The sequence below is a fragment of the Bombina bombina genome, unplaced genomic scaffold, assembly GCF_027579735.1.
Source record: "Bombina bombina isolate aBomBom1 unplaced genomic scaffold, aBomBom1.pri scaffold_811, whole genome shotgun sequence".
Classification (NCBI taxonomy): domain Eukaryota; kingdom Metazoa; phylum Chordata; class Amphibia; order Anura; family Bombinatoridae; genus Bombina; species Bombina bombina.
In genome coordinates this window covers 22,952-167,130 of record NW_026511875.1, presented here as the reverse complement: position 1 = coordinate 167,130, position 144,179 = coordinate 22,952, and the positions used below count along the sequence as shown (strand labels likewise).

At 40.1% G+C, this 144,179-nt stretch overlaps 1 protein-coding gene across 1 annotated transcript; it reads right to left on the bottom strand.

Moving 5' to 3' along the window:
* Positions 1 to 45,179: 45,179 nt before the first annotated feature.
* LOC128643993 (monoacylglycerol lipase abhd6-B) lies at positions 45,180 to 124,782 on the bottom strand. The gene is made up of 7 exons (XM_053696760.1): positions 124,759 to 124,782; positions 123,743 to 123,856; positions 118,316 to 118,448; positions 103,736 to 103,893; positions 53,492 to 53,546; positions 51,652 to 51,752; positions 45,180 to 47,372 (listed from the first exon to the last, which is right to left on the bottom strand). Exons 1-7 carry the CDS (start codon positions 124,780 to 124,782, stop codon positions 47,196 to 47,198), a joined length of 762 nt encoding a protein of 253 aa, XP_053552735.1. The 3' UTR covers positions 45,180 to 47,195.
* Positions 124,783 to 144,179: the final 19,397 nt, after the last annotated feature.

Genomic DNA, 144,179 nt, shown 5'->3' with positions numbered 1-144,179 from the left:
AAGGAGGTTATCAACTTTTTGACAACTGTATAATGTGTTTCAGGTTAGAGTGTATGATAGAGCATGTGTGAGGGTTGTGTGGAACAGATAGACTGAGCAACAAGTCTTTTAAAATCTTTACTGAATGATAAGCAAAAGAACAGTTCAAATTGAAGATCACAGAAACAGCATATTTGAACATAGGACTAATGCAGAACCCTAAAGTCCAATACAAAGTTCAGAATTGCTTGTCATTTTTTGCATAATTTACAATTAACTCTGTTTCTATGAATGCTTAGAAAAAGAAACTAAATCTTGTAACAAATTTTGATTTGGAGAGACAGAATATTGTAAGGGGACATAATACTTTGCACACAAGTTGGCATTGCTTGATTGACTTGACATTTTCCTACATCAGTAGATGTCAACATTAGTGATGTTGTGAACCTAAAAACAGCCATAGACTTCAATAGGCAGGCAAATTTTAAAACCCACAGGGACTCTTTCTGGCCACAATAGTGATGGAAAAGTTGTTTCAAGGGGACTAACACCTGGACTGTGGCATGCCGGAGGGGGATCCATGGCAAAACCATGGAAAATTACATAGTTGATGCAGAGTCTGGTTTTAATCATAAAGGGCATAAATCACCTAACATTCCTAAATTGTTTGGAATAACGTGCTTTAAAACATCAGGTATGATGTTGTATCGATCAGGTAGTGTAAGGGTTACGCCCGCTTCACAGTGCGCAGTGTAGGTGATATACCTGCCCTGACCATGCTTTGCAGACCAGGTATCAGTGGTCAGATGGACCCTTGCCCCAACACTGTGTGCCAGACATGCCATTATAGCAGACTTATATGGCTTTGGCGTTGCTTTTTGGTAATTAGAAGGCTGCTAAATGCCACTGCGCACCACACGTGTTTTATGCCCAGCAGTGAAGGGGTTAATTAGGGAGCATGTAGGCAGCTTGTAGAGTTAATTTTAGCTTAAGTGTAGTGTAGTAGACAACCCAAAGTATTGATCTAGGCCCATTTTGGTATATTTCATGCCACCATTTCACCGCCAAATGCGATCAAATAAAAATTTTTTTTCACTTTTTCACAAACTTTAGGTTTCTCACAGAAATTATTTACAAACAACTTATGCAATTATGGCATAAATGGTTGTAAATGCTTCTCTGGGATCCCCTTTGTTCAGAAATAGCAGTCTTATATGGCTTTGGCGTTGCTTTCTGGTAGAAGGCCGCTAAATGCTGCTGCGCATCACACGTGTATTATGGCTAGCAGTGAAGGGGTTAATTAGGTAGTTTGTAGGGAGCTTGCAGGGTTAATTTTAGCTTTAGTGTAGAGATCAGCCTCCCACCTGACACATCAGACCCCCTGATCCCTCCCAAACAGCTCCCTTCCCTCCCCCACCCCACAATTGTCCCCGCCATCTTAAGTACTGGCAGAAAGTCTGCCAGTACTAAAATAAAAGGTTTTTACATGTTTTAATTTTTTATAGCATATTTACATATGCTGTGGTGTAGCATCCCCCCTTAGCCCCCAACCTCCCTGATCCCCCCAAACCAGTTCTCTAACCCTCCCCATCTGCCTTATTGGCGGCCATCTGGGGTACTGGCAGCTGTCTGCTATTATTTCACAGTCAAAAAAGTGTTGTTTTTTTTAAATGTACACTACTGTTACACCAGATATGAGTGGTGGCACTGGGCAAGTGGGCACAGTATACGCTGTAAACCTGACACACACGCTGGCAGGCAGGCAACTGCAATTAGATTACACAGAAAAAAAAAAGCGAGACTGATGTTCTAGCCCTAAAAAGGGCTTTTTGGGGTGCTGTCCTTACAGCAGAGATCAGATGAGTCCTTCAGGACTGTAGTGGACACTGAATACACTAGCCTAGCTATCGATTTCCTTATTAAATCAGCAGCAGCTACACTGTCTCACTAAGAATGCAGCTTCCAAATGAATCTAAAATGGATTGCTGGTCCAGGAGGTGGGAGGGTCTGGGAGGGAGGGTCTGCTGCTGATTGGCTGTAATGTATCTTCTGACTGTGAGGTACAGGGTCAAAGTTTACTCAATGATGATGAATAGGGGGTGGAGTCGAACATCGCATATGGTCGCCCACCGCGGCGAACGCGAACATGCTATGTTCGCCGGGAACTATTCGCCGGCGAACTATTCGCGACATCACTAGTCAACATATCTTAGATACTGAATTGTGTGCGAGATTGCCTTGTCTAACTTACTTTAGACTGGCCATCTCAAGAGGGGGATTTTATCAGAACAATTGTTGGGAAAAATCCTTTTTGTCATTTGCATATATAATCACATGCATGAATATTATATTTGAAAGCATATAATTACAGGTTATATAGGTGCATTCTGGTGGTAGAGAAATAAATTTGAGTGTCAACACCAAAAACTGGTACTGTAATCCAAAGGAACGTATAAATCTCTCTAAGGAAGACTTATAAAAGAACAATGTTTAAAAACTGAGCCTACAAAGAGGGAAAGAAGTGTGCAAGATGCACCATCGAAGGAGAAACCGGATTGATTAGATAGGTCAGATACAGCAAATGAAAGGGCTATATCTAGGGTACCAAAACAGCAAAGGAGTTTATGAGGCAGAGCAGTTTTTAGAGGTGGAACAGGGCAGTGGCACCACAGGTACTTGTGGCATGTCTGTCACCTAGTGAGGTGCAGATTTGAAGGCTGCTGATGTTTATATTGCATTTAGCCAGTCTATTTGAGTGAGGTCCTTGCCTGTGAGTTATGCAGGTGGTGTTTTACTAATTTTATTTTGAAAAAGCTGATTTTCTCTTAACACCCCTGAGGCAGAATAATGTCAAACAGACTGGTACTTCTTAGACTGGTACATGAGCCTGGGTGCATTTAATGTGTATTACATGGGACAAGAGAACTTAATCTGCTCTCTATGTCCAGCTGTGGCAGTGAGAGATGGGTGGCCTAGGTTTAAGACTTACTGTAAAAGGATCAGATTTCTGCATGTAAATTATATAAAAGGGTTAAAATATCACTACCTTTGCTAAATAGATTGGCCCCCATTTATCAAGCTTTACAGGGAGTGCAGAATTATTAGGCAAGTTCTCAATGAACAACCATGTTCTCAATGAACCCAAAAAACTCATTAATATCAAAGCTGAATAGTTTTGGAAGTAGTTTTTAGTTTGTTTTTAGTTATAGCTATTTTAGGGGGATATCTGTGTGTGCAGGTGACTATTACTGTGCATAATTATTAGGCAACTTAACAAAAAACAAATATATACCCATTTCAATTATTTATTTTTACCAGTGAAACCAATATAACATCTTAACATTCCTAAATATACATTTCTGACATTCAAAAACAAAACAAAAACAAATCAGTGGCCAATATAGCCACCTTTCTTTGCAAGGACACTCAAAAGCCTGCCATCCATGGATTCTGTCAGTGTTTTGATCTGTTCACCATCAACATTGCGTGCAGCAGCAACCACAGCCTCCCAGACACTGTTCAGAGAGGTGTACTGTTTTCCCTCCTTGTAAATCTCACATTTGATGATGGACCACAGGTTCTCAATGGGGTTCAGATCAGGTGAACAAGGAGGCCATGTCATTAGATTTTCTTCTTTTATACCCTTTCTTGCCAGCCACGCTGTGGAGTACTTGGACGTGTGTGATGGAGCATTGTCCTGCATGAAAATCATGTTTTTCTTGAAGGATGCAGACTTCTTCCTGTACTACTGCTTGAAGAAGGTGTCTTCCAGAAACTGGCAGTAGGACTGGGAGTTGAGCTTGACTCCATCCTCAACCCGAAAAGGCCCCACAAGCTCATCTTTGATGATACCAGCCCAAACCAGTACTCCACCTCCACCTTGCTGGCGTCTGAGTCGGACTGGAGCTCTCTGCCCTTTACCAATCCAGCCACGGGCCCATCCATCTGGCCCATCAAGACTCACTCTCATTTCATCGGTCCATAAAACCTTAGAAAAATCAGTCTTGAGATATTTCTTGGCCCAGTCTTGACGTTTCAGCTTGTGTGTCTTGTTCAGTGGTGGTCGTCTTTCAGCCTTTCTTACCTTGGCCATGTCTCTGAGTATTGCACACCTTGTGCTTTTGGGCACTCCAGTGATGTTGCAGCTCTGAAATATGGCCAAACTGGTGGCAAGTGGCATCTTGGCAGCTGCACGCTTGACTTTTCTCAGTTCATGGGCAGTTATTTTTGCGCCTTTGTTTTTCCCCACGCTTCTTGCGACCCTGTTAACTATTTTGAATGAAACGCTTGATTGTTCGATGATCACGCTTCAGAAGCTTTGCAATTTTAAGAGTGCTGCATCCCTCTGCAAGATATCTCACTATTTTTTACTTTTCTGAGCCTGTCAAGTCCTTCTTTTGACCCATTTTGCCAAAGGAAAGGAAGTTGCCTAATAATTATGCACACCTGATATAGGGTGTTGATGTCATTAGACCACACCCCTTCTCATTACAGAGATGCACATCACCTAATATGCTTAATTGTTAGTAGGCTTTCGAGCCTATACAGCTTGGAGTAAGACAACATGCATAAAGAGGATGATGTGGTCAAAATACTCATTTGCCTAATAATTCTGCACTCCCTGTATATGCAGCTCCGGGGGCCCATCGCTGCAGCCGAAAGTTATGAAGCAGCAGTCATCAGACCGCAGTTTCCTAAGCAGTATGCCAGCTTTTATCTGGCGGATTAAATAACCCTGGGTACCTTCAGCCCGGGGTGGTTGACAACCCCCTACTTGCGCCCTATTGGGCTAGCCCGAGCAGGGAGCAGCATTTTTAAATATGGGCAGTGTATTCCTGCAATACACTGCCCGCATTTTGCGATTCGGGGGAAGACAGGTTAGCGTGATCGAATACTGTCCGTCCAGCAGTTGATAAATGTCGGTCATTGTATGAAAAGGTCAGTCACTGCTCTGTAAAACAAAAAAAAAACTGCACTGCTCTCTATAAAATTAATGGAAATGGCCAATTGCTGCTCTCAAGATATTTCTCCAACATTGGTGTGTCCGGTCCACGGCGTCATCCATAACTTGTGGGAATATTCTCTTCCCCAACAGGAAATGGCAAAGAGCACAGCAAAAGCTGTCCATATAGTCCCTCCTAGGCTCCGCCCACCCCAGTCATTCTCTTTGCCGCTGAACAAGCAGCATCTCCACGGAGATGGTGAAGAGTATGTGGTGTTTAGTTGTAGTTTTTTATTCTACTATCAAGAGTTTGTTATTTTAAAATAGTGCTGGTATGTACTATTTACTCTGAAACAGAAAAAGATGAAGAGTTCTGTTTGTGAGAGGAATATGATTTTAGCAGCAGTAACTAAAATTGTTTGCTGTTTCCACATAGGACTGTTGAGATGAGATAACTTCAGTTGGGGGAAACAGTTGGCAGACTTTTCTGCTTAAGGTATGACTAGCCATATTTCTAACAAGACTGAGTAATGCTGGAAGGCTGTCATTTTCCCCATCATGGGGACCGGTAAGCCATTTTCTTAGTCTCAAACAGAATAAAGGGCTTAATATGGGCTATAAAACTGGTAGACACTTTTATGGGCTAGATCGATTGCTTTATTTGGGCATTTTATACAGCTTGAAGTTGAAATTCACACTTTATAACTTTGGGGAACGTTTTTTTTACGTCAGGCACTGGTTAGACACCTTCCCAGTCAGGAAGGGCCTTCTATGTAGTAGGCAGAGCCTCATTTTTGCGCCATTACTGCGCAGTTACTTTTGAGAGCAGGACATGCAGCTGTATGTGTGTGGGTCTGGAAGTGGTTGAAAAGATTCCTAGAAGGCTTCATTTGGTATCGTATACCCCCCTGGGTTTGGTAAAGTCGCAGGAAAGGCTGTAGCTGGGACTGTAGAGGGGTTAAAACTGTAAACGTTTTTTTAAGGGTTAAAGGTCTGAAATTTGGGGTGCAATGCTTTGAATGCTTTAAGACACTGTGGTGAAAATTTGGTTAAAATTGAACAATTCCTTCATAGTTTTTCACATATTCAGTAAAAAAGTGTGCCCTGTTTAAAATTTAAAGAGACAGTAACGGTTTTGTTTTAAAACGGTTTTTGTATTTTATTGACAAGTTTAAGCCTGTTTAACATGTCTGTGCCTTCAGATAAACTATGTTCTGTATGTATGGAAGCCAATGTGTCTCCCCCTTCAAAATTGTGTGATAATTGTGCCATAGCATCCAAACAAAGTAAGAACAGTACTGCCACAGATAGTAAAGTTGCCCAAGATGATTCATCAGATGAAGGGAGTAGACATAGTTCTACATCATCTCCTTCTGTGTCTATACCAGTTATGCCCGCGCAGGCGACCCCTAGTACTTCTAGCGCGCCAATGCTTGTTACTATGCAACAATTGACGGCAGTAATGGATAACTCCATGGCAAATATTTTATCCAAAATGCCTGCATTTCAGAGAAAGCGCGATTGCTCTGTTTTAAACACTGTAGAGCAGGAGGGCGCTGATGATAATTGCTCTGCCATACCCTCACACCAATCTGAAGTGGCCATGAGGGAGGTTTTGTCAGATGGGGAAATTTCTGATTCAGGTAGAATTTCTCAACAGGCAGAACCTGATGTTGTGACATTTAAATTTAAATTAGAGCATCTCCGCGCACTGCTTAAGGAGGTGCTATCTACTCTGGATGATTGTGTCAACCTGGTCATTCCAGAAAAATTGTGCAAGATGGACAAGTTCCTAGAGGTTCCGGTGCACCCCGACGCTTTTCCTATACCCAAGCGGGTGGCGGACATAGTGAATAAGGAGTGGGAGAAGCCCGGCATACCTTTTGTCCCCCCTCCTATATTTAAGAAATTATTTCCTATGGTCGACCCCAGAAAGGACTTATGGCAGACAGTCCCTAAGGTCGAGGGGACAGTTTCTACACTAGCTAAGCGCACTACTATTCCTATCGAGGATAATTGTGCTTTCAAAGATCCTATGGATAAAAAATTGGAGGGTTTGCTTAAAAAGATTTTTGTACAGCAAGGTTACCTCCTGCAACCTATTTCGTGCATTATTCCTGTCACTACAGCAGCGTGGTTCTGGTTCGAGGAACTAGAAAAGTCGCTCAGTAGAGAGACTCCGTATGAGGAGGTTATGGACAGAATTCACGCACTTAAGTTAGCTAATTCCTTTATTTTAGATGCCGCTTTGCAGTTAGCTAGATTAGCGGCGAAAAATTCAGGGTTTGCAATTGTGGCGCGCAGAGCGCTCTGGCTAAAGTCTTGGTCAGCGGATGTATCTTCCAAGACAAAGTTGCTTAATATCCCTTTCAAGGGTAAAACCCTTTTTGGGCCAGAATTGAAAGAGATTATCTCAGACATCACTGGGGGTAAGGGCCACGCCCTCCCACAAGATAGGCCTTTCAAGGCCAAGAATAAGTCTAATTTTCGTTCCTTTCGCAATTTCAGGAACGGACCGGCCTCCAACTCTGCAGCCTCTAGACAAGAGGGTAATGCTTCGCAAACCAAACCAGCTTGGAAACCGATGCAAGGCTGGAACAAGGGTAAGCAGGCCAAGAAGCCTGCTGCTGCTACCAAAACAGCATGAAGGAGTAGCCCCCGATCCGGGACCGGATCTTGTAGGGGGCAGACTCTCTCTCTTCGCTCAGGCTTGGGCAAGAGATGTTCAGGATCCCTGGGCACTAGAAATAGTTTCTCAGGGTTATCTTCTGGAATTCAAGGAACTACCCCCAAGGGGAAGGTTCCACATGTCTCACTTATCTTCAAACCAAATAAAGAGACAGGCATTCTTACATTGTGTAGAAGACCTGTTAAAAATGGGAGTGATACACCCAGTTCCAACTGTGGAATGGGGTTTTACTCAAATCTGTTTGTAGTTCCCAAAAAAGAGGGAACTTTCAGACCAATTCTGGATTTAAAGATTCTAAATAAATTTCTCAGAGTGCCATCGTTCAAAATGGAAACTATTCAAACGATTTTACCTTCAATCCAGGAGGGTCAATTTATGACTACCGTGGATCTAAAGGATGCGTATCTACATATTCCTATCCACAAAGATCATCATCAGTTCCTAAGGTTCGCCTTTCTGGACAAACATTACCAGTTTGTGGCTCTCCCATTCGGGCTAGCCACTGCTCCAAGGATTTTCACAAAGGTACTCGGGTCCCTTCTAGCGGTTCTAAGACCAAGGGGCATTGCAGTGGCACCTTACTTGGACGACATTCTGATACAAGCGTCGTCTCTTTCAAAGGCAAAGGCTCACACAGACATCGTTCTGGCCTTTCTCAGATCTCACGGGTGGAAGGTGAACATAGAAAAGAGTTCTCTGTCTCCGTCGACAAGAGTTCCTTTCTTGGGGACAATAATAGATTCTTTAGAAATGAAGATTTTCCTGACAGATGTCAGAAAGTCAAAACTTCTAAACGCTTGTCAAGTTCTTCACACTGTTCCACAACCTTCCATAGCTCAGTGCATGGAAGTAGTAGGGTTGATGGTTGCAGCAATGGACATAGTTCCTTTTGCTCGAATTCATCTAAGACCATTACAACTGTGCATGCTGAAACAGTGGAATGGGGACTATACAGACTTGTCTCCAGTGATTCAAGTAGATCAGGAGACCAGAGACTCACTCAGTTGGTGGCTAACCCAGGATCACCTGTCCCAGGGAATGAGCTTTCGCAGACCAGAGTGGGTCATCGTCACGACCGACGCCAGTCTAGTGGGCTGGGGCGCGGTCTGGGACTCCCTGAAAGCTCAGGGTCTATGGTCTCGGGAAAAGTCTCTTCTCCCGATAAACATTCTGGAACTGAGAGCGATATTCAATACTCTCAGGGCTTGGCCTCAACTAGCAAAGGCCAGATTCATAAGATTCCAATCAGACAACATGATGACTGTTGCTTACATCAACCATCAGGGGGGAACAAGGAGTTCCCTGGCGATGAAAGAAGTGACCAAAATCATAAAATGGGCGGAGGATCACTCCTGCCACCTATCTGCGATCCACATCCCAGGAGTGGAAAACTGGGAGGCGGATTATCTGAGTCGTCAGACATTCCATCCGGGGGAGTGGGAACTCCACCCAGAGATATTTGCCCAGTTGACTCAATTATGGGGCATTCCAGATATGGATCTGATGGCGTCTCGTCAGAACTTCAAGGTTCCTTGCTACGGGTCCAGATCCAGGGATCCCAAGTCGACTCTAGTGGATGCATTAGTAGCGCCTTGGGCCTTCAACCTAGCTTATGTGTTTCCACCGTTTCCTCTCATTCCCAGGCTGGTAGCCAGGATCAAACAGGAGAGGGTCTCAGTGATCTTGATAGCTCCTGCGTGGCCACGCAGGACTTGGTATGCAGACCTGGTGAATATGTCATCGGCTCCACCATGGAAGCTACCTTTGAGACAGGATCTTCTAGTACAGGGTCCATTCGAACATCCAAATCTAGTTTCCCTCCAGCTGACGGCTTGGAAATTGAACGCTTGATTTTATCTAAGCGTGGGTTTTCGGATTCTGTGATAGATACTCTGGTACAAGCCAGAAAACCTGTAACTAGAAAAATTTACCATAAAATATGGAAAAGATATATCTGTTGGTGTGAATCCAAGGGATTCTCATGGAGTAAGATCAAAGTTCCTAGGATCCTTTCTTTTCTTCAAGAAGGTTTGGATAGGGGATTATCAGCGAGTTCTCTAAAGGGAAAGATTTCTGCTTTATCTGTCTTGTTACACAAACGACTGGCAGCTGTGCCAGATGTTCAAGCTTTTGTTCAGGCTTTGGTCAGGATCAAGCCTGTTTACAGACCTTTGACTCCTCCCTGGAGTCTGAATTTAGTTCTTTCAGTTCTTCAAGGGGTTCCGTTTGAACCTCTACATTCCATAGATATCAAGATGTTATCTTGGAAAGTTCTGTTTTTGGTTGCTATTTCTCCTGCTAGAAGAGTTTCTGAGTTATCTGCTCTGCAGTGTAATCCGCCCTATCTGGTGTTCCATTCAGATAAGGTTGTTTTGCGTACTAAACCTGGTTTCCTTCCAAAGGTTGTTTCCAACAAGAATATTAACCAGGAAATAGTTGTGCCTTCTTTGTGTCCGAATCCAGTTTCAAAGAAGGAACGTTTGTTACACAATTTAGATGTAGTTCGTGCTTTAAAGTTCTATTTAGAAGCAACAAAGGATTTCAGACAAACGTCTTCTCTGTTTGTCGTTTATTCTGGCAAGAGGAGAGGTCAAAAAGCTACTGCTACCTCTCTTTCCTTTTGGCTGAAAAGCATCATCCGATTGGCTTATGAGACTGCCGGACGGCAGCCTCCCGAACGCATCACAGCTCACTCTACTAGGGCTGTGGCTTCCACATGGGCCTTCAAGAACGAGGCTTCTGTTGATCAGATATGTAAGGCAGCGACTTGGTCTTCCCTGCACACTTTTGCCAAATTCTACAAATTTGATACTTTTGCTTCTTCGGAGGCTATTTTTGGGAGAAAGGTTTTGCAAGCCGTGGTGCCTTCCGTTTAGGTAACCTGATTGGCTCCCTCCCTTCATCCGTGTCCTAAAGCTTTGGTATTGGTTCCCACAAGTTATGGATGACGCCGTGGACTGGACACACCAATGTTGGAGAAAACAGAATTTATGCTTACCTGATAAATTACTTTCTCCAACGGTGTGTCCGGTCCACGGCCCACCCTGTTTTTTTAATCAGGTTTGATGAATTTCTTTCTTTAACTACAGTCACCACGGCACCCTATGGTTTCTCCTGTTTTTCTCCTGTCCGTCGGTCGAATGACTGGGGTGGGCGGAGCCTAGGAGGGACTATATGGACAGCTTTTGCTGTGCTCTTTGCCATTTCCTGTTGGGGAAGAGAATATTCCCACAAGTTATGGATGACGCCGTGGACCGGACACACCGTTGGAGAAAGTAATTTATCAGGTAAGCATAAATTCTGTTTTTTTTAAGATAGGGAGCAATTACTATGCTGCAAATATGTAAAACTTATCTAAAATTAAATTGTCTGTGCTGTGCTAAATCATTATTAAATCGTGTACATTTAAACTATTTAAACCTTTCCTTCCTAAATAATGTAAATGTGAACTTTTGAAGCTTTTACCACATTTAGAGCAACAGTTTTAACCACATGAATCAACTACCTTTATTTTGTTGCATCGATACATTCACTTCTTGTTTGCGGGTTTTTTGTTAAAGGGGCATTCCTTTATATTTTAAGGACAAATACAAAGAAAATGAAAACATTTGTTTGCTTTTAAATTATTCCGAAAATGAATGTAGGTCTATTCACAACTTCCTCTGTGTGTAATTATAGGCTATATCATTTTTCTCTGTATGTGGACCTATGTGTGTTTACAGACACTACTCCTTAGCGCACTGTCTGGGGAATAACTACTGGATGAAACAGGAAGTGAAAAATCTAGTTGGCGTCATCACATTTTTTTGGGGGGTTCCAGACCCTATTATCTAGCAACAAACCTGTCTTTAAAAATATTTTAGCTTCTAAAAATTAGGTGGATTTTTTTCTAATTCTAATTTCATTTTTGCTGTGACTATTAGAAAAAACACATTTTTTATTCAGTGCATCTACAGATTTCTTTCTTTATTAAAATTAATGTTTATTCATGCATAGTATGGGGTTGCGACCCAGTAATTGGTCCCGACCGTGGTTTTATCTGATGTATACCCCCTTTACAGAAGGTAGTATCAGTGGCTTAGATGTTAAAAGGGTAAAAAAAGAACAGTTGAGATAGAAGGGAAGGGATCTGAGATGCAAAATCAGATAAATTGGTTAAAGGGACATGAAACATTTTTTTTCATTATTCAGGTAGAGAATACAGTTTTAAACAGCATTCCAATTTACTTATATTATCTAATTTGCTTCATTCTTTAGATATCCTTTGTTGAAGAAATAGCAATGCACATGAAGAGCCAATCACATGAGGCATCTATGTGCAGCCACCAGTCAGCAGCTACTGAGCCTATTTAGATATGCTTTTCAACAAAGAATATCAAAAGAATAAAGCAACGTAGATAATATAAGTAATTTGGAAAGTTGTTTAAAATTGCATGCCCTTTATAAACCATGAAAGAAAAAATTAAGGTTTCCTGTCCCTTTAATGTAGGCTGTTTTATTGAGTCAATTTATATAGTATATATTATAGTTTGGCACTACATGCCAGTAATTCCAATCCATGGTTTTAAGATCCCCGTGAGTGCCAGTGCTCTAATGTAAGGGTGTCACATAGAATTAGGGCCAACTAGTTTAAAAATATCCAAGATTTTTCATGGTGTTTTTATTGGATAAATTATCTTCATTTTTTCTTTTTTTTCTTTGCTTGTTCGTTTTTAATAACTTTTCGGCTAATTTACGAGTTTTGCACTATACCGGGTGCATAAATAACGCAATAAAATGATCGGTATCGCACTCTCCATAGCGCTGCCATTACAAATTACTGAAAAACCTCCTTGTGCTGTGCGTTATGGCAGCGTTAAGCTCCATACCGCACAAAAGCCAAGGGCTGACTTTACGTGCTAGTGCACGCTTTCCCCCATAGACATCAATGGGGAGAGTGTGTTAGAAAAAAACTAACACCTGTGATCGCGGAATGACAAATCGCCGTAACGCAACCCTATCGATGTCTACGGGGAAAAGAAAGTTATGTTTAAACTAACACCCTAACATAAACCCCTAGTCTAAATATCCCTAATCCACTGCTCCCCGACATCGCAACACTAAATAAATTTATTAACCCCTAATCCGCCGTTACCCGACATCGCTGATGCTATATAAAGTTATTAACCCCTAATCCGCTGCTCGCCGACACTAAATAAACCTATTAACCCCTAAACCGCCTCCCCCCCACATCGTAACTGATAAATAAACCTATTAACCTCTAATCCTTCTCCCACCCACATCGCTACTACTATAATAAACCTATTAACCCCTAAACCGCCGGCCCCCCACATTGCAACTAATAAACGAAACTTATTAACCCCTAAACCACCAAACCCCCATATCGTAACTAATAAACTAAACCTATTAACATCTAAACCGCCGGCCCCCACATCGCAAAACACTAAATTAAACTATTAACCCCTGAACCTTACACCCCCTAACTTTAAATTAAAAGTTACAATATAACAATCTTAAAATAAATAAAAACTTAGCTGTGAAATAAAAAAACAAACTGAGAAGATTAAACTATAAAATAACCTAACTTAACTATTCTAATAAAATAAAAAAAAACTACCAATTAAAAATCCTAAATTACATGATTAAAAAAACCTAACACTACGAAAAAAAAAACAAAACTAAAATTACAAATTTAAATAAACCTAATAGTACGAAAAAAATATAAAAATCTAACATTACATAAAATAATAATTAACAAAATTATCAAAAATAGAAACAATTACACCTAATCCAATAGCCCCATAAAAATAAAAACACCCCCTAACGTAACAATAAGAAGTCCGCCCTGGTGTTTTTATTTGGGGGGGCTTTTTTTTCTTCATAGGGCTATTAGATTAGGTGGAATTTTTTTTATTTTTGATCATTTCGTTTTTTATTTTTATAATCTTAGAGTTTTTTTTATTTTTTTCATACTATTAGGTTTGTTTAAATTTGTAATTTAGGTTTTTTATTTTTTCGTAGTGTTAGTTTTTTTTAATCATGTCATTTAGGATTTTTAATTGGTAGTTTTTTATTTTATTAGAATAGTTATGTTAGGTTAATTTATAGTTTAATCTTAGTTTTTTTTTATTTCACAGGTAAGTTTTTATTTATTTTAAGATTGTTATATTGTAACTTTTAATTTAAAGTTAGGGGGTGTTAGGTTTAGGGGTTAATAGTTTAATTTAGTGTTTTGCGATGAGGGGGCTGGCAGTTTAGGGGTTAATAGGTTTAGTTTATTAGTTGCGACGTGGGGGTTGGTGGTTTAGGTGTTAATAGGTTTATTTTAGTGTCGGGGATGTGGGTGCGCGGCAGATTAGGGGTTAATAGGTTTAATATAGTATTTGAGGAGATGTGGGAGGGTGGTGGTTTAGGGGTTAATAGGTAGGTTATGGGTGTTAGTGTACATTTTAGTTATGAGTTTTGTGAAACATTTTCGTTTTTCCATAATCCATAACTGGTCTCAGATTGCGGAATGGCTCGTGTCGGTATAGGCTGTAACGCTAGCATTTTAGCCAGACCGCACAACCTGTAATACGGCGCTATGGAAAATCCCGCAAAAAAAACGTCATTTTTTGGTGTGGAAAGGAGGGTTGCATTAAGGCTAAAATGCTTGCGTTACAGCCTATACAGCCGCAACTCATAATCAGCTAGATTACGAGTTTTGCTTTATGAGTAACGCTGCTATTACAAGTCTTGTCAGAATAGCTGTACCGCACACCTTTTTGGCCGTCACCCAAGTAAATACCGCACTTTTAAAAAAGTCCTTTTTCAATGGGACTTCCATAGCGCTGCTATTACGAGTTTTGCGGCGAGGCCAAAAAGTGAGCGGTACAGCCTAAAATGACAAGATCCATACTGCCATCTAAAGTCAGTAGTTATGAGTTTCAATAACTAAACTGTCCCAAAGTACACTAACACCCATAAACTGCCTATTAACCCCTAAACCGAGGCCCTCCCGCATCGCAAACACTAAAATAAAATTATTAACCCCTAATCTGCCGCTCCGGACATCGCCGCCACTATTAAAATGTATTAACCCCTATTCCGCTGCTCCCCGACATAGGCACTATAAGAAACCTATTAACCCCTAAACCGCCTCCTTCCCGCATCGCAAACACTATTTAAATATTATTAACCCCTAATCTGCCGTGCGCCCACACCGCCGCTATAATAAACCTATTAACCACTAAACCGCAAGCCCACCACAATGAAATATACTAAATTAAACTATTAACCCCTAAACCTCTGGCCTCCCACATCACTACATAAATATATTAACCCCTTAACCTAACCATAAGCATAACCCTAACGTAACCCTAACACCCCCTAACTTAAATATAATTAAAATAAATCTAAATAAAACTTACAATTATTACCTAAATAATTCCTATTTAAAACTAAATACAAACTTACCTGTAAAAAAAAAAAAACCTAAGCTAGCTGCAATATAACTAATAGTTACATTGTAGCTATCTTAGGTTTTATTTTTATTTCACAGCTAAGTTTGTATTTATTTTAACTAGGTAGACTAGTTAGTAAATAGTTATTAACTATTAAATAACTACCTAATTAAAATAAATACAAAGTTACCTGTAAAATAAAACCTAACCTGCCTTACACTAAAACCTAACATTACAATAAAATAAAATAAATTATTAAAATACTATTATCTAAATTACAGAAAAAAATAAACACTAAATTACCCAAAATAAAAAACAAAATTATCAAAAATAAAAACAAATTACTCCTAATCTAATAGCCCTATCAAAATAAAAAAGCCCCCCCCCCAAAAAAAAACCCCCCCAAAACCCTAGCCTACACTAAACTGCCAAGGGCCTTTTGCGGGGCATTACCCCAAAGAAATCAGCGCTTTTACCTGTAAAAAAAATTACACAATATATTAGGGGTTAATAAGTGTATTTAGGTGGTGGCGATGTTAGGGGCAGCAGATTAGGGGTTAATAACTGTATGTAGGTGGCGGCGATATCGGGAGCGGCAGATTAGGGGTTAATAGTTTAGTTTAGGTGGCAGTGATGTTAAAGGCGGCAGATTAGGGGTTAATAACATTATATAGGTTGAGGCGACGTCGGGGATTGGCAGATTAGGGGTGTTTAGATGTGGTTTTTATGTTAGGGTGTTAGGTTTAAACATAACTTTTTCTTTCCCCATAGACATCAATGGGGCTGCGTTACGGAGCTTTTGTTTCCGCGATTGCAGGTGTTAGGCTTTTTTATGGCTGGCTCTCCCCATTGATGTCTATAGGGAAATCGTGCACGAGCACGTCAAAGCAGCGCTTGTATTTGGGTGAGGTATGGAGCTCAACACCACCATATCGCCCGCGCAAGCCTGCTTTTTCAAAACTCGCAATCTAGATGAAAATGCTTTACTGGCCATTCCACGCGCAGTGGCCAATTTTTCAGCGGTATAGCCGTACCACACCGTAACGCAAAACTCGTAATTTAGCCGTTTGTTTTTTTTTGTCTAGCAACAACCATTTTGTAATAGTCTGTATAATACTTCTTAGGTGACTGTATTTACATTTTATATAATTAGATTAAAATAGTCCTTGGGGTGTTATGGGAATACAACATAAATTAAAGGGACATTAAACACTAAATAAATGCTAGATAGAGTGATGCATTCAAAGAAGAGATTAGTCTTAGAATAACATGTAGATGTATTTTTGAAAGTTTCATTAGCTGTTTAATTAGTGACAAAATAAGTGTAAAGTTTTAGGGGCCTATTTATCATGATGTGAGCAGACATGATCCGATATTGCAGATCATGTCCGCTGCACATCGATAAATGCCGACAGCATACGCTCTCTGCATTTATTATTGCACCAGCAGTTCTTGTGAACTGCTGGTGCAATACCGCCTCCTGCAGATTCGCTAGCAGGGGGTTTCAATCAACCCAATTGTATTGGATCGGGTTGATTTCCGGCGATGTCTGTCCGCCGCCTCAGAGCAGGCGGACAGGTTATGGAGCAGCGGTCTTTAGACCGCTGCTTCATAACTTGCGTTTCTGGCGAGCCTGAAGGCTCGCCAGAAACACGGGGCATCAAGCTCCATACGGAGCTTGATAAATAGGCCCCTTAGTGTCTATAAAACAATGGGAGCTGCCATGTTGTAACTTAGGTTACCTTCTCAGCTGTGGCCAATTAGAGACAGTTATAAATAGGTCACTAGAGTGTGCAGCCAATGGCTGTGTGGAATATAACAGGGTTCTGCACTTCCATTTCTAGCAGGAACTGAAAAGCTCACCATTTTAGAATGGAATTACAGGAAAATAAATAATGAAAGTGTTTTGTAGGCTATATATATATATATATATATATATATATATATATATATATATATATATATATATATATATATATATATTTATATACACACACACACATACATACACAGGGCATATGAATAGACCAAATGCGACCTAAATTCCTTGCAGCAAGTAAAATTTTGAACTTACCAGCCCGGACCGGTGACCTGACATTTTCATAATTGGGACATCAGTAGCAGTAAAAAGCAATTAAACTTCCCTTCACAAACGCACACAGGGAAAGGAGGGAAGAAAGGGGAGGTTCTGTCTAAAGCATACAATCGACCTCTCCCTTTCAGCATGGCTCTCAATCTTCTTCTTGTCAGCTGCTACTTTCCGACCTTAAGGTTGTCTGCGCGGGAAGGCAAACATCATGCTTCTATGCTAGAGCCGTGAGTGTGTGTGAATTTAGTATGAGTTAAATAGCACATCGTTCTGATGCAGTAAGTCGCTGTGAGGTCTAAGGGCTTTCAGGAGGAGGTGTGTGTGGGACTTGAAGCAGTACTGTAAACTTGTTCACTTTGTGCACATTATTTATGATGATCATCTTCTAACATAGGCAACTGCTGGGCACAGTGAGTGATCTTACAAAAACATAAATTATGCTTACCTGATAATTTTCTTTTATTCAGATGGAAAGAGTCCAGAGCTGCATTCATTACTTTTGGGAAATTAGAACCTGTCCACCAGGAGGAGGCTAAGACACCCCAGCCAAAGGCTTAAATACTCCTCCCACTCCCCTCATCCCCCAGTCATTCTGCCGAGGAACAAGGAACAGTAGAAGAAATATCAGGGTGAAAAGGTGCCAGAAGAACAAAATCACAGCCGCCCCCCATAAAAGCACGGGCGGGGAGCTGTGAAAAGGAAATTATCAGGTAAGCATAATTTATGTTTTTCTTCATAAATGGAAAGAGTCCACAACAGCATTCATTACTTTTGGGAAAACAATACCCAAGCTATAGAGGACACTGAATGCCAAAACGGGAGGGTACAAAAAGGCGGCCCATTCTCAGGGCAGCAAGCCTGAAACCCCAATCCCAGTAAAAATCCTGCTTCGTCTGAAGCCAGAAAATATTTGAAAGGAAAACACAGCCCCAAGGACACTGACCCACAGATAGTCCATAAGCCATACTAGAGTCCACAAAACGGACGCAGCTGAGCCAACATTCCTCCAGAAGATACCATCGCTCAAGGGACCACACACCCCTCCATAGAAAAAGAGGCAACTAAGACTCCCAAAAGGGAGGAGACATTGAGGATCAACATGGATTCCTGGAAGACCCTAAACAGGGCGCAATTAATCCAAAGAAAGTGAAAAAAAAAAAAAAAGCAAAACACGCTCACAGGGGCCCCAAGGGTACCCTAAACAACGGAAGGCAACGCCCAGACCCCAACATCACTGAACCACAAGTTTGAAACCGGGAACAAAACAGAGAAACAAACCTCTCTGAAATTATTATTGCAATCGCCCCGAACAAACAACTGAAACTGTAGTCCCAAGTCGCCAAAACTCAGAATATCTAAATATTCTCACCAATACGTGCGTTATCCCCAGAAAAGCAACCTCTGAGCACCAAACGCAGCAGTCATGCCAAGATGACTGAAAAAAGGAGCACTTGTAAACAAGAAAAAGCAGCCGAGAATAGAGTAATATCCACCAAGTAGTGGGCACACTCGGGTTATCCCAAGCCGCAAGGCCAACACACATAGCCAAGCAACAAGGAGTCCAGAACCTCAAAAATAGGCTCACCAGATCTCCACAAACCGAGGAGACCCAACTCATCTCAGATCCTAGTCCACACCAGACCAGCCCAAACCACAGGTCTAAGACCTCGGAATCCTTCCAAAAGCACATACAAACCGATACTACCAAGGAAGATCCCGATAAAGATAGGTAGAAAAAGACAGAAGTCTTATGAAAATAGCCCGACACCCTATGGCAGACTCCACATAGCACCTACAAAGGGCACTCCAAAGGAAAACCATAAAGAAAGCAGGACTATGTGTTCCAACATGGAACTGCAAAAGCACAGACAGAACAGAACAATCCCAGAAAGTGAAACACTCTCTTAACAGGACAAACCACCTGTTCCACCCACCTGCACACAGCATAGGGCAAACATCTTTCAGAGAGAGAAAACCTCAACTCTAAAAAAGGCAAAACAACCCACCTCAAGGGAAGGGCACCGACAAAGGACAGCACACACGCTCACAAGGCCAAAGTCGTAAGTAGAGCCCCTGATGAACATGAAAAAGGAACTCCCCAAATGGAAGCATATACCATCAAGAACAAGCAGGCTGTAAGGAGCCTAAGTACACAGAACTCCTAGCCCAGCTGCTACTAGGGCAACTAGCAAGACCATAAGAAATAATCCACGTTCCCTGGGGAATAAAAGCTTCCAGACCAGACATAGAAATATAAAAATGTTCTAAAAGGAAAAGCCCCAGAATTGTTTAGACAAACAATATACACCGTCTGAAGGAAAAAAACAGACTACACCAGGAAGAAGAATAACCTGGAGACCATGTCAAAGACTCACACAAAAAATCCCAACCCAAGGGGAAGATAACACCCCGTACAGAAGTCCAACTCCAAGGAGCAATAGGGCACGCCAGACCTGAAAAGATTCTAAGCCAACAGGAGCACAATACCCACACTTCCATAACTGAGGAAAAACATCGGGGACAAAGTCACCCGAATAGCGAGTCAATAAGGCTAGGCCTCATAATCTCCTCAGAGTATAAACCCAGAGGACAACATCCAGGGAAGAAACTGCATAGCGTCCCAACCCCGTAAACAACCCTTAGACATAGCTAAGGAGAAAAAATACCAAGACCAGACTACCATCTCCAAGGCCGATGAGGACTAAACCAGTCCCCCATGCCCCACTGGTCTTTTCAGAATGCTTAGTTGAACTTGTAAAAACAAGATAAGAAACAAACAATAATGCAAGAGCTCAGCGCCAAAACTGGACCAGCCAGCCAGACAGGCGCCACGTGACCGAAATTAGGCCTCAAGCCATAAGGAGCTCAACCCCAGCCCATACTTGCAAGGCTGAATTAGTCACCCCCAGGGAGGGAGAATAAACAACAAACAGAGGACTAAACGCATCCCCAGAACAACTTCCGTAGAAGTAACCAGTGCGATCCCAAAATTGCGAGTATCGATCCTAGAAGGAAAATTCCCAAAGGAATATAAAACAAACCATGAGCTTGTTAAATCAAATAAAAATCATCCTAACAGGATTAAAAAGAAAAGGCAACCCATAGGTTAACGCCCATGAAAAACAGGCACACCCGCAGGACCAGCCCAGCGGAACCCTGCCCGTCCAAGCTCAATATAGGAAAGGATACTCAAATCAGACTATTAAGAAGATTACTTCATCGTCTTATAATTCATTCTGAGAGCTATTCAGAAAAGAAGACCCAGAACACCTATATCCATTAAGGATGGGATCCTCCAACAACACCAGAATGTGCCGTAGCAGAACACGAAGGCGATCCAGTCTGTTCCGAAAAGCACAGCATACCTCCACTGGAGCCTCAGGACCAGCCACTCCCCCGGATAACTGAACGGGCCACCCCATGCCTAGGGAACCGGGTTGACGGAACACAAACATAATCTGGAAGCTGCAGATGTGCCAACGCCATAAGAATTTGAATATGGAAACATGCCACAACCTTGGGAGGGAACAAACCACCCTCCAGGGAAGGATAAGCATAATCTGGGTCACCTGCATGTGTAGCAACAGTGGTAGGGAACTCGCCACTCGAGGGACAGAACCCCCAGAGGCGGATGGCTGTTAAGATATGTTAAGTTGTTTTAGAGAACACTACTACTACAGCTTACTGCTTATGCAGGACCACTCAGTCTCACACCTTACCTCGGATTCCCACAGATTGAACTTAAGGGAACCCTGATATGCTCATTGATCTGAGGGTCACTACAGCAGGGTAGCTGAGTGAAAACTGAACCTTCACGCAACAGTAACAGCACAGTATAGACATAAGTTTAGGAGCTTACGCCTTGCTTTCTCTTCAGGTCTCAAGGGTCCCCTAATAACTGCAACATCCATGGGTTCTTCTATGGGTCTAGTGATTACTGTGGTAGGAGTTGAGTGATAATAACTGGGGGTTCTTCTGCTGGTATTCTCCAAATAAGATCTTTCTGACTTCCTTTCCCTAAGTCGACAATCGATGCCAATAGAGAGAGTCATCAAGGCATCCAAGTCCTCTGGAATCACACCCCGTGCCAACTCATCCTTAACTGCATCATTGAGCCCCAGACGGAACTGATTGCGTAGAGCAGGAATATTCCAAAGGGTGTCAGGAGCCCATCTTTTGAATTCAGTAATGTAATCTTCTACCATTCTTTTGCCCTGCCTTAAAGATCTAATGGCAGTTTCAGCAGTATTTTTTCTATTGTGATCTTCATATAAGAGAGACATAGCAGAAAAAAAATCTTCTAGGGAATTTAGGATAGGATCATCTTTTTCATAAAAAGCATTGGCCCAAGACCTGGCCTCACCTCTGAGGAATGAAATTACAGTTAGAACTCTAATCCTGTCAGTTGGGTATGACTTAGGTTTCAAAGTAAAAAGCAGAGTGCAGGAATTCCTGAAATCCCTAAACATAGATCTGTCCCCAGAGAACTTTTCAGGTGGACTAACAATGGGTTCTGGGGTTGACTGAACGTTAGGAGTTTTGTTAGCAAGGTGATCATTAATAAAAAAAATTATATTCTGATTCTCTAATTGAATATCCCTTAAGCCTTGAATCATGTGATCCATACTCTGAGCTAAAGAACCAACTCTCCTGGACAGTTCACTTACATCCATGATTTTTAGCTGTTAGTAGTATTCCTTTTTTATGGCTTGGTAATATGTTAAGATATGTTAAGTTGTTTTAGAGAACACTACTACTACAGCTTACTGCTTATGCAGGACCACTCAGTCTCACACCTTACCTCGGATTCCCACAGATTGAACTTAAGGGAACCCTGATATGCTCATTGATCTGAGGGTCACTACAGCAGGGTAGCTGAGTGAAAACGGAACCTTCACGCAACAGTAACTGCTAGCAGCAGAAAAGAGAGTAAATTTTAAAGGGATGTAACTTCAACAGTAGTGAAAGAGTTAATCACTGCAGGTGCCTTGATTCACACACACAAGCAGTGTAAAATAGTTTAAGCAGCAGGCTTTAGCAAACACGCCAAAATTCACACAGTACTTTGTTATCTAAATAAATCAAACTGTGGGCATTATGTAAACCATACTTTGATAATGAATATTGGTTATTTCCAAACTTGTTCAATCAGAGTATAAGATGCTGTGTTTATCTCATGAAACAGGTAAAGTTGAGGTTAATGCAAACAGTTCTTTTCAAGCAGAATGGAGGTCAATTGTTATAAGGATTAATGTATGCTTAGGCAGTCCGTTAATGAGAGATGGTAGCAATGTGAATCTTTGTCACAGTTATTTGTATGCAAGTTGGTAATTAGAAGTAATAGTTTAGTGCATATTTGATATCTGAAGCGAATATGAATCTCCAGCAACAGAGAGTTACACAGTTAATATAGCAAGCATAAGTGTAATGAAGTTGCAGCGATACACACAGTTCATACAATGCAATATATACAGACCAGTATTACAGGAGATGGCAATTGAGCAGAGTAATACTGTTACCAGACAGCAACAAGTCCCAGCGGTATCACAGTGAGCTTGACAGAGAACCGCGGCGGGAGAATGTCGGGCGTGACGTCACACGCTGCAGGGAGTAACTTCAATACAGGAGAGAGACTGAGGAATCTCTGACTGAATAAACGATGAAAATCTTCAGGCACAAAAGAGCATCTGCAGGTTGATTCAAGTAGGCAGAAACTCAGGGTGAGTTTAGAGAGCAATAAGTTGAAATACAAAGTTGTATAAACGGCTAGGTCTCTTCAGAAGCAGCTTGTCACTGAGCAACAAATTACCAAGCAATGAGTTCTGTTGGGAGGAGCCTTAAATAGGGCTAGTGAGTTCAGTTTCTTAAAGGTACAGCATGAAAAGAGATAAATCCGTGACAGGACACCCCCCCAAGGAGCCGCTCCGCGGATCAAGGACCAGGACGATCAGGATTTCTACGATGAAACAAGGAGACAAGACGTGGTGCAGAGACATTAGTGGAAGGTTCCCAAGAGTCCTCCTCTGGACCAAACCCTTTCCAACTGACAAGATATTGAAGTTGATTATGATGGTAACGAGAGTCTAGGATGGACTCAATCTCATACTCCATGCCATCAATAACTGAAGGATCCACCGTGTCAGTCTGAGTCGTGTCTCTGATTGTATTGTACGGTTTCAAAAGAGAAACGTGGAATGTGGGATGTGGGATGTATCTTTAGAGAATCTGGAAGCTTAAGTGTTACAGCATTAACATTGATGACCTTTTGTATTGGATAAGGCCCTAAATATAGAGAAGCGAGTTTTTTAGATGGAACTTGTAAGCGTAGATGTTTAGTGCTTAACCAGACTTTGTCGCCAATCTTGTAATCTGGGGGCTTGGATCTACGTAGATCATAATGGTGTTTCTGAACAGCCTGAGCTTCTAGTAAAACTTGTTTCAATGTTGTGAAATTGGTGGTAATGGTGTTAACAAGATCATTAACTATAGGCATGTCGGAATTGTTGATCCGATTTGGGTAATATGAGGGATGAAATCCGTAGTTGATGTAAAATGGTGTCATTTTAGTTGATGAATTTACGGCATTATTATGGGCAAATTCGGCAGTAGCAAGTAGGGAATGCCAGTTATCTTGTTGTTGAGTGCAATAGCAACGAAGGTACTGCTCTAATGTTTGATTTGTCCTTTCTGTTTGACCATTTGTTTGTGGATGATAAGCGGTACTCAAACGTTTGGTAATGTTGAGAGAGGAGCACAGATGATTCCAAAACCTTGAAGTGAATTGCGTACCTCTATCTGTGGTAATTGTCTCAGGTAGACCATGTAATTTCACAATGTGATTCAGAAAAAGTGAAGCAGTTTCTGAAGATGTAGGCAATCCTCTATGTGGTAGGAAGTGTGCCATTTTAGAAAATAAGTCGACTACTACTAATATGGTGTTATAATTAGCTGATGAAGGTAGATCAACGATGAAATCCATGGCAATCGCTGCCCAAGGTCTGTCTGGTACTGGTAAAGAGAGAAGGTAACCATAGGGACTCTTATGGTGATGTTTCTTAGTTGTACATACCATACAGGATTCAATGTACTGTTTAATAGTATCATGCATCTTAGGCCACCAGTAATTCCTTTTAATCAAATGAGCAGTTCTATGAACTCCAGGATGACCAGCCAACAAGGAGTCGTGGGCAGAGGCAAGTACCTCATTCCTGAGAGAAGGAGGTATATATAACAGAGTGCCATGGTAGTATAAGTTGTCCGAATGTTTTAGTACATCCAAATGATCCAAAGATGAATCATCCTTTAAATGTTCTCGTAAAATTGTTTTAAAATCAGTTGTTAAACAAATAATTCTATCCGAAGGTATGATAGATGAAGGAGAAACCACATCAGTAGGACGAGGGTCTTTTCTAGAAAGAGCATCGGCTTTCATATTTTTGGATCCTGGTCTATAAGTTATAACGTAATCAAAACGAGAAAAGAACAAACTCCATCGAACCTGGCGAGCAGTAAGGGTCTTGTTTGATTTTAAATATTCTAAATTACGGTGATCAGTATAGATGGTGATTGGATATGTTGCACCCTCTAGGAGGTGTCGCCAAAACTCCAAAGCTGATTTGATTGCAAGAAGTTCCTTATCACTAATTCCATAATTAATCTCTGCTGAACTCATAGTTCTAACATAATAGGAGACAGGATGCAAAGGTTCTTTTTCAGAACGTCTTTGGGATAAAACGGCCCCCACAGCAAACTCAGAAGCATCAACTTCCAGCGTGAATTGACATGTGGGATCTGGAAATTGTAAAATAGGGGCTGAGACAAATTTAGTTTTTAGAATATTAAAGGAATGATCAGCATCTTGATTCCAAACAAATTTGACTTGCTTACGTGTTAGCGTAGTGAGAGGTCTGACAATAAGAGAGAAATCTTTAATGAACTTTCTATAAAAGTTCGCAAAGCCAAGGAATCTTTGAACATCTTTTTTGTTACGTGGAATAGGCCAGTTAGTAATAGCTTCCACTTTGCTTGACTCCATTGAAATTCCAGCTGGTGAGATGCAGTAACCAAGGAATGATATGGTGTTTGTATTAAAAATACACTTTTCAAGCTTTGCATAGAGATGGTGTGCCCTTAAACGTGTTAATACTTGTTTGACATGTACAATGTGAGCCTGTAGAGAATTTGAATAAACCAAGATGTCATCCAAGTATACAACAATACAGACATCTAAAAAATCATGAAAGACATCATTTATAAAACATTGAAATGTCGCAGGGGCATTGCATAACCCGAAGGGCATTACAGTGTATTCATACAAACCGTATCTAGTACGGAATGCAGTTAACCATTCATCCCCTGCCCTCATCCTGATCAAATTGTAAGCACCTCTGAGGTCAAGTTTAGTAAAAACTGTGGCACCTTGTAAACGTTCAATAAGTTCAGGTATGAGGAGCAGGGGGTATCTGTTCTTTTTTGTGCATTTGTTCAACTGCCTATAATCGATGATAGGCCTAAGACTGCCATCCTTGTTTTTTACAAAGAACATTGCTGCTGCTGCAGAGGAGGTGGAAGGTCTAATAAAGCCTTTTTTCAAGTTATCATCTAAATATTCTTTTAAATGATTTAACTCTGGCTGTGACAACGGATATATATGACCATATGGTATGGAGCTTCCAGGTATAAGATCAATAGGACAGTCATAGTCTCTGTGTGGAGGTAAGGACTCAGCCTCTTTTTTATCAAAAACATCAGCAAATTCACTATAGCATTCTGGTAACTTATGTTCAGTGATTTGACAAAGTGTGTGTACCCCAAAACAGGATTGTTTACAGTGATTTGAATCAAAAACTACTGATGCTGTAGACCACGATATAGTGGGATTATGCTTTATTAACCAATTCAATCCAAGGATTAGTGGATAAATAGAAGATGGAAGAACATCAAAGGAAATAAGCTCTGTGTGTCCTGAAGGGGTAACCACTTTGAGTGGGATAGTGTGGTGAGTTATGGGACCAGAGCTAAAGAATGAACCGTCAACCAGACGAATAGCTAGTGCAACATTCTTTTTTATTAGTGGTATGTGATTATTAACAACAAAAGTGTTATCAGCAAAATTCCCAGAAGCCCCAGAGTCAATTATGGCCTGAACGTTTATCTTCTGATGGGACCACTGTAAGGAGACATAGATAGATGAGATTTTATGCTGTCAACCAGATTAACTGTATGGTCATTGGATGAAGTCTTACCCTTCTTTTGTCGAATCAGAGAGGGACAGTCCCTAACTGCATGGTTCTTTTCAGCACAGTATAGACATAAGTTTAGGAGCTTACGCCTTGCTTTCTCTTCAGGTCTCAAGGGTCCCCTAATAACTGCAACATCCATGGGTTCTTCTATGGGTCTAGTGATTACTGTGGTAGGAGTTGAGTGATAATAACTGGGGGTTCTTCTGCTGGTATTCTCCAAATAAGATCTTTCTGACTTCCTTTCCCTAAGTCGACAATCGATGCCAATAGAGAGAGTCATCAAGGCATCCAAGTCCTCTGGAATCACACCCCGTGCCAACTCATCCTTAACTGCATCATTGAGCCCCAGACGGAACTGATTGCGTAGAGCAGGAATATTCCAAAGGGTGTCAGGAGCCCATCTTTTGAATTCAGTAATGTAATCTTCTACCATTCTTTTGCCCTGCCTTAAAGATCTAATGGCAGTTTCAGCAGTATTTTTTCTATTGTGATCTTCATATAAGAGAGACATAGCAGAAAAAAAATCTTCTAGGGAATTTAGGATAGGATCATCTTTTTCATAAAAAGCATTGGCCCAAGACCTGGCCTCACCTCTGAGGAATGAAATTACAGTTAGAACTCTAATCCTGTCAGTTGGGTATGACTTAGGTTTCAAAGTAAAAAGCAGAGTGCAGGAATTCCTGAAATCCCTAAACATAGATCTGTCCCCAGAGAACTTTTCAGGTGGACTAACAATGGGTTCTGGGGTTGACTGAACGTTAGGAGTTTTGTTAGCAAGGTGATCATTAATAAAAAAAATTATATTCTGATTCTCTAATTGAATATCCCTTAAGCCTTGAATCATGTGATCCATACTCTGAGCTAAAGAACCAACTCTCCTGGACAGTTCACTTACATCCATGATTTTTAGCTGTTAGTAGTATTCCTTTTTTATGGCTTGGTAATATGTTAAGATATGTTAAGTTGTTTTAGAGAACACTACTACTACAGCTTACTGCTTATGCAGGACCACTCAGTCTCACACCTTACCTCGGATTCCCACAGATTGAACTTAAGGGAACCCTGATATGCTCATTGATCTGAGGGTCACTACAGCAGGGTAGCTGAGTGAAAACGGAACCTTCACGCAACAGTAACTGCTAGCAGCAGAAAAGAGAGTAAATTTTAAAGGGATGTAACTTCAACAGTAGTGAAAGAGTTAATCACTGCAGGTGCCTTGATTCACACACACAAGCAGTGTAAAATAGTTTAAGCAGCAGGCTTTAGCAAACACACCAAAATTCACACAGTACTTTGTTATCTAAATAAATCAAACTGTGGGCATTATGTAAACCATACTTTGATAATGAATATTGGTTATTTCCAAACTTGTTCAATCAGAGTATAAGATGCTGTGTTTATCTCATGAAACAGGTAAAGTTGAGGTTAATGCAAACAGTTCTTTTCAAGCAGAATGGAGGTCAATTGTTATAAGGATTAATGTATGCTTAGGCAGTCCGTTAATGAGAGATGGTAGCAATATGAATCTTTGTCACAGTTATTTGTATGCAAGTTGGTAATTAGAAGTAATAGTTTAGTGCATATTTGATATCTGAAGCGAATATGAATCTCCAGCAACAGAGAGTTACACAGTTAATATAGCAAGCATAAGTGTAATGAAGTTGCAGCGATACACACAGTTCATACAATGCAATATATACAGACCAGTATTACAGGAGATGGCAATTGAGCAGAGTAATACTGTTACCAGACAGCAACAAGTCCCAGCGGTATCACAGTGAGCTTGACAGAGAACCGCGGCGGGAGAATGTCGGGCGTGACGTCACACGCTGCAGGGAGTAACTTCAATACAGGAGAGAGACTGAGGAATCTCTGACTGAATAAACGATGAAAATCTTCAGGCACAAAAGAGCATCTGCAGGTTGATTCAAGTAGGCAGAAACTCAGGGTGAGTTTAGAGAGCAATAAGTTGAAATACAAAGTTGTATAAACGGCTAGGTCTCTTCAGAAGCAGCTTGTCACTGAGCAACAAATTACCAAGCAATGAGTTCTGTTGGAAGGAGCCTTAAATAGGGCTAGTGAGTTCAGTTTCTTAAAGGTACAGCATGAAAAGAGATAAATCCGTGACAATGGCTCAGCGACCCCTTGATTCCCGGTCCCGAGGAATTGGGCCCACTAGAACAGCCTTCGGAACATAACTGACTGTCAATGTCAAGCATCATTTGGGCCGGTTCGTATTCGTCACAAGCAGTACAATCTGAATTAGAGATCACTTGAATCTCAACATCATAGTCCTCCATAACAGACACCAGCGAGACAGAATCTTTCCGTCGCCACACGGTCAGGAATGCCCGGTCACAAGGTAGGCCGTACCGTCCAAAAAAAGCATGCCCGACCGTAAGGCCTACCTTGTGACCGGGCGTGGTCATGTTTTTGCCTCTCCAGTTCTGCATTCCTGACCGTGTGGCGACGGAAAGATTCTGGCTCGCTGGTGTCTGGTGCTAGGAGATGATGAGTGACACAGCCATTGGGGGTGTAAGGTATCGTTTAGATTTAATTGTCTACTTAGTCCAAAAGTTTTTGTATTCATTCCAGTTATGGAGGACTATGATGTTGAGATTCAAGTGGTCTCTAATTCAGATTCTACTGCCGCAACCTTAGGGGGGAACAAACTTGGCTCGTGGCCGTTATGTTCCACAAGGCCACAAGCCAAGTAACACTACACATAAGCAGGACAAATCACATAAGAAACATTACATTCATGCAAAAGTAAAATGAAACGATCTTACCGGAATCTATGCCGTGGAACAGAAACACGGCCCTTCAAGTGTGACAGATAGGAGCGTCGCCTCTGCCATGGACTTCAGAGAAGAAAGCAAGCAGCGAAACTCGTCAATGCTGATTGCTGGTGGAGTTGTTAATATGAGTCAGGATGGTTTTGCAGAAAGACTCTCCCTGCATCTCCGGACTCTAACTTTCATCCATGCTTTCACTGAGAGGCTGATAGGACTACTTAAAACTCCAGTTCCATGCCAAAGAGTACTACCCTGCATAAGAGACTAACGAAAAAAATTCTGACACTTCTCTGCCAACCTCCTGGGACGAAAGGCAAAGAATGACTGGGGGATGAGGGGAGTGGGAGGAGTATTTAAGCCTTTGGCTGGGGTGTCTTTGCCTCCTCCTGGTGGCTAGGTTTTAATTTCCCAAAAGTAATGAATGCAGCTGTGGACTCTTTCCAAGAAAATACATTTTTTTAAAAAGTTTCTAAAGAGCAATTCTTACAGTTTTTTTGTGTGTGTGCAAAAATGTGTGTGTGTGATTGTGTAGGTATATATGTCTGTGAATATAAATAAATATGTATGTGTCTGTCTGTATGTATATATATATATATGTGTGATTGTTAATATATACATGTATGTGTGTCTGTAATTGTGTGTATATATTCTATATCTATGTATTTATATGTATATGTCACTTGGATGACAGATCTACTTCATTAATATAATCTGTACATGTCCATAAACAATTATCAGTTTGTCAAAATTATAAACATTATACTTGTAATTTTTAGTGTATGGTTAAATAATAGGGTGGGGGAGTGGGCTGCTCTACCTTAAAAACAGAATTTATGTTTACCTGATAAATTACTTTCTCCAACGGTGTGTCCGGTCCACGGCGTCATCCTTACTTGTGGGATATTCTCCTCCCCAACAGGAAATGGCAAAGAGCCCAGCAAAGCTGGTCACATGATCCCTCCTAGGCTCCGCCTTCCCCAGTCATTCGACCGACGTAAAGGAGGAATATTTGCATAGGAGAAACCATATGATACCGTGGTGACTGTAGTTAAAGAAAATAAATTATCAGACCTGATTAAAAAACCAGGGCGGGCCGTGGACCGGACACACCGTTGGAGAAAGTAATTTATCAGGTAAACATAAATTCTGTTTTCTCCAACATAGGTGTGTCCGGTCCACGGCGTCATCCTTACTTGTGGGAACCAATACCAAAGCTTTAGGACACGGATGAAGGGAGGGAGCAAATCAGGTTACCTAAACGGAAGGCACCACGGCTTGCAAAACCTTTCTCCCAAAAATAGCCTCAGAAGAAGCAAAGGTATCAAACTTGTAAAATTTAGTACAAGTGTGCAGTGAAGACCAAGTCGCTGCCTTACATATCTGATCAACAGAAGCCTCGTTCTTGAAGGCCCATGTGGAAGCCACAGCCCTAGTGGAATGAGCTGTGATTCTTTCAGGAGGCTGCCGTCCGGCAGTCTCGTAAGCCAATCTGATGATGCTTTTAAACCAAAAAGAGAGAGAGGTAGAAGTTGCTTTTTGACCTCTCCTTTTACCAGAATAAACAACAAACAAGGAAGATGTTTGTCTAAAATCCTTTGTAGCATCTAAATAGAATTTTAGAGCACGAACTACATCCAAATTGTGCAACAAACGTTCCTTCTTTGAAACTGGATTCGGACACAAAGAAGGCACGACTATCTCCTGGTTAATGTTTTTGTTAGAAACAACTTTCGGAAGAAAACCAGGTTTAGTACGCAAAACCACCTTATCTGCATGGAACACCAGATAAGGAGGAGAACACTGCAGAGCAGATAATTCTGAAACTCTTCTAGCAGAAGAAATTGCAACCAAAAACAAAACTTTCCAAGATAATAACTTAATATCAACGGAATGTAAGGGTTCAAACGGAACCCCCTGAAGAACTGAAAGAACTAAATTGAGACTCCAAGGAGGAGTCAAAGGTTTGTAAACAGGCTTGATTCTAACCAGAGCCTGAACAAAGGCTTGAACATCTGGCACAGCTGCCAGCTTTTTGTGAAGTAACACAGACAAGGCAGAAATCTGTCCCTTCAAAGAACTTGCAGATAATCCTTTCTCTAAACCTTCTTGAAGAAAGGATAGAATCTTAGGAATTTTTATCTTGTCCCAAGGGAATCCTTTAGATTCACACCAACAGATATATTTTTTCCATATATTGTGGTAGATTTTTCTAGTTACAGGCTTTCTGGCCTGAACAAGAGTATCAATGACAGAATCTGAGAACCCTCGCTTTGATAAGATCAAGCGTTCAATCTCCAAGCAGTCAGTTGGAGTGAGACCAGATTCGGATGTTCGAACGGACCTTGAACAAGAAGGTCTCGTCTCAAAGGTAGCTTCCATGGTGGAGCCGATGACATATTCACCAGGTCTGCATACCAAGTCCTGCGTGGCAAGATCACCGATGCCCTCTCCTGATTGATCCTGGCTACCAGCCTGGGGATGAGAGGAAATGGCGGGAATACATAAGCTAGTTTGAAGGTCCAAGGTGCTACTAGTGCATCTACTAGAGTCGCCTTGGGATCCCTGGATCTGGACCCGTAGCAAGGAACCTTGAAGTTCTGACGAGAGGCCATCAGATCCATGTCTGGAATGCCCCACAATTGAGTAATTTGGGCAAAGATTTCCGGATGGAGTTCCCACTCCCCCGGATGAAATGTCTGACGACTCAGAAAATCCGCTTCCCAATTTTCCACTCCTGGGATGTGGATTGCAGACAAGTGGCAGGAGTGAGTCTCCGCCCATTGAATGATTTTGGTCACTTCTTCCATCGCCAGGGAACTCCTTGTTCCCCCCTGATGGTTGATGTACGCAACAGTCGTCATGTTGTCTGATTGAAACCGTATGAACTTGGCCTTTGCTAGCTGAGGCCAAGCCTTGAGAGCATAATATCGCTCTCAGTTCCAGAATATTTATCGGAAGAAGAGATTCTTCCCGAGACCAAAGACCCTGAGTTTTCAGGGGTCCCCAGACCGCGCCCCATCCCACCAGACTGGCGTCGGTCGTGACAATGACCCACTCTGGTCTGCGGAAGCTCATCCCCTGTGACAGGTTGTCCAGGGACAGCCACCAACGGAGTGAATCTCTGGTCCTCTGATCTACTTGTATCGTCGGAGACAAGTCTGTATAGTCCCCATTCCACTGACTGAGCATGCACAGTTGTAATGGTCTTAGATGAATTCGCGCAAAAGGAACTATGTCCATTGCCGCTACCATCAAACCTATTACTTCCATGCACTGCGCTATGGAAGGAAGAGGAACAGAATGAAGTATTTGACAAGAGTTTAGAAGTTTTGATTTTCTGACCTCTGTCAGAAAAATCCTCATTTCTAAGGAGTCTATTATTGTTCCCAAGAAGGGAACCCTTGTTGACGGAGATAGAGAACTTTTTTCTACGTTCACTTTCCACCCGTGAGATCTGAGAAAGGCCAGGACAAAGTCCGTGTGAGCCTTTGCTTGAGGAAGGGACGACGCTTGAATCAGAATGTCGTCCAAGTAAGGTACTACTGCAATGCCCCTTGGTCTTAGCACCGCTAGAAGGGACCCTAGTACCTTTGTGAAAATCCTTGGAGCAGTGGCTAATCCGAACGGAAGTGCCACAAACTGGTAATGCTTGTCCAGGAATGCGAACCTTAGGAACCGATGATGTTCCTTGTGGATAGGAATATGTAGATACGCATCCTTTAAATCCACCGTGGTCATGAATTGACCTTCCTGGATGGAAGGAAGAATTGTTCGAATGGTTTCCATTTTGAACGATGGAACCTTGAGAAACTTGTTTAGGATCTTGAGATCTAAGATTGGTCTGAATGTTCCCTCTTTTTTGGGAACTATGAACAGATTGGAGTAGAACCCCATCCCTTGTTCTCCTAATGGAACAGGATGAATCACTCCCATTTTTAACAGGTCTTCTACACAATGTAAGAATGCCTGTTTTTTTATGTGGTCTGAAGACAATTGAGACCTGTGGAACCTCCCCCTTGGGGGAAGCCCCTTGAATTCCAGAAGATAACCTTGGGAGACTATTTCTAGTGCCCAAGGATCCAGAACATCTCTTGCCCAAGCCTGAGCGAAGAGAGAGAGTCTGCCCCCCACCAGATCCGGTCCCGGATCGGGGGCCAACATCTCATGCTGTCTTGGTAGCAGTGGCAGGTTTCTTGGCCTGCTTTCCTTTGTTCCAGCCTTGCATTGGTCTCCAGGCTGGCTTGGCTTGAGAAGTATTACCCTCTTGCTTAGAGGACGTAGCGCTTGGGGCTGGTCCGTTTCTGCGAAAGGGACGAAAATTAGGTTTATTTTTGGCCTTGAAAGACCTATCCTGAGGAAGGGCGTGGCCCTTGCCCCCAGTGATATCAGAGATAATCTCTTTCAAGTCAGGGCCAAACAGCGTTTACCCCTTGAAAGGAATGTTAAGCAATTTGTTCTTGGAAGACGCATCCGCTGACCAAGATTTTAACCAAAGCGCTCTGCGCGCCACAATAGCAAAACCAGAATTTTTCGCCGCTAACCTAGCCAATTGCAAAGTGGCGTCTAGGGTGAAAGAATTAGCCAATTTGAGAGCATGAATTCTGTCCATAATCTCCTCATAAGAAGAAGAATTATTATTGAGCGCCTTTTCTAGCTCATCGAACCAGAAACACCCTGCTGTAGTGACAGGAACAATGCATGAAATTGGTTGTAGAAGGTAACCTTGCTGAACAAACATCTTTTTAAGCAAACCCTCTAATTTTTTATCCATAGGATCTTTGAAAGCACAACTATCTTCTATGGGTATAGTGGTGCGTTTGTTTAGAGTAGAAACCGCCCCCTCGACCTTAGGGACTGTCTGCCATAAGTCCTTTCTGGGGTCGACCATAGGAAACAATTTTTTAAATATGGGGGGAGGGACGAAAGGTATACCAGGCCTTTCCCATTCTTTATTTACAATGTCCGCCACCCGCTTGGGTATAGGAAAAGCTTCGGGGGGCCCCGGGACCTCTAGGAACTTGTCCATTTTACATAGTTTCTCTGGAATGACCAAATTCTCGCAATCATCCAGAGTGGATAACACCTCCTTAAGCAGAGCGCGGAGATGTTCCAATTTAAATTTAAATGTAATCACATCAGGTTCAGCTTGTTGAGAAATTTTCCCTGAATCTGAAATTTCTCCCTCAGACAAAACCTCCCTGGCCCCCTCAGACTGGTGTAGGGGCCCTTCAGAACCAATATCATCAGCGTCCTCATGCTCTTCAGTATTTTCTAAAACAGAGCAGTCGCGCTTTCGCTGATAAGTGGGCATTTTGGCTAAAATGTTTTTGATAGAATTATCCATTACAGCCGTTAATTGTTGCATAGTAAGGAGTATTGGCGCGCTAGATGTACTAGGGGCCTCCTGTGTGGGCAAGACTGGTGTAGACGAAGGAGGGGATGATGCAGTACCATGCTTACTCCCCTCACTTGAGGAATCATCTTGGGCATCATTTTCTCTAAATTTTGTGTCACATAAATCACATCTATTTAAATGAGAAGGAACCTTGGCTTCCCCACATTCAGAACACAGTCTATCTGGTAGTTCAGACATGTTAAACAGGCAAAAACTTGATAACAAAGTACAAAAAACGTTTTAAAATAAACCGTTACTGTCACTTTAAATTTTAAACTGAACACACTTTATTACTGCAATTGCGAAAAAGTATGAAGGAATTGTTCAAAATTCACCAAAATTTCACCACAGTGTCTTAAAGCCTTAAAAGTATTGCACACCAAATTTGGAAGCTTTAACCCTTAAAATAACGGAACCGGAGCCGTTTTTATATTTAACCCCTTTACAGTCCCTGGTATCTGCTTTGCTGAGACCCAACCAAGCCCAAAGGGGAATACGATACCAAATGACGCCTTCAGAAAGTCTTTTCTATGTATCAGAGCTCCTCACACATGCATCTGCATGCCATGCTTCTCAAAAACAAGTGCGCAATAGAGGCGCGAAAATGAGACTCTGCCTATGATTAGGGAAAGCCCCTAGAGAATAAGGTGTCCAATACAGTGCCTGCCGGTTATTTTACATAATTCCCAAGATTAAAATAATTCCTCAAGGCTATGGAGTATAAAATATGTTTATATATAAATCGATTTAGCCCAGAAAATGTCTACAGTCTTAAAAAGCCCTTTTATTTTTTTTCTTTCTGTAATAAAAATGGCTTACCGGATCCCATAGGGAAAATGACAGCTTCCAGCATTACATCGTCTTGTTAGAATGTGTCATACCTCAAGCAGCAAAAGTCTGCTCACTGTTCCCCCAACTGAAGTTAATTCCTCTCAACAGTCCTGTGTGGAAACAGCCATCGATTTTAGTAACGGTTGCTAAAATCATTTTCCTCTTACAAACAGAAATCTTCATCTCTTTTCTGTTTCAGAGTAAATAGTACATACCAGCACTATTTTAAAATAACAAACTCTTGATTGAATAATAAAAACTACAGTTAAACACTAAAAAACTCTAAGCCATCTCCGTGGAGATGTTGCCTGTACAACGGCAAAGAGAATGACTGGGGAAGGCGGAGCCTAGGAGGGATCATGTGACCAGCTTTGCTGGGCTCTTTGCCATTTCCTGTTGGGGAGGAGAATATCCCACAAGTAAGGATGACGCCGTGGACCGGACACACTTATGTTGGAGAAATACTTGTGCCTGTTTTTGGTCTCAGTCTGACCCTGTGCAGATGCACTTATTTTTTGTGAGCACAATAACAGCTGGTTTTTTTGTTGTTTTTTTTTTTAATGCTACTCAATTTGCATTAGATATTTACCAAATTTACTGGCAATGTTTTGTGACATTACTGTATATTAACTCTTTACTTTGATTTTCTTTTTATAAAATATATACACACTACATACAGACACGCACAAGCGAGTAAAAGTTTCTTGCGGGCTGGTAAGGTTTGTCATTTACTCGCCCAGTGGGGCGAGTGGAGTTTTTGGGTAATCATAGGCCCTGCATTCACATATATGTGTATATATATATATATATATATATATATATATATATATATATATATATATATATATATATATATATATATATATATATATATATATATATAACTGTATTGATGAAGGAGGGCACTCACAGGACTGCCCTCCTTCATCAATACAGTTCTTCTTAGTCTCTACAAGAATAGCACCCAGGCGGTGATTACACCTGAGTGGAAGGAGTGCTGGGCCACCGGCTAAGTATATATATATATAAATATATTAATGTCCCTCTAATGGTGTTCCATGGGGAACAGAAGAGTGTCCTGCAGTTTGTAGTTCTGTGACAAATAATACTGTATATGTTTTTTTTCCAATGACAATAAACCAATTAAAAGATAACTTACTACCCACTAGTATGTGATTTAGTGGGTTAGAATAATCTATGTGAATGAGAGGCAAATTAAAATTCCAAGTTCCAAGAAGCTTATCTGCCTACAAATGATATATTGTGCCAACGGGTGTGGACTGAAGTCTGTTCACAGTGTGTAAAATGTTACAAAGAACATAACATTATTAGGCTAGCACCAAAAACATATTCCAGTATTATTAAACATTCACATGGATTCTTAGGGGCCGATTTATCAAGATCCGTATGGGGCTTCAGGTCTTCAGGCTCGCTAGAAACAGAAGTTATGAAGCAGCGGTCTAAAGACCGCTGCTCCATAAATTGTCCGCCTGCTCTGAGGCCGTGGACAGAAATCAACCAGATTGAATACGATAGGGTTGAATGAAACCCCCTGCTAGCGGCCGATTGGCCTTGAATCTGCAGGGGGCGGCATTGCACCAGTAGTTCACAAGAACTGCTGGTACGATAAATGCAGACAGCGTATGCTGTCGGCATTTATCGATGTACAGCGGACATGATACGCTACATCATATCATGTCCGCTCGCACTATGATAAAGCTACCCCTCAGAATCTAATAATGTTGTGCATCTCAATTCCATTCTCAGTTATAATTACTTTACATGGGTTTAAAAAGATTCATGTTTTTTTCAGGCAGGTACAGTGGGGCAAAAAAGTATTTAGTCAGCCACCAATTGTGCAAGCTCTCCCACTTAAGAAGATGAGAGAGGCCTATATTTTCATCATAGGTATACCTCAACTATGAGAGGCAAAATGTGGAAACAAATCCAGACAATCACATTGTCTGATTTGGAAAGAATTTATTTGCATATTATGGTGGAAAATAAGTATTTGGTCACCTACAAACAAGCAAGATTTCTGGCTCTCACAGACCTGTATCTTCTTCTTTAAGAGGCTCCTCTGTCCTCCACTCATTACCTGTATTAATGGCATCTGTTTGAACTTGTTATCAGTATAAAAGACACCTGTCCACAACCTCAAACAGTCACACTCCAAACTCCACTATGGTGAAGACCAAAGAGCTGTTGAAGGACACCAGAAACAAAATTGTAGACCTGCACCAGGCTGGGAAGACTGAATCTGCAATAGGCAAGCAGCTTGGTGTGAAGAAATCAACTGTGGGAGCAATAATTAGAAAATGGAAGACATACAAGACCACTGATAATCTCCCTCGATCTGGGGCTCCACACAAGATCTCACCCCGTGGGGTCAAAATGATCACAAGAACGGTGAGCAAACATCCCAGAACCACACGGGGGACCTAGTGAATGACCTGCAGAGAGCTGGGACCAACGTAACAAATGCTACCATCAGTCACACACTATGCCGCCAGGGACTCAGATCCTGCAGTGCCAGACGTGTCCCCCTGCTTAAGCCAGTACATGTCCAGGCCCATCTGAAGTATGCTAGAGAGCATTTGGATGATCCAGAAGCGGATTGGGAGAATGTCATATGGTCAGATGAAACCAAAGTAGAACTGTTTGGTAGAAACACAACTTGTCGTGTTTGGAGGAGAGAGAATGCTGAGTTGCAACCAAAGAACACCATACCTACTGTGAAGCATGGGGGTGGCAACATCATGCTTTGGGGCTGTTTATCTGCAAAGGGAACAGGACGACTGATCCGTGTACATGAAAGAATGAATGGGGCCATGTATCGTGAGATTTTGAGTGCAAACCTCCTTCCATCAGCAAGGGCATTGAAGATGAAACGTGGCTGGGTCTTTCAGCATGACAATGATCCCAAACACACCGCCCGGGCAATGAAGGAGTGGCTTCGTAAGAAGCAATTCAAGGTCCTGGAGTGGCCTAGCCAGTCTCCAGATCTCAACCCCATAGAAAACCTTTGGAGGGAGTTGAAAGTCTGTGTTGCCCAGCGACAGCCCCAAAACATCACTGCTCTAGAGGAGATCTGCAGGCAGGAATGGGCCAACATACCAGCAACAGTGTGTGACAACCTTGTGAAGACTTACAGAAAACGTTTGACCTCTGTCATTGCCAACAAAGGATATATAACAAAGTATTGAGATGAACTTTTGATATTGACCAAATACTTATTTTCCACCATAATTTGCAAATAAATTCTTTCCAAATCAGACAATGTGATTATCTGGATTTGTTTCCACATTTTGCCTCTCATAGTTGAGGTATACCTATTATGAAAATTACAGGCCTCTCTCATCTTCTTAAGTGGGAAAACTTGCACAATTGGTGGTTGACTAAATACATTTTTGCCCCACTGTAATAGAATTTTTGTGATTACAAAATAAATTTGCTGTCCCAAAAACGAGTGATGCAACAGTAATCTGGGAATGACGTCATGCAGTACAAGAGAACAGCTTTATGCTTAGATAAAAAGGATATTTTTTTGCGGTACAGAACAACAACATAACCTGCTTAACTGCGGTCTTTCATCAAGAACCACAAACAAGACATGGAAAAGCTCCTTAAAGAGATATTAAATTCACCAGGAAATTATGTTGTGATAATTAATTTTTTTAATTTAGCAGTTTTTCCTGTATTTAACCTCTAAAAATTGCAGTTTTTCCAGTGCCACCAGAGTCTAGATACTATCATACAGACTTTAGATTTCGCCCCATATCACACGTTCTAGCGATTGCTTGACCAGTGCAGGAATTAAAGGGTCATTGTACACTAGATTATTCTTTGCATAAATATTTTGTAGAGGATCCATTTATATAGCCCATCTAGTAGTGTTTTTGTAATAATGTATAGTTTTGCTTAAAGGGACACTCAGGTTTTATTAAATTTTCATGATTCAGATACAGCATGTAATTTTAAACAACTTTACAATTTACTTCCATTAAAAAAAATGTGCACAGTCTTTTATATTTACACTTTTTTTGAGTCACCAGCTCCTACTGAGCATGTGCAAGAACTCAGAATATACGTATATGCATTTGTGATTGGCTGATTGCTATCACATGGTACAGGGGGAGTGGAAATATACATAACTTTGAAATGTGTTAAAAAAGAATCTACTACTCATTTGAAATTCAGAGTAAATGCTATTGCATTGTCTTGCTATCTTGCATTTGTTGATTATGCAAATCTGCTGTGTTTACTGGTCCTTTAACTTTTAATAACATTGTGCTGATTTTTAGACACTACTAACCAAGCCCTACAGTGTCAGATGAATACATGCGTTTGCAGACTCCTGCTGGCTCTTGTTTGTTTTATCTGTCTTAAATATGCATGGAAGTTCGGAGGGGGTAGTGTCTTCTCTTCCTGTTTTCCCAGCCCGTTTCAGTGGGTGTCTCAGCCTAACCTCATCAACAGAGCTTAACTGGGAGCTTCTAAGTTTGTTTTTAAACGGTTTATACTGGATTTTTAGATCAGTATCTGTGCCTATTCTTTTTTTATAGTAGTGTCTACAATTTGAGGCAGAACATATTAATCTTTAGCAACATAAGTGAGACTGCAGTACTGTGCATAAACAGAGAGGTTTCAGAATATACCTGGGCAATAAACTGGAACACAACAGGAGAATGCATTCAGTATGGCTCTATGGCTCAGACAATATAGCCTCTGACTGAATCTATAGCCCAGCTTTATTTTTAAATTTAAAAAAACTGCGAAGCTGGTAAATTAATAATTTATTGTAAAAAAAAATCATGTATGTTTGTTAATTACTTAAACTTTAATTGCATTGTGAACAATTGTATTTATATATCACCATATCCCATTAAATATATTCCTGTTTGTGCAGAGGTAGGTTCATAACAGTGAAGGAAGCACTTATGTTTAGACAGGCTGATCAGTGGTTCTAGTGCCGTTGTATCCAGCCTCCATACTGGTGGAACACAAACACACCAGGATTTCATTTCATTTCTGAATGTGATTAAAAAAGTTATGGAAGATGATTCATACTTTGTGTTCAGGTTTAGGAAGAAATGAAGCTGAGGAACACTTATCTACACAGCATTTGTATTTAAGTGTTATTTGGAACAAGAGGTCCTACTATCCCAGGTTAGTTTGGCACATTATGGGCTAGATTACAAGTAGAGCACTAAATTAGCGCTTTACTTTGTAATACCAGCGAACGATAATGTGCCCTGGTATTACAAGTTAAGCACAATGCGAACTCAAGCTTGTGTTCGCATTGCTAGGAAGCATTGCACTCACGAGAGCGCCCTTCCATAGGCTGCTATGGGAGCCTCGTTCTGATGCTGTCAGAGACGGCATCAGAACCTTGCACAGTGAAAGGGGTAAGTAGCGCAGCGATGGGCAGCATTTTTAAATATATATTTATAAGGATATATACATAAATATGTATGTGTTAATATGTGTATATACTGTATATTAACACATAAATATATATATAAAAGCATATACATATACTGTATATTAACACATAAATATATATATATATATATAAGCATATACATATACTGTATATTAACACATAAATATATATATATATAAGCATATACATATACTGTATATTAACACATAAATATATATATAAAAGCATATACATATACTGTATATTAACACATAAATATATATATATATATATAAGCATATACATATACTGTATATTAACACATAAATATATATATAAAAGCATATACATATACTGTATATTAACACATAAATATATATATATAAAAGCATATACATATACTGTATATTAACACATAAATATATATATATATATATAAGCATATACATATACTGTATATTAACACATAAATATATATATAAAAGCATATACATATACTGTATATTAACACATAAATATATATATATAAAAGCATATACATATACTGTATATTAACACATAAATATATATATATATATATATATATATAAGCATATACATATACTGTATATTAACACATAAATATATATATAAAAGCATATACATATACTGTATATTAACACATACATATATATATATATAAAAGCATATACATATACTGTATATTAACACATAAATATATATATATATAAGCATATACATATACTGTATATTAACACATAAATATATATATAAAAGCATATACATATACTGTATATTAACACATAAATATATATATATATATATATATAAGCATATACATATACTGTATATTAACACATAAATATATATATATAAAAGCATATACATATACTGTATATTAACACATAAATATATATATATATATAAGCATATACATATACTGTATATTAACACATAAATATATATATAAAAGCATATACATATACTGTATATTAACACATAAATATATATATATATATATATAAGCATATACATATACTGTATATTAACACATAAATATATATATAAAAGCATATACATATACTGTATATTAACACATAAATATATATATATATATATAAGCATATACATATACTGTATATTAACACATAAATATATATATATAAAAGCATATACATATACTGTATATTAACACATAAATATATATATAAAAGCATATACATATACTGTATATTAACACATAAATATATATATAAAAGCATATACATATACTGTATATTAACACATAAATATATATATAAAAGCATATACATATACTGTATATTAACACATAAATATATATATAAAAGCATATACATATACTGTATATTAACACATAAATATATATATAAAAGCATATACATATTCTGTATATTAACACATAAATATATATATAAAAGCATATACATATTCTGTATATTAACACATAAATATATATATAAAAGCATATACATATACTGTATATTTACAATACACACAGTTCCCATTGACCACAATGTAAAGGCACTTTTCAGTGCCGTTTTTTTTTGTCTAACACCCCATGCACACCAACTTTAAAGCCCCAAAACTGCCTGGTACAGTTTTTATCATTTAAAAAAAAAGCAAGCTATAAAGCCCTCTATTTTGGGGCATTTGGATCTCTGGTAGCAATAACCAGCTACTTGTAATGGCCGGTTAGTTATCACGGAAATTTTCCCGTTTGCGAGAGCGCAATAATTTAGCGCTTCATTTGTAATCTAGCCCTATATATTATGGTATAACTCATATACAGAGTGAGTAGGTGGCACAAAAAGCACTGTTACAGACACCCATTGGCAGCAGATCAATGAAAATACACATAATGATTAAGTTGTTAAAATACTACACAGAAACACACATCTGTTCTATTATTGCTTATTTTCTCAACTTTAAATTACATTAAATACAGTAGAATTGCATAATCAATAAATTCATAATAAAAATACAACGCAAAAATGCTTACTTTGAATTTCAAATGAGCAGTTGATTTTTTTCTGACAAATTTAAAAATTTCCTTTCATCTTCCTGTACCTTGTATCAGCTGATAGCTGATAGCCAATCACAGTCTAATATCCGTTAGATATCTGCAACCAAGAACATTTTGTTTATAATAAAATTTTCATTCCGAATATTCAAGGAAACTCGTTTCCCCGAATATTCGTTGGCTGCACTTTTCGGTATTTGTTTTGTTTATAACGAATCGAATACTGAATTTACATTAAACATTTAGCTACAGGTGAAAACTACACCTGTAGCTACATTACTTACCTTAACTTGCTAACCCGATCTTCTTCTTGCCAGAACCCTGGCTGCGCAAACAGGACCTGCACTAAAGTTAGTGCATAGCTGCCAAGTGCGCTAAACCTCCTGTTAACGTGGCCAAGGACCTGACAAGAAGAGGATTGGGTTAGCGCGCTCTCCAGAGCGCATTAAGTTAAGTATTAATCCTTTAAAAGTAATTTTTTAATTTTCAATTTTGCTGGTGCATTTATTCTGATATTCGTTTTCATTAACGAAAATCTAATTTTCGGTAGGAATGTGCATTCGTACAAAAACGAATGCACATCTCTAAAATCCGTATATGAGCTATGAACGCTTTGCTTTCAACACCGAATACCATGAAAACAAAGTATGGGATTGATCACAATCCTTTAGACAAGTTTATCTAATACATTTCTAAAAAAAAGTAATCATTAAATGCATAGGGGTAAATTTATCAAGCTCCGTACGGAGCTTGATGCCCCGTGTTTCCGGCGAGCCTGAACAGAAGTTATGAAGCAGCGGTCTAAAGACCGCTGCTCCATAACCTGTCCGCCTGCTCTGAGGCGGCGGGCAGAAATCAACCCGGGTTGATTGACACAAGTAAAGTTTCTTGCAGGCTGGTAAGGTTTGTCATTTACGGTGAGGAGTTTTTAAGTAATCATAGGTCCTGCATTTATATATATATATATATATATATATATATATATATATATATATATATATATATATATATATATATATATATATATATATATATATATATATATATAAATGTCCCTTTAAAGGCATTCCATGGGGAACAGAAGAGTGTCCTGCAGTTTGTAGTTCTGTGACAAATAATACTGTATATGTTTTTTTTCCAATGACAATAAACCAATTAAAAGATAACTTACTACCCACTAGTATGTGATTTAGTGGGTTAGAATAATCTATGTGAATGAGAGGCAAATTAAAATTCCAAGTTCCAAGAAGCTTATCTGCCTACAAATGACATATTGTGCCAACGGGTGTGGACTGAAGTCTGTTCACAGTGTGTAAAATGTCACAAAGAACATAACATTATTAGGCTAGCACCAAAAACATATTCCAGTATTATTAAACATTCACATGGATTCTTAGGGGCCGATTTATCAAGCACCGTATGCCCCTGTTTCCACGCGAGCCTTCAGGCTCCCCAGAAACAGAAGTTATAAAGCAGCGGTCTAAAGACAGCTGCTCCATAACTTGTCTGCCTGCTCTGAGGTCGCGGACAGAAATCAACCAGATCGAATACGGTAGGTTTGATTGACACCCCCTGCTAGCGGCCAATTGGCCGCGAATCTGCAGGGGGCGGCATTGCACCAGCAGTTCACAAGAACTGCTAGTGCAATGATAAATGCCGACAGCGTATGCTGTTGGCATTTATCGATGTGCAGCGGACATGATACGCTACATCGTATCATGTCCGCTCGCATATTAATAAATTGACTCCATAGTTTACTCAAAATTAAACTTTCGTGGTTCAGATAGAGCGTGCAATTTTAAGTAACTGTCTAATTTACTCCTATTATCAATTTTTCTTCATTCTCTTGGTATCTTTATTTGAAAAAGCAAGAATGTAAGCATAGGAGCCGGCCCATTTTTGGTTCATCACCTGGGTAGCACTTTCTGATTGGTGTCTAAATGTAGCCACCAATCAGCAAGAGCTACCTAGGTGCTGAGCCAAAAACGGGCCGGCTCTTAAGCTTACATTCAAATAAAGATACCAAGAGATCAAAGAAAAATTGATAATATGAGTAAATTAGAAAGTTGCTTAAAATTGCATGCTCTATCTGAATCAGGAAAGAAACATTTTGGGTTTAGTGTCCCTTTAACAGGTGACTGCACATATTTGCAATAACGACCTCTGGAATGTAGTATCTCCCATCATTGTATATTCCCCCTGTATACAGACTATCATGACAGTTTCATTTTGACTAGACTATCCCTTTAATGTCTATGGGGCTGATTATAGATGAATCATTTTGTTCTATCTGAATCAAGTAAGTACAATTTTGATTTTTACATCTTTTTTTATTTATGTCTCTCCCAAAATGATTAGCAGCACAATGTCATCCCTGCATAATAATATGTAGATTCATTTCAAATCTCAGGGGATACAGGATAACCCGTGGAGTTTGGAAGATTATGCGCACAAGTACCTCAGGGTGGTGTAGTAATGTTTTCAGTACATACTATAAATATTTACAAGCCAAAAAAAAAGGAACCAAAAATCTTTGGAACAAATTTCCTCAGTTGTAATTTCCTTTATAGCCTGGTGTAAGAAAAGTTCAGTATTTTCACAGTGAGCTAAGTTACAAAGTTTCCATGCAGGCCACATAAAAGATTTTTTATGGAATGATTTCAACAATTATCTGAAGCTTCTACAGTATGCGATAATTGCTTTGTTGCCACAAATATGGACTTCGAGGGGCAGATTTATCAAGGGCCGAATGGCCTCTGAGGCTGCGGACATCAATCCGCCCGATCGTGTACGATAGGGTTGATCGACACCCACTGCTAGTAATTGGCCGCGAATCTGCAGGGGCGGCATTGCACAAGCAGTTCACCAGATCCACAGACATTTGATAAATTGGCCCCAGAGAATTGAAAATGTAAAGTTTCATCACATATTCTATTTAATTCCTATGTTTTTCACACATTTTTTTTTTCCTTTTTAGACAAAGCAACTGCATAGCACAACATTGGAAGGCAGATAATGCAAGTGAATTGTATTCTGTTTAAACAGTAGTACTACTTTCAGCATGCTGTGTATAAGATAAATTCTTATTCTGAAGAAGATTTGCTTTCACAGTATATTGTGTAACTGCCCATTGTGGTTGTAGAAATAATTACGGTACATTCACTTTAGTATTGCATGCTACTTATTCCGAAATAAATGCCAAGGCCTGCATAATCAAAGATATTTTGGAATCATGAAGTAAGGTACCTGATTGGTCTACCACGAGGTGTAAATGACAAATCTGAATGTTATAATCTCGTTAGCATTAAGAATTTTCATTAAAGGGACATTATACACTAGATTTTTCTTTGCATAAATGTTTTGTAGATGATCTATTTATATAGTCCATAAAGTTTTGTTTTTTAAAAAATGTATAGTTTTGCTTATTTTTAAATAACATTGCTCTGATTTTCAGACTCCTAACCAAGCCCCAAAGATTTAGGAGAATACCAACGTATACCTATTCCAGCTTGCTTCTGTTTGTGTAAAGGGTCTTTTCATATGCAAAGGAAGGGGGAGTGTCTGATATCGCCCACTTGCAGTGGGTGTTCCAGTAACCTTATAAAGAGAGCTAAACTGGGAGCTTCTACGTAAGTTTTTAAACGGTTTTATACTGGATTTTTATATCAGTATCTGTGCATCTTATTCTTTATAGTAGTGTCTATTACATGCAGTTATGTAAAAATTGGTGTATATTGTACCTTTAAAGGGACATGAAACCCATTTTTTTTCGTTCATGATTCAAGGAGAGCATTTGATATTATTCAACTTTCTAATTTAATTCTTTTTTTCTAATTTGTTTTGTTGTCTTGGTATCCCTTGTTAAATAGGAAACCTAGGTAGGCTCAGGAGCTGCTGATTGGTGGCTGCACATATATGTCTCATGCTATTGGCTCACCCATTGCGTTAACTCACTCCCAGTATTGCATTGCTGCACATTGAACAAAGGATACAAAGAGAACAAAGCAAATGAGATAATAGAAGTAAATTGGAAAGATGCTTAAGAATTTTTAGGGGGGTTTTCGTGTCCCTTTAAAGCTAATTATTAGGATATACTGTATATCATAAAAAATCAATGTTTTGAATATTTTAGTGTTGTATAAATTAGCTGTATGCTGTTCTACAGATCTGTGTATAGATGTATCAAATCCTATAGCTACCAGTTCATACACTGAGTTCACTAGGAACTGTTTTTTTTCCCTATGAGTTCTACAATATCCCTGAGTAACTCAGAGTAATACAATAGATAGAAATAAACTATTGTTGTGCTCTTGGCATCCTGGATTTCATTCGTGTTTTTTATTGTTCTCTGTGTTTTGTAGATTAGATATAAAGTCCACTATAAGTTTGGCCGTTTTTCTTGGTCTTTCCATTACTACTGAGTGACCACAGTTTTCCAGAATTTCTACTTGGCTGCCAGGTATAGAATCTGCCAAAACATCGGCTCCAGAAACATCCAGCACCTTAGAATAAAGGAATAGAAAAAAACATTACTGTCTGGTGGTTACTAAATGATCAGTCCTGTATTGGCATTAAAAGAATAGTATACTGTAAAATCATTCTCCCCTTAATATGTTTACAATGACTTGTTATACCAGCTGCAGAGTTTCAAATGTAAGTAAAATAGCACCTTTAGGTATATTTTTGTATACAAAATAGCTGCCTCTGCTAATTGAGACCACAACCCAATGATATGGGCTGAACTTGCAGGGAGAGCAGACCTCATTAGCGTATCTTATCTCTCTATACTCAGTGAGAGACTAGTAATCAGATAGAACAATGGATAATGGACATTTCTTTCATGTACTTAGCAAGAGTCCATGAGCTAGTGACGTATGGGATATACATTCCTACCAGGAGGGGCAAAGTTTCCCAAACCTCAAAATGCCTATAAATACACCCCTCACCACACCCACAATTCAGTTTTACAAACTTTGCCTCCGATGGAGGTGGTGAAGTAAGTTTGTGCTAGATTCTACGTTGATATGCGCTCCGCAGCAAGTTGGAGCCCGGTTTTCCTCTCAGCGTGCAGTGAATGTCAGAGGGATGTGAGGAGAGTATTGCCTATTTGAATGCAGTGATCTCCTTCTACGGGGTCTATTTCATAGGTTCTCTGTTATCGGTCGTAGAGATTCATCTCTTACCTCCCTTTTCAGATTGACGATATACTCTTATATATACCATTACCTCTGCTGATTCTCGTTTCAGTACTGGTTTGGCTTTCTACAAACATGTAGATGAGTGTCCTGGGGTAAGTAAATCTTATTTTCTGTGACACTCTAAGCTATGGTTGGGCACTTTGTTTATAAAGTTCTAAATATATGTATTCAAACATTTATTTGCCTTGACTCAGAATGTTCAACATTCCTTATTTTTCAGACAGTCAGTTTCATATTTGGGATAATGCATTTGAATTAATCATTTTTTCTTAGTAAACTTTTGGTAGCTATTCCTCCGGCTGTTGTTTGTATTAATTGTCATGACAAACTTGTTAATGCAGATAATATTTCCTTTAGTAAAGTACCATTGTCTGTTGCAGTTCCTTCAACATCTAAGGTGCAGAATGTTCCTGATAACATAAGAGATTTTGTTTCTGAATCCATAAAGAAGGCTATGTCTGTTATTTCTCCTTCTAGTAAACGTAAAAAATCTTTTAAAACTTCTCTCCCTACAGATGAATTTTTAAATGAACATCATCATTCTGATTCTGATGACTCTTCTGGTTCAGAGGATTCTGTCTCAGAGATTGATGCTGATAAATCTTCATATTTATTTAAAATGGAATTTATTCGTTCTTTACTTAAAGAAGTACTAATTGCTTTAGAAATAGAGGATTCTGGTCCTCTTGATACTAATTCTAAACGTTTGGATAAGGTATTTAAATCTCCTGTGGTTATTCCAGAAGTTTTTCCTGTTCCTAATGCTATTTCTGCAGTAATTTCCAAAGAATGGGATAAATTGGGTAATTCATTTACTCCTTCTAAACGTTTTAAGCAATTATATCCTGTGCCGTCTGACAGATTAGAATTTTGGGACAAAATCCCTAAAGTTGATGGGGCTATTTCTACCCTTGCTAAACGTACTACTATTCCTACGTCAGATGGTACTTCATTTAAGGATCCTTTAGATAGGAAAATTGAATCCTTTCTAAGAAAAGCTTATCTGTGTTCAGGTAATCTTCTTAGACCTGCTATATCTTTGGCTGATGTTGCTGCAGCTTCAACTTTTTGGTTGGAAACTTTAGCACAACAAGTAACACATCATGATTCTCATGATATTATTCTTCTTCTTCAGCATGCTAATAATTTTATCTGTGATGCCATTTTTGATATTATCAGAGTTGATGTCAGGTTTATGTCTCTAGCTATTTTAGCTAGAAGAGCTTTATGGCTTAAGACTTGGAATGCTGATATGGCTTCTAAATCAACTCTACTTTCCATTTCTTTCCAGGGTAACAAATTATTTGGTTCTCACAGTCCTCTGGCTATGAAAGAAGTATCTCGAATTTTGGTTTGGGCGGAATCCAGCTCCTGTCTAATCTCTGCGGTTCATATCCCAGGTGTAGACAATTGGGAAGCGGATTATCTCAGTCGCCAAACGTTGCATCCGGGCGAATGGTCTCTTCACCCAGAGGTATTTCTTCAGATTGTTCAAATGTGGGAACTTCCAGAAATAGATCTGATGGCGTCTCATCTAAACAAGAAACTTCCCAGATATCTGTCCAGATCCCGGGACCCTCAGGCGGAGGCAGTGGATGCATTATCACTTCCTTGGAAGTATCATCCTGCCTATATCTTTCCGCCTCTAGTTCTACTTCCAAGAGTAATCTCCAAGATTCTGAAGGAATGCTCGTTTGTTCTGCTGGTAGCTCCGGCATGGCCTCACAGGTTTTGGTATGCGGATCTTGTCCGGATGGCCTCTTGCCAACCGTGGACTCTTCCGTTAAGACCAGACCTTCTGTCACAAGGTCCTTTTTTCCATCAGGATCTCAAATCCTTAAATTTAAAGGTATGGAGATTGAACGCTTGATTCTTGGTCAAAGAGGTTTCTCTGACTCTGTGATTAATACTATGTTACAGGCTCGTAAATCTGTATCTAGAGAGATATATTATAGAGTCTGGAAGACTTATATTTCTTGGTGTCTTTCTCATCATTTTTCTTGGCATTCTTTTAGAATACCGAGAATTTTGCAGTTTCTTCAGGATGGTTTAGATAAGGGTTTGTCTGCAAGTTCCTTGAAAGGACAAATCTCTGCTCTTTCTGTTCTTTTTCACAGAAAGATTGCTATTCTTCCTGATATTCATTGTTTTGTACAAGCTTTGGTTCGTATAAAACCTGTCATTAAGTCTATTTCTCCTCCTTGGAGTTTGAATTTGGTTCTGGGAGCTCTTCAAGCTCCTCCCTTTGAACCTATGCATTCATTGGACATTAAATTACTTTCTTGGAAAGTTTTGTTCCTTTTGGCCATCTCTTCTGCCAGAAGAGTTTCTGAATTATCTGCTCTTTCTTGTGAGTCTCCTTTTCTGATTTTTCATCAGGATAAGGCGGTGTTGCGAACTTCTTTTGAATTTTTACCTAAAGTTGTGAATTCCAACAACATTAGTAGAGAAATTGTGGTTCCTTCATTATGTCCTAATCCTAAGAATTCTAAGGAGAAATCATTGCATTCTTTGGATGTTGTTAAGAGCTTTGAAATATTATGTTGAAGCTACTAAATCTTTCCGAAAGACTTCTAGTCTATTTGTTATCTTTTCCGGTTCTAGAAAAGGCCAGAAAGCTTCTGCCATTTCTTTGGCATCTTGGTTGAAATCTTTAATTCATCTTGCCTATGTTGAGTCGGGTAAAACTCCGCCTCAGAGGATTACAGCTCATTCTACCAGGTCAGTTTCTACTTCCTGGGCGTTTAGGAATGAAGCTTCGGTTGATCAGATTTGCAAAGCAGCAACTTGGTCCTCTTTGCATACTTTTACTAAATTCTACCATTTTGATGTATTTTCTTCTTCTGAAGCAGTTTTTGGTAGAAAAGTACTTCAGGCAGCGGTTTCAGTCTGAATCTTCTGCTTATGTTTTTCATTAAACTTTATTTTGGGTGTGGATTATTTTCAGCAGGAATTGGCTGTCTTTATTTTATCCCTCCCTCTCTAGTGACTCTTGTGTGGAAAGATCCACATCTTGGGTAATCATTATCCCATACGTCACTAGCTCATGGACTCTTGCTAATTACATGAAAGAAAACATAATTTATGTAAGAACTTACCTGATAAATTCATTTCTTTCATATTAGCAAGAGTCCATGAGGCCCGCCCTTTTTTTGTGGTGGTTATGATTTTTGTATAAAGCACAATTATTCCAATTCCTTATTTTATATGCTTTCGCACTTTTTTATCACCCCACTTCTTGGCTATTCGTTAAACTGAATTGTGGGTGTGGTGAGGGGTGTATTTATAGGCATTTTGAGGTTTGGGAAACTTTGCCCCTCCTGGTAGGAATGTATATCCCATACGTCACTAGCTAATATGAAAGAAATTAATTTATCAGGTAAGTTCTTACATAAATTATGTTTTCATTTTAGGTGGGGATACAACTGGCAAAATCAGATTTCTCAAAAGGACATAATCAAGGTAAAAGAGCTATCTGTAAATAATTTTATACACTCTAGCAGGGAAAATAGATAATTGGGAACACTTTAAAGGGGAGGGCAAAAAGCACAGTACACTGTCCCTTTAAATGTGACATACATACCTGATCATGTTTTCCCCAAATGATTTGTGTTGGAACAACAATTTTGGTCATACTTTCATGTAGGTTGTGTCGTGACTTCTCGTCCACTAAAGCTAAAAATACTTCAGAGTAAAATAAGAAATATTAGAAGTGAATGTTCAGAAAAGAGGACACTAGAATTCTAACTACAGTTGTAGGGTACATCAACACCACAGATGTTTTATCCTTTGTAAATGAACATTAAAGTATTTTATATGTGCAGTATATATCGTCAACTAAAGGAAAATTAAATTTAAAGGGCCAACTGCACAAAAAAGTTATAAGGGCTCATATATTAGAAAAACATTGTGATACATACATATACAAGTCTAGAAATGTATATGTATGAATATACTGTATATACATATATATATATGTGTGTGTACATATGTATTCATGTATTTAGATGTGTATATATGTATTTACAGACATACATATAAATACATATGTACACATATATTGACACACATTATATATATATATATATATATATATATATATATATATATATATATATATATGCACTGGCGCCCTTTGCAGTTAAGTAGATGAAAATATGTAAAAACATATTTATGCAATATTCATATTTAATGTAGTTCATAATAAGTGTTATACTGTGTATTTACTGTAAATATTTCACATTCCGGTGTTCTGCATATAGCAGAATATGTTCTATGTATTTATAAATAGATATTCCTATATATATATATATATATATATATATATATATATATATATCTGTATATATCTATACCTATATATAATCATGTATATATATATATATATATTATCGGTTATTTGTAGAGCGCCAACAGATTCCGCAGCGATATATATATATATATATATATATATACACACAGTATATACACATACAGGTATATATATATATATATTATCGGTTATTTGTAGAGCGCCAACAGATTCCGCAGCGATATATATATATATATATATATATATACACACAGTATATACACATACAGGTATATATATATATATATATATATATATATATACACACACAGTATATATATATATATATATATATATAGTACTAAAATACCATCAGATATATGTAGAAATATGTATTTATGAATAAATAGAACATATTCTGCTATGTGAAGAACATTGGAATGTGAAATATTAATATTTTCATGTTGGGTTTGCGCACTTGATAATATGCGACTGGGTTTGCACGCAAGTAGGGTGTTGTTCTCCCCCCCCCCCCCCCCCCCACACACACACTCTTTATTGCTCCATTGACTTCTATGGGGGAATAGGTTATCGCTTGCAAAACATTTAGGGCCAGATTATAAATGGATCCATACCTTAAATGTCACTGGTCTTTCTGTGGTGATTGCATTTTTAATAGTGCAGTCTCGCAACCAGTGACTGCAATTTCTGTTAGCCAGCAAGGAGGGGGGGTATGATAGCACTCATGGTTGGACTTGCGTTATTATAACCAAGAAAACCCTTAACGAGCAGTGACGGGGTTAAACCTTTTACAGCACATTCCTTTACAGGGATAAATATTTATGCTGTTAATATATTGTGTTCTGTTAGGCCATTTGCATATTAATTGGTCAGCTATTTCAGTATATATGAAAGGTTTTCTTGAAAAAAAAATTGCAGTAAATTAAATTTAGTATTAAAACTGTGCTTAGAAGCCTTAAAGGAACACTCACAAAACACATTCAAGAAAAAAATAAATAAAGGGAAGACATTCTATTGTAAGCTTGGTCTGTGGGTGCGTAATACAATTATGTGTTCAAAAACAGCAGTGCATTACATTCTTTTTTACAATATTTATTTATACTTATCTTACATTTTCTGTAAAATTCATTATGAGGAATGCGGACATCAACAAGTCCTTGCAAGACCTTAAAGGAGAAATGAAATAAAGTTGAAAATGCATTACTTATTTAAAGGACATTAAACAAAATGTGTCCCCAGGATTCAGATAGAAAATACAGTTTTAAACAACTTTGCAATTTACTTCTATTATCAAATTTGCATCATTCTATTGATATCCTTTTTTTCAAGGAGCGGCAATACACTACTGAGAGCTAGCTGATCACATCTAGTCAGCCAATCACAAGCCTGACCCCCAGTAGAATGCCATTTGATCGGTGGCTGTGATAATTTTTTTTAAACATTCCTATGTTTTTTTCGAAAGCTTGCTCACGATGTAACATGATATAACACATCGTGAGCATGCTATATTAGAAAGTTCTCTCGCTTTAAGTATTTTGTGCGCACGTGACAGTCACTAAGGCGTGCATACAAAATACATAGTTACATCATGGGCATGCAGTAGTTAAATCACGCGCACAATGTAACTTTAAGAAACATGGCACATTCTTCTTCCTGATGTTAAGCTCATATGACTGGCTGGGTCATGTAAGCCGCTTGGTTATCTAATGCACGTGACCCAGCCGCCAATGTCACCAAGCCACTCATGTGACACTGTTTCATAAAAACGAAAGTGGCCATATCTTTATGATAAGCAGCGTGATTGGATGTACAGCTGGTCACATAAGTGTAACATCACGAAGAAGAATGCAGCCTTTTTTTTTTTTTCTTATAGTTACATCGTGCGCACGATTTAACTACTGTGTGTGCACAATATAACTAAATATTTTGTGTGCATGCCTTAGTGACTGTTTCGTGCACACAAAATACTTAAAGCGAGAGAACGTTATAATAAAGCGTGCTCAGGATGTTTTACATCAATAAAAATAAATAAATTATGAATTATACCAGCAGGACTCCGTAGACAACTGCTAATATGCTATAAATATTTAACAGAAGTAACCTAATTGTGTACAATTCCGTTTCAGTCCTACCTCTCTATGTTAAAATAACTCTTGTGTGAATGTAAGGACAGAAGTCATCTGGGCGCATTTCATAAGTAATGCATTACTTTATTTTACAAAACTAAGGAATCAGGAATATATCTAATTCTTTAGCCCTATACTGACTCTACTATTTTAGATTAGAAGTTGCCACTACGTTATAATTTTGTGTTGACGCTGGGTTCTTTGACTTTGTTTTAGGTGACATCAGTTTTTTTGAAAAATTGCAAGATTTCCATCATTGAAACTATTACACTACTTCAATCACAGCAGACTCGGAGTTCTCATAGTATTGAACTGAGTACTTTCAAAAACTTGATTACAATAGATTGTAAATTAAACGCAAAAAAGTTGTGAGATATTGATATCCTGCATTGTTAACCTTCATTCTAGAGCAAAATCTTACAATAGTTTGTAAATTAATTCATAAGCCATTTTACAGTGTAATGCATATAAATAATACACCATACACACATGCCCAGTATACCCATAATACATAGTAGATGAGGTTGAAAAAAAAAGACTGAAGTCCATTGAGTTCAACCCATACAAATCTAATTTACTTACAAAAAAAGCTCTAGTTGAGCTTAAATTAATCCCACTAAAAGGTGACCCATTTAATACAAGCAATCATATCAATGAATTTTGTTTATAGCCAGAAATGTATCAAAACAATTTTTAAATGTATCTAGGGTATTGGCATTCACTATCTCCTTTGGTAATGAGTTCCACAATTTTATTGCTCTTACAATGAAATAAAGTTTCCGTTGCAGGAGATTAAATCTCCCTTTCTCCAACCTTAAATTGTACCCTCTTGTCACAAACAATTTTCTTGGAATAAACAGAGCTTCTGCCATCTCTGTATATGGCCCTTGAATATATTTATATAAAGTAATCATGTCTTTCTAGAGAAAACAGACCCAGTTTGGCATAGCTTAAATTCTCCAATCCCCTTATTAGCTTTGTGGTCCTTCTCTGAACTTTTTCTAGTTCTGCAATATCTTTTCTCTTGTAAGATATATTGAGTCCACGGATTCATCCTTACTTGTGGGATATTCTCCTCCCCTACAGGAAGTGGCAGAGAGAGCACCCACAGCAGAGCTGCCAATATAGCTCCCCCCTTAGCTCCACCCCCAGTCATTCTCTCTGCCTGCTTAATTTCTAAGAAGGGCAAAGAGGAGTGTGGTGACAAAAATGTTAGGTTTTTATTTTCTCAAGCAAAAGTTTGTTATTTTTAAATTGTACCGGTAGTGTGTACTATTTACTCTCTGGCAGAAAAGGGATGAAGATTTCTGCAAGGAGGATGATGATCTTAGTATTTTGTAACTAAGATCCACTGCTGTTCTCACAAGGGCTGAAGAGTACAGGAAAAATTCAGTTGGGGGAACAGTTTGCAGGCTAAACTGCATTAAAGGGTTAGAAATTGATTCCAATGTAAACCTAGTTAAAATATATTATTATAATTACTATTATAAATTTAATAATTTAAAATATTTTTTTTATTAAATTAAGCTTTAACATACCTTAAATTTAAAAGTTAAATTGTCATGAGATGTGCGGTAATGACTGCCCATAAAATAAGGCATGGCTCATAACCCAGCATCCGCCCCACATCCAATGGCAAAGCAGCTGGGCCCCTTAATTTAAATATTACATTCAGTCAGCATCGCATGCGCAGTACTGACAATAAAGCACAGCTGTTCAAAGCTTATTGATTCTATTGGTTGAAGGGGCAGCTTCACACTGGCAACAGCGGAGACAGGGAACAATATAAACAGGAACTTTATTACCCACGCTTTACAAGCTGCTTCTGTCCTACTTTATCCCTGCACCAAGGAGAGCAGCGTGTATATTAGAATTCTTCCCTGCCTGTGATGAAATCCATCTGTGTTTTAGACGCTGAATACGGCAGTGAGTTTGAGAGCTATGTTTATTTAACTGTCGGGCTCATCTCCCCCTCCCTCTTGCTGTGTTTGCTTGATTAGTGACGGTGAGGGCTCCGTTTCCACATGAAAGCAAACACAGCCAGAGGGAGGGGGAGATGAGCCCGACAGTTAAATAAACATAGCTCTCCAACTCACTGCCGTATTCAACGTCTAAAACACAGATGGACTTCGTCACAGGCAGGGAAGAATTCTAATATACACGCTGCTCTCCTAGATGTCTCATCCTATTCATTTATAAGTGTGAAGCTGCCCCTCCAAGTGAAATAACTAGTGCTCCTGTTAGTAGACTGCTGGAGACTGGGGGGACAAGTCTGCGCATGCGTTGCTAATAAAATAGTTTTAATGCGCATGCGGGCCTCCATGTTGTTTCTACCTAGGTAAAAGATCGTAACAGGGACACAATGTTTAGAAAAGGGGTTTGGCGCAGTACTAAGTTTCCAATTAAAATTACAAAAAATGGAAAGAAAATTTTACAAAAGTACCAATTACAAATGTATTTATTATTTTAAGAAGTTTTTCATGAATTAAAAATATTTTTTGGGTTTACTATCCCTTTAAGGTATGTTCAGTCTATTTTTTTCTAGACAGAATATGTTATTTCTAGAAGAGGCTGGCAATATCCCCATGAGGGAAGGGTAAGCTGTATTCAGACACTTGGATAGGAATTTCAGCTTGCATGAAGTGCTCATTAGTTACTGGTGACACTGTTTGGTAAAAACGTTTTTGTTTATTCAGTGAATGATGCAATTATAACGTTTTTTTGAAGGGACTAAAGGGGTCATTGTGGCTTGTTTTTGAGTTTTCTAACCCACATGGTTAATTTAGAGACACTCTAGTGTTTGTCTGTTAGGCCTCAAAACATTGAGTGAGGTGGGAGGGGCCTATTTTCGCGCCTCAGTTGTGCAGTTTCTTTTCCTCTGAGACTTCTAACTGCTTCTCCAGAGATTCCTGCCGTGTTTGAGGGCTGTAAAAGAAGTTTTTTTTCCCCACAAATTGTTCTGAAGGGCAGGTAGGAGCCACAGCAGAACTGTGGCAAAGTGCTGAAAGTCTTTTTTACTGGTTTTGATGTTTTTTTCAATCCGGTTTTGCCATTAAGGGGTTAATTGTTTATTTGCATAGCTGTGCAAAGTTACTAAGGTTATATGATACTACTGTACAAATTTCGTTATGTTTACTGCTTTTTTACACTGTTTTGCAGAATTTGTGCAGCTTTTTTTCTCTTAAAGGCACAGTACCGTTTTATTTCTAAGTGCTATTTACTTTGATTACAGTGTTTTACAAGCTTGCTTGTTACATTACTAGCCTGTTTAACATGTCTGACACCAAGGAAAATCCTTGTTCAATATGTTTGGAAGCCATTGTGGTAACCCCTCTTAGAATGTGTCCCAATTGTACCGATATATCTATAAACTATAAAGAACATATATTAGCACTTAAAAATAGAGCAATAGATGATTCTCAGTCAGAAGTAAATGAGGGTTTAGCATCTAGCTCTCCCCAAGTGTCACAACCAGTAACGCCCGCACAAGTGACGCCAAGTACCTCTAGTGCGTCAAATTCATTTATTTTACAAGACATTGCCACAGTTATGAATACAACCCTCACAGAGGTTTTATCCTGACTGCCTGGTTTTCAAGGAAAGCGGGACAGCTCTGGGTTAAGGAAAAATGCTGAGCAGTCTGACGCTTTAGTAGCCGTATCTGATATGCCCTCACAATGCTCTGAGGTAGGGGTGAGGGATTTGTTATCTGAGGGAGAAATTTCTGATTCAGGAAAGACGCTTCCTCAGACAGATTCTGATATGACGGCCTTTAAATTTAAGCTTGAACACCTCCGCTTATTGCTCAGAGAGGTATTAGCGGCTCTAGATGATTGTGACCCTATAGTGGTCCCAGAGAAATTGTGTAAGATGGATAAATACTTAAGGTATTTCCAGTCCCTAAGAGGATTGTGAATATTATTGCTAAGGAGTGGGATAGACCAGGTATTCCGTTCATTCCCCCTCCTGTTTTTAAGAAAATGTTTCCCATATCTGACACCATGCGGGACTCGTGGCAGACAGTTCCTAAGGTGGAGGGAGCTATTTCTACTCTGTCTAAGTGTACAACTATACCTATTGAAGTCCGTTGTGCTTTCAAAGATCCTGTGAATAAAAAATTAGAGGGTCTCCTGAAGAAAATTTTTGTTCATCAAGGTTTTCTTCTTCAACCTATTGCGTGCATTGTTCCTGCAACTACTGCAGCTGCTTTCTGGTTTGAGGCTCTAGAAGAGGCTCTTCAGATAGAGACTCCATTAGAAGAAATTTTGGACAGAATCAAGGCCCTTAAATTGGCTAATTCTTTTATTACAGATGCCGCTTTTCAACTGGCTAAATTAGCGCCAAAGAATTCAGGTTTTGCCATTTTAGCACGCAGGGCGTTATGGCTTAAATCCTGGTCTGCTGATGTGTCATCTAAAACTAAATTTTTAAACATCCCTTTCAAAGGAAAGACCCTATTCGGGCCTGAACTGAAAGATTATTTCAGACATCACTGGAGGGAAAGGTCATGCCCTCCCTCAGGATAGATAAAATAAGATGAGGACCAAACAAAATAATTTTCGTTCTTTTTGGAATTTCAAGTGGTCCCGCTTCAGCTTCCTCTGCTGCAAAGCAAGAGGGGAATTTTGCCCAATCCAAGTCAGTCTGGAGACCTAACCAGGCTTGGAACAAGGGTAAACAGGCCAAGAAGCCTGCAGCTGCCTCTAAGACAGCATGAAGGGGTAGCCCCCGATCCAGGACCGGATCTAGTAGGGGGCAGACTCTCTCTCTTTGCTCAGGCTTGGGCAAGAGATGTTCACGATCCCTGGGTTTTAGAAATTGTGTCCCAGGGATATTTTCTGGAATTCAAAGGCTCTCTTCCAAGGGGGACTTTTCACATTTCTCGATTGTCTGTAAACAGACAAAGAGAGAGGCGTTCTTACGCTGTGTAGAAGACCTACATACCATGGGGGTGATCCGCCCAGTCCCAAAAGAGGAACAGGGGCTAGGTTTTTACTCAAACCTGTTTGTGGTTTCCAAAAAAGAGGGAACTTTCAGATCAATCTTGGATCTCAACATTCTAAACAAGTTCCTCAAAGTTCCATCATTCAAGATGGAGACTATTCGGTCTATTCTACCTCTGATCCAGGAGGGGAGGGTCAATATATGACCACCGTGGACTTAAAGGATGCGTATCTACACATCCCTATTCACAGAATTTTCACAAGGGTCCCTTCTGGCGGTTCTACGACCACGGGGCATAGCAGTGGCGCCTTATCTAGACGACATCTTATTTCAGGCGTCAACTTTCCAGCTATCCAAGTCTCACATGGACATTGTGTTGGCTTTTCTGAGATCTCACGGGTGGACGGTGAACATAAAAACAGAATTTATGCTTACCTGATAAATTTCTTTCTCTTACGGTGTATTCAGTCCACGGATTCATCCTTACTTGTGGGATATTCTCAATCCCTACAGAAAGTGGCAAAGAGAGCACACAGTAAAGCTGTCCATATAGCTCCCCTCAGGCTCCGCCCCCCAGTCATTCGACCTACGGTTAGGAGAAAAAGGAGAAACCATAGGGTGCAGTGGGTACTGTAGTTATTAAATTTGAACCTGACTTAAATATCAGGGCGGGCCGTGGACTGAATACACCGTAAGAGAAAGAAATTTATCAGGTAAGCATAAATTCTGTTTTCTCTTACTTGGTGTATTCAGTCCACGGATTCATCCTTACTTGTGGGATACCAATACCAAAGCAATAGGACACGGATGAAGGGAGGGAACAAGTCAGGTCACCTAAACGGAAGGCACCACTGCTTGCAAAACCTTTCTCCCAAAAATAGCCTCCGAAGAAGCAAAAGTATCGAATTTGTAAAATTTGGCAAATGTATGCAGTGAAGACCAAGTTGCTGCCTTACAAATCTGTTCAACAGAAGCCTCATTCTTGAAAGCCCATGTGGAAGCCACAGCTCTGGTAGAATGAGCTGTGATTCGTTCAGGAGGCTGCTGTCCAGCAGTCTCATAAGCCAATCGGATGATGCTTTTCAGCCAAAAGGAAAGAGAGGTAGCTGTCGCTTTCTGACCTCTCCTCTTACCAGAATAGACAACAAACAAGGATGATGTTTGTCTGAAATCTTTAGTTGCTTTTAAATAGAATTTTAAAGCACGAACCACCTCAAGATTGTGTAAAAGTCGTTCCTTCCTAGAAACTGGATTAAGACACAGAGAAGGAACAATGATTTCCTAGTTAATATTCTTATTAGAAACCACTTTTGGAAGAAAACCAGGTTTGGTACGCAAAACAACCTTATCTGCATGGAACACCAGATAGGGTGAATCACACTGCAAAGCAGACAATTCAGAAACTCTTCGAGCAGAAGAAATGGCTACTAAAACAAAACTTTCCAAGATAATAACTTAATATCTATGGAATGTAAAGGTTCAAACGGAACCCCTTGAAGAACTGAAAGAACCAAATTTAGACTCCAAGGAGGAGCCACAGGCTTGTAGACAGGCTTGATTCTAACAAGGGCCTGTGCAAACACCTGAACGTCTGGTACAGCTGCCAGGCGCTTATGTAACAGAATAGACAGAGCAGATATCTGTCCCTTTAAGGAACTGGCTGACAGACCTTTCTCCAATCCTTCTTGGAGAAAAGCCAGTATCCTTGGAATCCTAACCTTACTCCACGAGTAACCCTTGGATTCACACCAACTAAGATATTTTCGCCATATCTTATGGTAAATTTTCCTTGTGACAGGCTTTCTGGCCTGTATCAAAGTGTCTATAACTGATTCAGAGAAACCACGCTTAGCTAGGATTAAGCGTTCAATCTCCAAGCAGTCAGTTGCAGAGAAACTAGATTTGGATGCTTGAAAGGACCTTGAATTAGAAGATCCTGCTTCGATGGCAGTTTCCATGGTGGGACCGATGACATGTCCACTAGGTCTGCATACCAAGTCCTGCGTGGCCACGCAGGCGCTATCAGGATTACCGAAGCTTTCTCCTGTTTGATTCTGGCTATTAGCCGAGGGAGAAGAGGAAACGGTGGAAAGACATAAGCTAGACTGAACGACCAAGGCGCTATTAAAGCATCTATCAATGCCGCCTTGGGATCCCTGGATCTGGATCCGTAAAGGGGAAGTTTGGTGTTCTGACGGGACGCCATCAGATCCAATTCTGGAATACCCCATAGCTGGGTCAGCTGAACAAAAACCTCCGGGTGGAGTTCCCACTCCCCCGGATGAAAAGTCTGACGACTTAGAAAATCCGCCTCCCAGTTGTCTACCCCTGGGATGTGAATTGCAGATAGATGGCAGGAGTGATCCTCCGCCCATTTGATGATCCTGGATACTTCCTTCATCGCTAGGGAACTCTTTGTTCCTCCCTGATGATTGATGTACGCTACAGTCGTGATGTTGTCCGACTGAAATCTGATGAATTTGGCCTCCGCTAGTTGAGGCCATGCTTGGAGCGTGTTGAATATCCCTCTCAGCTCCAAAATGTTTATTGGGAGAAGAGATTCTTCCCGAGACCATATACCCTGAGCCTTCAGGGAGTTCCAGACCGCACCCCAGCCTAACAGACTGGCGTCAGTCGTGACAATGATCCACTCCGGTCTGCGGAAACTCATTCCCTGAGACAGGTGAACTTGAGACAACCACCAGAGAAGAGAGTCTCTGGTTTTCTGGTCCATTTGTATTTTCTGAGATAAATCTGCGTAATCCCCATTCCACTACTTGAGCATGCACAGTTGCAGTGGTCTGAGATGAATTCGGGCAAAGTGAACTACGTCCATTGCCGCCACCATTAAACCAATTACCTCCATGCACTGAGCCACAGAAGGCCGAGGAATGGAATGAAGAGCCCGGCAGGTGTTCAACAGTTTGGACTTCCTGACCTCTGTCAGAAATATTTTCATTTCTACTGAGTCTATTAGTGTTCCCAGGAAGGGAACCCTTGTAAGCGGGGACAGAGAACTTTTTTCTACGTTCACCTTCCACCCGTGAGACCTTAGAAAGGCCAGAACAATGTCCGTATGAGCCTTGGCTCTGTGGAAAGACGACGCCTGTATTAATATGTCTAGGTAAGGTGCTACTGCAATGCCCCGCGGTCTTAACACCGCCAAAAGGGACCCTAGCACCTTTGTGAAAATTCTGGGAGCGGTGGCCAACCCGAAAGGAAGGGCCACGAACTGGTAATGTTTGTCCAGAAAGGCGAACCTTAGGAACTGATGGTGATCTTTGTGGATAGGAATATGTAGGTACGCATCCTTTAGATCCACGGTAGTCATATATTGACCTTCCTGGATCATCGGCAAGATTGTCCGAATGGTTTCGATCTTGAAAGACGGAACTCTGAGGAATTTGTTTAGAATCTTTAGATCCAGGATTGACCTGAAAGTTCCCTCCTTTTTGGGAACTATGAACTGGTTTGAGTAAAAGCCCAGTCCTTGTTCTGCAATTGGAACTGGGTGTATTACTCCCATCTTTAGGAGATCTTCTACACAGCGTAAGAACGCCTGTTTCTTTGTTTGGTCTGAAGACAAACGAGAACTGTGGAACCTTCCCCTTGGGGGAGAATGCTTGAATTCTAGAAGGTACCCCTGAGCAACTGTTTCTAATGCCCAGGGAACCGGAACGTCTCTTGCCCAAGCCTGAGCAAAGAGAGAAAGTCTGCCCCCTACTAGATCCGGTCCCGGATCGGGGGCTACCCCTTCATGCTGTCTTGGTAGCAGGAGCAGGCTTCTTGGCCTGTTTACCCTTATTCCAGCCCTGCATTGGTTTCCAGGTTGCTTTGGGCTGGGAAGTGTTATCTTGCTTTGCGACAGCAGAGGTTGCAGCTGGTCCACTCCTGAAGTTGCGAAAGGAGCGAAAATTAGCCTTGTTTTTGGCCTTAAACGGCCTATCTTGTGGAAGAGCATGACCCTTGCCCCCAGTGACATCTGAAATAATTTCTTTCAGCTCTGGGCCGAAAAGAGTCTTCCCCTTGAAGGGAATATTTAAGTTTTGTCTTGGACGACACATCCGCCGACCATGATTTGAGCCAAAGCGCTCTTCGCGCCATGATGGCAAAACCTGAGTTTTTCGCCGCTAGTTTAGCTAACTGGAAAGCGGCATCAGTGATAAAAGAATTAGCCAACTTTAGAGCATGAATTCTATCCATGACCTCATCGTATGAAGTCTCCCTCTGGAGCGACTCCTCCAGGGCCTCGAACCAAAAAGCCGCTGCAGTAGTTACAGGAATTATGCAGGCAATTGGTTGAAGTACAAAACCTTGCTGAACAAAAATTTTCTTCAGCAATCCTTCCAATTTTTAATCCATAGGATCTTTGAAAGCACAACTGTCCTCTATTGGTATAGTTGTACGCTTAGCAAGTGTTGAAACAGCCCCCTCTACCTTAGGGACCGTCTGCCACTCGTCCCGCCTGGGGTCATTTATGGGGAACATTTTCTTAAAGATAGGGGGGAACAAAGGGTACACCTGGTCTTTCCCACTCCCTAGTCACAATATCCACCACCCTCTTTGGGATCTGAAATGCCTCAGTGTATACGGGGACCTCTAAAAACCTGTCCATCTTACACAATTTTTCTGGGACCACCATGGGGTCACAATCATCCAGCGTAGCTAAAACCTCCTTAAGCAGTACGCGGAGGTGTTCCAGCTTAAATTTAAACGCTAAGGAATCTGAATCTGCCCGCTGAGAAACTTTTCCTGTATCAGAAATTTCTCCCTCAGACAGACCTTCCCTCACAGCTACTTCTGAGTTTTGTAAGGGTACTACAGATAAATTATCCACAGCGTCTGATTGCTCATCCTCTGTATTTAAAACTGAGCTATCGCGCTTTCTTGGAAAACCTGGCAGTTTGGATAAAAATGCTGCAAGGGAATTATCCATCACTGCTGCTAATTGTTGTAAAGTAATAGGGGCCAATGCGCTAGAGGTACTAGGCATCGCTTGCGCGGGCGTAACTGGTGTCGACACATGGGGAGAGGAAGAAGGTCTATCCTCATTACCCTCTGTTAAAGAATCATCTTGGGCTACATTTTTAAGTGTCACTGGATGGTCTTTAAAATGTTTAGATGTTTTAGCACACTTTACACATAAATGCAATGGGGGTACCGCCATGGCTTTCAAACATAAAGAACAAGGTCTATCTGAAGTCTCAGACATGTTTGACAGACTTATACCGCACTACAATACAGAAAAAAATAACTTTTTGAAAAAACGTTACTGTGTCTTTAAATAATAAAAAGCACACACTTTTTTTCCAAATCACCAAAAAACATCCGATCTTTATGAAAATTTCACCACATGATCCCAATGCTTTGAAATCAATTAACCCCTTAATGACCAAACCGGAGCAAATTGCAGTAAACAACCGGTTTAACACACTACAGCACGGTGCCACAGTCTTTGCTGCGGCCCTACCTTCCCTTAGGGTTATTTGTAGCAGAAATATAAGCCTCCTTGATGTCCTCCTGCACTCTCAGGCCTCTACACATGAAGCTGCATGAGCAATCTTGAAAATCAACTGCGCAACTGAGGCGCAAAAATGAGGCCCCCTCCCCCTTCAGTCCAGAGTTATGGGGCCTTCCTAAGTCAGACTAGGCGTCTGATAATATGCCAGGCGAAATAAAAAACCCAAAAAGTGTTTACAGCGTTTCAAACACTTAAATAAATATAATATTCCATCAATAAAATTATCGATTTAGCCCATCACAGTGTCTACCAGTATTTAAGCCCTTAACTGAAGCCATCCTTCTATACTGTGTTTCAGAAAATGGCTTACCTTCCCTCATGGGGATCTCTGTCAGTGTTCTAGCATTACCAGGTCTTGTTAGAAATAAATGACTTAGCATACCTTAAGCAGTTAAGCCTGCAAACTGTTCCCCCCAACTGAAGTTCTCCGGTACTCAACAGTCCTGTGTGGGAACAGCAATGGATTTTAGTTACAACATGCTAAAATCTTTTTCCTCTCAGCAGAAATCTTCATCACTTTCTGCCTCAGAGTAAATAGTACAAACCGGCACTATTTTAAAATAACAAACTCTTGATTGAAGAAATAAAAACTACAAATCTAACACCACAAACTCGTTACCCCCTCGTGGAGATGCTACTTGTTAGAGCAACAAAGAGAATGACTGGGGGGCGGAGCCTGAGGGGAGCTATATGGACAGCTTTGCTGTGTGCTCTCTTTGCCACTTCCTGTAGGGATTGAGAATATCCCACAAGTAAGAATGAATCCGTGGACTGAATACACCAAGTAAGAGAAAAAGAGTTCTCTCTTCCCTCTTATAAGAGTTTCCTTCCTAGGGACTCTGATAGACTCGGTAGAAATGAAAATATTTCTGATGGCGGTCAGAAAATCAAAGCTCTTAACCACTTGCCGAGCTATTCATTCCATTCCTCGGCCATCAGTGGCTCAGTATATGGAAGTAATCGGACTCATGGTAGCGGCAATGGACATAGTTCCTTTTGCCCGCCTACACCTCAGACCACTACATCTATGCATGCTCAAACAGTGGAATGGGGATTATGCAGATTTGTCTCCTCAACTGCATCTGGACCAGGAGACCAGAGATTCTCTTCTCTGGTGGTTGTCTCAGGACCACCTGTCTCAGGGAATGTGTTTCCGCAGGCCAGAGTGGCTCATTGTAACAACAGATACCAGCCTGCTAGGCTGGGATGCAGTCTGGAACTCCCTGAAAGCACAGGGCTTATGGTCTCGGGAGGAATCTCTTCTCCCGATAAATATTCTAGAACTGAGAGCGATATTCAATGCGCTTCAGGCATGGCCTCAGCTTGCTGCGGCCAAATTCATCAGGTTTCAGTCGGACAACATCACGACTGTAGCTTATATCAATCATCAAGGAGGAACAAGGAGTTCTCTAGCGATGATGGAGGTAACCAAAATAATCCGATGGGCAGAGGATCACTCTTGCCATCTCTCAGCAATCCACATCCCAGGAGTAGAGAACTGGGAGGCGGATTTCCTAAGTCGTTAGACTTTTCATCTGGGGGAGTGGGAACCATCCGGAGCTATTTGCCCAGCTGATTCAGCTATGGGGCACACCAGAATTTGATCTGATGGCGTCCCGTCAGAATGCCAAACTTTCTCGTTACGGGTCCAGGTCCCGGGATCCCAAGGTAGTACTGATAGATGCTCTAGCAGAGCATTGGTCCTTCAATCTGGCCTATGTATTTCCTCTCCTTCTACGTCTGGTTGCCAGAATAAAGCAGGAGAGCTTCGGTGATTCTGATAGCACCTGCGTGGCCACGCAGGATTTGGTATGCAGACCGAGTGGACATGTCCTCGGTTCTACCATGGACTCTGCCAATGAGACAGGACCTTCTAATCCAAGGTCTGTTCACGCATCCAAATCTAATTTCTCTGCGTCTGACTACTTGCAGATTGAACGCCTGATTCTATCAAAGCGTGGTTTCTCTGAGTCGGTTATTGATACCCTGATTCAGGCTAGAAAGCCTGTCACCAGGAAGATCTATCATAAGATTTGGCGCAAATATCTTTATTGGTGTGAATCCAAAGGTTACTCGTGGAGTAAGATTAGGATTCCTAGAATATTGTCTTTTCTCCAAGAAGGTTTGGAGAAGGGATTATCAGCTAGTTCCTTATAAGGACAAATATCTGCTTTGTCTATTTTTCTACACAAACGTCTGGCAGATGTCCCAGACATTCGAGCATTTAGTCAAGCTTTGGTCAGAATCAAGCCTGTATTTAAACCTGTTGCTCCGCCATGGAGCCTAAATTTAGTTCTTAAAGTTCTTCAAGGGGTTCCGTTTGAACCTATGCATTCCATGGATATTAAGCTTCTATCTTGGAATGTTTTGTTTTTAGTAGCTATCTCTTTGGCTCAAAGAGTTTCTGAGCTATATGCTTTACAGTGTGATTCCCCTTATCTTATTTTCCATGCAGATAAGGTGGTTTTGCGTACCAAACCTGGGTTTCTTCCTAAGGTTGTTTCTTATAAGAATATCAATCAAGAGATTGTTGTTCCTTCACTGTGTCCTAATCCTTCTTCAAAGAAGGAACGTCTGTTGCACAATCTTGATGTGGTTCGTGCTTTAAAGTTCTACTTACAAGCAACTAAAGATTTCCGTCAAACATCTTCATTGTTTGTTGTTTATTCCGGTAAGCAGAGAGGTCAGAAGGCTACAGCTACCTCTCTTTCCATTTGGCTGAAAAGAACCATCCGTTTGGCTTATGAGACTGCTGGCCAACAGTCTCCTGAAAGAATTACTGCTCATTCTACTAGAGCTACTAGAACAATGCGGCGACTTGGTCTTTGTTTCATACTTTTTCCAAATTTTACAAATTTGATACTTTTGCTTCTTTGGAGGCTATTTTTGGGAGAAAGGTTCTACAAGCAGTGGTGCCTTCCATTTAAGATCCCTGTCTTGTCCCTCCCTTCATCCGTGTCCTAAAGCTTTGGTATTGGTATCCCACAAGTAAGGATGAATCCGTGGACTCGATACATCTTACAAGAGAAAACATAATTTATGCTTACCTGATAAATTTATTTCTCTTGTGATGTATCGAGTCCACGGCCCGCCCTGTTTATTAAGACAGGCATATATATTTTTATTTTTAAACTTTCAGTCACCACTGCACCCTATAGTTAAATGACTGGGGGGTGTAGCTAAGGGGAGAACTATATAGGCAGCTCTGCTGTGGGTGCTCTCTCTGCATCTTCCTGTAGGGGAGGAGAACATCCCACAAGTAAGGATGAATCCGTGGACTCGATACATCACAAGAGAAATAAATTTATCAGGTAAGCATAAATTTATGTTTTTTGTGATCGGTCCCCAGAACTGCACTAAATACTCAAGGTGAGGTCTTACCAGGGATTTATATAGTGACAGAATTATACTTTCCTCTCTTTAATCAATACCTCTTTTAATACATGCTAGTATCTTATTAGCCTTTAAAGCCGCTGCCCTGCATTGTGCATCCATCTTTAGCTTGTTATCTATTACTACTCCCAAATCCCTTTCCTCCTCTGTTTGGCTAAGTCTTGTCCCATTTAAATAATACATTGCCTGCTTATTTTTACTTCCAAAATGTAGAACCTTGCATTTCCCGTATTAAATCTCATTTACCATTTACCTTACCTGCCCATAATTCTAATATTTGCAGATCCCTTTGTAACGAAAGTTCATCCTGCTCTGACCTAATAACCTTACTTAACTTAGTATCATCTGCAAAAATAGAGATGTTGCTATGTAATCCTGGCTCCAAGTCATTTATAAAAATATTAAAAAGAACAGGGCCCAGAACTGATCCCTGGGGGACTCCACTGATTACCTTTGTCCAATTCATTTGATCCATTTATTGCTACTTGTTGCTCACTGTCTTTTATCCACTTATATATCCATGAGCTAACATTTTCAGCTATTCCCAGTCCCTTAATTTTGTGCATTAATCTCTCATGTGGCACTTTGCAAAATCTAAGTATATAACATCAACTGATTCCCCTTTATCTATATTTTAATTTACTTCCTCATAGAATCTAATTCGATTAGTTTGACATGATCTATTTCTCCATGCTGATTTGAACTCATAATCTTGTTTACACGAATATGTTCATCAATATAATCCTTTATAATCCCTTCAAATATCTTTCCCACTATTAATGTCAGACTAACTGGTCTATAGCTTCCTGGATCATCCCTGCTTCCCTTTTTGAAGAGTGGCACCACATCAGCTTTACACCAATGAATCTTGAAAAATTAAGAGTAGAGGTTTGTCTATAACAGTGCTAAATTCCTGTAACACCCTTGGGTGTATTCAATCTGGGCCTGGAGTTTTATTTACCTTATTATTATTATTATTATTATAACATAAGTTTTTTCCTGATATCCTCTAGACATAACCCATCTTAAATGGATTAATAATTCATTTACATGTTTTGCTTTGGAACTGAAGAGGTCAAGTTCACACATGTAAATTGTTATTGTCATTGCACACTGTACAAACTGATCAATTACACTAACAGAAAATTTTGACAGCCGGGTGGCATTATGTAGTAGCAGGGTGGGGGCAGTGTAATACTTTGGAATATAACATTTTCTGTTATTTATAAATATTACTTAAGTGATCCAAAGCACAAATTAAATTCTTAATTTAACATCAGTTGATTGATTTAATGATAACGTGTGCAACAAACATTGAAAAAATGTATAATTAAACAATTTTAGCTTAATATTGGCTTAAATTTTAGCAGAGTGATCAGTAAAATCAGCCTGGTGGTGTGCCCACTTACGAGCAGAGCACAAATTTTGTGCTTGCGCTCAAGCATTACATCCCCTAGACGTGAGATTTTTACTCAGTAGTTAACGCTCGTATTTTGAGTTGAAAGTAAAAAGTATGAGCTCAAGTGCATGCATAATCGCAATAAAAGATAGACTATGCAAGGTCCTAAACACATAATTGCATTCCCCCATAGACGTTAATGGAGCTGCAATTTCCCCCAAAAAATCTAACACCCAACAAGTTGTGCAAACCTGATTATTTAAAATTGCAAAGATAAGAAGTTTATATGGTATAATGTACATTCTAATGTTCTTCACATAGCAGAATATTTTCTATATTTTGTTTAAAATATCTCTCTCTCTCTCTCTCTCTCTCTCTCTCTCTCTCTCTCTCTCTCTCTCTCTCTCTCTCTCTCTCTCTCTCTCTCTCTCTCTCTCTCTCTCAAGAAGCAAAAGTATCAAATTTGTAAAATTTAGAAAAAGTATGAAGCGAAGACCAAGTCGCCGCCTTACAAATCTGTTCAACAGAAGCCTCATATTTAATAGCCCATGTGGAAGCTACCGCTCTAGTAGAATGAGCTGTAATTCTTTAAGGAGGCTGCTGGCCAGCAGTCTCATAAGCTAAACGGATTATGCTTCTCAGCCAAAAAGAAAGAGAAGTTGCTGAAGCCTTTTGGCCTCTCCTCTTTCCAGAGTAGACAACAAACAATGCAGATGTTTGACGAAAATCCTTAGTAGCTTGTAAATAGAACTTTAAAGCACTAACCACGTCTGTTGTGTAACAGACATTCCTTCTTTGAAGAAGGAATAGGACACAGTGACGGAACAATATTGGTCCTCAGATGTAAGAGGACTCCTCTAGGGAAGCTGGATGTCTCAGTCTGAAGGAAACTGCGCATCTAAGGCGTGAAAATAGGCCCCTCCCACCATGTACTCGATGTCAGAGAGGCCTTAAGGAAATACTCCTAGGAGTATCTTACTAGCCATGTGGAAAAACTAGGCCCCAATAAAAGATTTATCACCCTCAGAAAAAAAGTCATACAACGTTTTGTCACCCATAAACACCACACTAAGTAATATGAGAAATAAAATGATTATTAATCTGTTTAGTAAGCATGATCCCAGTCGTTGCAAAATCACTGCATCTAGCTTACCTCAAATATAAAAGGCTCTGTCAGCATTTTCTAGAACTAATCATCTCTCTAGAAATAAATATACTGAACATACCTCAAAGCAGGTAATCTGCAGACCGTTCCCCCAACTGAAGCTTTCCCATACTCTTCAGTTATGCGTGAGAACAGCAATGGACCTTAGTTACAAACCGCTAAGATCATCATCCTCCGGGCAGAATTCTTCTTCTAATTTCTGCCTGGGAGTAAACAGTACAACGCCGGTACCGTTTAAAAATAACAAACTCTTGATTGAAGGTAAAACTACACTAAGTCACCACATATCTCTTTATACTTCCTATCTTGTCGAGAGTTGCAAAGAGAATGACTGGGGGTGGGGGTTAGGGGAGGAGCTATATAGACAGCTCTGCTGTGGGTGTCCTCTTTGCAACTTCCTGTTGGGAAGGAGAATATCCCACAAGTAATGGATGAACCCGTGGACTGGATACACCTTACAAGAGAAAGCAGCAATGGAAGAATTAGTTACCGCATCTGGCCAAATGGGAAAAGCCCAGGTACCTCGTCAAGGCCAGATGCGGTAACTAATTCTTCTATTGCTGTTTTTTATCTTAGTTGAGAGCTTGTGAGTGAGTGCTGGACTTTTTCTGTGTGTTTATATTAAAATATTTTTTTGTAATTTTCCCTGTTTGGGCCTTGCACCCAGGCCTGACTGGGGTCAACTGCCTGTGACTCTGGTGACAGTGCAGCTTCCTGAGAGTGCTGGTTTGCACCCAGGGCTGTGCATGTTGCAGGGTCATAGGATGTGTACCCGGTCCGGCCTGAGAGTAATGAGGTAGACTGCAGTTTTGTAAAAAAAGGAGATTTAGAAAACAAAATATGGAGTTCTGATTATCTTTTTGTAAAGGAAGATGCCAACTAAATGATGACAACAGCATGCAGTGGCTGAAAGGAAGGACCCTGAACTGCCTAAACAATAATTTAAAGGTTAAATGGTGGATTATGTGACTTCCGGAAAGGTCTCATTAGTCTCAAAGTCTGTAGAAAGATGTAAATAATCAGTAGTAAGGTAAAATGTTCTAAAATGGAACAGACAATGGAGACGCACACAAACTCAAACTTGCACATACACCCAAGGAAACACAGACAGAGACAGCCTCAGAAAACACACAAAGACATACACATACACACACAGAGACACCCACAGAAAACACACAAAGACATACAAACACAGAGAGACAACCACATAAAACACAGCAAGACATACATACACACACCCTCACTGAGACATCCACAGAAAACACACACCCTCACAGAGACATCCACAGAAAACACAGACATACATACATACATACACACACACACCCTCACAGAGACATCCACAGAAAACACAGACATACACACCCACCCATACAGAAGCATCCAGAGAAAATACACAAAGACAAACATACACCCCCCCCTCACAGAGACACCCATAGAAAAAGCTCAAAGACATATGCACACACCCTCACAGACATCCACAGAAAATGCACAAAGACATACACACCCACCCTCACAGAGAGACCCACAGAAAAAAAAATACGTACACACTCATAGAGACACAAACCAAAGCACAAAGACATAAACACAGACACACACAGAAACACAGGAGGAAACATTTATGCACCTTGCATCCCCTAAATCAACAGTGTGTGACATGCATGATAAAAAATGCAGAAATTAAGAGATCACTTTTTAAAGAATCATATTTGTAAATGTGCGAACAAAAATAATTATGTGAATTCAAAATTGTTCATTAATGATCTGGGTAGATGGCTAGATGAAGAAAATTACTTTTAAAAGGTTGACATATGTTTGTTTGTTTTTTCCCCATTTTCCCCAACCAAGAGCACCACTTCAAATATAGTGTACAAATGTTCCCATCTGTTAGCTGTACTTATGGATTTTGCAAATGCTGTACTCTATGTGGTCTTGGTGGAACCATAAGCTGTGGTACTCATCCCATTAGATCTGGTTAAATGCAGGATTTAGGCATGTTGGTATGTATTTCAAAATTAAGTCAGCTGTAGTGTAAACTAAACAGTTTTAAGTTAACCTGTCTCCTTTCAAACACTGAGCAATCTTAGTCTGAGAGTATAACATTGTATGCAGATGTAAAAATCTTAGATAAAATGCCTCCTTGCATCTGGAAAGTCCTTGCATAAAGGGGCAGTAAACTGGAATGTTTTATACAGTATATATATATATATATATATCTGGCAAAGGGCACCTACCATTTGTGTATTGAGGAGGAAACATTTCTGCATGGTTTTAAATATAACATTTCTACAGCATTGTCAAATAATCATAAACACACTGCTGTGTTTTTATGGACCCCTGGCCCCACCATACAACTACTACCACACTGAAGTTACAATACAAAATTGCACAAAGAAATAAAAATACACATATAAATATATATGTACACACATATAAACATGTATATGTATGTATCTCTATGTTAAAGCCCTTTACCTGTCTCTTTTGCTAACACCTGAGACCTCATATCTTTGAATCCTTATAACTTTGTAATACAATTTTGATTTGCAATAATTTTTATCAGACAGTGTTAATATGAGTGTAACTGTACTGTTAAATGTATTTATGATGTGTTTTGTGCAACTTATTTGTCTACCGTAACAGTTAACCAGAGCTTTCAAGTTGCGGTAGTCATTCTAGCGTAAATCGCATCTGCGCTAGTGCATTCGCATTCACTTTCAAATTGTAATACGAGTAGTATTTAACTTGCATGCAAATGGGTGCAAACCCTGATATCGCTTGCACGTAACAGTTAGCACACCGCTCGTAATATAGCCCTAAATTGGTCCTGGTGAGAAAACTGCACTAACCTTCACTGCACATGATAAGGCTGCCGTATAAAACATTCCGCTACGGACAGAGAACCCTCCCATTACACAGTGAAGTGTACTAAAGTGTACTAAACCACTTCAAATTCAATCACTTTAGTACATTTCACATGCTCTTTTGATTTGCAATTAGGATAGCTTTTCAACATAGTGAGAGTATGACACGGTTTACATCATTGGGCCCACAGTCTCCAGAATAAAATAAGCATACACGGATATGATCCTTAGATAAATAGATATAGATAGATGATGGATCAGATAGATACAGTAAATGATAGATAAATAGATAGATAAGATAGATAAATTATAGATAGATAGATGCAGGTCTTTTTTTTTTCTTTTTTTTTTAATCAAAGTTTTTTATTGAGGTATTTATTATTGCAACATTCTTAATATGCCAACATATCTATTGAATACAAAATGCAATTATCTGTTTTCAAGCAACTAATTCAATGTTCGAGAAACATTGTAAAACTATCACAAACAGCAGTGCTGATTTTAGTGTGCATAAGATAGACTGATACCTCATTTTCATGCAGGGCTTTTTTTGTGGGGGTACTAATCGGTACAGAGTACCCCCACCTCTGCCAACTCATAACAGGTAATATTTGTAATCATCATGTAAATGCTCTAGTTTTTAAGAGGGGGCTGCAGAATACATCAAACATTGTAACTAATGTTGTCCCTTTACTTGTCTCAAAGTTACTGAGCAGAATTTATCAATCAATAATCAATGAGTACCTGATCCTTTTTTTTTTTTTTTACAGAAAAAGCATTGGATATATGATAGATAAGATAGATAAATTATATATAGATAGAGGGATAGCTAGATAGATAGATATATATTGTGATCAAGTCTTTTAAAGAAAATAGTATGCTTTAAAAATATGACATATTTGCCAATAAGGAAGCCCTGTTATCCTGTAATCTGTATGTTTTAAATGTTCTCTGGGAAATAAGATTATCAGGAAGTATTCCACGCTTCCTCTTTTGAAACAATGGATTCATGATACTTAATTACTAGACAACGGCTCCCTTTTTAGTTTGTTGTGCACTGAAATAAACAGTTAGGAATTTAGAATTTAAGGGACATTATATAGATATATATATATATATATATATATATATATATATATATATATATATATATATATATATATATATATATATATATAATACCAATTAAAGCAGATAGGGTCCTATATAAATATATTAAAGAACCAAAGAAAGACAAGGCTGCACTGGATGCCACATTTAACCAGTACCCGGAAACAAGGTGTTTAATGGGACGGTAATCTGTACAGCAATAACCGGAGCGTGTTTTTACACTATGTGCCTGGATTCTTACATAGACTGTTATATTGCCGGCTTAGAAGCATGCTAGCATGTAGGGGGGATATTAATTTGTAATATATGTGATGTATAATCATCTGCTTTACCTTTTTATCTGGTATATTATTTTATAGGTGAGGATATACCGTGGGGTCTAGTTATCAAGCTGTCAACCTCAAATACGCTGGAATTCCGCAGCGTATTTGTGGCGAGGCTGATTCGCCTTAGTTATCAAAGGCTAGAGACCGGCAAAAGTAGAATTTTGTGACGTAAACTTCGATCCGCCGGACTCAGTCCGACACAGATCGATTCTTACGTCACTCCAGATGTTCCGCACACAAGTGCGGCACAATCTGACTACTTTTGCTAGTTATCAAAAAACTAGCAGGTACGCTCGGCACTTTTACGGCCCAGCGTACCTGGTTTTCAATCTGCCACCCTGGAGGCGGCGGATCCCATAGGAATCAATGGGAGTCTGACCATAGCGAAAGTACAAGTTCGCTGCTGCCAGACATCCCATTGATTCCTATGGGAGCTGTCTACACCTAACACCCTAACACGCACCCCGAGTCTAAACACCACTAATCTGTCCCCCCTACACCGCCGCAACTAAATAAATGTATTACCCCTAAACCGCCGCTCCCGGAGCCCACCGCAAGCTACTCTATACATATTAACCCCTAAACCGCCGCTCCCGGAGCCCACCGCAACTATAATATATGTATTAACCCCTAAACCGCCGCTCCCGGAGCCCACCGCAACTATAATATATGTATTAACCCCTAAACCGCCGCTCCCGGAGCCCACCGCCACCTACCTTATACCTAGTAACCCCTATCCTGCCCCCCCTACACCGTCGCCACCTATAATAAATTTATTAACCCCTATCCTGCCCCCCACTACACCACCGCTGCCACTGTAATAAATTTATTAACCCCTAAACCTAAGTCTAACACTAACCCTAACACCCCCTAACTTAAATATTAATTAAATAAATCTAAATAATATTTCTATTATGAACTAAATTAATCCTATTTAAAACTAAATACTTACCTTTAAAATAAACCCTAATATAGCTACAATATAAATAATAATTATATTGTAGCTATCTTAGGATTTATTTTTATTTTACAGGCAAATTTCAATTTATTTTAACTAGGTACAATAGCTATTAAATAGTTATTAACTATTTAATAGCTTACCTAGCTAAAATAAAGAGAAATTAACCTGTAAAATAAAAACTAACCTAAGTTACAATTACACCTAACACTACACTATACTTAAATAAATTATTCCTATTTAAAACTAAATACTTGCCTGTAAAATAAACCCTAAGATAGCTACAATATAATTCATAATTACATTGTAGCTATTTTAGGATTTATATTTATTTTACAGGTAACTGTGTATTTATTTTAGCTAGTTAGAATAGTTATTAACTATTTAATAACTACCTAGCTAAAAGAAATACAAAATTACCTGTAAAATAAATCCTAACCTAAGTTACAATTAAACCTAACACTACACTATCATTAAATTAATTAAATAAATTAACTACAAATAACTACAATTAAATACAATTACATAAACTAACTAAAGTACAAAAAATAAAAAAAGCTAAGTTACAAAAAATAAAAAACATATGTTACAAACATTTAAAAAATATTACAACAATTTTAAGCTAATTACACCTAATCTAAGCCCCCTAATAAAATAACAAAGCCCCCCAAAATAAAAAAAATTCCCTACCCTATTCTACATTAAAAAAGTTCAAAGCTCTTTTACCTTACCAGCCCTTAAAAGGGCCTTTTGTGGGAAGGAACAGCCAATAGAATGCGATCTCAATCTGATTGGCTGATTCAATCAGCCAATCAGATTTTTCCTACCTTAATTCCGATTGGCTGATAGAATCCTATCAGCCAATCGGAATTGAAGGGAAGCCATCTTGGATGACGTCCCTTAAAGGAGCCTTCATTCGTCGTTAGTCCGTTGGGGAAGAAGGATGTTCCGCGTCGGCGGGATGAAGATTGATCCTGAAGCAAGAAGATTGAAGACCCCGCTTGGAAGATGACATCGCCCGGATGGAAGATGATCTTCAGCGCCGCTTGGAAGATGACATCGGCCGGATGGAAGACTTCTTCAGCGCCGCTTGGAGGATCACTTCATCGGATGGAAGACTTCTTCAGCGCCCCTTGGAGGATCACTTCTGGCGCTCCGGATTTCCTCTTCAGTTCCATCGGTGGCTCGGCTGAGTGAAGACGACTCAAGGTAGGATGATCTTCAGGGGATTAGTGTTAGGTTATTTTAAGGGGGGTTTGGGTTAGATTAGGGGTATGTGGGTGGTGGGTTTTAATGTTGGGGGGGGGTTGTATTTTTCTTTTACAGGCAAAAGAGCAGTTTTCTTTGGGGCATGCCCCACAAAAGGCCCTTTTAAGGGCTGGTAAGGTAAAAGAGCTTTGAACTTTTTTAATGTAGAATAGGGTAGGGAATTTTTTTATTTTGGGGGCTTTGTTATTTTATTAGGGGGCTTAGATTAGGTGTAATTAGCTTAAAATTGTTGTAATATTTTTTAAATGTTTGTAACTTATGTTTTTTATTTTTTGTAACTTAGCTTTTTTTATTTTTTTGTACTTTAGTTAGTTTATGTAATTGTATTTAATTGTAGTTATTTGTAGTTAATTTATTTAATTAATTTAATGATAGTGTAGTGTTAGGTTTAATTGTAACTTAGGTTAGGATTTATTTTACAGGTAATTTTGTATTTCTTTTAGCTAGGTAGTTATTAAATAGTTAATAACTATTTAATAACTATTCTAACTAGCTAAAATAAATACAAAGTTACCTGTAAAATAAATATAAATCCTAAAATAGCTACAATGTAATTATGAATTATATTGTAGCTATCTTAGGGTTTATTTTATAGGTAAGTATTTAGTTTTAAATAGGAATAATTTATTAAAGTATAGTGTAGTATTAGGTGTAATTGTAACTTAGGTTAGTTTTTATTTTACAGGTAAATTTCTCTTTATTTTAGCTAGGTAAGCTATTAAATAGTTAATAACTATTTAATAGCTATTGTACCTAGTTAAAATAAATTGAAAGTTACCTATAAAATAAAAATAAATCCTAAGATAGCTACAATATAATTATTTTTTTTATTGTAGGTATATTAGGGTTTATTTTATAGGTAAGTATTTAGTTTTAAATAGGATTCATTTAGTTAATAATAGAAATATTATTTAGATTTATTGAATTAATATTTAAGTTAGGGGGGTGTTAGGGTTAGTGTTAGACTTAGGTTTAGAGGTTAATAAATTTATTACAGTGGCGGCGGTGTAGTGGGGGCAGGATAGGGGTTAATAAATGTATTATAGGTGGCGATGGTGTAGGGGGGGCAGATTAGGGGTTAATAAATTTAATATAGGTTGCGGCAGGGTCCGGGAGCGGCGGTTTAGGGGTTAATACATTTATAAGTGTTGCGGCGGGGTCTAGGAGCGGCGGTTTAGGGGTTAATACATTTATAAATAGTTGCGGCGGGGTCTAGGAGCGGCGGTTTAGGGGTTAGTAACTTTATTTAGTTGCGGGGGGCTCCGTGGGGCGCCGGTATAGGGGGTAGAACAGTGTAGTTTAGTGTGGGTGCTTAGTGACAGGCTAGCAATAAAGCTGTGAAAAAGCCGAAGAGCAGCGAGATCGGATGAGTGATAACTCTCACAGTCTGCTGCTCATCGCCCCGTACTTGGTGCGCGGCTTTTTGACAGATTTATTGATAACTTAGGTGTATTTTTTCAGGTCCGCGGCGGCGAAGGTAGGCGAGCTTAGGCGGGCGTATTGGGCCGGCGAAGGCAGGAAAGTTGACACGATGATAACTACCCCCCATGTGTCTTTCCCACCTCTTAATAAAACAATTAGTTAAATTTGGCATCCAGTGCAGCCTTGTCCTTCTTTGGTTCTTTAATATATTTATATAGGACCCTATCTGCTTTAATTGGTAATTATTATTTTTAGGGACTGCTGGCACGGAAAAGTCACAATAGGAATTACATGTATCTGTGTGCACCCTACCCCACTAGTTTATTATATATTTATATATATATATATATAGAATTAAGTAGAATGTTACCATTCAGTGTCAGTGAGTGGAAACAGGCGTTACTCAAGTAAATGCGCTAGTCAGAGGTATGAAAATCTCATAGAGCAGCTATGAAGGTACAAATATTGTATGATAGACTAAGTCTATACAATATAGGAAAAATAGGAGTCAAAGGGTAAACAGCGCTTATGGAGATTCTTAAAAACTGAATAATATTAAAATCTCGGCAGTGTTGGTGGGTAAAGAAAACAAAAAAAAAAAAAAAAAAAAAGGGAAGAGAAGTATATGAATATACGTATATATATTAGAGTCTTTGATAGGATATTGGAATCCTAGTGTAATGAAGGCGTAATAGATACCCTTACCAAAAGTTACCTCAATCCTATGAGGTAAGTTTGCCGCATTGGAGGATGTATCTAGTGGTTGAATGAATCCTGGATGTTCTGGTCTGTATAAAATCGCTGCCTCTTGGAGTAGAATGGGATGTGGGTCCCCTTTGTGCTGGTTTCTTTAGGAAACTTCCTGTATTTATTGCCTCTTGGAGCTTGGTTTTCTTGTCTTGGTATGAAAGGATGTCAGAGCAGGTGACGTGGTTACAGGGTACTTATTTCTTTTTTCTTTTCTTATTTTTTCTTCATTTTCCTTAGAGTTGTGTCAGCAGATACAAAAAAATTTCCCTTTTCCGACTCGGAGTCGGAAAAGGGAAATTTTTTTGTATCTGCTGACACAACTCTAAGGAAAATGAAGAAAAAATAAGAAAAGAAAAAAGAAATAAGTACCCTGTAACCACGTCACCTGCTCTGACATCCTTTCATACCAAGACAAGAAAACCAAGCTCCAAGAGGCAATAAATACAGGAAGTTTCCTAAAGAAACCAGCACAAAGGGGACCCACATCCCATTCTACTCCAAGAGGCAGCGATTTTATACAGACCAGAACATCCAGGATTCATTCAACCACTAGATACATCCTCCAATGCGGCAAACTTACCTCATAGGATTGAGGTAACTTTTGGTAAGGGTATCTATTACGCCTTCATTACACTAGGATTCCAATATCCTATCAAAGACTCTAATATATATACGTATATTCATATACTTCTCTTCCCTTTTTTTTTTTTTTTTTTTTTTTTTTGTTTTCTTTACCCACCAACACTGCCGAGATTTTAATATTATTCAGTTTTTAAGAATCTCCATAAGCGCTGTTTACCCTTTGACTCCCATATATATATATATATATATATATATATATATATATATATATATATATACACACACACATACACACATACACGGGGCTCAATAGTGTACATCAACAATCAAGATATGAATAAAAATAAAGCATTTAAAAAGGGACATGTAACCTATTTTTTTTCTTATATGATTCAGATAGAACATACAATTTTACACAACTCTTCAATTTACTTCTATTATCAATTTTGCTTCATTCTCGTGGTATCCTTTATTGAAGGGGAAGAAAGGAGAAGACAGCTGATCACATCTGTAAACCAATGATAAGAGGTATATATGTGCAGCCATCAATCAGCAGCTAGCTCCCAGCTCCTGAGCCTACCACTGCATGCTTTCCAACAAAGAATACCAAAAGAACAAAGCAAATTGAATAATTGAAGTAAAATGGAAAGCTGTTTAAATTGTATTTGTAAAATATAACCAGGTCACAGTTATAAATCTTGTTGGATACACTATAGCCTCTCTATGATCAGTGGGGAAAAACACAAAGAAAATTGGGCAAAACAAATAAAAAAAGCACATTGCATTTTTTTTTCTTTGCATAATTAAACAAGTTATGGGGAACCATATTTTGGAATTAATGTCCCTTTAACCAACACACAAACTATTAAATACATTTTAAACAAATCAGTCAATGCATTTAACTAATCCACAGCCATAGGTTCAATAAGCTACAATGTTGTGACATTTTATATTATTAAACCAAATATCACAATTAATCTGTTGTCATATTTTTAAGGTCAAGACCCTTAGCAAAGTGGCTCAGATGAGGGTATATGTCTCACAGGTAGTGTGAATTGTGATAGAGAGTTGTGCAGATAGAGCCCTGTTCCCACAAGCAGGAAAAAGAAATGGATTACAAAAGTGGGTTAGTATAGGAGCGCTAACAACTACAGGGTTTGAAAGAAACTGTGACATGCGTATACAAAAACGTATCAATCGTTAAAATATTTATTGCGTCATATGACTACTTACCCTATTACAACACTCTAAGAATGTGACCAGTCACATATAATGATTAAAAACAAATACGAATAATTAAGATCGCATGCTAACAACCATCACAGAGGGGTTTTGTGACACATGAATAGTGTCAGACACTACAGGGCTGGAGAGTTTCAGTTTTAAACGGTTTGAATGTATTTAACGTCTTTACAACTAACAACCTCTTCCTCGATTGGTCGAAGTGTAGTTATAGTTGACAAAACACTTTTATAACAGGATCTGATCTAATGGCTGATGTGGGCATATGGCTGACAGAGGCTACAGGGTAATGGATCTGATCTGATGAATGATGTGGGCATATGGCTGACAGGGGCTACAGGGTCATGGGTCTCAACTGATGACTGATGTGGGCATATGTCTGACAGAGGCTAGAGGGTCATGGATCCGATGAATGAGGTGGGCATATAACTGGAAGAGGCTACAGGGTCATGGGCCTGATCTAATAGCTGATGTGGACAAATGGCTGTCAGGAGCTACAGGACCATGTATCTGATGACAGATGTGTGCATACAACTTGTAGAGGCTACATGGTCATTTATCTAATCTAATGGCTGATGTGGGCATATAACTGACAGGAGCTACATGGTCATATGTCTGATCTAATGGCTGATGTGGGCATATAACTGACAGGAGCTACATGGTCATATGTCTGATCTAATGGCTGATGTGGGCATGTGGCTTATAGGTGCTACAGGATCATGATTCTGATCTGATAAAGGTATATGACTGACAGGAGCTACAGACCCTAGATTCAAATCGGAAGTCTAATGTGGGCATATAACTGAAAGAGACTTCAGGATCATGAGTCTGATCCCAGGTCATATATACATATGTAAGTGACAGGGCCTACAGGAAGTGGGGTTTGATCTAAGTTCTTATAGGGTGCATGGCTAACAGGAACTGCAAGACCAGGGAATCTGATCTGGAATGTCAACCCCATCTACTTCTTTCTCCCAATCACTGTCTGGTTGTCTAGTATTTTTGTGAAGGACAATTGGTAAATCAATAAAAGCGTGGCCAGACACAGTCCAAAGCAGACAGTGTCTGGCCACGCAACATAAAAATCATAAACATATCCAAAGACAAAATATGGAAGTCATTCAAGCAATTAATCAAAGAGTAAGTCTGCAAAACGATACATTGAAAAAACACTACAATGTATGGGTGCCCTAGGGAGATTAGCAACGAAACAAAAGCATAGACGCAAGAAAACCCATGGTGAGGCAGGACCCAAATAGTGAACCTGGTTGTGAGACATAACTACAATACATTAGAAAGTATTTGAAAAAAAATATAAAATATTTTTCTTATTTAGCACCAGATAATCGCTTTGTGCTAGTATATATTTCCCAGGACTTAAAAAGACATTTAACTTAAAACTTGTCTATCAGTGCACGAAAAAGCACTATTTTAATATGTTAAGAATATTTTATGAAAAATATTTATCTTATAGTAGTTTAAATAGAACCTAAAAGTAACAGTGGGCGTTACCTCCCAGCCATCCCATATTGTGAGTGCTTTCTAGCCATGGCAAATGTCCTTGTGTTTAGGGACTGCCCTAACGCCGCCCACTCCCGCCTACTACATGCAAATGGCCCCCCCCACAACACCAGTGGGAAACTACCCACAAGTCCCTCACACCTCCTTGTCCCGGAAAGCCCCACGGAAATGTTGAGAAGCTCACTGGCTCAATGGTTCCACTTGTGAACACACACCGTAGAAACAAAATGATTCAGAAACAGTGTACATCTTGCAAAAAAAGCTGCTGTATAGTGCTTCAGACATGTGCATGCTAAATACCTAGGAATGCTCTTCAACAAAGAATACCATGAAAAATATAGTAAATTTTATAGAAGAATATTGAAAAGTCTTTTTTGTTTTAAATTAGTACATTTCTGCTCCTTAAACAAAGGATACCAAGAGAACGAAGCAAAATTGACAACAAAAATGTATGCTATCCGAATCATGAAAGAAATATTTTGGGTTTTATTTCCCTTTAAGCATTTCAAGTTCACCTGAAATGTTACAAAGGTAAGCGGTAAACTGCTAACGGTTAAAGTAACAAGTTAAAGTTAGCAAAAACTAAAAACTAATGTAATAATGCAATGCTAAAAGAGAGAGGTCTTGCAGACCCAAAGCCCCAACAGAATCATAAGACAATTATATGAGAGTCAACAGCAAAATAGGTGGCTTACAGGTCAATAGCTTCAAGCACAGCTGGCCGAAGTAAGCAAGTAACACTTTCAACATGAAGGAAAGAATTCCAGCAGCAGGTTTGACAATTTGAGTGGCAGTAAGAAAGCTGTTGCTAAGATGGCAAAATAAGAGGCCTCTCTGGGCTATCAAACACCACAAGTGGACTACTGAAGGCTAAAAGAAAGTCTTATGGATCAGTGCAACAAAATTTGAAATCTTCAGTTTATCAAGCATGGGCTTTTGTAGGGCGTTGAGTATGCACACCAACTGTCCGACATAAAGAAGGAATAATGCATGATGGTCTAGGGCTCTTTTCCAGAATTCAAAGTCAGCGACTTGAACAGAGTGAGTGGCAACCTAAAAACAAAAAGACTACAACAGCATTCTGCAATACCCTCTGGTATATGTCTTATTGGGCAAGGGTTCATCCTACAGCAAGATAATGACCCAAAACATACCTCTAGGCCACTGGTTTTCAAATCGGTCCTCAGACCTCCCTAACAGACCACATTTTGAGGATATCTTAACTGAACCACAGGTGAAATAATCAACTGATTAGTAACCATGGTTATGTTACCTGCTCTCACCCAATTTAATTCTTAAAACCTGGCCTGTTGGGGAGGCCTGAGAACGGGTTTGAAAACAATGGCTCTAGGCTATGTCAGAACAAGACAGTAGGCTTCAAAATATGAAAAGTCCAGAACAGTCTCCAGACTAAATCCCAGTCAAGCTGGTTTGGGATGAACTGCAACAGTGGGCCAGATCACGAGTAAACCGGTGTTTATTGCTCCTGCTCGTGCACTAACTCCGTTAGAAGTAAGCTTTTTCTGCGTGCCTGGTAGTGAGCGTACTACAAGTTGAAAGTAAAAAAATTTCGTTTCCGCGCTAACCTGATGGGTAAACGTATTCCCCATAGAAGTCAATGGAGCAAAAAAGTGGGGGGGGGGGGGGGGGGGAAATCCAACATAATATACATACATATTTAGACACGTGTATGTATATATCTTTATGTTAAAGCCCTTTGCAGTCCTTTTTTTTTTAACACCTGAAATCTCATATCTTTGAGCCCTTATAACTTTTTTTCTGCAATATTTTTTTTAAATAAATTGCATTAGTGTTATAAGTGTAACTGTACTTTTAAATGTATTTTTGATGTGTTTTGTGACTATTATTTTTTGCGAAACAGTTAACCAGACTTCTGAGGTCGCACGTTTAATTCAATTGCGCTCAAGCGATCGTGTTTACTTGCAACTTGTAATTTGAGTGCTACATCCAACGTGCAGAAACAGCCTTGATAAACCCGATATCGCTTGCACGTAAATTTTAGCGCACCATGCGTAAGCCAGCCTAGTGTCGGGAAGAACTATCCGAAATATTTTTGATTTCCATAGTAGAAAGAATGCCACAAGTGTCTTATTTGACTTTTATATCTACAAAAAATGAGTCAATTTTTTAAATTAAATTTAGTTTAATATACCAAATTTTTCATTACTTTTTTTTCCCTTTAATTGTTTATTTTTTGTATAATTTAATTAAACTGCGTACATTTCAATAAAACAAATGGGTCTTCAAAAACTATTGATCAGTTTATAAATGAAGAGGCTAATAAGCATGCAACTGTTTCTTGACACAGAAAAACAAATTGCTACTGAACTGACATTTAATACAAATACATTTAGGGAAGAAGCAGATATAGCCGCAGTTAAACTAATGCTGAACCAGGTCTATTAATGACAAACAGAAATCTGAGAGAGCAGATTCTCTGCCAATGTTTTGTATCATGAGCCATCTGTGCTCACAGGAAGCCTAGTTCATTCTCACCAGATAGTATGTGTGCCATTTTTACGATGCTTAATGATTGCCCTTCATGTCTGAACAATAAACATTTAAAGTGAATGTAAATTTTAACGAATAAGTGCCCGTTTTTTAAATATACTATTAAAAACAGGGGCATTTTCATTCATTAAAATTTACATAGTAGAGTTTTTTTAAATACTTCCGACCGCTTCTCATGCTATGCTTAGCACCTCAATGACGAAACGGGCTTCCTCCAATCACGGCGTGGCTCACGAGCTGGGCGCTCTGGGGTGCACACCATGATTGGAGGAATCCGGTTTCGTCATTGCTGAGGCAACTACGGAGGAGCTGCGGGCACAGGATCGCCGTTCCGGTTTTGCTAAATAAAAAGGTAAGTATTTTTTAAAAAAACGCTGCAATGTTAAGTTTAATGAATGAAAGTGCCCCTGTTTTTAATAGTATTTTTAAAAAACGGCACTAATTCATTAAAATTTACATTTATTTTAAGCTTAAAAACTCAAACTACAATATACTTTAAACACAAGCATAGAAAAAGATATCTAATCTCTCATTTACTAAAATGTGAAAAGTGGAGGGCCACTCCAATATATATATATATATATATATATATATATATATATATATATATATATATATATATATATATATATATATATATATATATACACACACATATACACAACCACACATACATATATATTCTTAATTAAGATATTTGTTTTATTTAATTATGCAGCTACATTGTGTATGTTAATGCTCAATATTAAAATAGTTAAAGGGACAGTCAAGTCCCAAAAAAAACTAGAAAAAACTTTCATGTTTCAAATAGGGCATGTAATTTTAAACAACTTTCCAATTTACTTTTAGCACCAATTTTGCTTTGTTCTCTTGATATTCTTAGTTGAAAGATAAACCTAGGAAGGCTCATATGATAATTTCTAAGCCCTTGAAGACTGCCTCTAATCATGTGTGAGAGTTAGTTCATGTAAACCATATAGATAACATTGTGCTCACGCCCGTGGATTGTGGCAGACACTGCATGAATTGGCTAAAATAAAAGCCAATAGATAATAAATAAAATGTCATGTGATCAGGGGGCTGTCAGAAGAGGCTTAGATACAAGGTAATCACAGAGGTAAAAAGTATATTAATATAACCGTGTTGGTTATGCAAAACCTGGGAATGGGTAATAAAAGGATTATCTATCTTTTAAAACAGAAAAAGTTCTGGTGTTGACTGTCTCTTTAAAGGACCATTATATACAGTATAATTGCATAATATGAAGACAATGCAATAGCATTTAATTTGAATTTTAAAATGAGCATTGCATATTTTTCTGACCATTGTGCCCTTTGATTTCCCTGTCTCCTGAATCACGTGGCAGCCATCAGCCAATCACAGACTCATATATGTGTATTCTGTGAACTCTTGCACATTCTCAGTAAGAGCTTGGTTCTTTAGAAAGTGTGCACATAAGAAGAGTGTGCACAATTTTATAAAGGAAGCAAATTGGAAAGGTTTTTAAAAAGTTTAATTTTGGCATTCCTCACCATTTAAAATACTTCTGTGAAGCAATACATGTTGCATTTTACAATGATCAGCCACAATATTAAAACCACTGACAGGTGAAGTGAATAACATTGATTATATCGTCACAATGGCACCTGTCAAGGGGTGGGATATATTAGGCAGCAATTGAACAGTAAGTTCTTGAATTTCATGTGTTGGAAGCAGGAAAAAACAGAATTTATGCTTACCTGATAAATTACTTTCTCTTACAGTGTATCCAGTCCACAGATTCATCCTTACTTGTGGGATATTCTCAATCCCTACAGGAAGTGGCAAAAAGAGCACACAGCAAAGCTGTCCATATAGCTCCCCTCAGGCTCCGCCCCCCCAGTCATTCGACCGACGGTTAGGAGAAAAAGGAGAACCATAGGGTGCAGTGGTGACTGTAGTTTCTTTAAAAAATTAAATTTGAACCTGACTTAATTGTCAGGGCGGGCCGTGGACTGGATACACCGTAAGAGAAAGTAATTTATCAGGTAAGCATATATTCTGTTTTCTCTTACTTGGTGTATCCAGTCCACGGATTCATCCTTATTTGTGGGATACCAATACCAAAGCTTTAGGACACGGATGAAGGGAGGGAACAAGTCAGGTAACCTAAACGGAAGGCACCACTGCTTGCAAAACCTTTCTCCCAAAAATAGCCTCCGAAGAAGCAAAAGTATCGAATTTGTAAAATTTGGCAAATGTATGCAGTGAAGACCAAGTCGCTGCCCTACAAATCTGTTCAACTGAAGCCTCATTCTTGAAAGCCCATGTGGAAGCCACAGCTCTAGTGGAATGAGCTGTAATACGTTCAGGAGACTGCTGTCCAGCAGTCTCGTAAGCCAATCAGATGATGCTTTTCAGCCAGAAGGAAAGAGAGGTAGCAGTCGCTTTCTGACCTCTCTTACCAGAATAGACAACAAACAAGGATGATGTTTGTCTGAAATCTTTAGTTGCTTTTAAGTAGAATTTTAAAGCACGAACCACATCAAGATTGTGTAATAGTCGTTCCTTCTTAGAAACTGGATTAGGACACAGAGAAGGAACAATGATTTCCTGGTTAATATTCTTATTAGAAACCACTTTTGGAAGAAAACCAGGTTTGGTACACAAAACAACCTTATCTGCATGGAACACCAGATAGGGTGAAATACACTGCAAAGCAGACAATTCAGAAACTCTTCGAGCAGAAGAAATAGCTACTAAAAACAAAACTTTCCAAGATAACAACTTAATATCTATGGAACGCAAAGGTTCAAACGGAACCCCTTGAAGAACTGAAAGAACTAAATTTAGACTCCATGGAGGAGCCAGAGGTTTGTAAACAGGCTTAATTCTAACTAGGGCCTGTGCAAACACCTGAACGTCTGGTATAGCTGCCAGACGCTTATGCAACAGGATAGACAGAGCAGATATCTGTCCCTTTAAGGAACTAGCTGACAAACCTTTCTCCAATCCTTCTTGGAGAAAAGACAATATCCTTGGAATCCTAACCTTACTCCACGAGTAACCCTTGGATTCACACAAACTAAGATATTTCCGCCATATCTTATGGTAAATTTTCCTGGTGACAGTCTTTCTAGCCTGTATCAGAGTATAACTGATTCCGAGAACCCACGCTTAGCTAGAATTAAGCGTTCAATCTCCAAGCAGTCAGTTGCAGAGAAACTAGATTTGGATGCTTGAAAGGACCTTGAATTAGAAGATCCTGCCTCAATGGCAGTTTCCATGGTGGGACCGATGACATGTCCACTAGGTCTGCATACCAAGTCCTGCGTGGCCACGCAGGCGCTATCAGAATTACCGAAGCCTTCTCCTGTTTGATTCTGGCTACTAGCCGAGGGAGAAGAGGAAACGGTGGAAGGACATAAGCTAGACTGAATGACCAAGGCGCTACTAAGGCATCTATCAAAGCCGCCTTGGGATCCCTGGACCTTGATCCGTAAAGGGGAAGTTTGGTGTTCTGACGGGACGCCATCAGATCCAACTCTGGAATGCCCCATAGCTGGGTCAGCTGAGCAAAAACCTCCGGGTGGAGTTCCCACTCCCCCGGATGGAAAGTCTGACGACTCAGAAAATCCGCCTCCCAGTTGTCTACCCCTGGGATGTGAATAGCAGATAGATGGCAGGAGTGATTCTCCGCCCATTTGATGATCTTGGATACCTCCTTCATCGCTAGGGAACTCTTTGTTCCTCCCTGATGATTGATGTACGCTACAGTCGTGATGTTGTCCGACTGAAATCTGATGAACTTTGCCTCCGCTAGTTGAGGCCATGCCTGGAGCGTATTGAATATCGCTCTCAGTTCCAAAATGTTTATCGGGAGAAGGGATTCTTCCCGAGACCATAGACCCTGAGCTTTCAGGGAGTTCCAGACCGTACCCCAGCCTAACAGACTGGCGTCGGTCGTGACAATGATCCACTCCGGTCTGCGGAAACTCATTCTCTGAGACAGGTGATCCTGAGACAACCACCAGAGAAGAGAGCCTCTGGTGTCCTGGTCCATTTGTATTTGAGGAGATAAATCTGCATAATCCCCATTCCACTGTTTGAGCATGCACAGTTGCAGTGGTCTTAGATGAATTCGGGCAAAAGGGACCACGTCCATTACCGCGACCATCAAACCTATTACCTCCACGCACTGAGCGACGGAAGGCCGAGGAACGGAATGAAGAACTCGGCAAGTATTCAACAGTTTTGACTTCCTGACCTCTGTCAGAAAGATTTTCATTTCTACCGAGTCTATTAGTGTTCCCAGGAAGGGAACCCTTGTGAGTGGGGACAGAGAACTTTTTTCTACGTTTACCTTCCAACCGTAAGACCTTAGAAAGGCCAGAACAATGTCCGTATGAGCCTTGGCTCTGTGAAAAGACGACGCCTGTATTAAGATGTCGTCTAGGTAAGGTGCTACTGCAATGCCCTGCGGTCTTAGTACCGCTAAAAGGGACCCTAGTACCTTTGTGAAAATTCTGGGAGCAGTGGCCAACCCGAAAGGAAGGGCCACGAACTGGTAATGTTTGTCCAGAAAGGCGAACCTTAGGAACTGATGGTGATCTTTGTGGATAGGAATATGTAGGTACGCATCCTTTAGATCCACGGTAGTCATATATTGACCTTCCTGGATCATCGGCAAGATTGTCCGAATGGTTTCCATTTTGAAAGACGGCACTCTGAGGAATTTGTTTAGAATTTTTAGATCCAGGATTGGCCTGAAAGTTCCTTCCTTTTTGGGAACTACGAACAGGTTTGAGTAAAAGCCCAGTCCTTGTTCTACAATTGGAACTGGGTGTATCACTCCCATTTTTAGAAGATCTTCTACACAGCGTAAGAACGCCTGTTTCTTTGTTTGGTCTGAAGACAAACGAGAAATGTGGAACCTTCCCCTTGGGGGAGAATCCTTGAATTCTAGAAGATACTCCTGAGCAACAATTTCTAATGCCCAGGGATCTGGAACATCTCTTGCCCAAGCCTGAGCAAAGAGAGAGAGTCTGCCCCCTACTAGATCCGATCCCGGATCGGGGGCTATCCCTTCATGCTGTCTTGGTAGCAGGAGCAGGCTTCTTGGCCTGTTTACCCTTATTCCAGCCCTGCAAGGGTTTCCAGGTTGCTTTGGGATGTGAAGCGTTATCTTGCTTTGCGGCAGCAGAGGTTGCAGCAGGTCCGCTCCTGAAATTGCGAAAGGAACGAAAATTAGCCTTGTTTTTGGCCTTAAACGGCCTATCTTGTGGAAGGGCATGGCCCTTTCCCCCAGTGATATCCGAAATAATTTCTTTCAGCTCTGGGCCGAATAGGGTTTTCCCCTTGAAAGGAATATTTAACAGTTTCGTTTTAGACGACACATCCGCCGACCACGATTTGAGCCAAAGCGCTCTTCGCGCCATAATGGTAAAACCTGAGTTTTTCGCCGCTAACTTAGCTAATTGGAAAGCGGCATCAGTGATAAAAGAATTAGCCAGCTTTAAAGCATGAATTCTATCCATGACCTCGTCGTATGAAGTCTCCCTCTGGAGCGACTCCTCCAGAGCCTCAAACCAAAAAGCCGCTGCAGTAGTTACCGGAATAATGCAGGCAATTGGTTGAAGAAGGAAACCTTGCTGAACAAACATTTTCTTCAGCAAACCTTCCAATTTTTTATCCATAGGATCTTTGAAAGCACAACTGTCCTCTATTGGTATAGTTGAACGCTTAGCAAGTGTTGAAACAGCTCCCTCTACCTTAGGGACCGTCTGCCACGCATCCCGCCTGGGGTCGTTTATGGGGAACATTTTCTTAAAGATAGGAGGGGGAACAAAGGGTACACCTGGTCTCTCCCACTCCCTAGTCACAATATCCGCCACCCTCTTTGGGATCGGAAATGCCTCAGTGTATACAGGGACCTCTAAAAACCTGTCCATTTTACACAATTTTTCTGGGACCTCCATGGGGTCACAATCATCCAGCGTAGCTAAAACCTCCTTAAGCAGGACGCAGAGGTGTTCCAGCTTAAATTTATACGCTAAGGAATCTGACTCTGCCCGCTGAGAAACTTTTCCTGTGTCAGAAATTTCTCCCTCAGACAGACCGTCCCTCACTGCCACTTCAGAGTGTTGTGAGGGTACTACAGATAAATCATCCAAAGCTTCTGATTGCTCATCCTCTGTATTTAAAACTGAGCTATCGCGCTTTTTTGGAAATACTGGCAGTTTGGATAAAAATGCTGCAAGGGAATTATCCATTACTACTGCTAATTGTTGTAAGGTAATAGGGGCCAATGCGCTAGAGGTACTAGGCATTGCTTGCGCGGGCGTAACTGGTGTCGACACATGGGGAGAGGAAGAAGGACTATCCTCATTACCTTCCGTTAAAGAATCATCTTGGGCTACATTTTTTTTTTTTTTTTTTTTTATATTTTATTTTTTATTGAATTTTACATTAATACAGTGAAAAAGTAATAGAGTAATACAAGAGTAGTATATGGCAAGTCTATTTTCATATATACAAAGAAAATAAAGCTTTCACATTGAGTCAAGTCACAACAACTAGGGCCTAAAGCTTTTGTTTTCTATGATGCCTCAGGCTTAGAGTCTCTTCACAGTTTCGCTGTAGTTCCGGAAAGTCCATGATCTCTAGACTAATAAGTATAGTATGAGAACTTTCCCATTTTTCAATAATGTGAGGACATCAATAAATCTGTTTTCCTTATGAGTCGTAACTTGAACCAGGTACATTTTTGTGGAACATTAGTAACTTGTCTCTTGCCTTGTAGAAAGGGGAATAAATAGTGGTGAAGACAGAAAGAGAAAAAGAAAATAAAGGATGTAGTGTAAGAGATAAGCTTAGACATTTATGAATACCAAAATTTCTGTATCACTTTGGTTATGTATGTTATTGAGCAATTATATTATGTGTTCTGAGTGTTCTGAGTGTTATGTTGAACAGATTCCCACAAAAACATCATGTCCAGATATAATGATAGTTGGTCTAGTTTAAGATAGTATAATCTCTCTAGTTTTAAGTTTTTATTGACTAAGTTAATCCAATCTGAAATGGTGGGTGTGTTTGCTGATTTCCATTTTTTCGGTATCAACTGATTGGCTGTATTTAGCATGATGTAGTAAAGGTGTTTCCTTATTTTACAAGTGACCTCCGGTGGTTGGCTTAACATTATTAGTTCTGGAGTGGGTGTCATTTGGCTACCTAAGGTTTTGTTGATGGTCTCAAAAACACCAGACCAGAATGATTTAATATGTTGGCAATCCCACCAGATGTGGGAAAGGTGCCCTTCCCTGGAGCATCCTCTCCAGCATGAGCCTGAGGTTTGTTTGAATATATATTTAATTCTAGCTGGCGTTAGGTACCATCTCATTAATAGTTTGATATTAGTTTCCTTTGCATGGGCTGAGTGTGCTGAATGCGAAAGATTAGAGAATCTGCGTAGCCATGTCTCTGTTGGTGTATTTAAGTGTAATTCATTATCCCATCTCTTTGTGTAGGATGGAAGGTCTGGATAGGCGAGTGCTAAGGTAAGTTTGTACAGCTTGGAGATTATTCCTTTAATATTCTCTTTGGATATACAGATCTGTTCAAATGCTGTAAGGGAGCGAAATAGGTCACCTTTGTATTTATGTGTAGATATATAGTGTTTCATTTGGTGTACACGGAGCCAAGAAGAGAGGAAGGGGTGTTCTATTAAGTCAAGTTGGGGTTTTCCTTTAATGGTCTTATTATCCTCTATTAGGAGATATATGGGGAGGAGTTTTTGAGGGTCTGTGTGGGAGTTGGGACCTGGGGTTATGCCGGGATTGAATTCCGGGTTGTTCAGTAGTGTAGTAAGGGGAGAGTATCTAGATGAGATTTTGTTTGGTGTTTTACATATGTATTTCCAGTCTGTCCAGGTTTCGTTGGAAATGGATGATGTTGAGATGGAGTGTTTGGCAAAATGAGCCGGGTTCCAGCTTGCGGTATGTAGGTTGTCTGTGGTAGCTAGGTTAGACTCAATTTGGACCCAGCTTTTGTGATTAGGTGTATTAAATTTGTACCATTCAAGAATTCTCTGTAGGGATATAGCGAGTTTATAAGAGCGAAGATGGGGAACTCCCAAGCCTCCTTCTGCTGGTGGCTTAAAGAGTGTATTTTTGTTAATCCTTGGGGGCCTACGTTTCCAAATGTAGTCATTTATGATCTTTTGCATAGTATCTAAATCTTTTTGTATGCCTGGGATAGGAACTGTCTGAAGAATGTATAAAACTTTCGGTAGTAGAGTCATTTTTGCTGCCTGTATTCTACCTGTCCAGGATATGTTTTTTGGGAGCCATTGGGATGTTAGTTTTTGGAGTTCTGTGATCAGGCCTCCATAGTTATATTTGCGGAGATCTGTCTCTTCTGGGGTAATGTGAATGCCAAGATATTTCAGGAATTTTGTTTGCTGTTTGAGGGGACAAATGGATTTTAATGTATTAAGGGTGTTAGTTGTCAGATGTATTGGTAAGTATTCAGATTTAGACATATTTACTAGGAAATTTGATATCGTCCCAAACTGTGTTAATTCAGTGATTGCTTGTTGTAGCGATGATATAGGGTTTGTGAGGGTTAAGAGGATATCGTCCGCGAATATGGCCAGTTTGTGCATATGGTCTGCTATGGATATTCCGTGGATTTGGTCGTTCAGTCTTATTTTAATAGCCAGGGGTTCTAGGGATAAAATGAACAAAAGTGGTGATAAGGGGCATCCCTGTCTGGAGCCGTTCCGAATTTCAAACGGCTCAGAGAGGGTTCCATTGATCTTAATCTGTGCCGTGGGATTTGAGTATAAAGCAAGAATTTTTTGGATAAAAGAGTCTGGGATGTGGAAATGCTGTAGGGTCGAAAGAAGGTATGTCCAGTCCAGTCGGTCGAAGGCTTTTTCAGCGTCGGTGGATACGAAAACAGTAGGGATCTTGTTTTGTGTAACATGTTCTAGCAAATTGAGTACTTTGACCGTATTATCTTTTGCTTCTCTATGTGGGACAAAGCCTACTTGGTCTTGGTGAACTATGGATGGGAGAATGTGGTTGAGGCGGGAGGCTAGTATTTTTGCATATAGTTTGAGGTCAATATTTAATAAAGAGATGGGCCTGAAGTTGGCTGGAATGTTTGGGGGCTTGCCAGGTTTAGCTAAGACTGAGATATTCGCTTGCATCATAGTGTCTGGGAAAGGTAATTTTTCTGGTATGGAGTTAAATAGTGATGTTAAGTGGGGTATTAGAACAGAAGCAAATGTCTTATAGTATAGTCCTGTAAAGCCATCAGGGCCTGGAGCTTTGTTTTGTTTTAGTTGTTTTATTGCCTCTAGTACTTCAGATGGTTGGATAGGGCGATCTAGGTGCTGGCATTGGTCTGCGTTAAGCTTGGGAATAGGCAGGTTATCTAGATATCGATTACAGAGGAGTATATGATTTTGCGGGTTTCTAAGAGGGAAAAGATTATAAAGTTTATGGTAGAATTCCTTGAATTCCTTGGCTATGGACTTGGTGTCTTCTAATTGTTTACCATGTGGTGTTTTGATGGAATGGATGTAAGTTTTTTGTTGTTGTTTTTTTAATGCCCTGGCTAAAAGCTTCCCTGACTTGTTTCCCTCCCTGTAGAATGTTTGGTGTAAGTGCAGAAGTTTTCTTTGTGTTTGGATATGCAGTATAGAGTTCATATTTTCTCTTTTAAGCTTGAGTTGATCTAGGGTAGAAGTATCAGAGGGGTTCAATTTGTGTTTAAAATCTAAATCTGCGATTTCCATAGCTAGTAAATTTATCTCTTCTCGACTTTTCTTTTTGATTTGGGCGGCTGTCTTGATGAACTCTCCTCTTATAGTGCTCTTGTGGGCCTCCCAAAGGGTGGTCACATTAATGTCTGGTGACATATTTATGGAGAAGTAAGAGGTTATATGTTCTAGAAAGAGTTCCTTTTGTGCTGGATCTAGTAATATTGAATCATCTAATCTCCATTGGAAAGGTTTGGTGGGAGCTGTAGGCCATTTTATGGTGCATGTCACTAGTGAATGATCTGACCATGTTGTATGCTGAATGCCTGAGTGTTTGGTGTGTGATAATATTAGGTGATCTACTAGAATATAATCCAGCCTAGAATATGTCTTATTAGGGTGCGAGAAGAAGGTGAAGTCTAATTTTTGGGGGTTGAAATACCTCCATGTGTCATGTAGGCCGAGAAGTTTAAATTTTTGCCATATGGTGTGGTGATGTGGGATTCTAGCTCTAGTGAGTGGGTTTGAGCAATCAACAGTGGGGTCTAAGGGAAGATTAAAATCTCCTGCTATGATCAATGATCCCTTTGCCTCTGTAAGAATTAGATCTGTTACTGATGTTATAAATTTATCTTGGTGGGAGTTTGGGGCGTAAACATTCACTAAGGTTACCGGTTTACCGTAAAGAAGGCCTTTCAAGCATAGATATCTGCCCTCCTTGTCACGTATAATATGTGTCTTGGTAAAAGGGATCGATTTGTGGATTAGGATGCTCACTCCATTAATTTTTTTGTGCGGGTTAGAGTTATGGAAATGTAGGGGGTAGTGTGTAGAAAAATATTTGGGGATGTTTTTGCCTTTAAAGTGGGTTTCTTGGAGCATTAGGATATGTCCTCCTTTTTTTTGGAGATCTAAAATAGCCATTCTTCTTTTATTGGGACAGTTGAGGCCTTTGGTGTTTTGAGTATAGATGTTGAGATTTTGTGATGTATGGTTAACCATCATGTGTAATCAATGAGAATGAGGGTGGTTGACAATAACATATTTTGCATTCTGGCATGCGAGTATTTAGCAATACAGAATTATAAAGGATAGGGAAGAAAGGACAGAAAAAGAGAGGTGAACAGAAAAGACAGTGAAGAAACATAATAAGACATAACAATCTTAGCAACATATTTCTATCTTAAAGGAGATAAACTCCCAACTAAATGAGAACAAGAAGAAAAAAAAAAAAAACGTCAATATCAGTTAACAGTTAACATTTTACCCTTTGAAACTTCATATCAGCATTTCTCAGGGTTTTCAGGTCCAATATATTTAAGGTTTGCTGGGGGTACTTGCAGTTGGTATCCCTCTAGGAGTAGACTCAAATTGGTGAGTTTTGCATCTTTGGAGGAGGCGATTGGTCCCTATCCCCTTTCATCTAATGTTGGAGATGTTGGCTGTGTGGATTTGCGCATCTTTCTTTGTGGGACTTGTCTCCATTCGTTTCTTTGTGGCAGGGGGGAGGGCTTGTCCGTGCTTGAATGTCTCTCTTGTGAAGTGGTGTTTTCCTCTATTTGGGGAGATGGAATGTCCAGATCTTTACATATACCTGGTATATCTTTGGTGGATGAACATGTGAAGCGTTTCCCCCTCCAGAGGATCAAGAGATGGAAGGGAAAACCCCATCTGTACGGTATATTCAGCTTCCTTAGCAACATAGTAAGTGGTTTGAGTTCTTTTCTTTTTGTAAGGGTTCTCTGTGATAGATCAGCAAACATCTGAATCTCTGCATTTTCATATTTGATGGGCTGTTGTTCTCTAGCTAGTCTCATCAACTCTTCTTTTTCTTGAAAGTTAGTGACACGGACTATAACATCTCTTGGTGGTTGTCCCGCCAGCGGTTTGGGGCGTAAGGCCCTGTGGGCTCTGTCTAGACTTATTTTGGATGGCGTTTCTTCTTTTTTTAATGTGCTAAACAGATCTTGGAGGTATTGTTCAATATCAGATGGTGAGATGGATTCAGGAATTCCCCTCAATCTGATGTTCTGACGTCTGCTGCGGTTTTCAACATCGTCTATCTTATCTTCTAATTCAGTAATGGTCGTATCTTGTTTATGAATAGTGTCATGTAGGTCTGAGATGGCTTCTGCATGTAAATCTTGGCGGTTTTCCAGAGCTTCAACTCTGTGACCGATTTCTGTGATATCTTTTTTAAGGTCTGAAATTTCATCTTTGATGCATTGCTTGACCTGAGAGAGAAGGGAGGAAAAATCTTTCTTTGATGGTAGTGTTTTAAAAAGGGCTGTGGGGATTGTAATATTTTCTGGTGTATGATCACTTTCAGAGTCTGATGAGCTTTGGTTAGACCTTTGATCTGGTAACACTTCTTCCATGGGAGCTGGTGTCTTAGCTTCTAGTGTCTTGAAAAAGCTGTTTACTGAATGAATAGGTGTATTAAGAGATTTAGTGCTTTTACTTGGTTTAGTAACCCTTTTTGGAGACATAGCTGTATGTGTCTAAAGAGGTCAAGCCTCCTTGCTTTGGTTGTCGCTTTAAGATAGAGGCAGAGGCACTGATTAATGCTCTATGTGCAGTTCATTAAGTCTTTTGCTAATGGTGCAGGTACTTGACAGAAATACAAACTGCAGTTTTGTTTGCTTAGAGTAGTATTTGAGAACTTATAGTGGAGGTAGTGTGATTACATCATTTCCATTGTAAGGACATTAAAGGTGTTAACATGGGGGATTACATCCCAGATTGAGCTGTTAGAAGAATGATGTTTGCGGCTTGTGAACGGTTATTTCTATTGAGAATGCACATATTAAAGTTCTTTGTTAATGTCCCCGGTGTTAGTGTCATAGACAGTTTACCGCAGTTTATCCCCTCTCTCTTACCCTCTTAGAGTGTTGTCCCCATAGCAGGACCTTGAATGTCGCTGTGTAATTGAGCGTGGGATGCGGCCTACCACGGAGGTTATTTCAAAGTGCGGTCCTCTCCGGTCCCCAGCAGCTATTTGTTTTGACGGTCCGGTTTATTCTCCGGGGGTGTTCTCTTTGAATGGCTCACTGTTGCGATGCTCCCAAGTGACCAGTATAAGGCGATCGGCTCCAAGCTGAATTTGCGCTGCGATAGGCCTAAGTGCGTAGTGAGCGTTTGCTGTATATGTCGGTCTGACAAGCAGAGCAGGACCCTCGTATCATGGGCTAGAGTGATTTTGCTCACATGTCAGGCAATCTGGAGCTTCAAAGTGCAGGGTGGCTAATGCCGTTAACGTTCACATTTAGATAGGGCACAGGAGCTCCGTCAGAAAGCAGCCATCTCCTAGGCTGGCTAGCTCCGCCCCCCCTGGGCTACATTTTTAAGTGTCACTGCATGGTCTTTAAAATGCTTAGATGTTTTAGCACACTTTAAACACAAATGCAATGGGGGTACCGCCATGGCTTTTAAACATAAAGAACAAGGTCTATCTGAAGACTCAGACATGTTTGACAGACTTAGATAGCACTACAATACAGTAAAAAACACTTTTTGAAAAAACGTTACTGTGCCTTTAAATAATAAAAAGCACACACTTTTTTACCAAATCACCAAAAAACATCCGATCTTTATGAAATTTTCACCACATGATCCTAATGCTTTGAAATGATTGCACACAAATTTTCAAATCAATTAACCCCTTATTGCCCAAACCGGAGCAAATTGAAGCAGGCTACCGGTTTAACACACTACAGCACGGTGCCACAGTCTTTGCTGTGGCCCTACCTTCCTTTGGGATTATTTGTAGACGAAAATAAGCCTCCCTGGAGTCCTCCCTGCACTCTCTGGACTCTACACGTGAAGCTGCATGAAGCTGCCTTGCAAAACAACTGCGCAACTGAGGCGCGAAAATGAGGCCCCCTCCCTCTTCATTCCGGAGTTATGGGGCCTTCCTGAGTCAGATTAGGTGTCTTACAATATGCCAGGCGTAATAAAAACCCCAAAAAGTGTTCCAAACTTCTAAAACACTTGAACAAATATGAGATTACACTAATAAAGTAATCGATTTAGCCCATAACAGTGTCTACCAGTATTTAAGCCCTTAACCTAAGCCATCCTTCTATACTGAGTCTCAGAAAATGGCTTACCTTCCCACATGGGGATTTCTGTCAGTCTTCTAGCATTACCAGGTCTTGTTAGAAAAAAATGACTGAGCATACCTTAAGCAGTTAAGCCTGCAAACTGTTCCCCCCAACTGAAGTTCTCCGGTACTCAACAGTCCTGTGTGGGAACAGCAATGGATTTTAGTTACAACATGCTAAAATCTTTTTCCTCTCAGCAGAAATCTTCAACACTTTCTGCCTCAGAGTAAATAGTACAAACCGGCACTATTTTAAAATAACAAACTCTTGATTGAAGAAATAAAAACTACAAATCTAACACCACATACTCTTTACCCTCCCGTGGAGAAGCTACTTGTTAGAGCGGCAAAGAGAATGACTGGGGGGCGGAGCCTGAGGGGAGCTATATGGACAGCTTTGCTGTGGGCTCTCTTTGCCACTTCCTGTAGGGATTGAGAATATCCCACAAGTAAGGATGAATCCGTGGACTGGATACACCAAGTAAGACAAATGGGCAAGTGATAAGATCTGAGTGACTTGGACAAGGGCCAAATAGTCATGGCTAGACAACTGGGTCAGAGCATCTTCAAAACAGCAAGTCTTGTGGGGTGTTCCCGGTATGCAGTGGTTAGTACCTACCAAAAGTGGTGGAAGGAAGGACAACCGGTGAACCGGCATTAGGATCATGGGCACCCAAGGCTCATTGATGCACGTGGGGAGTGAAGGCCAGCCAGTCTGGTCCGATCATACAGAAGAGCTACTGTAGCTGATATTGCTGGGAAAAAAAATGAATGCTGGCCATGATAGAAAAGGGCCAGAACACACAGTGCATCGCAGTTTGCTGCATATGGGGCTGCATAGCCACAGACCGATCAGAGTGCCCATGATGACCCCTGTGCACCACCAAAAGGGCCTTCAATGGGGAAATGAGCATCAGAACTGGACCATGGAGCAAGGGAAGAAGGCTGCCTGGTCTGATGAATTAGGTTTTCTTTTAGATGCAGTAGATGGCCGGGTGCATGCGTGTTGTTTACCTAGTGCAGCAGTATGCACTATGGGAGAAAGGCAGGCCAGCGGAGGCAGTGTATTGCTCTGGACAATGTTCTGCTGGGAAACTTTGGGTCCTGGTATTCATGTGGATGCTGCACATACCACATACCTAGAGACTGTTGCAGACCAGGTAACCCCTTCATGACAATGGTGTGCCCTGATGGCAGTGGCCTCTTTCAGCAGGGTAATGTTCCCTGCCACACTGCAAAAATTGTTCAGGAATGGTTTGAGGAACATGACAAAGAGTTTAATGTGTTGCCTTGGCCTCCAAAGTCCCCAGATCTCAATCCAACTGAGCATCAGCGGAATGTGCTGGAACAACAAATCCGATCCATGGAGGCCCCACCTCGCAACTTGCAGGACTTAAAGGCTCTGCTGCTAATGTCTTGGTGCCAGATACCACAGGATACCTTGAAAAGGTCTTGTGGAGCCCATGCCTCTATGCATCAGAGCTGTTTTGGCAGCATGAGGGGGACCTACATGATATTAGGCAGGTTGTTTTAATGTTGTGACTGATCAGCGAATATGCTACATGCTTGGTCTAAATCAGAATTTACAGGGGGCACATTTTAATTTATTTTTATTTAAAATTGACATTATTTGGTAGACTCAGGAATGTCCACGTCTTCAGCACTATGTGTGACATTTTTACAAACATTGTTACAAAGAAAAAGTTATAAATACTGCAGCCATATTTTACTCAAGACACAATAAGTACACTGCTACCATTTCCCATTGAAAGCATAGTGCATGTTATATTAGTATTTTAACACACAACTTGTAATACACTTTACATGATTGTGCATTATTGATTGCAAAATAACGCACCTCGCATTAACCTCTGTGCATCTAGGCCTATGGGCTAGAATACAAGTGGATTGCTAACTAGCGCTATCGCTAGAGCACTAACTGCGCTAGTGGTAAACCTTTTGCGCAAGTCACATTGCGCTGGTATTACGAGTTATAAGTAAAATCATATCTCTCCAGCGCTAACCCAACTTGCGCGATAACCTACTGCCCCATAGAAGTCAATGGAGCAAAAAGTGCCAGAAAACCCTCACACCCCACTCGCGCACTAACCTGAATCGCCATAAGACCCCTACTGTGATAACCCATAAACAGCGACATAGCCCACCGCTAAGTCCTCATTACATCAGCAAGTGCTACCCAGATCTGAACCAAAATTTGTCCGGCACCTAAGCTTTACATTCTTGCTTTTTCACATAAAGATACAGACGCCTAGATTTAGAGTTTGGTGTTAGCCGTCAAAACCAGCGTTAGGGGCTCCTAACGCTGGTTTTGGGCTACCGCTGGTATTTAGAGTCAGTCTGGAAAGGGTCTAACGCTCACTTTGCAGCCGCGACTTTTCCATACCGCAATCCCCCTACGCCATTTGCGTATCCTATCTTTTCAATGGGATCTTTCTAACGCCGGTATTTAGAGTCTTGGCTGAAGGACAAGACTCCAGCCGCAGCAAAAAGCCAGGAGTTAAGAGCTTTCTGGGCTAACGCCGGTTCATAAAGCTCTTAACTACTGTGCTCTAAAGTACACTAACACCCATAAACTACCTATGTACCCCTAAACCGAGGCCCCCCACATCGCCGCCACTCTATTAAATTTTTTAAACCCCTAATCTGCCGACCGCACACTGCCGCAACCTACATTATCCCTATGTACCCCTAATCTGCTGCCCCTAACCCCGCCGACCCCTACATAATATTTATTACCCCCTAATCTGCCCCCCCCAACGTCGCCGCTACCTACCTACACTTATTAACCCCTAATCTGCCGACCGGACCTCACCGCTACTATAATAAAGTTATTAACCCCTAATCTGCCTCACTCCCGCCTCAATAACCCTATAATAAATAGTATTAACCCCTAATCTGCCCTCCCTAACATCGCCGACACCTAACTTCAAGTATTAACCCCTAATCTGCCGACCGGACCTCACCGCTACTCTATTAAATTTATTAACCCCTAAAGCTAAGTCTAACCCTAACACTAACACCCCCCCTAAGTTAAATATAATTTTTATCTAACGAAATAAATTAAATATTATTAAATAAATTATTCCTATTTAAAGCTAAATACTTACCTGTAAAATAAACCCTAATATAGCTACAATATAAATTATAATTATATTGTAGCTATTTTAGGATTAATATTTATTTTAAAGGTAACTTTGTATTTATTTTAACCAGGTACAATAGCTATTAAATAGTTAATAACTATTTAATAGCTACCTAGTTAAAATAATTACAAAAAAATCCTAACCTAAGTTACAATTAAACCTAACACTACACTATCAATAAATAAATTAAATAAAATACCTACAATTATCTACAATTAAACCTAACACTACACTATCAATAAATTAATTAAATAAAATACCTACAAATAAATACAATTAAATAAACTAAGTTACAAAAAATAAAAAAATAATTTACAAACATTAGAAAAAGATTACAACAATTTTAAGCTAATTACACCTACTCTAAGCCCCCTAATAAAATAACAAAGCCCCCCAAAATAAAAAAAATGCCCTACCCTATTCTAAAATACAAATAGAAAAGCTCTTTTACCTTACCAGCCCTTAAAAGGGCCTTTTGTGGGGCATGCCCCAAAGAATTCAGCTCTTTTGCCTGTAAAAAAAACATACAATACCCCCCCCCAACATTACAACCCACCACCCACATACCCCTAATCTAACCCAAACCCCCCTTAAATAAACCTAACACTAAGCCCCTGAAGATCTTCCTACCTTATCTTCACCACGCCGGGTATCACCGATCGGTCCAGAAGAGGCTCCGAAGTCTTCATCCAAGCCCAAGCGGGGGCTGAAGAAGTCCATCATCGGGCTGAAGAGGTCCATTATCGGGCTGAAGTCTTGATCCAATCGCGCGCTGAAGAAGTCCATCATCGGGCTGAAGTCTTGATCCAAGCGGGCGCTGAAGAAGTCCATCATCGGGCTGAAGTCTTGATCCAAGCGGGCGCTGAAGAGCTCCATCATCGGGCTGAAGTCTTCTATCAAGCGGCATCTTCAATCTTCTTTCTTCCGGAGCCATCTTCTTCCAGCCGACGCAGATCCATCCTCTTCTACCGACGCCTACTCGCCGAATGACGGTTCCTTTAAATGACGTCATCCAAGATGGCGTTCCTCAAATTCCGATTGGCTGATAGGATTCTATCAGCCAATCGGAATTAAGGTAGGAAAATTCTGATTGATAATAGGAGTAAATTAGAAAGTTAAAATTGCACGCTGTATATGAATCATGAAAGATTCATTTTTGACTAGACTATCCCTTTAATTCCCTTCTATCACCACAACGTTTTAATCTTCAGACTTACTTGCTGTGGAATTTTGAAGCGTACATACGAGCAGAGTTTAAGCATTTCCTCCATTTCTCCTGCGCTGGACGGGATTAGAGGAATCCTCTGGTCATATCCCGTCTTTTCCATAACTTTGAGCTGTTTAAATAATTTGCTGTCATTTGGAAACATTAAGCCTGAGCATTGGGACCAAATACAAAAAAAAAAAAAAGTTGTTGTCAGACAAAATATCTTGCTGTGTTCTATATTGCGACAACATTATACAATCTATGAAACTTAAAGGGACATGAAACACAAAATTGTTCTGTCATGATTCAGATAGAGAATACAATTTTAAACGACTTTCTAATTTACTTCTATTATCTAATCTGTTTCATTCTCTTGGTATCATTTGTTGAAGGAGCAGCAATGCACTACTAGCTTCTAATTGAACACATGAGTGAGCCAATCACATTCAATATATACATGCAGCCACCAATCAACAGCTAGAACCTAGTTTCTCTGCTGCTCATGAACTTGCCTAGATAAACCTTTCAGCAAAGGATAACAAGAGAAGGAAGCAAATTAAATAATATAAGTAAATTGGAAAGTTGTTTAAAATTGTATTCTCTATCTGAATCCTGAAAGAAAATGTTTGGGTTTCATGTCCCTTTAAAGAACCAATAAATACAGTAGAATTACATAATTAACAAGTGCATAATAAAAAGACAATTTCTGATAAATGTATTTTTTCTCCCATTTTCCGGCCCCCTGCATCATGTGACAGACATCAGCCAATCACAGACTAGTATAGTATATCCTGTGATCTTGTGCACATGCTCAGTAGGATCTTGCTCCCCAGAAAGTGTGAATATAAAAAGACAGTGCAAAATTTGATAATGGAAGTAAATTGGAAAGCGTCTTAAAACTGCTGCTCTATCTGAATCATAAAAGTTTATTTTGACTTGAGTGTCCATTTAAAATATTGGAGAGTGATCGAGACTGGGATATTTGTGGGGAATAAAAATACAGAACAATAGAAAAACAGAATTTATGTTTACCTGATAAATTTCTTTCTCCAACGGTGTGTCCGGTCCACGGCTTCATCCTTACTTGTGGGATATTCTCTTCCCCTACAGGAAATGGCAAAGAGAGCACACAGCAAGAGCTGTCCATATAGCCCCCCCTCTGGCTCCGCCCCCCAGTCATTCGACCGACGGTTAGGAGAAAAAGGAGAAACTATAGGGTGCCGTGGTGACTGTAGTGTATAAAGAAAGACATTTTTCAAACCTGATTAAAAACCAGGGCGGGCCGTGGACCGGACACACCGTTGGAGAAAGAAATTTATCAGGTAAACATAAATTCTGTTTTCTCCAACATTGGTGTGTCCGGTCCACGGCTTCATCCTTACTTGTGGGAACCAATACCAAAGCTTTAGGACACGGATGAAGGGAGGGAGCAAACCAGGTTACCTAAACGGAAGGCACCACGGCTTGCAAAACCTTTCTCCCAAAAATAGCCTCCGAAGAAGCATAAGTATCGAATTTGTAAAATTTGGCAAAAGTATGCAGAGAAGACCAAGTCGCTGCCTTACAGATCTGATCAACAGAAGCCTCGTTCTTGAAGGCCCATGTGGAAGCCACAGCTCTAGTAGAATGAGCTATAATTCGTTCAGGAGGCTGCCGTCCGGCAGTCTCATAAGCCAATCGGATGATGCTTTTCAGCCAAAAAGAAAGAGAGGTAGCATTAGCTTTCTGCCCTCTCCTCTTACCAGAATACACAACAAACAAGGATGATGTCTGTCTGAAATCCTTTGTTGCTTCTAAATAGAACTTTAAAGCACGGACCACATCTAGATTGTGTAACAAACGTTCCTTCTTTGAAACTGGATTCGGACACAGAGAAGGAACAACAATTTCCTGGTTAATATTCCTGTTAGAAACGACCTTTGGAAGAAAACCAGGCTTGGGACGTAAAACTACCTTATCTGTATGGAAAATCAGATAGGGAGAAGTACACTGCAAAGCAGATAATTCAGAAACTCTTCTAGCAGAAGAAATAGCAACCAAAAACAGAACTTTCCAAGATAGTAACTTAATATCTATGGAATGCATGGGTTCAAAAGGAACCCCCTGAAGAACTGAAAGAACCAAGTTTAGACTCCATGGAGGAGTCATAGGTCTATAGACAGGCTTGATCCTGACTAACGCCTGTACAAACGCCTGTATATCTGGCACGGCTGCCAGACGTTTGTGCAACAAAACCGACAGAGCAGATATCTGTCCTTTTAGAGAACTAGCTGACAAACCTTTATCCAAGCCCTCTTGGAGAAAGGAAAGTATCCTTGGAATTTTAATTTTACTCCAAGAGTATCCCTTGGATCTGCACCAACAGATATATTTTTGCCATATCTTATGGTAAATTTTCCTAGTCACAGGCTTTCTGGCCTGAACCAGAGTATCTATAACCGAGTCAGAAAACCCACGCTTAGATAGAATCAAGCGTTCAATTTCCAAGCAGTCAGTTGGAGAGAGACTAGATTTGGATGTTCGAATGGACCTTGTACTAGAAGATCCTGCCTCAAAGATAGCTTCCATGGTGGAGCCGATGACATATTCACCAGGTCTGCATACCAAGTCCTGCGTGGCCACGCAGGAGCTATTAGAATCACCGAGGCCTGCTCCTGTTTGATCCTGGCTGCAAGCCTGGGAAAGAGAGGGAACGGTGGAAACACATAAGCTAGGTTGAACGACCAAGGCGCCACTAATGCATCCACCAGTGTCGCCTTGGGATCACTGGATCTGGACCCGTATCGAGGAACCTTGGCATTCTGGCGAGACGCCATCAGATCCATACCTGGAATGCCCCATAGTTGAGTTAACTGGGCAAAAACCTCCGGGTGGAGTTCCCACTCCCCCGGATGAAAAGTCTGACAACTCAAATAATCCGCCTCCCAGTTGTCCACTCTTGGGATGTGAATTGCAGATAGGTGGCAGGAGTGATCCTCCGCCCATTTGATGATCTTGGATACCTCTCTCATCTCCAAGGAACTCTTTGTTCCCCCCTGATGATTGATGTATGCTACAGTCGTCATGTTGTCCGACTGGAACCTTATGAATTTGGCCTTTGCTAGGTGAGGCCAAGCCAGGAGTGCATTGAATATCGCTCTCAGTTCTAAAATGTTTATCGGAAGAAGAGACTCTTCTCGAGACCATAGACCTTGAGTTTTTACAGAGTCCCAGACCGACTGGCGTCGGTCGTGACAATGACCCACTCTGGTCTGCGGAAACTCATTCCCTGAGACAGGTGATCGTGAGACAACCACCAGCGGAGAGAATCCCTGGTTACCTGGTCTACTTGAATCTGGGGAGACAAGTCTGCATAGTCCCCATTCCACTGATTGAGCATGCACAGTTGTAATGGTCTTAGATGAATTCGAGCAAAAGGAACTATGTCCATTGCTGCAACCATTAATCCTACTACTTCCATGCACTGAGCTATGGAAGGCTGAAGAATAGAGTGAAGAACTTGACAAGCGTTTAGAAGCTTTAACTTTCTGACCTCTGTCAGGAAGATCTTCATTTCTACAGAATCTATTATTGTTCCCAAAAAGGGAACTCTTGTTGACGGGGACAGGGAACTCTTTTCTACGTTCACCTTCCACCCGTGAGATCTGAGAAAGGCTAGAACAATGTCTGTATGAGCCTTTGCTTTGGAAAGAGACGACGCTTGGATTAGAATGACGTCTAGATAAGGTGCTACAGCAATGCCCCTCGGTCTTAATACCGCTAGAAGGGACCCTAGCACCTTTGTGAAAATTCTGGGAGCAGTGGCCAAACCGAAGGGAAGTGCCACGAACTGATAATGTTTGTCCAGGAAAGCGAACCGCAGGAACTGATGGTGATTTTTGTGGATCGGAATATGCAGGTACGCATCCTTTAATTCCACGGTAGTCATATATTGACCCTCCTGGATTGTTGGTAAAATCGTTCGAATGGTTTCCATTTTGAATGATGGAACTTTGAGGAATTTGTTTAGAATTTTTAAATCCGGAGTTGGCCTGAAAGTTCCCTCCTTTTTTAGAACTACAAACAGGTTTGAGTAAAACCCCTGACCTTGTTCCGTTAAAGGAACTGGGTGTATCACTCCCATCTTCACTAGGTCTCCTACACAGTGTAAGAATGCCTGTCTCTTTATCTGGTCTAAAGATAAGCGAGACATGTGGAACCTTCCCCTCGGGGGAAGTTCCTTGAACTCTAGAAGATACCCCTGAGACACTATGTCTAGTGCCCAGGGATCCGGAACATCTCTTGCCCAAGCCTGAGCAAAGAGAGAGAGTCTGCCCCCTACTAGATCCGGTCCCGGATCGGGGGCTACCCCTTCATGCTGTCTTGGTAGCAGCAGCAGGCTTTTTGGCCTGTTTAACTTTGTTCCAGCCTTGCAATGGTTTCCATGCTGGTTTAGGCTGGAAAGTGTTGCCTTCTTGTCTGGAGGCCGCAGAGTTAGGATTCAGTCCGTTCCTGAAATTGCGAAAGGAACGAAAATTAGATTTGTTCTTAGCCTTGAAAGGCCTATCCTGTGGGAGGGCATGTCCCTTTCCACCAGTAATGTCTGAAATAATCTCTTTCAATTCCGGCCCGAAAAGGGTCTTACCCTTGAAAGGAATATTAAGCAATTTATTCTTGGACGACACATCCACCGACCAGGATTTTAGCCAAAGCGCTCTGCGCGCCACTATTGCAAAACCTGAATTTTTCGCCGCTAACAGCCAATTGGAAAGCGGCATCCAAAATAAAGGAATTAGCCAACTTTAGTGCGTGAATTCTGTCCATGACTTCATCATATGGAGTCTCTTTTTGGAGCGAATTTTCTAGTTCCTCGAACCAAAAATACGCTGCTGTGGTGACAGGAATAATGCACGAGATTGGTTGAAGAAGGAAACCTTGCTGAACAAATATCTTTTTTAGCAATCCTTCCAATTTTTTATCCATAGGATCTTTGAAAGCGCAACTGTCCTCAATAGGAATAGTTGTGCGCTTAGCTAACGTTGACACTGCCCCCTCAACCTTAGGAACCGTTTGCCATGCGTCCCTTCTGGGGTCGACAATGGGGAACATTTTCTTAAATATAGGAGGTGGAACAAAAGGTATACCTGGCTTTTCCCACTCCTTAGTCACTATGTCCGCCACCCGCTTGGGTATCGGAAAAGCATCAGCGTGCACTGGGACCTCTAAGAATTTGTCCATCTTGCACAATTTCTCTGGAATTACCAAAGAATCACAGTCATCAAGAGTAGTTAGGACCTCCTTAAGCAGGGCGCGGAGATGTTCTAACTTAAATTTAAATGTTACGATATCAGTGTCTGCCTGCTGAGAAACTTTTACTGAATCAGAAATTTCCCCCTCAGACAGACCCACCCTCACTGCCAATTCAGATTGATGTGAGGGTATAACTGATAAATTGTCCTCAGCGCCAACCTGCTCATCTTCTGTATTTAAAACTGAGCAATCACGCTTTCTAGGGTAGGATGGCAGTTTGGATAATAGATTTGCTATAGAATTATCCATTACTGCAGTTAATTGCTGCATAGTAACCAGCATTGGTGGCGGGCGCGCTAGATGAACTAGGTATCGCTTTCGCGGGCAAAACTGGTGTTGACACAGAAGGAGCGGATGATGAACTATCCCCACTACCTTCATTAGAAGAATCATCTTGGGCAATCTTATTAAATGTGACAGTACTGTCCTTACTTTGTTTGGACGCTATGACACAATTTGCGCATACATTAATAGGGGGAACCACCTTGGCTTCCATACACACAGAACATAAGCCATCTGAAGGTATAGACATGTTAGACAGAATTTGGCAGGCTAATAATGCAATAAAAGCGTTTTTAAAGAAAAGTGTTACTGTCCCTTTAAATAATAAACACGCACACTTTATCTCTGATATTTTGAAAAACTATGAAGGCAATGTCCGATTTTTACAAAATTTGCACCCCAGAGTCCTAATGCCTTGAAAGTAGTGCACACCAAGTTTCAAGACTTTAACCCTTAAAATGAGCAAACCGGAGCTATTTGTTTAATTCAACAATTTTAGTACACTACAATCACTGCCACAGCCTTGCTGCGGCTTTTTACCTTCCCTGAGAGTTATTCAGCACTGAAATAAACCTTCCTGAGTCCGTTTTTGTAGCCACAGGACCCCTCACATGAAGCTGCATGCACTGCCATGGAAGTAAACTGCGCAATTGAGGCGCGAAAACGGGGCCTCCTTCCTCTGCATACCATAGTGAAGGGGCCTTTCTGACTGAAATAGTAGTCTAACTAAATGCCAGGCGAATAAAAACGTTCCCAAAAGTGCTTTTTAATTACACAAAACACTCTAAATGCCATCTAAATATGAAATAAATCAATCGATTTAGCCCACAATAGTGTCAACCAGTATAGAGCCCATTTATAAGCCTTCATCTGTTATGAGTCTAAGAAAATGGCTTACTTACCCCTTAAGGGAAAACTGACAGTCTTCTAGCATTAACAGGTCTTGTTAGAAATATGACTGATCATACCTGAAGCAGATAAGCCTGCAAACTGTTCCCCCCAACTGAAGTTCTCTGGTTTCAACAGCCCTGTGTGGGAACAGCAATGGATTTTAGTTTCTTGATAGAAGAAATAAAAAACTACAACTAACACCACATACTCTTTACCATCCCCCGTGGAGATGCTACTTGTTCAGTGCGGCAAAGAGAATGACTGGGGGGCGGAGCCAGAGGGGGGCTATATGGACAGCTCTTGCTGTGTGCTCTCTTTGCCATTTCCTGTAGGGGAAGAGAATATCCCACAAGTAAGGATGAAGCCGTGGACCGGACACACCAATGTTGGAGAAAAACATAATTTATGCTTACCTGATAAATTCCTTTCTTCTGTTGTGTGATCAGTCCACGGGTCATCATTACTTCTGGGATATAACTCCTCCCCAACAGGAAATGCAAGAGGATTCACCCAGCAGAGCTGATATAGCTCCTCCCCTCTACGTCAGTCCCAGTCATTCGACCAAGAATCAACGAGAAAGGAGTAACCAAGGGTGAAGTGGTGACTGGAGTATAATTTAAAAGATATTTACCTGCCTTAAAAACAGGGCGGGCCGTGGACTGATCACACAACAGAAGAAAGGAATTTATCAGGTAAGCATAAATTATGTTTTCTTCTGTTATGTGTGATCAGTCCACGGGTCATCATTACTTCTGGGATACCAATACCAAAGCAAAAGTACACGGATGACGGGAGGGATAGGCAGGCTCATTATACAGAAGGAACCACTGCCTGAAGAACCTTTCTCCCAAAAATAGCCTCCGAAGAAGCAAAAGTGTCAAATTTGTAAAATTTGGAAAAAGTATGAAGCGAAGACCAAGTTGCAGCCTTGCAAATCTGTTCAACAGAGGCCTCATTCTTAAAGGCCCAAGTGGAAGCCACAGCTCTAGTGGAGTGAGCTGTAATTCTTTCAGGAGGCTGCTGTCCAGCAGTCTCATAGGCTAAACGTATTATGCTACGAAGCCAAAACGAGAGAGAGGTAGTAGAAGCTTTTTGACCTCTCCTCTGTCCAGAATAAACGACAAACAGGGAAGAAGTTTGGCGAAAATCTTTAGTTGCCTGTAAGTAGAACTTGAGGGCACGAACTACATCCAGATTGTGTAGAAGACGTTCCTTCTTTGAAGAAGGATTTGGACACAAGGATGGAACGACAATCTCTTGATTGATATTCCTGTTAGTAACTACCTTAGGTAAGAACCCAGGTTTAGTACGCAGAACTACCTTATCTGAGTGAAAAATCAGATAAGGAGAATCACAATGTAATGCTGATAACTCAGAGACTCTTCGAGCCGAGGAAATAGCCATTAAAAACAGAACTTTCCAAGATAACAATTTTATATCAATGGAATGAAGGGGTTCAAATGGAACACCTTGTAAAACGTTAAGAACTAAGTTTAAACTCCATGGCGGAGCAACGGCTTTAAACACAGGCTTGATCCTAGCTAAAGCCTGACAAAAGGCCTGGACGTCTGGATTTTCTGACAGACGCCTGTGTAACAAGATGGACAGAGCTGAAATCTGTCCCTTTAAAGAACTAGCCGATAAACCCTTTTCTAAACCTTCTTGTAGAAAAGACAATATCCTAGGAATCCTAACCTTACTCCAGGAGTAACGTTTGGATTCGCACCAGTATAGGTATTTGCGCCATATTTTATGGTAAATCTTTCTGGAAACAGGCTTCCTAGCCTGGATCAGGGTATCAATAACCGACTCAGAAAAACCACGCTTTGATAAAATCAAGCGTTCAATTTCCAAGCAGTCAGTTTCAGAGAAGTTAGATTTTGATGTTTGAATGGACCCTGTATCAGAAGGTCCTGTCTTAGAGGTAGAGACCAAGGTGGACAGGATGACATGTCCACTAGATCTGCATACCAAGTCCTGCGTGGCCATGCAGGCGCTATTAGAATCACTGATGCTCTCTCCTGTTTGATTTTCGCAATCAATCGAGGAAGCAGCGGGAAGGGTGGAAACACATAAGCCATCCCGAAGTTCCAAGGTGCTGTCAAAGCATCTATCAGAACCGCTCCCGGATCCCTGGATCTGGACCCGTAGTGAGGAAGTTTGGCGTTCTGGCGAGACGCCATGAGATCTATCTCTGGTTTGCCCCAACGTCGAAGTATTTGGGCAAAGATCTCCGGATGAAGTTCCCACTCTCCCGGATGAAAAGTCTGGCGACTCAAGAAATCCGCCTCCCAGTTCTCCACTCCCGGGATGTGGATTGCTGACAGATGGCAAGAGTGAGACTCTGCCCAGCGAATTATCTTTGATACTTCCATCATTGCTAGGGAGCTTCTTGTCCCTCCCTGATGGTTGATGTAAGCTACAGTCGTGATATTGTCCGACTGAAACCTGATGAACCCCTGAGTTGTTAATTGGGGCCAAGCCAGAAGGGCATTGAGAACTGCCCTCAATTCCAGAATGTTTATTGGAAGGAGACTCTCCTCCTGATTCCATAATCCCTGAGTCTTCAGAGAATTCCAGACAGCGCCCCAACCTAGTAGGCTGGCGTCTGTTGTTACGATTGTCCAGTCTGGCCTGCTGAATGGCATCCCCCTGGACAGGTGTGGCCGATAAAGCCACCATAGAAGAGAATTTCTGGTCTCTTGATTCAGATTCAGGGTAGGGGACAAATCTGAGTAATCCCCATTCCACTGACATAGCATGCACAATTGCAGCGGTCTGAGGTGTAGGCGTGCAAAAGGTACTATGTCCATTGCCGCTACCATTAAGCCGATCACCTCCATGCATTGAGCTACTGACGGGTGTTGAATGGAATGAAGGACACGGCATACATCTTGAAGCTTTGTTAACCTGTCTTCTGTCAGGTAAATCTTCATTTCTACAGAATCTATAAGAGTCCCCAAGAATGGAACTCTTGTGAGAGGAAAAAGAGAACTCTTCTTTTCGTTCACTTTCCATCCATGCGACCTTAGAAATGCCAGAACTAACTCTGTATGAGACTTGGCAGTTTGAAAGCTTGAAGCTTGTATTAGAATGTCGTCTAGGTACGGAGCTACCGAAATCCCTCGCGGTCTTAGTACCGCTAGAAGGGCACCCAGAACCTTTGTGAAGATTCTTGGGGCCGTAGCCAATCCGAATGGAAGAGCTACAAATTGGTAGTGCCTGTCTAGGAAGGCAAACCGTAGATACCGTTGATGATCTTTGTGAATCGGTATGTGAAGGTAAGCATCTTTTAAATCCACTGTGGTCATGTACTGACCCCTTTGGATCATAGGTAAGATTGTCCGAATAGTTTCCATTTTGAACGATGGAACTCTTAGGAATTTGATTAGAATCTTTAAATCTAAGATTGGCCTGAAAGTTCCCTCTTTTTTGGGAACCACAAACAGGTTTGAGTAGAACCCTTGTCCTTGTTCCGACCGTGGAACTGGATGGATCACTCCCATTAATAACAGATCTTGTACACAGCGTAGAAACGCTTCTTTCTTTATCTGGTTTGTTGACAACCTTGACAGATGAAATCTCCCTTTTGGTGGAGATAATTTGAAGTCTAGAAGGTATCCCTGAGATATGATCTCCAGCGCCCAGGGATCCTGAACATCTCTTGCCCAGGCCTGGGCGAAGAGAGAAAGTCTGCCCCCCACTAGATCCGGTCCCGGATCGGGGGCTCTCGATTCATGCTGTCTTTGGGGCAGCAGCAGGTTTCCTAGCCTGTTTGCCCTTATTCCAGGACTGGTTAGGTTTCCAGCCTTGCCTGTAACGAGCAACAGCTCCTTCCTGTTTTGGTGCAGTGGAGGTTGACGCTGCTCCTGTTTTGAAATTCCGAAAGGGACGAAAATTAGACTGTCTAGCCTTAGCTTTGGCTTTGTCTTGAGGTAGGGCGTGGCCCTTACCTCCTGTAATGTCAGCGATAATTTCTTTCAAACCGGGCCCAAATAAAGACTGCCCCTTGAAAGGTATATTAAGTAATTTGGACTTAGAAGTAACATCAGCTGACCAGGATTTTAGCCACAGTGCTCTACGTGCCTGTATGGCGAATCCAGAGTTCTTAGCCGTAAGTTTGGTTAAATGTACTACGGCCTCCGAAATGAATGAATTAGCTAGTTTAAGGACTCTAAGCCTGTCCATAATATCGTCTAGCGTAGATGAACTAAGGTTCTCTTCCAGAGACTCAATCCAAAATGCTGCCGCAGCCGTAATCGGCGCGATACATGCAAGGGGTTGCAATATAAAACCTTAAGGTAACCCTCTAATTTTTTATCCATTGGATCTGAAAAAGCACAGCTATCCTCCACCGGGATAGTGGTACGCTTAGCTAAAGTAGAAACTGCTCCCTCCACCTTAGGGACCGTTTGCCATAAGTCCCGAGTGGTGGCGTCTATTGGAAACATCTTTCTAAATATTGGAGGGGGTGAGAACGGCACACCGGGTCTATCCCACTCCTTAGTAACAATTTCAGTTAATCTCTTAGGTATAGGAAAAACGTCAGTACTCGCCGGTACCGCAAAGTATTTATCCAACCTACACAGTTTCTCTGGTATTGCAACGGTGTTACAATCATTGAGAGCCGCTAAGACCTCCCCTAGTAATACACGGAGGTTCTCCAATTTAAATTTAAAATTTGAAATATCTGAATCCAATCTGTTTGGATCAGAACCGTCACCCACAGAATGAAGCTCTCCGTCCTCATGCTCTGCAAGCTGTGACGCAGTATCAGACATGGCCCTAGTATTGTCAGCGCACTCTGTTCTCACCCCAGAGTGATCACGCTTGCCTCTTAGTTCTGGTAATTTAGACAAAACTTCAGTCATAACAGTAGCCATATCATGTAATGTTATCTGTAATGGCCGCCCAGATGTATTAGGCGCCATAATATCACGCACCTCCCGGGCGGGAGATGCAGGTACTGCCGCGTGAGGCGAGTTAGTCGGCATAACTCTCCCCTCGCAGTTTGGTGAAATTTGTTCACATTGTACAGATTGACTTTTATTTAAAGTAGCATCAATACAGTTAGTACATAAATTTCTATTGGGCTCCACCTTGGCATTGGAACAAATGACACAGATATCTTCCTCTGAGTCAGACATGTTTAACACACTAGCAATCTGTCAGGTAAATCTTTATTAGCAAAAACGTACTGTGCCTCAAAGAGGTACTTAAACGATTAAATGACAGTTGAGATAATGAACTGAAAAACAGTTATAGCATCGACTTTAAAATAACCCAACTTTTAGCAAAGGTTTGTTCCCATTAGTAAATAACAATAACTAAATTTGACATAAAAAATTATAGAGTAACGTATTTATTCACAGTCAATATAAAATTCTCACAGCTCTGCTGAGAGAATGTACCTCCCTTCAAAGAAGTTTGAAGACCCCTGAGATCTGTCAGTGAACCGGATCATGCAAGAAATATAATAGTAGCTGACTGGAATTTTTTGATGCGTAGCAAAAGAGCGCCAAAAACGGCCCCTCCCTCTCACACACAGCAGTGAGGAGAAACGAAACTGTCACAATTTAAAGCAGACAACTGCCAAGTGGAAAATAATGCCCAAACATATATTCACTCAGTACCTCAGCAATGTAAACGATTCTACATTCCAGCAAAAACGTTTAACATGATAATATTTATTAAAAGGATTAGTGACCTTTAACAGAGTAGTTCCGGTGAAATACCATTCCCAGAATACTGAAGTGTATACATACATGTCATTATAACGGTATAGCAGGATTTTCTCATCAATTCCATTCAGAAAATAAAAACTGCTACATACCTCAATGCAGATTCATCTGCCCGCTGTCCCCTGATCTGAAGCCTTTACCTCCCTCAGATGGCCGAGAACAGCAATATGATCTTAACTACTCCGGTTAAAATCATAGTAAAAAACTCTGGTAGATTCTTCTTCAAACTCTGCCAGAGAAGTAATAACACGCTCCGGTGCTATTGTAAAATAACAAACTTTTGATTGAAGTCATAAAAACTAAGTATAATCACCATAGTCCTCTCACACATCCTATCTAGTCGTTGGGTGCAAGAGAATGACTGGGACTGACGTAGAGGGGAGGAGCTATATCAGCTCTGCTGGGTGAATCCTCTTGCATTTCCTGTTGGGGAGGAGTTATATCCCAGAAGTAATGATGACCCGTGGACTGATCACACATAACAGAAGAAAGATAGATATCAGTGATCAATGGGTGGTCCAGAGAACCCGCTGAGGCCTGGATTACAACTGAAGCGCAATCAAAAGCACAGGGTGCAAAGAACAAAAAGCACAATCTGGGTTTACAAGTGGATGGTTGAAAATGTTAAAGGGACATGGAAACCCTATTATTTATTTAATGATTCGGATAGAGCATATAATTTTACACACATTTCCAACTTACTTCTATTCTCAAATTTGCTTCATTCTTTTGGTATTCTTTGTTGAAGGAGTAGAAATGCACTAGTGGGTGCTACGTGAACACATCAGGTGAGCCAATGACAAAAGGCATAACACTAATCTGCAGCTAACTTCCATCAGTGTGTCGCTGCTTCTGAGCCTACCTAGCTATGCTTTTCAACAAAGCATTCCAAGAGAACAAAGCAAATTGGATAATTGATGTAAATTGGGAAGTTGTATTGCATGCTGTCTCTGAATCATGAAAGAAAAATAATGACTTTACTGTCCCTTTATTCGTACACTCTATCAGACAGTGATATTAGTGTGCTTATTGTACTCATAATAGACGTTAAAGGGACACTAAACCTATTTTTTTTTCCATTCATGATTCAGATAGAGAATGCAATTTTAAGCAACTTTCTAAATTTACTCCTATTATCAATTTTTCTTCATTCTCTTGCCATCTTTATTTAAAAAGCATAGGAGCCGGCCCATTTTTTTGAGAACCTGGGTTATGCTTGCTTATTGGTGGCTAAATGTAACCACCAATAAGCAAACACTATCCATGGTGCTGAACCTAAAATGGGCCGGCTTCTACGCTTCACATTCCTGCTTCTTAAATAAAGATAGCAAGAGAAAGAAGAAAAAGTGATAATAGGAGTAAATTAGAAAGTTGCTTAAAATGGCATGCTCTATCTGAATCATGAAAGAAAAAATGTGGGTTTAGTGTCCCTTTAAGTGTTGCACTTAATCCAAAATATTGGTTTAAAATGTAGGGCTTTTTGAGCTGTTTATGTATAACATTGTTACAAACATTGGGGTCATTTACACTCTTTTAGAAAAACGTATCTAATTATTCTACAAAAATATCCATAGACTTTAATAGTGGTTTTCTGCTGAAAATCATTAGATACCTTTTTCTAAAGGATTGTGATGGACCACACTGTAGTTGCAAACACTGCTGCTACATAGTGCTCAAAACATATGCACGCTCCTGAGCCTACCTACCTTAGTATGCTTTCATTGACAAAGCTATGCAACAGTGGTTACCAAGAGAAAGGTGTCAATTTGATAACAGACAAAAAAAAAATGGAAAACAAATATGTTGTTGAGTTGGTGTAAAAAGGTAAATAAAAGGACATAAAACAGAAAGAAGATATAGTTTTAAGCAATTTACTTCTATTGTCAAATTTGCTTCATTCTCTTTGCATCCTTTGTTGAGGGAGCAGCAATGCACTGCCAAGAACTAGGTGAGCACATCTGGTAACCCAATGACAACACGCATATATGGGCAGCAACCAATCAGCAGCTAGCTCCCAGTAGTGCATTGTTTCTCACAAGCCTACCTAAGTATGCTTTAAAACAAAGGATACCAAAAAAGAACAAAGCAAATTAGATAATAGATGTAAATTGGAAAGTTGTTTAAAATTGCATGGTTTACCTGAATTATTAAAGTCTAATTTTGACTGTTCTGTCCCTTTTATTCAATTCTATCAATTGAAAATGTATAGCTTGGGACATGTATGAATGTTAGTAAACATCTATTTAAATGTAAGAGTATCGATCTATTTACAGTGTATACAATTTATGAGAATAAACAGTCAGCCAATCTGAAGCTGATATACATTTGTAGTTGTCAGTTATAAAAAATACACAACGGATGAAGCAAATGTGAAACGCTGGAGTTACCTGCAGGACAAATGAGAGACAGACTGCAGATATCAGATGGGTATTGCGCAGCGTAAACCCCAGCAATGTGACCGCCCATGGATGTGCCCACCAGATGGAATGGCTTCTTGTTCAGATTGATGCTTTCAACAAACTGTAAACAAAATAAGACACTGTTTTTTACTGCTTGCTTCTGTCTCTTTATAATGCTATACTGTGAATACAAATACTCTGTACTTATGCTAGAGAGAGATCCTGATTCTCTAAATTCAAAAGCAAGGAGAGAAATCAGTTTTCTAAAATTGGGCTGAACTTGGAAGTCCCAGAAAATGATGGACTGCATTTAAATTACATTAATGAAGCTCCCATCACAGATAACTTTTTTTTAAGCAAATACAAATTAACCAATGGTATTTTCAGTGTACTTGCATTTGCTTTTAGTTTCATGTACGTTTCTTTTTATCCCAGTGCAAGAAGAGTAATGCATATTTAGGGCTACATGTATGAAGCAGTGAGAGCTGCTCCGGAGCCCTAGCGGGGAAGGTTTGCATATGCAAGCCTGCTTCCCGGAATGTAAGAAGCAGCGGTCATTAGACCGCTGCTTCTTACACCCTACGCCACCTCTGAGTTGGCGAGGGTAAATCACAGAGAGCTCGCTCTCAGTGATTGACAGCCCCTTCAGTCGCGTGATTGAAAGGGCGAGCATTACACACTGCGATAAATGTGTAATGATACATACGGGCCAGCGGACGAACAGATCCGCTGCCCGTATGTATGTGAAGGTGGGCGGACAGCTTCGCAAGTTGAGAAGCTGTCCGCCCGCCTCTTAGTACATGGGGCCCTTGGAGTCAAACTTGGTGACATAATTTCAGACATGTCCAAGGACACACCTGATGGGCCCACTTACAAAGGCTGCGATACTCATTTTGACTTTTGTACTTTTTAGTACAATTTTAACTGCATTTTCTGAAATTGTGTTGTTCATTCAACACGATTTTTATCTTGCACATGAAGGCCTAGATTACCAGAGGAGCGCAATATTGCTCTTACGAGAGCGCGATATTGCCACTCCACTCAGTAATACCAGTGCGCGTAAAATGTGCACTGGTATTACAAGTGAGGCGCAATGCAAATGCAACCTCATGTTTGCATTGCCTGGAAGCCTTGCGCTCACGAAAGTACACTTCCATAAGCTCCAATGGGAGTCTCGTTCTCATGCCGTCAGACACGGCAAACCACCTAGCATAGCGCAGGGGGCAATTCGCGCAGCGTAGGGCAACAAAAAAATATATATGTATATGAATATATACATACAGTATATAGTTATGTGTTTATACTGTATGTGTATATACACATATTAACACATAACTATATATGTATATAAGAATATACACATATATATATTTAGAGGGACAGTCTACACCAGAATTTGTATTGTTTAAAAAGATAGAAAATCCCTTTATTACCCATTCCCTAGTTTTGCACAACCAACACAGTTATATAAATACACTTTTTACCTCTGTGATTATCTTGTATCTAAGCCTCTGCAAACTGCCCCCTTATTTCAGTTCTTTTGACAGACATCCATTTTAGCCAATCAGAGCTGGCTCACCTGAACTCCATGTGCGTGAGCACAGTGTTATCTATATGACACACATGAACTAACACCCTCTAGTGGTAAAAAACTGTCAAAATGCCCTGAGAGAAGAGGCAGCCTTCAAGGGCTTAGAAATTAGCATATGAACCTCCTAGGTTTAGCTTTCAATTAAGAATACCAAGAGAATCATGAAAGTTTATTTTGGACTAGACTGTCCCTTTAAAGTAAAAACAGTCCCCCATTAAGCAGTTTCAGTGCCGTTTTGTTTCTAAAAAAAAAACCCCACACACACTTTAACCCCTTCTAACTGCTTTGTGTATTATTATTTTTTTATATATATATATATATATATATATATATATATATATATATATATATATATATATATATATATATATATATATATATATATATATATATATATATATATATATATATATAAATAAAGATGCTCATATTTTTGTTTATTTGAACAGTACTGTCCTCTTTATTTGGGGGGCAATTTGGGCCAATTTTTTTCATTAACCAGAGGTTAATTGTGCTTAGCGCAAAGTGAAACCACAAGTTAGCGAGAGCATTAACCAGCCACTTGTAATGGCTGGTTATTTAACGTGCGCCCGTAAAGTATTTTTTTCCAGGATAGTTTAAATAAGAATTGCACTGCATCATTTACATTTTTATTTTATAAAAAATGTATGCATACTCTTAATACTATTTTAATGCATACTTTAGTTAAGATTTTTACACTGTACTTTCAATAGTTTTTTTTTTTTTTAAATGGCTGCCAAGCTTCCCCCAACTCATGACATCACAATCTGGGCTGCATAAGGCGTCCAATCACAAAAGGCTCACTAGTTGAATTCAACAGGCTGTCAATGCTATTCAGCAGAGTGCCTAGATAAGTAATATCACAGCGGCTAATGTTCATATGAAGCTGAAAATTCTAAAAAAAAGATGCCTCACAAGATGAATAGAGCTTATAAATCCCAGATCAAGCCATAATCAAATTAAATATGTCCTCTGCACCATAATCCTATACCCAATAGGTCAAGAAAGAAAACATATTTTAAGTTTACTCTATGGGCAATTTAAGCGAGTTTCAGGCAGACACAGGAAAACGTATATATCTTTATTATCAGTAAAGACACGAGTGTGCCAGTCTACTATTAATATACAGGTCTCCAAGCAGCTAATCTACAAAACAACCTAAAACAAAATAGTTGGAGAAAGACTTGTGCCATAAAGGAAAACAAAATGACACTATTATTGGCCAGTAAGGCTACACAGAATAAGCAAAATGTCTATTATTACTCTTAGAATGCCCTCTACTTTATATCATCTGAATATAAATTCTAGATATATTACAAACATTTTGCAAAAGGGTTGCAGATCAACAGAAAAAGCATTGAAAAAATAAACACACAGCTTTGGCCTGGGTATCACACATCCACAGATTGTGTAAACAACTGTTGGTCACTTTTATGCATAAACCTTATTTGATACCCCCTTTTCTGTATCACAATGACTAGTGGAATACCCGCTATTTGTCCGACACATCATGACTCCTGCTGGCCATAAAGCAGGTAGGAAACCTATACTATCTCCCCTCCTCATTCTCTGAAGCTCGAGAAGAAGGCAAGACTCCCCAGACTCCCTTCAAATTTGCCCATGAACTGCCCAGGTTCTCAAGGTATCCAACCTCAGTCACTAATGAAGCCATATATCTTAGACAGTATGGGGGGTCAGTAATCAGGATCAAAGGTGGATATGTTAAATACTGCTTTACACTCAGGCTCTATGCTCAGTGTTTGTAGATCTCCCTCTATCTGCATCTCTGTAGTATCACAACTGTCAGTCCCTGACTCCATAGAAAAGAGATCTGTAATGGTTTAGCATAGTTTTACATAGTGCTCATCCAGAAGTCTTGACATTGTCTGTTCAACGGTACATCTGCAATATTACACCTATACAATAAGTCTCTGAAGCTATTTTAGGTTTGCTTCAGGAGACACCTTAGGATAACCAGTGTTGATGGAGGGTATAAATAGTACAGCAGATCTTGGCTGCTTTACCTGGACTTAACCGAGGGTGGCATAGGTAGAGGCCACAAGGACTTGCTGCTGCTAAAGGCCCCACTGTTCCAGTATTCAGGGCTGGAAACCAACGTAAATCAAAATGCAGCGAGTCTCACAGATTTCAAATCCATGGTAAATTAAGTCAGATGGTGTCTCAAAAAGTCGTCACACCCTCAAAGTAATTTATCCATCTTGGCTGCCGCCTGTAAGCATCCCAGCTTCACTAGGCTTTTTAAACTACCTATTTAGCTGAGCGCTATACTGCAATGTATGTCTCTCCTTCGCAAACAGAAAGGTAGGGTACACCCTATAGCAAGATACATACGGTAGCTTCCAAGGTAAAATTTGCCTTTTGAGAATTCTGTGAAGGACCTCGTAATACTAACTTGATGTCTTTAGAGCTTCAGAGAATCTGACCATGCGTCAGTACAAACTCTGAATTTGTAGTAATATTTTTAGAGCTACCTACCTGTGCTTGCAGTAGCCAGCATCAGTTCCATGTTTGTTGTGTTGCAATGAAACGTCTGCTGGTTATGTTGAAGTTGTTTATATTTTGTTCTGTCCAAGGCAATTTCGGCACAGTTGAGAATTATACAGTTGGCTTGCGTATTTCTTCTTTGGATAAGCAAACTATACTTGGGCATAAGCTTTCAAGGCTGAAATTTCTCTTTATCAGAGCTGACAAATGGCATTTAGAAGCTTCTAAATAAAATCTATATGTCTGTATACATCTTTAGATTGATATAATAGTCCAAAAATGGTTTTACTATTCACTTACTTCTTTAGGGAATCTATAAATCTTAATAAAATTGCACTACAATATATTATGAAGCAAAGCCAATCTGAGAATTTAAAGGGACATTATACACTCATTTTTTCTTTGCATAAATGTTTTGGAGATGATCTATTTATATAGGCCATAAAGTTTTTTGTTTTTTTGAAAAATGTATAGTTTTGCTTATTTTTAAATAAAATTGCTCTGATTTTCAGAACCAAGCCCCAAAGTTTTATGAGAATACCATCAGCTACCTTCTCCAGCTTCCTACTGTTTGTGTAAAGGGTCTTTTCATATGCAAAAGAAGGGAGAGGGGGGAGTGTCTTATTACCTACTTGCAGTGGGCTTTCCAGCTACCTTTTCAACAGAGCTAAACTGACAGCTTCTAAATAAGTTTTTAAACAGTCTTTATATCTGTGCATCTTATTCTTTATAGTAGTGTCTATTACATGCAGTTATATGAAAATGAGTGTATACTGTCCCTTTAACACACTGTAAAGGCTTATCGATATAAAGAGATATTGTTTTACAATGTTCAAAAAGCCATTGAGGCCACAGTTTGAACTAAGCTTTTTGATTCCTTTATCTTTTGCCCTTTGGTAACAGATGGAATTTAATCATTTTATACAGAACATGGCTGTAAACATTATAATCTCCAAAGGATTAGGAGGATGTAGTGACAACATTTAGAATCTATCTGGGGCCAGCGTTATCAGTTAGCAAAATCTAGTAAAAATGTAATTAAGTTAATGTGTTCTAGTTTAATACAATGACTTCATTGACATCATTGCACTGGGAATTTCTATTAATTGTTACAAAAGGGCAGTAACTCTCTGTTTTTTTGAGGGTGTTAGACTAAGAGCTATTCAACTTGCAATGATTATAGAAAGTGACCATGTTTTTTTAGGTCACTAAATAAACAAACAAAAATATATATATATATTTTTAAATCACAAATATTCTCCCAGACCCTGCAAATAGATACAAAGCTTACAAGTTACCTGGTGTATCCTTCTGACTTGCCCATTGACTGAGAAGTCATCTAGAGCAGAGCGTGTGGTCCCTTCATGGCCGGGCATGTCTACACACACCAGGTGAAAGTTCTTAGGAAGAAACTATAAAAAAAAAAAGAAGAAAGTTGTTAATAATGTATTATAAGAGTATGTCATTGTATACAATGCAACACAGCTATCTGTGGCAGCAAACAAAGATTTCTTACAGTAAAACTAAACACCATGTGTACAGGGACATGTATAAGTTTTCCAACATCTACATGCACACATGTGCCTATTTAGATATATGTGACATCATTGGCAGTTGTGAGTGACTGATACTTTTTGTTTGCTTCATACATTTAAAGGGACACTAAACGATGAAATTTTTTTAACTTAAACATTTCAATAGATATATTTTAATCATATTTGTAATTAGTTTTGCGTGTCATATTTTTACCGTACATTAGTTATGCAGCTCCAAAATGTTATTGATTTCCAAACCCACCAATTTAATCTTATTTTTCTTTCCCGAATCGTTTACGATAACCTGAGTTATCAAGATGTCCGACTTTGTGAGTAATGCGCATGCGCAATCATCTAGAAACGTCATTACATATGTCACCTTCCATTTACACCGCAGACCGTCTGAATCGATATTTCCAAACAGATGTTACCCAGGAATAGACAATGTAAGATCGTTACGCTGCGCTGCGAGAATAACCCTTACTTTAACGAGCATTTAAATACATAAATATTTCATTAGGAGAATAATGATGAATGAATCCTCTAATATTTTAAAATGCATTTCTTAAGGATCTAAGTAGTTTATTTAATTACTCAAGGATTTAGTTACTATTAGTGTTGGATGCTATATGTGTGGTATCAGCGGCACCACTGACGTCTGAACTTGCAAAGCAAATAAGAAAAGAAGAGGTTGTGGAGATTACAACCTCTGATAAGTATTGCAGTAGGCTATTTCTTGCTTGTGTAAGTACCGACTGAAAATGGAATCTGTTGATTACCGTGCTGCTAATGGGACTATACATCTCCCCTTGTAAAATGATAGCTAAATCAGACTAAGTACTCAGGAGGATCCCCCGATTATTCTCTATATATATTTTGCCCTGCTAATAAGCATATATCTTGTGAACAGTTGGATACTACAACAACAGCCGTTATGATAAATTAAAAGCTAAAAATGTGCTCCCAGCAATAACTTGATATAAAGCAGTACTGTGCGTGTAGTGTGCTGATCTAAATTGCCTAAGCAGTAGTACAGAGTAGATTACAGAGTAAAGATCTAAGAGACACTAAAAACATGTCAGGGAAGTTAGCTGTGTTAGGGTACTGGTGAGAAGCCCTGGAACTTCTGTGTTTTCAGATAGCCTTAGGTTGCCTCAATTGCAAATGTTGATGTTGTCACGTACAACTATTTATATTATGTTTATGTACTAGGGGTAGTACTTATTTATACTTGGGGGTATCTCCAATTTCATTCAACCTTAATTTAATTCCTTGATTTACAGACCGTTAATATCAGGCTTCAATTCTCTGTGACATGTATACACACTCATTTACTGCTCAGTTACAGTAGATCACATTTCTTAATTGAAGAATTTATGTAACTTATTTGTAATGTTGCTTGGATGTGTAACAACTATATCATTTAAATGTTACTGTTTTTGACGATAATGTCATTCCAAATATAGAATAGAACATCACTGAGCCAGCTGTTCGGTACTAATGACTGAGTGAAGAGTTATAATAACAGTAATGCTTATTGTGAAAATGTTTTTAGTGTCTCTTAGATCTTTACTCTGTAATCTACTCTGTACTACTGCTTAGGCAATTTAGATCAGCACACTACACGCACAGTACTGCTTTATAACAAGTTATTGCTGGGAGCACTTTTTTAGCTTTTAATTTATCGTAACGGCTGTTGTTGTAGTATCCAACTGTTCACAAGATATATGCTTATTAGCAGGGCAAAATATATATAGAGAATAATCGGGGGATCCTCCTGAGTACTTAGTCTGATTTAGCTATCATTTTACAAGGGGAGATGTATAGTCCCATTAGCAGCACGGTAATCAACTGATTCCATTTTCAGTCAGTACTTACACAAGCAAGAAATAGCCTACCGCAATACTTACCAGAGGTTGTAATCTCCACAACCTCTTCTTTTCTTATTTGCTTTGCAAGTTCAGACGTCAGTGGTGCCGCTGATAACGATACCACACATATAGCATCCAACACTATAGTGCTATGGGTTATAGACAGCAGTATATTATAGCAAAACCTAGACACCTGTAGGCAACTACCTCCTTTTTTATCCAGTTACTGTAGAACAGCCAATATTTGTATTTATTAAAGGGTTGTTGTGAGCATTTTATCACTGTTTCCCAAACCAATTTATTTGTGAATTCAAAAAGCACCTAGCTTTTATATTGTCTACATGTTCAGTATATAATACCCCCAGTGACAACAGGAGGTTTATAGCGAGCGTGGGTATATACAAAATCTTTTTCCCCCTGAATATTGAGCATACAATTACAAATCCTGCTGTTCTTTATAATTATTTATAATTCAAGACAATTATGTTCCTCTCATAGTTTGTTTAGGATTAGCTTGTAATCAAGCCGTACACAGTATGAATAGGAGTACCAATTCAATCGATCTAATTTTGAAAAGCACATGCGTGTCGCAAGTAACTTGTTATGGGTAAGTCTGGCATCTAAGTGGTAATATGCGCATGCGCTAATGGACATATAGTATTGCGCATGCGCTGGGTGACGAATACAAGCAATAATGAGATGCAAGAAATCGCGCTGTGATTGGATAATAGTTTTTGCATTGACGTCAGCAGAAACGGGGTTTGGCTTTGATGGCGTTTTTTTTAAATGTAATATATTATTTTATTCATCTTCTAACACTCATTTTCCATTCTAAGTGGGTAAGTTTGGCTAATGAGGGTTTATAGATACGATTTTGATTAAATTTAGACAACGAAAAAGTAAAAGTTTTGGAATCCTTTAAAGGGACACTGAACCCAAATTTTTTCTTTCGTGATTCAGATAGAGCATGCAAATTTAAGCAACTTTCTAATTTACTCCTATTATCAATTTTCTTCGTTCTCGTGCTTTCTTTATTTGAAAAAGAAGGCATCTAAGCTATTTTTTGGTTCAGACCATGGACAGCACTTGTTTATTGGTGGGTGAATTTATCCACCAATCAGCAAAAACAACACAGTGTGTTCACCAAAAATGGGCCGGCATCTAAACTTACATTCTTGCATTTCAAATAAAGATACCAAGAGAATGAAGAGGATTTGATAATAGGAGTAAATTAGAAAGTTGCTTAAAATTGCATGCTTTATCTGAATCACAAAAGAAAAAAATTGGGTTCAGTGTCCCTTTAAGTTATAAGTGCACTAAAGAGAAGCTAGTTATTACTAACCAACATTTGTTCTACTCTCAGTCACAGTATTTATTCTGCATGGAAGTGTTTCTTTAACTAATGTGTGTGTGCGCGTGCGTGTATGCATGTGTGCGTGCATGCGTGTTACCGCCCTGTAATGCATTTGTCTTCGCTATAGAGTGTTCAATATTTTCACAGCTCATACACACAAAAAAACAATGCGAAGTACACACAATATGAACAAAATCTTCAATAATATTCTATGCACTCTAATCAGTAAACTTCAAGAAATACACTTTACCAAATAAGATATATAGGACTAGATTACAAGAGGAGCGCTAAATTATTAAGCTCCCGCAAAAAGGGCGAATTTGCACTTGCGGGAGCGCAATAATTAACCAGCTATTACAAATAGCTCTCTGAAAATTAGCCAGGGATTAGATCTCTGATTAATTTTCTAAAAGTAACCCAAATGCCCTCAAAATAGAGGCCATTATAGTTTTTTATTAAAAAAAATAATCTAGCATTTTTTTTAAATAAAAAAAAAAATGCACTAGACAGTTTTGGGGCTTTAAAGTTGGTGGGGTGGTAGAAAAAAAATGGCACCGAAAAGTGCCTTTACATTGCGGTCTATATGAACTGTGTGTTCCCATAGACCGCAATCTAAATATTTATGTATATGACTATATACATATTTCATCTCTCGTGTAAGGTGTATCCAGTCCACGGGTTCATCCATTACTTGTGGGATATTCTCCTTCCCAACAGGAAGTTGCAAGAGGACACCCACAGCAGAGCTGTCTATATAGCTCCTCCCCTAACTGCCACCCCCAGTCATTCTCTTGCAACTCTCAACAAGATAGGAAGTATAAGAGATATGTGGTGACTTAGTGTAGTTTTTACCTTCAATCAAGAGTTTGTTATTTTTAAACAGTACCGGTGTCGTACTGTTTTAATCCCAGGCAGAAATTAGAAGAAGAATCTGCCTGGAGGTTGATGATCTTAGCGGTTTGTAACTAAGGTCCATTGCTGTTCTCACGCATAACTGAAGAGTATGGGAATGACTTCAGTTGGGGGAACGGTCTGCAGATTACCTGCTTATAGGTATGTTCAGTATATTTATTTCTAGAGAGATGATAAGATCTAGAAAATGCTGACAGAGCCTTGTATAATTGAGGTAAGCCTGATGCAGTGATTTAACAACGACTGGGATCATGCTTACAAAAAAGGGTAATATTCATGTTAATACTCATATTTCTTAGTGACAAAACGTTTACATGTTATATAGAAAGAACGTTTTTTCTCTGAGCGGGATAAATCGTTTTTTGGGGCCTAGTTTTCACATGGCTAGTCAGATACTCCTAGGAGTATTTTCTTAAGGCCCTCTGACATCGAGTGCATGGTGGGAGGGGCCTATTTTCACGCTCTAGATGCGCAGTTCATATTCAGACTGAGACATCCAGCTTCCCTAAAGGAGTCCTCTGGCATCTGAGGACCACTATAGAGGGCTTATTTCTTTCCTAAATCGTATTTGAGGGCAGGTAGGAGCCACAGCAGAGCTGTGGCAAGGTGTTTAACTGTTTATTAACGTTTTTCAAATCCGGTTTGGGGCCTAAAGGGTTGATCATCCATTTGCAAGTGGGTGCAATGCTGCTTTAGTCCCTTATACACACTGTAAAAATTTTGAAGAGTTTACTACTTTTTAACACTGTTTTGCAGTTTATGTGATAGTTTTTTTCTCTTAAAGGCACAGTACCATTTTTGTTTAATTACTGTTTCAAATTTATTAAAGTATTTTCCAAGCTTGCTGGTCTCATTACTAGTCTGTTAAACATGTCTGACATAGAGGAAACTCCTTGTTCAATATGTTTAGAAGCCATTGTGGAACCCCCTCTTAGAATGTGTACCAAATGTACTGAAATTTCTATAAATTATAAAGACCATATTATGGCATTTAAAGATTTATCACCAGAGGTTTCTCAGACTGACAAAAGGGAGGTTATGCCATCTAGCTCTCCCCACGTGTCAGAACCTATAACTCCCGCTCAAGTGACGCCAAGTACATCTAGTGCGTCCAATGCGTTTACCTTACAAGACATGGCGGCAGTAATGACTAATACCCTCACAGAGGTATTGTCCAAACTGCCAGGGTTACAAGGAAAGCGAGACAGCTCTGGGGCTAGAACAAATACAGAGCTTTCTGACGCTTTAGTAGCTATGTCCGATATACCCTCACAATGCTCCGAAGCCGTGGCAAGGGAGTTGCTATCTGAGGGTGAGATTTCAGATTCAGGGAAGACGTTACTTCAGTCCGATTCTGAAATGACAGCCTTTAAATTTAAGCTTGAACACCTCCGCTTTTGCTCAGGGAGGTTTTAGCGACTCTGGATGACTGTGACCCCATTGAAGTTCCAGAGAAATTGTGTAAAATGGACAAATACTTTGCAGTGCCTGTTTACACTGATGTTTTTCCAGTCCCTAAGAGGTTTTCGGAAATTATTACTAAGGAATGGGATAGACCAGGTGTTCCGTTCTCTCCCCCTACTGCTTTTAAAAAGATGTTTCCCATAGATGTCGCTATACGGGACTCATGGCAGACAGTCCCTAAAGTGGAGGGTGCTGTTTCTACCCTAGCTAATCGTACAACTATCCCCGTCGAGGACAGTTGTAATTTCTTAGATCCTATGGATAAAAAATTGGAGGTTCTCCTTAAGAAAATTTTTATCCATCAAGGTTTTATTCTCCAGCCTCTTGCATGCATTGCCCCAGTTACTGCTGCAGCGGCTTTTTGGTTTGAGTCTCTTGAGGAGGCTCTACAGGTGGAGACCCCGTTAGATGATATTTTAGACAGGATTAAAGCTCTCAAGTTAGCTAATTCCTTTATTTCTGACGCTGTTATTCATTTAACCAAACTAACGGCTAAGAATTCAGGTTTTGCCATTCTGGCGCGCAGAGCACTATGGCTTAAGTCCTGGTCAGCAGACGTTACTTCAAAGTCTAAGCTTCTTAACATCCCCTTCAAAGGACAGACCCTATTCGGGCAGGGCCTGAAGGAGATCATTTCTGATATTACTGGAGGAAAAGGTCACGCCCTTCCTCAGGATAGGTCCAATAAATTAAGGACCAAACAGAATAATTTTCGTTCATTTCGAAACTTCAAGAGTTGAGCAGCTTCAGCTTCCTCTAATGCAAAACAAGAGGGAAATTTTGCCCAGTCCAAACCAGTCTGGAGACCGAACCAGGCTTGGAACAAGGGGAAGCAGGCTAAAAAACCTGCTGCCACCTCTAAGACAGCATGAAGGAGTAGCCCCCGATCCGGGACCGGATCTAGTAGGGGGCAGACTTTCTCTCTTCGTCCAGGCTTGGGCAAGAGACGTCCAGGATCCCTGGGCATTAGAGATTGTTTCCCAAGGATACCTTCTGGACTTCAAAGCTTCATCTCCAAAGGGGAGATTTCATCTCTCACAATTATCTGTAAACCAGATAAAGAGAGAGGCATTCTTACGTTGTGTTCAAGACCTACTGGTTATGGGAGTGATCCACCCAGTTCCAAGGGAGGAACAGGGGCAGGGCTTCTATTCAAATCTATTTATAGTTCCCAAAAAAAGAGGGAACTTTCAGACCAATCTTGGATCTCAAGATCCTAAACAAATTTCTCAGGGTCCGATCCTTCAAGATGGAGACTATCCGAACCATCCTCCCTATGATCCAGGAGGGTCAATATATGACTACCGTGGACTTAAAGGATGCTTATCTCCACATTCCGATTCAGAGAGATCATCATCAGTTCCTCAGGTTCGCCTTCTTAGACAGGCATTACCAGTTTGTGGCTCTTCCCTTCGGGTTAGCAACGGCACCAAGAATCTTTACGAAGGTTCTAGGGTCCCTACTGGCGGTAGGCCACGGGGCATAGCGGTGGCTCCTTACCTAGACGACATTCTGATACAGGCGTCGACTTTTCAAATCGCCAAGTCCCATACGGACATTGTTCTGGTCTTTCTGAGGTCTCACGGGTGGAAGGTGAACGAAGAAAAGAGTTCTCTCTCCCCTCTCACAAGAGTTTCCTTCCTAGGAACACTGATAGATTCAGTAGAAATTAAAAATTTTCTGACAGAGGTCAGGTTATCAAAGCTTCTAACTTCCTGCCGTGCTCTTCATTCCACTTCTCGGCCGTCAGTGGCTCAGTGTATGGAAGTAATCGGCCTAATGGTAGCGGCAATGGACATAGTTCCGTTTGCCCGCCTACATCTCAGACCACTGCAACTTTGCATGCTCAATCAGTGGAATGGGGACTACACAGATTTGTCCCCTCTGCTAAATCTGGATCAAGAGACCAGGGATTCTCTTCTCTGGTGGTTATCTCGGGTCCATCTGTCCAGGGGAATGAGTTTCCGCAGGCCAGAGTGGACTATAGTGACGACAGATGCCAGCCTTCTGGGCTGGAGTGCAGTCTGGAACTCCCTGAAGGCTCAGGGTTCGTGAACTCAGGAGGAAGCCCTCCTTCCGTTAAACATTCTGGAACTGAGAGCGATATTCAATGCAAACCAGAACTGGATCTGATGGCGTCTCGTCAGAATGCCAAGCTTCCTTGTTACGGGTCCAGGTCAAGGGATCCCCAGGCAGCGCTGATAGATGCTCTTGCAGTGCCCTGGTCCTTCAGCCTGGCTTATGTGTTCCCACCATTTCCTCTCCTCCCTCGTCTGATTGCCAAGATCAAGCAGGAGAGAGCTTCTGTGATTTTGATAGCACCTGCGTGGCCACGCAGGACTTGGTATGCAGATCTGGTGGACATGTCATCCTTTCCACCATGGACTCTGCCGCTGAGGCAGGACCTTCTACTCCAAGGTCCATTCAAACATCCAAATCTAATTTTTCTGTGGCTGACTGCTTGGAGATTGAACGCTTGATTTTATCAAAACGTGGTTCTCTGAGTCGGTTCATTGATACCTTGATTCAGGCTCGAAAGCCTGTCACCAGGAAAATCTATAATAAGATATGGTGTAAATATCTTCATTGGTGTGAATCCAAGGGTTACTCATGGAGTAAGGTCAGGATTCCTAGGATATTATCCTTTCTCCAAGAAGGATTGGAGAAGGGATTGTCAGCTAGTTCCTTAAAGGGAAATATTTCTGCTCTGTCTATTCTTCTGCACAAGCGTCTGTCAGATGTTCCAGACGTTCAGGCGTTTTGTCAGGCTTTAGTTAGAATCAAGCCTGTGTTTAAACCTGTTGCTCCGCCATGGAGATTAAATTTAGTTCTTAAAGTTCTTCAAGGGGTTCCGTTTGAACCTCTGCATTCCATAGATATCAAGCTTTTATCTTGGAAAGTTCTGTTTTTGGTAGCTATCTCTTCGGCTCAACGAGTTTCAGAGTTATCTGCCTTACAGTGTGATTCCCCTTATCTGATCTTCCATGCAGAAAAGGTAGTTTTGCATACCAAACCTGGGTTTCTTCATAAGGTGGTATCTAATAAGAATATCAATCAGGAGATTGTTGTTCCGTCACTGTGTCCTAATCCTTCTTCAAAGAAGGAACATCTATTACACAATCTTGACGTGGTTCGTGCTTTAAAGTTTTATTTACAAGCTACTAAGGATTTTCGTCAAACATCTGCATTGCTTGTTGTCTACTCTGGACAGAGGAGAGGCCAAAAGGCTTTGGCATCTTCTCTTTCTTTTTGGCTGAGAAGCATAATCCGTTTAGCTTATGAGACTGCTGGCCAGCAGCCTCCTGAAAGAATTACAGCTCATTCCACTAGAGCGGTAGCTTCCACATGGGCTTTAAAAATGAGGCCTCTGTTGAACAGATTTGTAAGGCGGCGACTTTGTCTTTGCTTCATACTTTTTCTAAATTCTACAAATTTGATACTTTTGCTTCCTCGGAGGCTATTTTTTGGAGAAAGGTCTTGCAGGCAGTGGTGCCTTCCGTTTAAGTTCCTGCCTTGTCCCTCCCTTCATCCGTGTCCTAAAGCTTTGGTATTGGTATCCCACAAGTAATGGATGAACCCGTGGACTGGATACACCTTACAAGAGAAAACAAAATTTATGCTTACCTGATAAATTTCTTTCTCTTGTGGTGTATCCAGTCCACGACCCGCCCTGTCACTTTAAGGCAGGTGTTTTTTATTTTTAAACTACAGTCACCACTGCACCCTATAGTTTCTCCTTTTTTCTTGCTTGTCTTCGGTCGAATGACTGGGGGTGGCAGTTAGGGGAGGAGCTATATAGACAGCTCTGCTGTGGGATTCCTCTTGCAACTTCCTGTTGGGAAGGAGAATATTCCACAAGTAATGGATGAACCCGTGGACTGGATACACCACAAGAGTGTTAGATTTGTGTATATAACAACACCACAAGAGTGTTACATTTTTGTGTTAGAATGTGTATATAAAAATATTAACACATAAATATATATGTATATATTGATATACATATATATTTAAAAATGCTGGGGGGGCGGAGCTGGCCGCAGCTAAGATGGCTGCGTAATACCGAAGCTCTGAAAACCAGCTCCAAATATCATGCCTAGATAAGTTTACATAACCTCTGCAGACTAGAACAATTTAGAGCCGGAGTATGCCATAAAGTGGAGGCATCAGATCATACAAAGTGAAGAGGTCTAATACCAGCTGCACAGGAGAAATCGGCAGATAGAGATTAACCGCGTGGTGAGCGACACACGCAGCAGCTTCATCCCCTTCTGAGAACGGTGAGAAAATAGGACAGAACAGAGTGCGATGACATGGCGCTGGCACGCAAGCACAATGATACCCGTCTCCCGATCAGACAATGACCTAAAGACTCTGAAAGGCTTTGACGGCTAGCGCACATAAACCGATCTGACCTGGCAACTCACACTACAATAACGGTGGGTATAATTGACCAAGTTGATAACGTAAGAGGCCTACAGTCGATAGATACCTGCTCACCCTGATAACCTAGGCTCTCTAGGTACATAACAGCAAGAGGACACTTATCACTTGAGCCAGGGTCTGACTAATACAGATAGGCTTGTACAGGATATGCTGCGCACATCAGAGAGGCCTGGAATTAAAGGCCGCAACCCTGCATAATACTGCCAGCACTGTGGCAAAGCAGAGACACATAAGATCAGGGAAGACGAACGCTCCTCAGAGCCACGCTTTAATTCTGACTAAAAATAACACATGGAACCTCGTCTTCCATAGATTGACAACGAACATTTTAAGGTTATTGATCCACATTGCATTATCTGAAAAGACCCTGCTTATACAATTAAATAGAGCAGAGAACCAGGCCTACTACACACAATGAACACCAAAAGGCTGCCGAAGTCCATTAAACCACCCAAGACAACGGGACATAAAGACAACCTGGTAGAACAGTTCTTTTCCCCTACAAGTCCTAAATCTAGAATGAGAGAAGAGGCAGATGTACCGCAAAAAATTAAAGACCCTGCACAAGCGAAAAACATGAGTCATACAGAGGAGAGTACATCTGTCCCAAACGCACTTCTCTCTAAGCTAGCCTCAAAGCAGGATATTGCAGACATCATTCGCTCCTGCATACGTGAAGAAATAGCGGAGATTAAACAAGATTTACATGCAATGGGAAACAGAGTAGAGGCACTAGAAGAGTTTACAGACAACCTGCAGGAAGAGGTTAATACAGTTCAGGACGCCACTAATCACCACACAGCTATGTTCGAGGAATTATATGACAAAATAGAGGATCTTGAGAACCGGAGCCGTAGGAAGAATCTCAGAATAAGAGGTATACCCGAATCTGTGCTCCCAAAAGATCTCCCATTGTACTTGCCCGCTCTTTTTGCCCACTTGAGAAACACTACCCCAACCACTGACATCCCTTGGGTTAGGGCGCATAGGGCACTCCGCCCAAAACCACCTGATACAGCACCCCCAAGGGATTTAATTATAAAATTCAAGGAATTCAGAGAAAAAGAAGAAATTTTAAATCTCTCCCGAAGGAACCAGCCAGTGAAGTTCAGAGGAGTGGTACTCCAATTCTTTCAGGATCTATCGCAGCGGACACTGCAGAGAAGGAGAGAGCTAGCACCTTTAACATCCCTGCTCCGCCAGAAGAAAATTCTTTATAGATGGGGGTTTACCTTCCACCTCTACGTCCTACATGGGAATAGAAAATTGTCATGCAAAAGCATGGCGGACACTGAAGAACTCTGCTCAGCATTGGACAATGAACCACCAAGAGGTTTTGATACTGAGGACTCTCAAGAACCACCAAAAAAGAAACCAACAAGAGTGGCACCTAAACAATGGAACAAAGTAGCTCCCAAATCGAGATGTCTGACGCCTTACAGAGATTCTCATTCCTCCCCAAAAGACACTGAGTAAGCAAAGAGACTGGTTAATGGACTCTCAGACCCCTAAAACTTGAGATTTGTCTAACCCGAGCGGTCTGAGGAGTGCTGACCGAGAAGTGGTAATGTATGGTCACTACCTGTTGCATATTATGGATTAACCATAAGGAAAGACTTTTGCATAGTATGTGTAGTGTTCATGATATATACTGTGCAACACGAATCATATATTATAGGTTAACCAGGATAGATAAGGTGCTACTGTCCACTAAAAGTCATATTCTATCTTAGCATTATTCACGGTTTCAATGTGTTATGTTTATCTTAGTTTGCAGATAATGTCTAATATAACAAATACGAGTCATAGGCAATAGTCAGATTTGATTATGAAAACATGTTAAGGAGTTGGTTAACACCTCCAATTTTCTTTCCCCTTAACGTCAAATGACACTAAGAATACAAAAAGACATACCGTTAAGGTATAAATTACATAATTCAATTTATCTTTGTTTGCTATCTGTTTTGCTTTTTGGTTATTGTTTTTTCACATCGCATCTGTTATATAGGTTAACAAGTAACTGGTACTGTAACATCATCACGCAGTCAACTATGCATGATACCATGGGTTGGTCTAAATATAAACACACAACTGTCTTAAGGTAACATGGCCAATAAGCACAAGAATATTGTTTTGCTAAGTCAAAATGCAAAAGGTCTCAATTCACCCCAGAAACGCTCTATAGCACTCCAAGACCTCCGTAGGAAAAAGGGGGATATCCTCTTCTTACAAGAGACACACTTCTTAAAAAATAAAGAACCTAAATACCTAGGCCCATATTACACGCAGCACTTTCACAGCTCCTTTGACCACAAACGGAATGGTGTCAGTATCCAAATTAGCAAACATATACCTTTCACCCACGTTCAGACAAATACAGACACAGAGGGCAGATTTTTATGTGTGTTCGGCCTACTTTATGGCACCCCAGTGACATTAGTCAATCTCTACGCCCCAAACACAAAACAGCTTCAATTCTTTAAGAAGTCTTTCGCTCAAATCTTAGATCATGCTAAAGGAACACTTTACCTGGGAGGCAATTTCAATGTACCCATCCAGCCCTCACTAGACACCACAAACCCCAACCCCTCCATATCCAGAAACACGGTTAGGCAGCTGTGGAGGTTAATGCGTGATCTCACATTGTTTGACATTTGGAGGTTTAAACACCCAACACAAAGAGACTACACCTTTTTCTCTTCCCCGCACCGAATATATAGTAGAATTGATTACCACTTAACAAATCAATTGGGCCTATCTAGAGTATTATCATCTAAACTTTCGCACACTGTGTGGTCTGACCATTCGGCAGTACTTACACAGTTGAGCTGGCCCTCTGTACCAAAGAGTACCTTTACCTGGAAATTAGACGAGAGTTTATTAGAATACCCTGACTTTAAGACTAGGATTGACAAATTACTCCCAGAATTTTTCCAAATTAATTCCATTCCTGAGACCGACCCTTTCGTGGTATGGGAAACACACAAATGTTTTATCAGAGGCGAGTTTATCAGACAACAGGCCTATGTAAAGAAAAAAGCTCGCTTGCACTATCAACAGACGACAAAGTTGTTATCCACACTAGAATATACACACAAACAGAACCCATCAAACACTCATATCCTAGAAGAACTTGTAAAAGCTAGGAAAATAGTCTATGACCAACTGTTAAAAGAGGCTAACACCTTAGCATTAAAAACCAAACAAAATTTTTATTTTGAAAGCAATAGACCAGGGAAGTATTTAGCTCGGGCCCTTAAACTAAAGAAACTGAAAACCTACATTTACAAAATAAAAACCCCCACAAAGGAAAAGGTAAATACTACGCCAGAAATTTTATCCCAGTTTGTGACATATTATGCTAGTCTTTATAACATCAACAAAGGAAACCAAACTGCAGGCTTGGAAGAGAATATTCGCGATTATTTGTCTAGGACCCCTCTGCCCCAACTAACTAAATCTCAGTCAGATGAACTAGAAGCCCATATAACACCTATGGAAATTCTGATAGCCCTTAAACAAATGCCCACTGGGAAAAGCCCAGGTCCCGATGGCTTCACGGTCCATTATTACAAAAAATTTGCACCTATTTTGGTACCACACTTGTGCTCACTCTTTAACAAGACAGACCAGCAACACCCTTTCCCTCCAGAAATGTTAGAAGCACATATTTCGGTAATTCCAAAACCTGGAAAACCGTTGGATGACCCTGCTAATTTTCGCCCCATTTCATTGCTCAATGTGGATATTAAGCTATATGCAAAGGTTATTGCTATCCGCCTCAACAGATTCCTCCCCCAGCTCATACATCTCAACCAAGTGGGCTTTATACCCCATAGGGAGGCAAGAGATAATACCATTAAGGTATTAGATCTATTGGAATTTTCACAAATCCATGACATCCCCTCAATCTTTTTGGCAGTCGATACCGAAAAAGCCTTTGATAGGCTAGACTGGTTATTCTTGAAATCCACTTTGTGCAAGTTTGGTATCAGCGAGAAACTAGTAGAGAAAATATTTGCCTTATATCACACACCAAAAGCCCGCATCAAATTAAATGATTCCCTATCAGATCCCTTCCCTATCCATAATGGGACAAGACAAGGATGCCCCCTCTCACCCCTATTGTTCGTGATGGCCATGGAGGTGCTAGCGGCTAACGTAAGACAAAATAAGAATATTCAGGGGATACAGGTGGGAAACACACAATATAAGACAACACTGTATGCAGATGATGTCCTTTTCACCTTGTCCTCCCCACAACAATCTCTTCTGCCACTCATGTTAGAAATAGAGTCTTATAGTTCTTTGTCCAACTACAGGATAAATGTGTCCAAATCAGAATTCATGGGAATAGGCTTACCTGAACAGATAAACAACCAAATTAAAACACAATACCAGTTTTCCCAGAAGCTCAATTCTATAAAGTATTTAGGAATTTAACTGGCACAGTCATCAGATTTGCTATTTGAACTGAATTATCAAAACCTCATTAGGGCGATCCGTACAGACTTAAAAACTTGGCAGGACAAACACCTGTCCTGGTTAGGAAGGATACATGCCTTCAAAATGTGTATTCTCCCTCGGTTCCTGTATCTATTTCAGACAGTACCAATTCAACTGCCGACACACTATATACACACGGCGCAAACAATCGCTAACACATTTATCTGGGCACACAAGAAACCAAGAATAGCTAAACCCACACTTTATAGGAACCGAGATAGAGGAGGGTTGGGAGTGCCCAATCTAGATCTATATAAACAAGCAGCACAACTAACCATGATAGTAGATTGGAGCAAAAATGCTCAACATAAGGAATGGGTGAGTTTAGAACATGACCTGGCTGACACAAAAAGCCTAGGGGCAATGTGTTGGACACGTAAACAACATAGGACTATCTCAACACCCACCCCTACATTAAAGACACCCTGAACACTTGGGAGGTTTTCACCAGGCCCCGCTATGGTATTTCCACAATCCCCTCACCTCTAACTCCCATTTTCCACAACCCAGAATTCCCCCCATACCAGCAAATATGGGCAAATGACACCTATGACATAACATCGGGCTTACCATGCCGCTCGGTAATAGAGGCAGGAGCCATAATTAAAAGAGCCTCACTAATAGATAAAGCAATTCCATACTTTCATAAATGGTATGAATATCTCCAGCTGTCACATTTTATTAATCAAAATAAAGATAAGCCTAACCTAACAAGAAACCTCACCCCATTTGAACTTCTGTGTGAGACAACTAACACCACGAAGGGCACTCTATCCATAATATATAAGATATTAACAGACACACAATCCAGAAACCCTCCCTCATATGTGAAGTCTTGGGAACTGGAGATGGGAATTCGAATCCCGGCTGAGACATGGAATACTATTTTCCACCAGATGAGTAAATCACCCTCCTCTGTAAGCATCACAGAAACTAACATGAAACTCTTAGGAAGATGGTATCTTTACCCTAGCAGGTTAGCTAAATTCTATAAACAAGTAGACCCTCTCTGTTGGAGAGCCTGTACACAAGTGGGCACACTATTCCACATATGGTGGGAGTGCCCCGTATTACAGCCCTTCTGGCAAGAGGTTCATAGGGAAATACAACAAGTCCTTTCCCACAAGATCCTACTCGATCCTTTAGTTTTACTGTTCAATAAACCTCCAGGGATTAAATGTAAGTACAAGTCTACATTGCTTTATATTATGCTCAGTATTGCTAAGCAATTGATCCCACGCCTGTGGAAACAGCAAACAACACCATCATTGACAAGCTGGAAGCAGCATGTAACTACACTTTTATCCCTAGAAAAATATCATTATCACAAAACTAGCAGGCTGGACTTTTACTGTGCCATGACCTTTTTCTGGGAAACGTACATAAATAAGGTAAATACACCTTAAGGGAATGCAGATAATACCAACATTGTATCCTCTCACATAGACTTAGTTTATCAATAAGTAAAGACCACCCTATGGAACTGCTCCATTATGATATTGTTATGTTAGACTGCGAAACTTTGCCTCCAAATGGTAAAAGAGGAGGAAATGAGACACACAGATGCTTCAGACTAGATGCGAATTTTGCTATGTTATGTAATTATTTAGTTATGTTGAATGTTTTACTTTGATTTTACAAAATGAAAAATTCCTCCAGGCTTCACACAAAGGACTTTCTCAAAGGACACTGAGATTATGGACATTTGGAAATGTTATAAAGATGTTTCTTCACATGTATATTTTGCTATTGCCTTGAGAAAATTGTATAACTATATATATATATATATATCAATAAAGCTTTTTTGAAAAAAAAAATGCTGCACATCGCAGCACTACATACCTCCTTCGCTGCGCAAGGTTCTGATTCTGTCTATGACAGAATCAGAACAATGCTGCCAAAGGAGTCTATGGAAGTGTGCTCTCATAAACACAAAGCTTCCTAGCAATGCAAACACGAGCGCGCATTCGCATTGCGATTAACTTTTAATACCAGCACACATTATCGTGCACTAGTATTACAAAGTGGAGCGCTAATATTGCTTGCATGCAAACGATATTTAGAGCTCCACTTGTAATCTGGCCCATAATCAGATCATTCTGTGATTCTAAGTAAAAGTGTATATATATATATATATATATATATATATATATATATATATATATATATATATATATATATATATATATATATATATACAGTGGATATCAAAAGTCTACACACCCCTGTTAAAATGTCAGGTTTCTGTGATGTAAAAAAATGAGACAAAGATAAATCATTTCAGAACTTTTTCCACCTTTAATGTGACCTATAAACTGTACAACTCAACTGAAAAACAAACTGAAATCTTTTAGGTAAAGGGAAATAAAAATAAAAAACTAAAATAATATGGTTGCATAAGTGTGAACACCCTTTTATAACTGGGGATGTAGCTGTGCTCAGAATTAAGCAATCACATTCAAAATCATGTTAAATAGGAGTCAGTACACACCTGTCATCATTTAAAGTGCCTCTGATTAACCCCTTAATGACCACAGCACTTTTCCATTTTCTGTCCGTTTGGTACCAAGGCTATTTTTACATTTTTGCGGTGTTTGCGTTTAGCTGTAATTTTCCTCTTACTCATTTACTGTACCCACACATATTATATACCGTTTTTCTCGCCATTAAATGGACTTTCTAAAGATACCATTATTTTCTATATCTATATCTTATAATTAACTATAAAAAAATTTTTATAAAATATGAGGAAAAAATGGAAAAAAACACACTTTTTCTAACTATGACCCCCAAAATCTGTTACACATCTACAACCACCAAAAAACACCCGTGCTAAATAGTTTCTAAATTTTGTCCTGAGTTTAGAAATACCCAATGTTTACATGTTCTTTGCTTTTTTTGTAAGTTATAGGGCCATAAATACAAGTAGCACTTTGCTATTTCCAAACCATTATTTTTCAAAATTAGCGCTAGTTACATTAGAACACTAATATCTTTCAGGAATCTCTGAATATCCATTGACATGTATATATTTTTTTTTAGTAGACATCCCAAAGTATTCATCTAGGCCCATTTTAGTATATTTCATGCCACCATTTCACCGCCAAATGCGATTAAATACAAAAAATCGTTCACTTTTTTACTAATTTTTTCACAAACTTTTGGTTTCTCACTGAAATTATTTACAAACAGCTTGTGCAATTATGGCTTAAATGGTTGTAAATTCTTCTCTGGGATCCCCTTTGTTCAGAAATAGCAGACATATATGGCTTTGGCGTTGCTTTTTAGTAATTAGAAGGCTGCTAAATGCCACTGCGCACTACACGTGTATTATGCCCAGCAGTGAAGGGGTTAATTATGGAACATGTAGGGAGCTTTTAGGGATAATTTTAGCTTTAGTGTAGTGTAGTAGACAACCCCAAGTATTGATCTAGGCCAATTTTGGTATATTTCATGCCACCATTTCACCGCCAAATGCGATCAAATTAAAAAAAAACGTTAAATTTTTCACAATTTTAGGTTTCTCACTGAAATCATTTAAAAACAGTTGTGCAATTATGGCACAAATGGTTGTAAATGCTTCTCTGGGATCCCCTTTGTTTAGAAATAGCAGACATATATGGCTTTGACGTTGCTTTTTGGTAATTAGAAGGCCGCCAAATGCCGCTGCATTTCACACGTGTATTATGGCTAGCAGTGAAGGGGTTTATTATGTAGCTTGTAGGGAGCTTACAGGGTTAATTTTAGCTTTAGTGTAGAGCTCAGCCTCCCACCTGAAACATGAGACCCCCTGATCCCTCCCAAACAGCTCTCTTCCCTCCCCCACCCCACAATTGTCCCCGCCATCTTAAGTACTGGCAGAAACTCTGCCAGTACTAAAATAAAAGCTATATTTGGGCTTTTTTTGCGTTTTTTTTTTTTAGCATATTTACATATGCTGCTGTGTAGGATCCCCCCTTAGCCCCCAACCTCACTGATCCCCCACCAAACAGCTCTCTAACCCTCCCCCTCTGCCTTAATTGGCGCCATCTTGGGTACTGGCAGCTGTCTGCCAGTACCCAGTTTAGTAAAAAAATGTGCCTTTTTTTAAAAAAAAATGCCCTTTTCTGTAGTGTAGCTTCCCCCCCCAAGATCAACCACCCACCCCTTCCAGATCCCTTAGCTGTTTATTTACAGCTTTCAAAACGTTTTATTTTTTTACTTTTGAAAGTTTATTTTTCTGTAGTGTAGCGGTTCCCTCCCGCTCACGCCCCGTGCACGCCCGCCGCCCCCCGTGCACGTGCGCGCTCCGGTGCGCGCTCCCGCCCCTCCCGCCCCCCTCCACTCCACTCGGCACATCGATGGCCGCCCACCCGCCTCCCAGACTTGCTCCCACCCACCAACGATACCGGCCACCGATGTCAGGTGCAGAGAGGGCCACAGAGTGGCTCTCTCTGCATCGGATGGCCAAGGGGGGTTATTGCAGGATGCCTCGATATCGAGGCATCACTGCAATAACCGGAAAGCAGCTGGAAGCGAGCAGGATCGCTTCCAGCTGCTTTCCAGACCAAGGACGTACGCCACACGTCCTCGGTCATTAACTGTATTTTTTTTGAGGACGTGTGGCGTATGTCCTTGGTGATTAAGGGGTTAACCCCAAATCAAGTTCAGCTGTTCTAGTAGGTCTTTCCTGACATTTTGTTAGTCGCATCCTACAGCAAAAGCCATGGTCCGCAGAGAACTTCTAAAACATCAGAGGGATCTCATTGTTAAAAGGTATCAGTCAGGAGAAGGGTACAAAAGAATTTCCAAGGCATTAGATATACCATGGAGCACAGTGAAGACAGTGATCCTCAAGTGAAGAAAATATGGTGCAACAGTGACATTACCAAGAATTGGATGTCCCTCCAAAATTGATGAAAAGACGAGAAGAAAACTGGTTTGGGAGGCTGCCAAGAGGCCTACAGCAACAATAAAGGAGCTGCAGGAATATCTGGCAAGTACTGGATGTGGTACATGTGACAACAATTACCCGTATTCTTCATATGTCTGGGCTATGGGGTAGAGTGGCAAGACGGAAGCCTTTTCTTACAAAAAAAAACATCCAAGCCCGGCTAAATTTTGCAAAAACACACCTGAAGTTTCCCAAAAGCATGTTGCAAAAGGTGTTCTGGTCTGATGAAACCAAAGTTGAACTTTTTGGCCATAATTCCAAAAGATATGTTTTGCGCAAAAACAACATTGCATATCACCAAAAGAACACCATACCCACAGTGAAGCATGGTGGTGTCAGCATCATGTTTTGGGGCTGTTTTTCTTCAGCTGGAACTGGGGCCTTAGTCAAGGTAGAGGGAAATATGAACAGTTCCAAATACCAGACAAAATTGGCACAAAATCTTCAGGCTTCTGCTAGAAAGCTGAACATGAAGAGGAACTTCATCTTTCAGCATGACAACGACCCAAAGCATACATCCAAATCAACAAAGGAATGGCTTCACCAGAAGAAGATTAAAGTTTTGGGATGGCCCAGCCAGAGCCCAGACCTGAATCCAATTCAAAATCTGTGGGGTGATCTGAAGAGGGCTGTGCACAGGAGATGCCCTCGCATTCTGACAGATTTAGAGTGTTTTTGCAAAGAAGAGTGGGCAAATTTTGCCAAGTCAAGATG

Coding starts and splice junctions, on each gene's coding strand:
- LOC128643993 (XM_053696760.1), bottom strand. CDS start 124,782: ATGTATAGTCCCATTAGCAGCACG. Junction 118,449..123,742: donor AAGTCAGAAGGATACACCAG/GTAACTTGTAAG, acceptor TTTTGTTTACAG/TTTGTTGAAAGCATCAATCT. Junction 51,753..53,491: donor TAATGAATTTTACAGAAAAT/GTAAGATAAGTA, acceptor TTTACTCTGAAG/TATTTTTAGCTTTAGTGGAC.